The 124,263-nt window shown below is 51.0% G+C and overlaps 1 protein-coding gene across 1 annotated transcript; it reads right to left on the reverse strand.

Moving 5' to 3' along the window:
• Positions 1-45,444: 45,444 nt before the first annotated feature.
• LOC144487568 (insulin-like growth factor 1 receptor) lies at positions 45,445-120,718 on the reverse strand (the record flags this gene model as incomplete). The annotated part of the gene is made up of 5 exons (XM_078205651.1): positions 119,684-120,718; positions 78,984-79,532; positions 61,107-61,205; positions 49,228-49,376; positions 45,445-45,642 (listed from the first exon to the last, which is right to left on the reverse strand). Coding segments are annotated over exons 1-5 (1,110 nt in total), but the record flags the coding sequence as incomplete, so codon positions are not given.
• Positions 120,719-124,263: the final 3,545 nt, after the last annotated feature.

Consider the following 124,263-nt stretch of genomic DNA (forward strand, 5'->3'; position numbering starts at 1 on the left):
CCTGAACGGAGTGAGAGAGTGGGCCAGGAAAGCCAGGCAGGGCCTGTGTCTATACCATTGTCAATGGAATTCCTGAAAACAGCCGGCGAACAAGACAAAAAGACAGCACTTAGCAGTTTATTGACGGGAAAGATTGAAATACATGCCAAGTCCTGCCTGGTATGTTCCGAGGGAATTCGAGCTATTTATCGTTTGCCTGAATAGCTTCCCCCTTTTCAAAAGACCAAATCCTGCCACCTCGGATCCAAATACAACAAGGACCACCAAGCCAACAAGCCGCACGACTCACAAGCCCCCCTCACACCCCCCCTCCCACTCACCCCAACCCCCCCCTCCAACCAGCCCACACACCCCCCACTCCCACCCTCCAACCCCACTCCCTCACCTTTCATTTCTATCCAGCCCAGGTGGGGTGACCCCTCTTCCCTCCTAGGCCTCTGTCCACCCCCCACAGATGTTTAAATAAAGTGGGTGAGAGAAAGGTGGAGGGCAACTTGACTACCCAAAGCTATTGAGATCATTGAATCTCTTCGCTGGAGGAGGCGGCCATTTGGCCCATCGCGCCGGCACTGACTCTCCGGCAGAACATCTTACCCAGGCTCGATCCCTGCCACCCTGCGTATTTAGCCCACTAATCCCTCTAACCTACACATCTTTGGACACTAAGGGGCAATTTAGCATGGCCAATCCACCTAACCAGCACGTCTTTCGGACTGCGGGAGGAAACCCACGCAGACGCAGGGAGAACGTGCAGACTCCGCCCAGCCAGTGATCCAAGCCGGGAATCGAACCCGGGTCCCTGCTAACCACTGTGCCACCCACAACATGTTTCCCAGCACGGTTTCAGATTTGATTGGGAAGAAGGATTTCCAAATGTTTTACTCCCATTCGGTTTAAACTCCTTTGAAATATGAATGTTTGCGAACCATCCCAAAAGTGAACGTAGCGACAGGTGGTATCGTTCACCCCTCGAGCCCGTGCCCCCGGCCAATGCTGGATCTCTCTCTCGCTCATTCCCAAAGAACCCGTCTGGCTACATGCCCTTTGCCACCAGAAACCCACCCCTGAAAGCTCCGGCCGAACTGCTGTGCTGTCGGAGGCAACTCCGTCCCCCCCCAGCAACTGTTACAGCACAGGGGGAGGCCATTCGGCCCATCCTGCCTGCACTGGCTCTCTAAACGGGTATTATGACTCAGTGCCATTCCTCTTGCCTTATTCCCGTAGCCCAGCACAGAGAGGCGCCCATCGCGTCTGCTCCGGCCATCAAGCCCCTATCCATTCTACTCCCATTCTCCTGCACTCGCTCCGTAACCTTGCTCGCGATGGCGTTTCGAGTGCTCCTCTAAATGCTTCTTAAATGTTGTGAGGGTTCCCCGCCTCTGCCACCCTTTCAGGCAGCGAGTTCCAGACTCCCACCACCCTCTGGGTGAAAAAGCTTTTCCTCAAATCCATCCCCTTCACCCCCCTCCCGCCAGAGCTCTGACAAAGGGTCACCCAGACTCGAAACGTTGGCTCTATCCTCTCTCCACAGATGCTGTCAGACCTGCTGAGATTTTCCAGCATTTTCTGTATTTGTTTCGGATTCAGGCATCCGCAGTATTTGGCCTTTCCTTCCCCTCTCTACGTCCCTCAATTCTGTACACCTCTATCAGGTCCCCCTTCTCTGCTCGAGGGAAAACAACCCCAGATCTCTTCATAGCTGCAACACTCCAGTCCAGGCAGCGTCCTGGGTGAATCTCCTCTGCACCCCCTCCAATGCAATCATATCCTTCCTTTAGTCACGGGCAGAACTGCGCACACGGTGCTGTAAATTCTACTGGGGCTCCAGGACAGCTGTTTAAAGCCATGATCGTTCCTAAATAACTATTGCTACTGAGTTCCTGACTGATGGTTGTGAGTGTGCGTCAGTGGAGCGGCGGCAGCGATGTACAGGACAGCAGTGAACACACTGTAATGGAGAAACAGAAACTCAGTGGCTCAGTCAGCTGTGTTCATAGAAAGCATTCTTTCTGGTTGTATCACAGCTTGGTATGGCTCCTGCTCTGCCCAAGACCGCAAGGAACTACAAAGGGTCCTGAACGAAGCCCAGACCTATCACACAAACCAGCCTCCCATCCATTGACTCTGTCTACACTTCCCGCTGCCTCGGCAAAGCAGCCGGCATAATTAAGGACCCCACACACCCCGGACATTCTCTCTTCCACCTTCTTCCTTCGGGAAAAAGATACAAAAGTCTGAGGTCACGTACCGACCGACTCAAGAACAGCTTCTTCCCTGCTGCTGTCAGACTTTTGAATGGACCTACCTCGCGTTAAGTTGATCTTTCTCTACATCCTAGCTATGACTGTAACACTACATTCTGCACCCTCTCCTTTCCTTCTCTATGAACGGTATGCTTTGTCTGTACAGCGCGCAAGAAACAATATTTTTCACTGTATGCTAATACATGTGACAATAATAAATTAAATCAAATCAAAAACCGCTTCTTCCCTGCTGCCATCAGACTTTTGAATGGACCTACCGTAGATTAATTTGATCTTTCTATGCCGCAGAAGGCTGTGGAGGCCTGGTCATTGAGTGTCTTTAAGACAGAGATAGATAGGTTCTTGATTAATAAGGGGATCGGGGTTATGGGGAAAAGGCAGGAGAATGGGAATGAGAAAAATATCAGCCATGATTGAATGGTGGAGCAGACTCGATGGGCCGAGTGGCCTAATTCTGCTCCTATGTCTTATGCGCCCGAGCTCCGACTGTAACACTACATTCTGCACTCTCTCCTTTCCTTCTCCATGTACGATTTGCTTTGTCTTGTATAGAGCGCAAGAAACAATACTTTTCACTGTATCCCAGTGACAATAATAAATCAAATCAAAGATTGTAGGTGAGCGGCCGGTCTCCTGATGGTTAGTTTGTCTCCTCTCCGCTCGGACCTCTGTCTGTCCCCGAAGGTTTCCAGCACTCGCTCTCCATTTCGCGGTGTCTGCCCTGTTTCCTGTTTGCTATGATAACACTGGCTCGCTGCTCCGTGTGGGTGGGCTGTTGCTTCAGCTTAGCCCAAAGTCCACAAACATTTTCCTGGGCACCGCAGCTCTCTGGCAGACCAAGTGAAGCAGTCTTCACGTGCAGCAGACCGTACCAATGCACACCCGCCACTGAGGATAGAGCGAAGGGCTGGCGGGGGAGGAATTCTCCTGATCTTGCCCACAGTGGCAAATGCCTCGCAGTAAAATAAAACCCCCACTGGAAAGCAAATCAGGCCCAAGAACTCTGGGAACACGGGTTCAAATCCCACCACGGTAGCTGGTAAATTTAAATTCGATTTAAATTCTATTGATAAAATCTAGATTCCTTAGAAATAAAATGGCGGCATAGTGGGAATGTCACGAATTATAGAATCCCTACAGTGCAGGCGGCAGCCATTCGGCCCATCGAGTCTGCACCGACCACAATCCCATCCATGGCCTATCCCCATAACCCCATGCATTTACCCTAGCTAGCCCCCCTGACACTAAGGGGCAATTTAGCATGGCCGATCCACCTAACCCGTAACATCTTTGGACTGAGGGGGGAAACCGGAGAACCCGGAGGAAACCCACGCAGACACGGGGAGAATGTGCAAACTCCGCACAGACAGTGAGCCGAGCCGGGAATCGAACCCGGGTCCCTGGCGCTGTGAGGCAGCAGTGCTGACCACTGTGCCATCTTGCCACCCAGTGCTGGGACCCGGGTCAAATCCCACCACGGTAGCTGGTGGAATTTCAATTCAATCAATAAAATCTGGAATATAAAGCTAGTTTCAGTAATGGTGACCACTCCTCAGTGTACCTGAACAGGTGCCAGAGTGTGACGACTAGGGGATTTTCACAGTAACTTCAGTGCAGTGTTAATGTAAGCCTATTTGTGACAATAAATAAACTTTAAAAAGCTTAAAAATTTTAAAGCGAGACCTAGTTCACTAATGTCTCTTTAGGGAAGGAAATCTGCCATCCTTAGCCGGTCTGGCCTACATGTGACTCCAGAGTCACAGCAATGTGGCTGTCTCTCAACTGCCCTCTGTCGAGTGAGACACTCAGTTCAAGGGGCAATTATTTTTACAGATGCACCATAGAAAGCATCCTTTCTGGTTGTATCACAGCTTGGTATGGGCTCCTGCTCTGCCCAAGACCGCAAGGAACTACAAAAGGTCGTGAGCGTAGCCCAGTCCATCACGCAAACCAGCCCCCCATCCATTGACTCTGTCTACACTTCCTGCTGCCTCGGAAAAGCAGCCGGCATAATCAAGGACCCCACGCACCCCGGACATTCTCTCTTCCACCTTCTTCCTTTGGGAAAAAGATACAAAAGTCGGAGGTCACGTAGCAACCGACTCAAGAACAGCTTCTTCCCTGCTGCCGTCGGACTTTTGAATGGACCTACCTCGCATTAAGTTGATCTTTCTCTACACCCTAGCTATGACTGTAACACTACATTCTGTACTCTCTCCTTTCCTTCTCTATGAACGGTATGCTTTGCGCGCAAGAAACGATACTTTTCACTGTATGTTAATACATGTGACAATAATAAATCAAATCAATTCAGGATGGGCAATAAATGCTGGCTTTGCCAGCGATGCCCACATCCAATGAAGGAACAAACAAGGGTCAAGACTGCCAGATCGTCAACTTAGACACGAGGCCGGAGTATTTAAGAATTAGAAGTGTGATTTAGCCGCCTTCCTATGACCCTTCGACTTGTATCTATCCCCCCCCTCTCACCCAAATGATTTAAATTTCCGCAGAATATTAAATTAGGAGTGTCTAGTCTTACAAGAACACTGCGGTTTGGCAACAACAAAACAGGCAGTCATCAACTTATTTTTGGTTCTGGCACCCAAGGAATAATCTTAAAGGGGCCATTGTCGTCCAGTTAGAGGAGAAGGAGGAAGCCAGTGCTTAAACAATTATGCTAACTGTTTACTGATGCGCATCCTAAACAGTCACCGATCGGGATATTGCCATCTATCATTCTGACAGGCCGAGTGAGAGGCATTGTGATCTTTTCAATAACACTGTTTCTCCAAAGGGTGCAAACAGAGATAGCTTTATCATGGCATTCACAACGCCGGTGAGAAAAGATGGAGTCACTGGTGTTACCATAAGACATAGGAGCAGAATTAGGCCACTCGGCCCATCGAGTCTGCCCCGCCATTCAATCACAAGAACTAGGAGCAGGAGTAGGCCACCTGGCCCCTCGAGCCTGCTCCGCCATTCAATAAGATCATGGCTGATCTTTTTGTGGACTCAGCTCCACTTAACTGCCCGCTCACCATAACCCTTAATTCCTTTACTGTTCAAAAATCTAGCTGGCTGTCCTTGCCTTAAAAACATTCAATGAGGTAGCCTCAACTGCTTCACTAGGCAGGGAATTCCACAGATTCACAACCCTTTGGGTGAAGAAGTTCCTCCTCAACTCAGTCCTAAATCTGTTCCCCCTTATTTTGAGGCCATGCCCCCTAGTTCTAGTTTCACCTGCCAGTGGAAACAACCTCCCTGCTTCTATCTTATCTATTCCCTTCATAATCTTATATGTTTCTATAGGATCTTCCCTCATTCTTCTGAATTCCAATGAGCATAGCCCCAGTCTACTCAGTCTCTCCTCATAAGCCAACCCTCTCAATTCTGGATCAACCTAGTGAATCTGCTCTGCATCCCCTCCAGTGCCAGTATACCCTTTCTCAAGTATTTTCTTTCTCAAAATTTCCTTTCTCAAAATATCATGGCTGATATTTTTCTCATCCCCATTCTCCTGCCTTTTCCCCATAACCCCTGACCCCCTTATTAATCAAGAACCTATCTATCTCTGTCTTAAAGACACTCAATGACCTGGCCTCCACAGTCTTCTGCGGCAAAGACTTCCACAGATTCACCACTCTCTGGCTGAAGAAATTCCTCTCACCTCTGTTTTAAGGGATCGTCCCTTTAGCCTGAGGTTGTGCCCTCTGGTTCTAGTTTTTCCGACTAGTGGAAACATCCTCTCCACTTCCACTCTATCCAGGCCTTGGAACATCCTTCAAGTTTCAATAAGATCCCCCCCTCATCCTTCTAAACTCCAACGAGTACAAACCCAGAGTCCTCAACCGTTCCTCGTACGACAAGCTCTTCATTCCAGGGATCATTCTCGTGAACCTCCTCTGGATTTTTTCCAAGGCCAGCACATCCTTCCTTAGATATGGGGCCCAAAACTGTTCACAATACTCCAAATGGGGTCTGACCAGAGCCTTATACAGCCTCAGAAGTCCATCCCCATCTTGTAATACCATTTGCCTCATTACTGTTGGGTTAGGAAGAGAGAAGTGAAAGAAAAGCCAACATTAGTTTCTGCTCCTCATCCTTTTCTCTTTTATCCTTTGATGGGACGTGGGCGTCGCTGGCAAGGCCAGCACTTGTTGCCCATTCCTAACTGCCTTTGGACTTGCTCGCTGGGCCATTGAGCAGTTAAGAGTTGACCACAGTGGGTTTGGAGTCACAGACCGGGTAAGGATGGCATATTTCCTTCCCTAAAGGGGCCAGGTGGGTCTTTCCGACAACGGTCATCATCGTCACCATTCCCTACTCATTGGATTTAAATTCCACCAGCTGCCGTGGTGGGAATTGAACCCGGGACCCCAGAGGGCCTCTGGATTACGAGTCCAGTGATACTACCATTCTGTTTCCCCTCAAGCTGGCTGCTGTGCCGAGATCCAAGCTGCGGAAAAATAGGACCCCTACAGTGCAGAGAGTCCATTCAGCCCATTGAGACTGCACCAACACTCTGACAGAGATTCCCACCCAAGCCCTGTCCCCAGAACCCCAAGTATTTACGCCGCTAATCCCCCTAACCTGCACATCTTGGGACACTAAGGGGCAATTTAGCATGGCCATTCCATTTAACCTGCACATCTTTTGGACTGTGGGAGGAAACCGGAGCACCCAAAGGAAACCCACGCAGACATGGGTAGAATAGGCAAACTTCGCACAGACAGTGACCCAAAGCTGAACCAAACTCGGGTCCCTGACGCTGTGAGGCAGCAGCACCAACCACTGTGCCACAGTAATGCGTCAGTTCACACAATCCCCAGCACGCAGGCCCCCATGCCCCTCACCCCCGTCCCACCCAAGACTGACCCTCACACCCCCTCCCACTCAACCAGCTGACCCTTGCTCCTCCTCCTCCTCTCAGTCAGGACACTGATACTCACCACTTATGAGCCAGCACACGCAACCTGCTCACCCTCAAGCCCTCAGCCAGTTGATGAGAGGTGTGTAATGGACTACAAGAGGGTGTGAATATCTGTAGGACTGTACCCTGGGTAGAGTATTAGCAGGGGAGGCAATGGCCTAGTGGTATTATCGCTAGACTATTAATCAGCTAGCGTCTAGGGACCTGGATTCGAATCCCGTCACGGCAGATGGTGGAATTTGAATTCAATAAAAATATCTGGAATTGAGAATCTACTGATGACCATGAAACCATTGTCGGAAAAACCCATCTGGTTCACTAATGTCCTTTAGGGAAGGAAATCTGCCATCCTTACCCGGCCTGGCCTACATGTGACTCCAGAGCCGCAGCAATGTGGTTGACTCTCAACTGCCCTCGGGGAACTAGGGATGGGCAATAAATGCTCTAAGGAGTTTAACAACACCAGGTTAAAGTCCAACAGGTTTATTTGGTAGCAAACGCTACTAGCTTTCGGAGCTCTGCTCCTTTGTCAGGTGAGTGGGAGATCTGCTCATAAGGAGCAGCGCTCCGAAAGCTAGTGGCGTTTGCTACCAAATAAACCTGTTGGACTTTAACCTGGGGGGGGGTTAGACTCCTTACTGTGTTTACCCCAGTCCAACGCCGGCATCTCCACATCATAATAAATGCTGGCCAGCCAGCGACGCCCGTGTCCCACCAACGAATAAAATAAATCAGTTTTACAGTAAGGACTGAGGGTCACAGCCCGTGTGCAGACAGCGATTGCAAAGGAAACTGGAATTTTAAAAACAGCGACTGTTGAACAAAGAGGAAGATGTTGTTCCTTCAGTAAATACTCGCCGTGTACAAACACCATTCAGATTTCCATTTCTGTGTTCTCAATTGCTCTCAATTTCACATTCATAGATTGGGTTTTATTACCATTTCAATACTCTCCCCGGAATAAAAAATAAACTTGCTGGAAATCAGTCACGTGCTCCAATCTGGCATCTAATTTCTGGATGTTAAAATGTTTTGTCACAGTTTACACGTGCCCACGGTGCAAAACAAAAGTTTGAAGTTTTATTTATTAGTCACAAATAAGGCTTACATTAACACCGTACGGCGGCACAGTGAGTTAGCACTGCTGTCTCACAGCGCCAGGGGACCCGGGTTCGATTCCAGCCTCAGGTCACTGTCTGTGCGGAGTTTGCACATTCTCCCCGTGGGTTTCCTCCGGGAGTTCCGGTTTCCTCCCACAGTCCAAAGATGTGCGGGTTAGGTGGATTGGCCGTGTTAAATTGCCCCTTAGTGTCAGCTGGATTAGCAAGGGTAAATATGTGGGGTTACGGGGAATAGTGCCTGGGTGGGATTGTGGTCGGTGCAGACTCGATGGGCCGAATGGCCTCCTTCTGCACTGTGGGGATTCTGGGATCTATGAACACTGCACTGTAGTATGAAAATCCCCTAGTCGCCACACTCCTGTTCGGGTACACCGAGGGAGAATTTAGCACGGCCGATGCACCCTAACCCGCACGTCTTTCGGACTGTGGGAGGAAACCGGAGCACCCGGAGGAAAGCTTTTTCTGCAGAAAAACCCCCCGCGCGCGCTGACCATTTGGAGTAGAGGCTGCACAGGGCGGCATTTTTCATCCTCACTCGCAACGTGACCGGAAAGTCCTGCCCGAGGTCAACGGACCTTCCCATTGCCTTCTCTTCACTTCACATAGAATCCCTACAGTGCAGGAGGCGGCCATTCGGCCCATCGAGTCTGCACCGACCACAGTCCCACCCAGGCCCTGTTCCCATTTTTACCCGAGCTAGTCCCCCTGACACTAAAGGGCAATTTAGCACGGCCAATCCTATAATGTGCACTTAGTCCATATTACTAAGCTTCTACATGTACTGTTTCTAGTCCCGGTTCATGAGGTCAAGTCACGTGATCTCCCGCCTCCCATGCTCCCTCCATTGGTCCCCCGCTGTGTCAATCCGCACCATGCTCCTTATTAATCAGTAACGCAAGCCGCCCTGCCCGGATTCCCACAGGCGGATCACGACCAAGGCATTGGTCAACACTGGCACACACCCGGCATCGGTAATAGACTCCAACCCACTGACTGGCCTTTTGCCCTTGTGCTGTGCCCTTTAATTCTAACAGTGGGTCTCAGTGAAGGGTGACGGTGGGTGGGTGACATTTTTACAGCGTCCACTCGAATCGGGGAGAATATCCAGCGAGACAATGATCGATTCTGTCTTTGCAAACAGGATCCACATTTGCAAAGATCACCGGCTGGAACGGTGGTGGTGGGAGAAAAGTGAGGTGATGATTCAGGGTGTCACACTAAAATAAAAATGTGAGGCTCAACATGACATATAGAAGATAGGAGCAGGAGGAGGCCGTTCGGCCCTTCGAGCCTGCTCCGCCATTCATCACGATCATGGCAGATCATCCAACTCAATAGCCCAATCCTGCTTTTTCCCCACAACCTTTGATCCCGTTCGCCCCAAGTGCTATATCCAGCCGTCTCTTGAAATCTTCATTTAGACCATGACCAGACTATACCTTGACTCCAGTTACGGTGGCACGGTGGTTAGCACTGCTGACTCTCAGCGCCAGGGATCCGGGTTTGATTCCCGACTTGGGTCACTGACTGTGCGGAGTCTGCACGTTCTCCCCGTGTCTGCGTGGGTTTCCTCCGGGTGCTCCGGTTTCCTCCCACAGTCCGAAAGATGTGCTGGTTAGAATGCATCGGCCGTGCTAAATTCTCCCTCAGTGTACCCGAACAGGAGTGTGGCGACTAGGGGATTTTCACAGTAGCTTCATTGCGGTGTTAATGTAAGCCAACATGATTTTGTGCGATTTCCCTCACTCAGAGTTTTAGTAGTCCTCTCCTGAGAGAAGTCAATAAAAGGTCCAAAGGCTTGAGCATCAAAATCAGGCTGCCACGCCAGCGCAGTGCTAGGAAAGCTCGACACAACAGCTTCCAGATTCTTTACCCCCAGTCAGCACAGGCGCACAATGGGCTGAATGGTCTCTTTCTGTGCTGCAGCCTATGACTAGTTACCTTCCCATTCTTTTTTTAAAAATTCATTTGTGGGACATGGGCATCGCTGGCTGGCCAGCATTTATTGCCCATCCCTAGTTGCCCTTGGAGGGCAGTTGAGAGTCAACTACATTGCTGTGGCTCTGGAGTCACATGTAGGCCAGACCGGGTAAGGACGGCAGATTTCCTTCCCTAAAGAACATTAGTGAACCAGATGGGTTTTTTCCGACAATGGTTTCATGGTCATCAGTGGGTTCTTAATTCCAGATATTTTTTATTGAATTCAAATTCCACCATCTGCCGTGGCGGGATTCGAACCAGGTCCCCCAGAACATTCGCCGAGTTTCTGGATTAATTGTCTAGCGATAACACTACTCGGCCATTGCCTCCCCTCTCTCACATTTACTTCATTACAAGCCTTTACAATAGATTTAACTGGCTTTTGGGATACCCTGGGGTTGTGAAAGGTGCTATGTAAATGCAAGTTAACCTTCATTCTCTTCATTCGATACCCTTCATTCACAGCCTTAGTCAGCAATGTGGGGTCCTTCCAGCTTCCAATAGGTCACTCACACTCATCAATAGTCAGTGACAATGTGAGAAGTTTTTAATTATCATTCCAATTTGCTTCTGAATACAAATGACAAGAATCAGAGAATCCCGACAGTGCAGAAGGAGGCCATTCGGCCCATTGAGTCTGCATCAGCCACAATCCCACCGAGGCCCTATCCCCGTAACCCCATGTATTTACCCGAGCTAGTCCCCCTGACACTAAAGGGGAAATTTAGCACGGCCAGTCCACCTAACCCGCACATCGATGGAGTGTGGGAGGAAACCAGAGCACCCGGAGGAAACCCACGCAGACACGGGGAGAACGTGCAAACTCCACACAGACAGTGATCCGAGCCGGGAATCGAACCTGGGTCCCTGGCGCTGTGAGGCAGCAGTGTTAACAACCGTGCCACCCTAGAGCAAAGTAGCCCAGAAAACGTTAGCCACCGGCCTCAAAGAAGAACAAAGAACAGTACAGCACAGGAACAGGCCCTTCGGCCCTCCAGGCCTGCGCCGATCATGATGCCTGCCTAAACTAAAACCGTATGCACTTAGAGTCCGTATCCTTCCCTTCCCATCCTATTCATGTATTCGTCGAGTTGCCCCTTAAATGCCGCTATCGTACCCGCTCCCACCCCCTCCCCGGGCAGCACGTTCCAGACATTCACCACCCTCTGTGTAAAACACTTGCCTCGCACATCTCCTCTAAACTTTTCCCCAAGCATCTTAAACCTACGTCCCCTAGTACTTGACTTTCCCACCCTAGGAAAGAGCTTCTGACTATCCACTCTGTCCAAGCCCCTCATAATCTTGTAAACCTCCATCAGGTCACCCCTCAACCTCCGTCGTTCCAGCGAGAACAAACTGAGTTTTTCCAACCTCTCCTCATAGCTGATGCCCTCCAGGCCAGGCAACATCCTGGAAAACCTCTTCTGTACCCTCTCCAAAGAATCCACATCCTTCTGGTAGTGTGGCGACCAGAATTGTGCACCATCTTCACAATGAGGCCTAACTAAGGTTCTGTGCAGCTGCAGCATGACCTGCCAATTGTTCATACTCGATGCTCCGACCCGATGAAGGCAAGCATGCCGGATGCCTTCTTGACTACCTTATCCGCCTGCGTTGCCACTTTCAGTGATCGGTGGACACGTTCGACGTTCTCCCTGCTTCCCTAGGCTTGGAAATGATGTTTTCGTTACAAATTTTTAAAGAAGTAAAAGGTAAAATAATCAAAAGGAAGATGGAAGCAAGGCTTAATATAACCTGAGGCCACAGCTCTTTAAAAAAAAAACCAAGCGTCTGGCTGGAAAGGCAGTAAACTTGCCAGCAACCCACACGCAAAACACCTTTTCAACAACCTCAATTAACTGCCTTGGATGAAAGCCTCCCACTTCTTCTCACAGCTCGAGGGGGAGAGAGAGAGAGAACCCACTCGCTCCTCAGCAAAGCAAACACCACAACATATTGTCGGAGAGCTTCTCTCTCTCCAAGGCCGAGCCAAAAGTCGTGCCTCAAAAGCAGGCCTCCGCGCTCCTCAGCCAGCGAGGTTCCGACTTTCCCCCACTCTCCGGGTCCCTCTCCCCGCCCCCCGGGGGTCCCTCTCCCCGCCCCTCGGGGGTCCCCCCCCCCCCGGGATGGCTACTTGGGTTTTTTGGGGAGGGGGGGATTGCAGCTCTAGTCAGGGACCGTGACGATCCCCCGCTGGCGACTTGCGCACTCAGGAAGCACTCCTTCACACAACAGAGTGAGGAAATCTGGAACATTCTTCCATAAGAAGCTGTTACGTCTGGAGTTTGAGTCAAAATATTCATAGATTTTTGTTCGTTTAGGGCACAAGAGGTATACCAAGCAAAGGTAGGTTTAAAATTTATTTATTGGTGTCACAAGTAGGCTTACAATAGCACTGCAGTGAAGTTACTGTGAAAATCCCCTAGTCGCCACAGTCCGGCGCCTGTTCGGGTACACTGAGGGAGAATTTAGCACGGCCAATGCACCTAACTTACACGTCTTTCAGACTGTGGGAGGAAACCGGAGCACCCGGAGGAAACCCACGCAGACATGGGGAGAATGTGCAGACTCTGCACAGAGAGTGACCCAAGGCCGAGAATCGAACCTGGGTCCGCGGTGCTGTGAGTCAGCAGTGCTAACCACTGTGCCACCATAACCGGAGTCAAGGTATAGTCTGGTCGTGGTCTAAAGGAAGATTTCAAGAGGCGGCGGGATATAGCACTCGGGGCGAATGGGATCAAAGGTTATGGGGAGAAAGCAGGATTAGGCTATTGAGTTGGATGATCAGCCATGATGGTGATGGATGGCGGAGCAGGCTCGAAGGGCCGAATGGCCTCCTCCTGCTCCTATCTTCTAGGTTTCTATAAATGGTGGTCTGGCTCGAGGAGCTGAATGGTTTCTTCCTGTTTGGGGCACAGTCAAGCAACAAGGTCAAGGGTTTGATAGTCACGCTCACTAAAAAGTGGTTTCAATCGTCTTCAGTGTCCCCGGCCTTGGGGAGAAAAGCCAGTTCCCCCTTGGAGACCTCCTCCATCCCGTCCTGTCCCGCTGGCAAATGCACAGGAAGATTGCTGTCTCAGACCTTTCAACCACAGGGAGCCAAGGGGCGTGGAACCTCCTCCAACCAAATGACTCACTGAATGTACACACTATTACACGCATCTCTGTTCTACTGACGCACCTCAAGAGTGAAACCTTCTCCAACGTGGACAACTGTTAATATAACTTGGCAACATTTGTAAGACTATGGTGAAATCTCTGAAACGGGTGTACTGAAACATCTCAGATGCTCGAGGAGTATAAAAAGTGCAAGAAGCTACTTAAGAGGGAAATCAGGAGGGCTAAAAGAAGACATGAGGTTGCTTTGGCAGACAGAGTGAAGGAAAATCCAAAGAGCTTCTATAGGCATGTTAGGAGCAAAAGGATAGTGAGGGATAAAATTGGTCCTCTTGAAGACCAGAGTGGTAGACTGTGTATGGAACCAAAAGAGATGGGGGAGATACTAAATGGTTTTTTTGCATCCGTATTTACTGAGGAAACGGGCACGGAGTCTACGGAAATAGGGCAAACTGGTAGGGAGGCCATGGAACCTTTACAGATTAAAGGGGAGGAGGTGCTCGCTGTCTTGAGGCAAATCAGAGTGGATAAATCCCCAGGACCGGACAGGGTATTCCCACGGACCTTGAGGGAAGCTAGTGTTGAACTTGCAGGGGCCCTGGCAGACATATTTAAAATGTCAGTATTCACGGGGGAGGTGCCGGATGATTGGAGGGTGGCTCATGTTGTTCTGTTGTTTAAAAAAGGTTCCAAAAGAAATCCGGGAAATTATCGGCCAGTAAGTTTGACGTCGGTGGTGGGCAGGTTATTAGAAGGTGTGATACGGGATAGGATCTACAAATATTTGGATAGACAGGGACTTATTAGGGAGAGTCAACATGGCTTTGTGCGTGGTAGGTCATGTTTGACCAATCTATGAGAGTTTTTCGAGGAGGTTACCAGGAAAGTGGATGAAGGGAAGGTGGTGGATGTTGTCTACCTGGATTTCAGCAAGGCCTTTGACAAGGTCCCTCATGGGAGGTTAGTTAGGAAGGTTCAGTCGCTAGGTATACATGGGGAGGTAGTAAATTGGATAAGACACTGGCTCAATGGAAGAAGCCAGAGAGTGGTTGTGGAGGATTGCTTCTCTGAGTGGAGGCCTGTGACTAGTGGTGTGCCGCAGGGATCGGTGTTGGGTCCGTTGTTGTTTGTCATCTATATCAATGATCTGGATGATAATGTGGTAAATTGGATCAGCAAGTTTGCTGATGATACAAAGATTGGAGGGGTAGTGGACAGTGAGGAAGGTTTTCAAAGCTTGCAGAGGGATTTGGACCAACTAGAAAAATGGGCTGAAAAATGGCAAATGGAATTTAACGCAGTCAAGTGTGAGATATTGCACTTTGGAAGGACAAATCAAAGTAGAACGTACAGGGTAAATGGTAGGACTCTGAAGAGTGCAGTTGAACAGAGGGATCTGGGAATACAGGTACAGAATTCCCTAAAAGTGATGTCACAGGTGGATAGGGTCGTAAAGAGTGCCTTTGGTACATTGGCCTTTATAAATCGGAGTATCGAGTATAAAAGTTGGAGTGTTATGGTAAGGTTATATAAGGCATTGGTGAGGCCGAATTTGGAGTATCGTGTACAGTTTTGGTCACCTAGTTACAGGAAGGATGTAAATAAGATTGAAAGAGTGCAGAGAAGGTTCACAAGGATGTTGCCGGGACTTGAGAAGCTGAGTTACAGAGAGAGATTGAATAGGTTGGGACTTTATTCCCTGGAGCGTAGAAGATTGAGGGGAGATTTGATAGAGGTGTATAAGATTTTGATGGGTATAGATAGAGTGAATGCAAGCAGGCTTTTTCCGCTGAGGCGAGGGGAGAAAAAAACCAGAGGGCATGGGTTAAGGGTGAAAGGAGAAAAGTTTAAAGGGAATATTAGGGGGGGGCTTCTTCACGCAGAGAGTGGTGGGAGTGTGGAATGAGCTGCCGGATAAAGTGGTAAATGCGGGGTCACTTTTAACATTTAAGAAAAACTTGGACGGGTTCATGGATGAGAGGGGTGTGGAGAGATATGGTCCAAGTGCAGGTCAGTGGGACTAGGCATAAAATGGTTCGGCACAGACAAGAAGGGCCAAAAGGCCTGTTTCTGAGCTGTAATTTTCTATGGTTCTAATGTTACTCAATGCATGTAAAGAGCCCAAATATTATTGCTTTTTGTGTGATGGTCATTTTGGAATGTTCTCACAGCGGTTAGCACTGCTGCCTCACAGCGCCAGGGACCCTCGGGTTCAATTCCGGCCTTGGGTCACTGTTTGTGCGGAGTCTGCATGTTCTCCCCGTGTCTGCGTGGGTTTCTTCCGGGTGCTCCGGTTTCCTCCCACACTCCAAAGATGTGATGGTTAAGTTGATTGGCCATGCTAAATTGTCCCTTTGTGTCAGGGGAATTAGCAGGGTAAATGTGTGGGGTTATGGAGATAAAGCCTGGGTGGGATTGGGTCGGTGCAGGCTCGATGGGCCGAACAGCCTCCTTCCGCACTGTAGGATTCTATGATAAGTTTATTTATTTATTAGTCACAAGTAAGGCTTACATTAACACTGCAATGAAGTTACTGTGAAATTCCCCTAGTCGCCACACTCTGGCGCCTGTTCGGGTCAATGCTTTTGACCAGCACGTCTTTTGGAGTGTGGGAGGAAACCGGAGCACCCGGAGGAAACCCACGCAGACACGGGGAGAACGTGCAGACTCCGCACAGACGGTGACCCAAGCCGGGAATCGAGCCCAGGTCCCTGGCGCTGTGAGGCAGCAGTGCTAACCACTGTGCCACCCCCTATGATTTAGGAATTAAGTATATTTTTGGGATAAAAACTGCACAACGATCATTTATTAGCCAACACATCGGGAGAGCGCAACCTCAGAGAAGGGCCCTTCGGCCTTTTGGCGAAGATCAAGCGTTATATCAAGCCTAAGGTGGGGTGCAATGCCTCATCTCGTCAGCCCCTCTTGTGGGGACCTTGAGTTGGGATTCAATTGGATTTTGAATTTGGTTTTTGAAGGAAGCAAGGAATGGATTCAGGTTTGCCTGCTCCAGCCTGAGCCCTGGCTTTGTGACTTTAGGATGGAGTAAATGCACAAAGGGATCTAACACAATGGTAGCAAGTGGCTGTAGTGGCACGTAGCAGGAGAAACTGGCCTAACAACAGAGAGTGCGGTGAATCACCGTGTTGCGGGACATGGTGCCACTGACTGGGTACTCACCCGGCTCACACTACTGTCATCAACCAATCTCACCCCCAACACCTTTTTTTTATTCATTCGTGGGACATGGGCGTCGCTGGCTGGGCCAGCATTTATTGCCCATCCCTAGTTGCCCTTGGGAGGGCAGTTGAGAGTCAACCACATTGCTGTGGCTCTGGAGTCACATGTAGGCCAGACCAGGCAAGGACGGCAGATTTCCTTCCCTATAGGGACATTAGTGACCCAGACGGGTTTTTCCAACAATCGACAATGGTTTCATGGTCATCAGTAGATTCTTAATTCCAGATTTTTTTTTATTGGATTCAAATTCCACCAGCTGCCGTGGCGGGATTCGAACCCGGGTCCCCAGAACATTAGCTGAGTTTCTGGATTAATGGTCTAGCGATAATACCACTAGGCCATCGCCTCCCCTTCCAGTCCCAATCAAGATGGTCAAGCTGGCCACAGCCCCGGGAGAGGGGGGGGGGGCCACAGCCCCGGGAGTGGGGGCAGCAGTGGGGCACCTTGTACCCCAGGATTCACCAACAAGATTGGGGGTAGCAAAGGGGCAGCGGGGCATATTGTTAATAAAAAAATGAATGTATCTGTCTTTGAGGTCACTGGTTCAATTCCCCAATATGCCATTACTCAAATCTACCCAGAGGAAGACTCACAGCCTGACTAGACAGTGCTGTCTAGAATTCAGGGATCGTCCCCCAATCGCTGGAGGTTAACCAGACTGTGCGATTTTCTCTCAAGATCGTGCTGAAGGCAGCAGCTGAGAGAAATGCCCCAACCCCATAGCAGCCAGCTCTCCTTCCCCATAATATGGGAGCACTGGTCCACCATCGCAGCGCAACATAGAAACCCTACTGTACAGAAAGAGGCCATTCAGCCCATCGAGTCTGCACCGACCACAATCCCACCCAGGCCCTACCCCCATATCCCTACATATTTTACCCGCTAATCCCACGCATCCCAGGACACTAAGGGGCAATTTTAGCATAGCCAATCAACCTAACCTGCACATCTTTGGACTGTGGGAGGAAACTGGAGCACCCGGAGGAAACCCACGCAGACACGAGGAGAATGTGCAAACTCCACACAGACAGTGACCCAAGCCGGGAATCGAACCCAGGTCCCTGGAGCTGTGAAGCAGCAGTGCTAACCACTGTGCTACCGTGCCGCCCGTACGCACAGTACGCAACGTACGCACAGAAATCACTCGCGGTGAATACACACTCACTGGGACTACTGGCATTGGAACTGTCACGATACAAAGAGCTCCCTCTCCCTCCCAATCCCTGTCAAAGGTTTTTCCCACGATTTAGAATAGATTTCCACAGCTAGTGCAAGTCTGTCACAGAAGAATGTGTGTCAGGATAACCCTGACTCAAGATGCCAATTTATTTTAGTTTACTTAGTGTGTGCAAATCCTAAAGCCAAGTGATAGTTCCCACTCATTTGTCTTCTGCAAGGAGGGAGGGGAGGGGAGGGGGGTGGTGGTGGAGGGTGTAGCTCCTCGGAAACGTGCAGCATTGTTGGGGCTTTTACACGGGTGCATGAGGGGGTTTGCATCGATCTGACAGTGGTTCCAAGATCCCTAATGAACTCATTCAAAACTCTACAGCCCCAGCCTCAACTCAGAGCAGGGCAAGCTAACCCCACAACTCAGCACTCGCTAACCTACACTCCCAATCCGCCGCCATCACCATCTCAAAACTCTGACCCTGGTTCCTGGATCCCTCCGTAGCCTCCACCTTCCCTATCTCTAACCTCCTCCAGCCGTACGAAGCTCCAAGACCTCCGCACTCCTGGCGGGAGGGAGCCTTTGTATCAAGAGGGCACAAGTTCAAGTGAGATGGGGAAGGGTTCAATGGAGATGTGCGGGGGGGGAGGTTTTTTTACACAGAGGGTGGTGGGGGCCTGGAATGCGCTGCCAAGTGAGGTGGTTGAGGCAGAGACGTTAGCGACATCTGGGACTTATCTGGATAGACACATGAACAGGCGGGGAATAGCGGGATCCAGGCGGTTGTTCTAGATAAGACAGCGTATCGGCGCAGGCTTGGTGGGGCGAGGGGCCTGTTCCTGTGCTGTACTGTTCTTCGTTCAAAACCTTCCAGTGTCCATGTTAACAGTTGTGGTGAGTGTTTATTCACAGCCTATAGTTTCTGCACAGACATTGCACTGATAACTCACAATAATTCTTCCAATGGGGGTCAGCGTACAGACATTTCTCCTGGCTGCTGATATCAGTGTGGTCTTCCCGAGATTGTGGGGAAAAGCTGCACAGTTCAAAGTCTGGTTCAGCTCCACCAGCCCCACAACACTCCAAAGATCTCTGCACTCCTCCTCCAAATCTGATCATTTTTATCCATCCACAATCGCTGCTTCATACTCGAGCTCTGTAATTCCCTCCCAAAGCCTCCCCATCTCTCTCCCTCCCTCCCCTCCTGTAACGACCAGACCGCAAGAAACTACAAAAGATCGTGAATGTAGCCCAGTCCATCTCACAAACCAGCCTCCCATCCATTGACTCTGTCTACACTTCCCGCTGCCTCGGCAAAGCAGCCAGCATAATCAAGGACCCCGCGCACCCCGGACATTCTCTCTTCCACCTTCTTCCTTCGGGAAAAAGATACAAAAGTCTGAAGTCACATACCAACCGACTCAAGAACAGCTTCTTCCCTGCTGCCGTCAAGCGTTTGAATGGACCTACCTCAGATTAAGTTGATCTTTCTCTACACCCTAGCTGTGACTGTAACACTACATTCTGCACTCTCTCCTTTCCTTCTCTATGAATGGTATGCTTTGTATAGCGCACAAGAAACAATACTTTTCACTGTATCCCAATACACGTGACAATAATAAATCAAATCCCTTCAAACAGGCTTCCAGTAACCTGCCCTATTATCCCCTTATGTCCAAAGGCGTGCAGGTTAGGTGGATTGGCTGTGCTAAATTGTCCCACCGTGCCGGAGTGTGGGGGCGAGGGGATTTTCGCAGTAACTTCATTGTATTGTTAATGTAAGCCTACTTGTCAGACTAATAAATAAACTTTAAACCGGAGCACCCGGAGTAAACCCACGCAGACACGGGGAGAACGTGCAGACTCTGCACAGACAGTGACCCAAGCCGGGAATCGAACCCAGGTTCCTAGCGCTGTGAGGCAGCAGCGCTAACCCACTGTCCCACCGTGCTGCCCTATTTGGTCCCAGAAGTGTTTTATAAGGGATTATGGAGAGGCAGGCGGGGGCAGTCCCAGATCATTTGGGAGTTGGTCACCAATGGTGGGGGGGAGATGTACTCCCCACTTTGCCAACGAGAGGGTGGTGGATGGATGATCAACTTTATAACAAGCTAAAAAAAAAAATCAATAGGACGCATCAAATGCACCCAAGTACTGAAAGGGTTAAAAAATTCAACTATTGAACATATGCAAAATCAGAAATCAATAATTGCGGATAGTTGGGTGGGTGGCGGGCGGGGGAGGGGGGCGTCAGTGTGGGAAGCGGATAATTTGACATGAATAAGTTGCATTTCACGATGTGAATGTTGAGGCGTGCATCACAACAGTGACGTGGTAATGATCAGAGGATGAACCCTGTAAACAACACTGGAGGAAAAGCTGCAGACGGTGGAAATACGAGATTAATACAGGAAGCAAAGGAAAGACAAGGCACGTCAAACAACCAAACCTAAATACACAACTCAATATTCAACATGTAACCCAACCTCCTTTCCTTCAGGTGCGGGGGCCGAGAGGCAGAGAGAGAGGGGGCCGAGAGGCAGAGAGAGAGGGGGACGAGAGGCAGAGAGAGAGGGGGCCGAGAGGCAGAGAGAGAGGGGGCCGAGAGGCAGAGAGAGAGGGGGCCGAGAGGCAGAGAGAGAGGGGGACGAGAGGCAGAGAGAGAGGGGGCCGAGAGGCAGAGAGAGAGGGGGCCGAGAGGCAGAGAGAGAGGGGGGGCCGAGAGGCAGAGAGAGAGGGGGCCGCGAGGCAGAGAGAGAGGGGGGCGAGAGGCAGAGAGAGAGGGGGGCGAGAGGCAGAGAGAGAGGGGGGCGAGAGGCAGAGAGAGAGAGGGGGGCGAGAGGCAGAGAGAGAGGGGGCCGAGAGGCAGAGAGAGAGGGGGCCGAGAGGCAGAGAGAGAGGGGGCCGAGAGGCAGAGAGAGAGGGGGCCGAGAGGCAGAGAGAGAGGGGGGGCCGAGAGGCAGAGAGAGAGGGGGCCGCGAGGCAGAGAGAGAGGGGGGCGAGAGGCAGAGAGAGAGGGGGGCGAGAGGCAGAGAGAGAGGGGGGCGAGAGGCAGAGAGAGAGAGGGGGGCGAGAGGCAGAGAGAGAGGGGGCCGAGAGGCAGAGAGAGAGGGGGCCGAGAGGCAGAGAGAGAGGGGGCCGAGAGGCAGAGAGAGAGGGGGCCGAGAGGCAGAGAGAGAGGGGGCCGAGAGGCAGAGAGAGAGGGGGGCCGAGAGGCAGAGAGAGAGGGGGCCGCGAGGCAGAGAGAGAGGGGGGCGAGAGGCAGAGAGAGAGGGGGCCGAGAGGCAGAGAGAGAGGGGGCCGAGAGGCAGAGAGAGAGGGGGCCGAGAGGCAGAGAGAGAGGGGGCCGAGAGGCAGAGAGAGAGGGGGTCGAGAGGCAGAGAGAGAGGGGGCCGAGAGGCAGAGAGAGAGGGGGCCGAGAGGCAGAGAGAGAGGGGGCCGAGAGGCAGAGAGAGAGGGGGGCGAGAGGCAGAGAGAGAGGGGGGCGAGAGGCAGAGAGAGAGGGGGCCGAGAGGCAGAGAGAGAGGGGGCCGAGAGGCAGAGAGAGAGGGGGCCGAGAGGCAGAGAGAGAGGGGGCCGAGAGGCAGAGAGAGAGGGGGCCGAGAGGCAGAGAGAGAGGGGGCCGAGAGGCAGAGAGAGAGGGGGGCGAGAGGCAGAGAGAGAGGGGGGCGAGAGGCAGAGAGAGAGGGGGGCGAGAGGCAGAGAGAGAGGGGGGCGAGAGGCAGAGAGAGGGGGGGCGAGAGGCAGAGAGAGGGGGGTGAGAGGCAGAGAGAGGGGGGTGAGAGGCAGAGAGAGGGGGGTGAGAGGCAGAGAGAGGGGGGCCGAGAGGCAGAGAGAGGGGGGCCGAGAGGCAGAGAGAGGGGGCCGAGAGGCAGAGCGAGGGGGCCGAGAGGCAGAGAGGGGGCCGAGAGGCAGAGAGAGGGGGGCGAGAGGCAGAGAGAGGGGGGCGAGAGGCAGAGAGAGGGGGGCGAGAGGCAGAGAGAGGGGGGCGAGAGGCAGAGAGAGGGGGGCGAGAGGCAGAGAGAGGGGGGCGAGAGGCAGAGAGAGGGGGGCGAGAGGCAGAGAGAGGGAGCGAGAGGCAGAGAGAGGGGGGCGAGAGGCAGAGAGAGGGGGGCGAGAGGCAGAGAGAGGGAGCGAGAGGCAGAGAGAGGGGGCGAGAGGCAGAGAGAGGGGGCGAGAGGCAGAGAGAGGGAGCGAGAGGCAGAGAGAGGGAGCGAGAGGCAGAGAGAGGGGGCGAGAGGCAGAGAGAGGGGGGTGAGAGGCAGAGAGAGGGGGCGAGAGGCAGAGAGAGGGAGCGAGAGGCAGAGAGAGGGGGCGAGAGGCAGAGAGAGGGGGCGAGAGGCAGAGAGAGGGAGCGAGAGGCAGAGAGCGCGGGTTCGAGCAACATGTTTAGCACCTTAGACCCCGGACATTCTCTCTTCCACCTTCTTCCGTCGGGAAAAAGATACAAAAGTCTGAGGTCACGTACCGACCGACTCAAGAACAGCTTCTTCCCTGCTGCCGTCAGACTTTTGAATGGACCTATCTCGCATTGAGTTGATCTTTCTCTACACCCTAGCTATGACAGTAACACTACATTCTGCACTCTCTCCTTTCCTTCTCTATCTGTATGCATCCCCAATACAAGTGACAATAATCAAATCAAATCTAATGGCCATTGGAAGCGAGCGAGAGAGTACAACTGATGGAAGGAATAGCTAAAACAAGACTGGCATCAAGATGCAGCAGAGATATTAGTCAGTGGGACAGCGCCTCTACAGTGCTAACTGGCAGGGCTCAGCTCGATATCGAATCTAGGTCAGTGGGAGTGTTGGGGGGGGGGGGGGGCGAATGGGTTAGGGGGAGGGGGCACGGGGGGAGGGATGGGGATGAGAAAAGCCTTACTGAATGCAGCCAGCGGATAAACTACTGCACATGTGGCCAACAATACAGCATCTGTTTACTCTGTGTCTCCAGAGGACATCTGGTGTGAAACCTGCATCCTTCCATCCTGAAAAAAAAAGCCTTTCGCTTCTTCCCCAGTGTTTCCCTGCAACCGAATAAAATCCAAGAATCATAGAAACCCCACAGTGCAGAAGCAGGCCATTCGGCCCATCGAGTCTTCACTGACCGCAATCCCACCCAGGCCCTATCCCCATGCATTTACCCTGCTAATCCCCCTGACACTCAGGGGCAATTTAGCACGGCCGATCCACCTGACCCACACGTCCTTCGGGACTGTGGGAGGAAACCGGAGCACCCGGAGGAAACCCACGCAGACACGGGGAGAACGTGCAAAATCCACAGTGACCCAAGCCGGGAATCGAACCCGGGTCCCTGGCGCTGTGAGGCAGCAGTGCTAACCACTGTGCCAACCACCGTGCCACCCTCGCGATTTGTTTTGCACCATCATCGTTTCACAATGAATTTGTTTTTGGAGTTCTCTTCCCACACTGCCCCATCCCGCCCATCTCCGTCTCCAATGTCATCCCTATCACATGGTAAAGACCTACGGTCAAACCTTGGTCTATGCCAACTTAGTAAATTCTCCCGAGTTCACCTCTGGACTGTTAAGACAGCCTCCAGTTCCAGACCCTCCAGAAAAATTAGCCTCTCAACACCCACCCTGTGTCAACGCTTTGGAAATTTTACACATTTGAAATGAGATCACATCTCTACTCTCCGGAGAAGATGGACCTGTTCTCCTCCAGTAATTCGTACCGCAGCCTCCATGGGATGGCATGGTCGCACAGTGGGTTAGCACTGCTGCCTCACAGCGCCAGGGACCCGGGTTCAATTCCCGGCTTTGGGTCACTGTCTGTGTGGAGTCTGCACATTCTCCGTGTCTGCGTGGGTTTCCTCCGGGTGCTCCGGTTTCCTCCCACAGTCCAAAGATGTGCAGATTAGGGTGATTGGCCGTGCTAAATTGATCTTTAGTGTCAGAGGGATCAACAGGGAAAATCAATGGGGTTACGGGGATAGGGCTTGGATGGGACTGTTGACGGTGCAGGCTTGATGGGCCGAATGGCCTCCTTCTGCACTGCGGCTAGCACTGCTGCCTCACAGCGCCAGGGACCCGGGTTCAATTCCCTGCTGTGTGGAGTCTGCACGTTCTCCCCGTGTCTGCGTGGGTTTCCTCCGGGTGCTCTGGTTTCCTCCCACAGTCTGAAAGACGTGCTGGTTAGGTGCATTGGCCATGCTAAATTCTCCCTCAGTGTACCCGAACAGGCGCTGGAGTGTGGCAACTAGGGGATTTTCACAATAACTTCATTGCAGTGTTAATGTAAGCCTACTTGTGACACTAATAAGTAAACTTAAAACTTAAGTTTGCTTGAAAACAACCATTGGATCATTTCTCACACTCGGGGCTACACACAGTGGGTGCCACATTGTCAGAGAAGTCACTGTTTGGAAGAATCATTCAACACCCAGGCCCCAAGTGCTCTGTGGATGGGAGCTGAAGATTCAGCGATGTGGTTTGAAGAGCAGTGTTCAGTTCTCCCAGTGTCCCCACCTCCTCCCCATCCTTAAAGATCAAGGACACAGCCATTGGTCGTTGCTATTTGTGGCATCTTGCTCTGCACAAGATGGCTGCTCTCTCTGGGTACACAGCAAGTGCTGCTGGTCTCTGAACTGTCTAATTCTTCCACGCTTTGGGGGCGCTTACAAAAGTGCAATAAGCAACTAGGCACTGGGCTTTGTTCAGGAACAGCTTTCGAACGCAACGAGGACTGAACTCACTCAAGCCTTTGATTTTGATTTGATTTATTATTGTCACATGCATTGGTATACAGTGAAAAGTATTGTTTCTTGCGCGCTATACAGACAAAGCATACCGTTCATAGAGAAGGAAGGGAGAGAGTGCAGAATGTAGAGTTACAGTCATAGCTAGGGTGTAGAGAAAGATCAACTTAATGCGAGGTAGGCCCATTCAAAAGTCTGACAGCAGCAGGGAAGAAGCTGTTCTTGAGTCGGTTGGTACGTGACCTCAGACTTTTGTATCTTTTTCTCGAAGGAAGAAGGTAGAAGAGAGAATGTCTGGGATGCGTGGGGTCCTCGATTATGCTGGCTGCTTTGTAGACAAAGTCAATGAATGGGAGGCTGGTTTGGGTGATGGATTGGGCTACATTCACGACCATTTGTAGTTCCTTGCGGTCTTGGGCAGAGCAGGAGCCATACCAAGCTGTGATACAACCAGAAAGAATGCTTTCTACGGTGTATCTGTAAAAGTTGGTGAGAGTTGTAGCTGACATGCCAAATTTCCTTAGTCTTCTGAGAAAATAGAGACATTGGTGGGTTTTCTCAACTGTAGTGTCGGCATGAGGAGACCAGGACAGGCCGTTGCTGATCTGGACACCTAAAAACTTGAAGCTCTCGACCATTTCTACTTCGTCCCTGTTGAGGACAGGGGCATGTCCTCCTCTACGCTTCCTGAAGTCGATGACAATATTCCAGAATGTTCCGCTAAACCGATAGGTTAACAAAAGTTCCGATTGAGGGCGTTTAAGGGGCTTTTAGATAAGCACATGAACATGCAAGGAAGAGAGAGGGATATTTGGACCAAGGGCAGGCAGAAGGGATGAGTTTAATTTGGCATCATGTTCAGCACAACATGGTGGGCCGAAGGGCCTGTTCCTGTGCTGTTCTATGCTCTAAAGACAGGGGAGCCAGCAATTATCACATTTCAGACGTTAAACTCTTATTTCTGGATATCATTTTTCTTTCGAGTTAATTTAAATGTTACCCTCAGCTCCCAATGAGAAGTGTCCTTTTACACTAGTCGCTGCTTAGACAGACGGTTCATAATGCATTAATGAATCCAGTTAGATGTGCCTAACTAACCATACTTGTCCATTACAAATTGGACAATGTTATTTGCTGTCAGCGACAAGCCAGTATTTTTATTGGCATGGGAACAGTTTAATATAATACTGAATTACTCTGACAGTAGATTAATAAGAGTAGGCCATCTGAGCAGGATTGGACAGGGTGGGCTAAGAGCCCCTTCCCCCCCTCACCCCCATCCCACCGCTATGGGGGTTCGATTGCAGCTGACTGTCTGGGTGGAGTTTGCATGTTCTCTCCATGTCGGCATTGGTTTCCTCCGGGTGTTCCGGTTTCCTCCCATGCTCCATATACATCCACATAGATTTGATTTATTGTCACATAGAATCCCTACAGTGCAGAAAGAGGCCATTTGGCCCATTGCACCGACCACAATCCCACCCAGGCCCTACCCCCATATCCCTACATATGTTACCCGCTAATCTCTCTAATCCACGCATCTCGGGACACTAAGGGACAATTTTAGCATGGCCAATCAACCTAACCCGCACATCTTTGGACAGTGGGAGGAAACCGGAGCACCCGGAGGAAACCCACGCAGACATGAGGAGAACGTGCAAACTCCACACAGACAGTGACCCAAGCCGGGAATCGAACCCAGGTCCCTGGAGCTGTGAAGCAGCAGTGCTAACCACTGTGCTACCGTGCCGCCCATGTATTATACAGTGAAAACTATTGTTTCTTGCGCGCTATACAGACCAAGCATACCGTTCATAGAGAAGGAAACGAGAGAGTGCAGAATGTAGTGTTACAGTCATAGCTAGGGTGTAGAGAAAGATCAACTTAGTGCAAGGTAGGTCCATTCAAAATTCTGACAGCAGCAGGGAAGAAGCTGTTCTCGAGCCGGTTGGTACATGACCTCAGATGTGCGGGTTAGGTGGATTGGCCATGCTAAATTGCCCCTTAGTGTCAGGGGGATGAGCAGGGTAACAGTGTGGGGTTACAGGGATAGTGCCTGGGTGGGACTGTTGTCAGTGCAGGCTTGATGGGCCGAATGGTCTCCTTCTGCACTGCAGGATTCTATAAGCTGTAGGCAGCAAAACCAGATTGCGTTCTGCACCAACAGTCCGCCCCGTTACAACAACCTGCACTGACATAGCGCCGTTATCGCAAGCCAAAACACATCCAAGGAGCTTCGGACAAGAATCTGGCACCAGACACAGCGCGGTCCCGCTGACAGAATGATCGGGTGATTGGTTGATGTTGCTTTAGTGATCGATAATGACCAGGACACACCAGGGAAAAACTCACCCTGTTCATCTTCCAACCAGCGGCCGGAGTCGGGGGGGGATCTCTGTGCAGCTGAGGCTGAGGTTCAACACCTCACCTGAAAGACAGCAACCCCTCCCGGCAGTGTGTCACCCCACCCCCGCCCTGCCGCCGCCGCCCCTCCAGCAGTGCCCCGGAGAGCCAGACGGGCTTATGTGGTCAGGCCGCTGGAGTGGGACTTGAATCCGTGACATTCTGGCTCACTGAGCCCCCAGGGGGACGAGACCACCCCCACCCTTTGCTCGAAACCTGTGTGTTTTTGGAGTTTGGGTGAATTGGGATTCCGTAGCCCTCCCCCTGCTCGAACACAGCTTACATTTATAATGTCTCAAATGCATTAGAACATTCCACGGTGCTCAGTAAGAGGGCTTTCAGTGGAAAATGAGTCACGGGAGGTGGTGTTGGGACGGATGATCGAGTGCTTAGTCAGATTCTAAAGAGTGCCTCAAAGGCACAAAGAGAGGGAGGGAGAGGTTTCGGGAGGGAACTTGACATCTTAAGGCCGAGGTAGCCATAGGCAGGGCTGCAATACAAGCTCATAATCTGCTACCAACTGAGCTTTCTTTATAGGGCTTACAGCAATCCAGGGGCAATTACTGACTCAGAGACGTGTAAAAGATGATGTTTGCACATAAGGTTCATCCGTGTCCCAGTTATCCCAAAGTCACATCCCATAACTTCCCAGCCAGGCCTTAATCCATTGCTCATCCAACCAGATCTGCACATGTGGAGCAGAGTGGGACTTGGTGACAGGGGATTGCACCCCAGACCGTCTTCCTGATGAGGCCACCAGTTAATTGGTTACAACCTCATTTGGGGGGCAAGGATTTTTAGCCATCTTTGGCCCCCTGCTACTTTCCTCTCTCACCTCTGAAAGGTTCAAAAGCCACTCCTCAAACTTTGTCACATTTCGCAAATGTGCAACTAGCACCAACCACAGTCCATCCTCTCTCCCCTGGCAAAACACCACGCAATATCACAAAATATCACACACACAATCCCCCCCGCCCCGCTCACGCCCAGACAGATGCCCCTTCTCTCCCGCACCCAGACAGACCCCATCCCTCACTTGCGCACAGAGAAGCCCCCTCCCCCCTACCCCACAGACAGAAGAATCACAGGCAAGCAGTCTGTCCCACTCGCAGAACACACAGACGCACGCGCACACACACAGACTCACACACACAGACTCACACACACAGACTCACACACACAGACTCACACACACAGACTCACACACACAGACTCACACACACAGACTCACACACACAGACTCACACACACAGACTCACACACACAGACTCACACACACAGACTCACACACACAGACTCACACACACAGACTCACACACACAGACTCACACACACAGACTCACACACACAGACTCACACACACAGACTCACACACACAGACTCACACACACAGACTCACACACAGACTCACACAGACTCACACACAGACTCACACACAGACTCACACACAGACTCACACACAGACTCACACACAGACTCACACACAGACTCACACACAGACTCACACACAGACTCACACACAGACTCACACACAGACTCTCACACAGACTCACACAGACTCACACAGACTCACACACAGACTCACACACAGACTCACACACAGACTCACACACAGACTCACACACAGACTCACACACAGACTCACACACAGACTCACACACAGACTCACACACAGACTCACACACAGACTCACACACAGACTCACACACAGACTCACACACAGACTCACACACAGACTCACACACAGACTCACACACAGACTCACACACAGACTCACACAGACTCACACACAGACTCACACACAGACTCTCACACAGACTCTCACACAGTCACACACACAGACACACAGACACACACAGACACACACACAGACACACACACAGACACACACACAGGCACACACACAGGCACACACACAGGCACACACACAGACACACACACAGACACACACACAGACACACACACAGACACACACACAGACACACACACAGACACACACACAGACACACACACAGACACACACACAGACACACACACAGACACACACACAGACACACACACAGACACACACACCACTGCTGCTGTGGGTGAAAGTGCCTCAACGTTTCCTGTAATTGGCAATTGAGCAGCCTGTGTGTGGATGGGATCTGCAGCCCTTTCCGTGCTGAGCTGCTTAAATCCGGGAATGGTAAATTAAAATGTAAAAGAAACAGCTGACAGGTAACCCAGTAAACTGTGGTCTAAAACCGTACAACTTGTTCAGTGGGAACCAAGGATTCTTACAAAGCTCCTTCCCTAGTCTTGACTGGGATAAGAAACATTCCTGGAATTCCGATTGCTATCTGACTAGCAGTGAGGGGGGGGGGGGTGGGAGAGAATGGGACAATGCAGTCAACTAGCGTAAACAACTCCCCTAGCGACACGCAGGCTCCACACACACAAACACACACACACATAGAAACCACATCCTGAACGTACACAATAGCCAAGTACTTACCTCATTTGGCACCGAGCAGGTAAACAACACACCTTAGAGGCAGCAACACAGGTAAAAAGTCAACCTGATACTGGGAACTCTGGAGACTCCCATCGCTGCTTTGTCCAGATTGCGATTCCAATTGGCGCCCATGGGTTAGTGTTCACACCCCCAATTCCCTCTCGGGGTTCCAAACAGCGGGCTCGGGATTATTTCCCTGCGGGTCTTATGAACCGCTCTCTCTCTCTCTCTCTGTGCCAGATGGAGGCTGGGGTAGGTTGGTAAAGATGGAGAGTTAACGACAGGGGTAGTGCCTCTCCCCGAGTCTTGAGGCAATGAAAGACTTGATTTGCTCTTTGGGTTGTGGGACAGCAACTCCGCAAACTGATCTTTTGTCTTAATCCCCTGTTTGTGTGGTTGGAGGTCAAGCTGTGGGTCACTGTCCTGTGTACAGAATAAGTACCCCCCCACCCCCATTCCAACACAACACCATCCAGAGATGTGCAGGTTAGATGGATTGGCCATGCTAAATTGACCCAAGTGTCAGGGGGATTAGCGCTGGGTTACGGGAATAGGGTCTGGGTGGCACAGATGGACCAAATGGCCTCCTTCTGTACTGTAGGGATTCTATGAACCACAGAATCCCTGCAGGGCAGAAAGCAGCCATTCGGCCCATCAGGTTTGCCCCAACTCTCCGACAGAGCATTTTACCCAGGCCCAATCCCCATAACCCTACATCCTGGATAATCCATCGAACCTGCACATCTTTGGACACTAAGGGGCAATTTAGCATGGCCAATCCACCTAACCTGCACATCTTTGGACTGTGGGAGGAAACCGGAGCACCCGGAGGAAACCCACGCAGACACGGGGAGTGTGGGCAAACTCCACACAGACAGTGACCCAAGCCGGGAATCGAACCCGGGTCCCTGGCGCTGTGAGGCAGCAGTGCTAACCACTGTGCCACCGTGCCGCCCATGTCTGCGTGGGTTAGGTTGATTGGCCATACTAAATTGCCCCTTAGTGTCAGGGGGATTAGCAGGGTAAACATGTGGGGTTACGGGAATAGGGCCTGGGTGGGATTGTGGTCGGTGCAGACTTGGAGGGCCGAATGGCCTCCTTCTGCACTGTAGGGATTCTATGCCCCATGCCTGGAAACTCTTAAAGCACTTGCCCCCTTGTCTCCTGGAATTTGCTCCTTTAAACCCATTTCCTTGACCCTGGTCACCTGTCCGAATGTCTCATTCTTGGTGTCAGTGACTATACTCCCATGGTGCATCGAAAGACAGTCCACAGTACAACGTTAGAAGTCGCTATATAAATGCACGTTATTGCAAGGACAGACCATAGGGAGATTATATTGTCACAGCACACTATAAACCCTCAATAATCAGAATACCGTGTACCAGGCCTGTAATGAGGGTCATAAACCAGGAGTCAGCCAAGTAAGCAAGGTTAAATCAACAGTAGGAGCGGGCAGGACAGCTCAAACACAGACTCTTTCCATCCCTCCATCCCAAATTATTTTTGTACTAAGGATTAAGTTGAGTTCAGGATTGAGTGCTGCATTCACGCATGATCCACACCAGTGACCCAATGATGTTAAAATTCCCTCTGGTGCGGCCGCACTTGGAGTACTGTGTGCAGTTCTGGTCCCCACATTACAGGAAGGATGTGGAGGCTTTGGAGAGGGTGCAGAGGAGGTTTACCAGGATGTTGCCTGGTATGGAGGGGAGATCCTATGAGGAGAGGCTGAGGGATTTGGGATTGTTTTCGCTGGAAAGGCGGCGGCTAAGAGGGGATCTTATTGAAACATATAAGATGATTAGAGGTTTAGATAGGGTGGATAGTGATAGCCTTTTTCCTCTGATGGAGAAATCCAGCACGAGGGGGCATGGCTTTAAATTGAGGGGGGGTAGTTATAGAACCGATGTCAGGGGTAGGTTCTTTACCCAGAGGGTGGTGAGGGATTGGAATGCCCTGCCAGCATCAGTTGTAAATGCGCCTAGTTTGGGGGCGTTTAAGAGATCCGTAGATAGGTTCATGGACGAAAAGAAATTGGTTTAGGTTGGAGGGTCACAGTTTTTTTTTTAACTGGTTGGTGCAACATCGTGGGCCGAAGGGCCTGTTCTGCGCTGTAATGTTCTATCCTCGCGTTCAAATCATGTTGTGGTCTCAATTCCCGCCCACCCTCCCTCCCTAACAGCACGGTGGGTGTACCTGCGCCACGTGGGACTGCAGCGGTTCAAGACGGTGGCTCACCGCCACCTTCAAGGCAACACGGTGGCACAGTGGTTAGCACTGCTGCCTCACAGCGCCAGGGACCCAGGTTCGATTCTGGCCTCGGGTCGCTGTCTGTGTGGAGTTTGCACATTCTCCTCATATCTGCGTGGGTTTCCTCCGGGTGCTCCGGTTTCCTCCCACAAAGATGTGCAGGTTAAGGGGATCGGCCGTGCCAAATTGCCCCTTAGTGTCGGGGGGACTAGCAGGGTAAATACGTGGGGTTACGGGGATAGGGCCTGGATGGGGTTCATAGAATAACATTATCCCTACAGTGCAGAAGGAGACCATTCGGTCCAACGAGTCTGCACTGAACACAATCCCACCCAGACAGACATTGAAGTATAGATCCACATACAAATTCCAGATAGTTTGATTTGAAACAATATCGCAAAGCGTGACTGAAGTTAAATGTTTACATTTCCTTTCGAAAGGCCAGAATCTTCTTTTTTTAAATAAAAATATGATCCTGTTAGCCCCCCTGACACTAAGGGGCATAGCCAATCCACTTAACCCGCACATCTTTGGACTTTGTTGTCGATGGGCCTCCTCCTGCACTATCTGGGTTCTGTGAAAATGGAAGAGTGGGATCGTGGGCGGGGTGTTGTGTTTGAGGGTCAGTGCAAACTCAATGGGCCAAATGGCCTCTTTCTGCGCTGTAGGGATGCTGTGATTGTATGTCACACGCCAGGTATCGAGGTCAGGAAGGCGTCCCATTCTCAGCCTCGATCCCAGTGAGGCTACAGCGGGGGGTCAACGCAATTAACCTCCGGGCTAGAGACGGGCCTTTCCTTTCCTCTCTCTGCGTCGTTCAGACGTGACGTTAAGGCCCACCTGCCCCCCCTGAGCTGGATGCAGGAAATAACCAGGCCGCCATTCGAGGAAGACGTCCCTGGGGTTAATGTTTAACTGTCACTCCTCCCTCCCCGTCTACCCCCTCCCACCTGCACGCACGCACGTACACACAGCATCACTAAGCACTCATTGTGTGTGTGTGCAGTATAAAAGGGCTTCAAACGGGGCAGATGGAGGGGCGGCGGGGGGAGAGAGAGAGAGAGAGAGAGAAGCTATCCCCTCTGCTGCAGGAATCCATAATAAAAGGAGTTTAATCTTAAAATGAGTGTCGAGTCAGGATGTGTTTCGCAGACAATGAGTTGGATTTTACAATCACCCGGGGGGGGGGGGGGGGGGGGGGAATGCTGGGATTTAGAAATACAGAATCTAGAAGCAGGAGGAGGCCATTCGGCCCTTCGAGCCTGCCCCGCCATTCATTTTGATCATGGCTGATCATCAAATTCAATATCCTGATTTTCCCCCCTTCCCTCCATATTTCTTGATCCGTTCAGCCCCGAGTGCTATATCTAATTTCTTCTTGAAATCAGACAATGTTTTGGCCTCAACTACTTTCTATGGGAGTGAATTCCACACATTCACCACCCTCTGGGTGAAGAAATTCCTCCTCACCTCAGTTCTAAAAGGTTTACCCCTTATCCTCAAACTGCAACCCCTAGTTCTGGACTCACCCACCATCGGGAACAGTCTTTCTGAATCTACTCTGTTAGGATTTTATAAGTTTCTGTGAGATCCTCTCTCACTCTTCTAAACTCCAGTGAATATAATCCTAACCGACTTAATCTCTCCTCATGTGACAGATCTGCCATCCCAGGAATCAGCCTGGTAAACATTCGCTGTACTCCCTCTATAGCAAGGGCATCCTTCCTCAGATCAGGACACCAAAACTGCACACACTTCTCCAGGTGTGGCCTCACCAACGCCCTGTACAACTGCAGCAAAACATTCCGATCCCTATCCTCAAATCCTCTCGCTATGAAGGCTAACATACCTTTTGCTTACAGTACCCCAGCGCTTACTTTCAGCGACTGATGCACGGGGACAGTGGTTAGCACTGCTGCCTCACAGTGCCAGGGACCCGGGTTCAATCCCCAGCTCGGGTCACTGTCTGTGTGGAGTCTGCACGTTCTCCCCGTGTCTGCGTGGGTTTCCTCCGGTTTCCTCCCACACTCCAAAGATGTGCAGGTTAGGTGGATTGGCCATGCTAAATTGCCCCTTAGTGTCAGGGAGACTAGCTAGGGTAAGGGCGGCACGGTAGCAAAGGGCGGCACGGTAGCACAGTGGTTAGCACTGCTGCTTCACAGCTCCAGGGTCCCGGGTTCGATTCCCGGCTCGGGTCACTGTCTGTGTGGAGTTTGCACATTCTCCTCGTGTCTGCATGGGTTTCCTCCGGGTGCTCCGGTTTCCTCCCACAGTCCAAAGATGTGCGGGTTAGGTTGATTGGCCAGGTTAAAAATTGTCCCTTAGAGTCCTGGGATGCGTAGGTTAGAGGGATTAGTGGGTAAAAAATATGTGGGGTAGGGCCTGGGTGGGATTGTGGTCGGTGCAGACTCGATGGGCCGAATGGCCTCCTTCTGCACTGTAGGGTTTCTATGTTTCTAAATGCATGGGATTATGGGGATAGGGCCTGGGTGGGATTGTGGTCTGTGCAGACTCGATGGGCCAAATGGCCTCCTTCTGCACTGTAGGATTCTATGACAACCCTCGTGGGAGGCGCCCAGGACAGTGTACAGGCCAGAATATTTCACTGGTCAGGCTAGTGGCTGGAGTGACAGTACCCATTGGAGGCCCCCAGGCCAGGGGGCAAGATCTCGGACCTGAGGTCAAATGCGGGCAAGCATTGGAGAGCGGGTGGCTCCTGGCTCAGGGGGGGCTGATGGCAGGGTAGCACTCAGCAGAAACCAAAGGCCTTTGGGTCACAATTCATCCACAGCCCTGACTGGAGGAGCAGAGAAACAGAGAGTCTTATCTTTGTGGTGTAAGTTAACAGCCCTGCTTCCACATGCCAACTCGGGATAATTGGTTTCAGGTAGGTGGACGGTGAACTGGGCCTTCACCCCGCTCACCACCACCCCCAGAACACTATCTCTTTTGTTTGCCCTATAATGTGTACTGTGCGGATCAAACACTCTAACCTTCAAACACATTCTCTCGCTGCCACACCTGCTCTGCTGTAACCGAGATATTTCAAGTATCTTAATTAGAACTCTTGGGCAACTTTTCTCTTGAAAACTGAACTCTTCAATTCGATCTGCTCCAAGCTTTCCCAGAAGGGGGCCAGTTTGGCCTATCTAATAGGCTCTAAAGGGTGATTTGAGGCCTGCTTCAAGTTTTCAGATCAAATCCCGGACACCTTAGTGAAGAAAATGCCAGGGAGCGACTGTGAGCAGCTGGAATACTGTGTGCGGTATTGGTCCCCTTATTTGCGGAAGGATATATTGGCCTTGGAGGGAGTGCAGAGAACATTCACCAGTACATTTGGAGTACGGCGTCCAGTTCTGGTCGCCGCACTACCAGAAGGACGTGGAGGCGTTAGAGAGAGTGCAGAGAAGGTTTACCAGGATGTTGCCTGGTATGGAGGGTCTTAGCTATGAAGAGAGATTGGGTAAACTGGGGTTGTTCTCCCTGGAAAGACGGAGAATGAGGGGAGATCTAATAGAGGTGTACAAGATTATGAAGGGGATAGATGGGGTGAACAGTGGGAAGCTTTTTCCCAGGTCGGAGGTGACGATCACGAGGGGTCACGGGCTCAAGGTGAGAGGGGCGAAGTATAACTCAGATATTAGAGGGATGTTTTTTACACAGAGGGTGGTGGGGGCCTGGAATGCGCTGCCAAGTAGGGTGGTGGAGGCAGGCACGCTGACATCGTTTAAGACTTACCTGGATAGTCACATGAGCAGCCTGGGAATGGAGGGATACAAACGATTGGTCTAGTTGGACCAAGGAGCGGCACAGGCTTGGAGGGCCGAAGGGCCTGTTTCCTGTGCTGTACTGTTCTTTGTTCTTGTTCTTTGATACCAGAGATGAGGGGTGTTGATTATGAGGAGAGACTGAGCAGATTGGGTTTGTACTTGTTGGAATTTAGAAGGCTGAGGGGGGATCTTATAGAGACCTATAAGATAATGAAGGGGCTGGATAGGGTAGAGGTGGAGAGATTCTTTCCACTTAGAAAGGAAACTAGAACTAGAGGGCACAGCCTCAAAATAAGGGGGGGTCAGTTTAGGACAGAGTTGAGGAGGAACTTCTTTTCTCAGAGGGTGGTGAATCTCTGGAATTCTCTGCCCACTGAAGTGGTGGAGGCTTCCTCGCTGAATATGTTTAAGTCACGGATAGATGGATTTCTGATCGGTAGGGGAATTAGAGGTTACAGGGATCAGGCGGGTAAGTGGAACTGATCCACTTCAGATCAGCCATGATCTTATTGAATGGCGGGGCAGGCTCGAGGGGCCAAATGGCCTACTCCTGCTCCTATTTCTTATGTTCTTATGAGACACACAGACCCTCAAAGCCCCAGGAACATCTGACCACAGTGTCTCATCAAATAAGAAAATGCTGGGAAATCTCAACAGGTCTGGCAGCATCTGTGAGGGGAGAAAGAAACCAGAGGGCATGGGTTAAGGGTGAAAGGAGAAAAGTTTAAAGGGAATATTAGGGGGGGGCTTCTTCACGCAGAGAGTGGTGGGAGTGTGGAATGAGCTGCCGGATAAAGTGGTAAATGCGGGGTCACTTTTAACATTTAAGAAAAACTTGGACGGGTTCATGGATGAGAGGGGTGTGGAGGGATATGGTCCAAGTGCAGGTCAGTGGGACTAGGCATAAAATGGTTCGGCACAGACAAGAAGGGCCAAAAGGCCTGTTTCTGAGCTGTAATTTTCTATGGTTCTAAAAGAGCTGACGTTTCAAGTCCAGATGACCTTTTGTCAAAGCTGAAAGTTAAGTTTATTTATTAGTGTGACAAGGCAAGTTGCAGGAGGGATAGAAACAGTTCACAAAGAGATATCAATAATTTAAAAAGCTTATTTATTAGTCATAAGTAAGCTTACATTAACACTGCAATGAAGTTACTGTGAAAATCCCCTAGTCGCCACACTCCTCCTTCAGTGTACCCGAACAGAATTTAGCACGGCCGATGCACCCTAACCCGCGCGTCTTTCGGACTGTGGGAGGAAACCGGAGCACCCGGAGGAAACCCACACAGACACGGGGGGAACGTGCAGACTCCACACAGACAGTGACCCAAGCCGGGAATCGAACCCGGGTCCCTGGCGCTGTGAGGCAGCTGTGCTAACCACCGTGCCACCATTAAAGGTACAGCGCTCCCACTTTCTCGGCCTTTTAGCTTCGACAAAGGGATCACCTGGACTCGAAACGTCAGCTCTTTTCTCTCCTTACAGATGCTGCCAGACCTGCTGAGGTTTTCCAGCATTTTCTCTTTTGGTTTCAGATTCCAGCATCCGCAGTAATTTGCTTCTGTCCAAATAGTGCTGTGCAGTCGCAGTAAGCTTTCCCACACTAAAGTTTCTCAGTCTAAACTTAGGATCCAAGAGGTTAAGCCTATTTATTTGTGTCTTTCCAAATGACCATTTTGGCTTTACCCATGGAAGCATTAAAGAGGGCTGAAGAAATAGGATACATCATGGATGTGAATGTTCGCCATTATGCACCCCTCCCCACCAATACCCTGACAACCCCCGACCTCTGACCACCTGGGGCCTACAACCCAGCAGCCTCTGGCCACCGTCTGCTGTCCTGGCCTCAGAGGCTGCATCGTTCTCCCTTAAACCCACTGTTTTACTTAAAGGCCTCTCTTTGATCAATCTTCTGTCAACACCCTTATCCATTCTCCCTCTGCCACTTGGGGACAGGAGGCTATTTATAGATATTCCGCCAACGGATGGCACAGTTGTTGGCACTGCTGCCTCACAGCGCCAGGGACCCGGGTTCAATTCCGGCCTTGGGTCACTGTCTGTGCACGTTCTCCCCGTGTCTGTGTGGGTTTCCTCCGGGTGCTCCTTCCACAATCCAAAGATGTGCAAGTCTGGTGGATTGGCCGTGCTAAATTAGTGTGTCTGAGGGGAATTAGGAGGGTAAACGTGGGGTTACGGGTATAGGGCCTGGGTGGGATTGTGGTCGGTGCAGGCTCGATGGGCCAAATGGCCTCCTTCTGCACTGCAGTGATTCTATGATTAAATCATTGCAATCTCTTATTGAAAAGGTGTCATTAAAATATACTCTTAACAATCTTAACTTCCTAACCCACAGACCGCAATCAGTAAGGATAGGCAACAACACCTCCTCCACGATCATCCTCAACACCGGTGCCCCACAAGGCTGTGTTCTCAGCCCCCTACTATACTCCTTATACACCTCTGACTGTGCGGCCAAATTCCCCTCCAATTCGATTTTCAAGTTTGCTGGTGACATCACCGTAGTGAGTCAGATCTCTAACAATGATGAGACAGAGTACAGGAATGAGATAGAGAATCTGGTGAACTGGCGCGGCAACAATAATCTCTCCCTCAATGTCAACAAAACGAAGGAGATTGTCATCGACTTCAGGAAGCGTAAAGGAGAACATGTCCCTGTCTACATCAACGGGGCCGAAGTAGAAATGGTCGAGAGCTTCAGGTTTTTAGGTGTCCAAATCACCAACAACCTGTCCTGGTCCCCCCCATGCCGACACTATAGTTAAGAAAGCCCACCAACGCCACTACTTTCTCAGAAGACTAAGGAAATTTGGCATGTCAGCTATGACACTCACCAACTTTTATAGATTCACCATAGAAAGCATTCTTTCTGGTTGTATCACAGCTTGGTCTGGGCTCCTGTTCTGACCAAGCCCAATCCATCATGCAAACCATCCTCCCATCCATTGACTCCGTCTACACTTCCTGCTGCCTCGGCAAAGTAGCCAGCATAAGTCAGGACCCCACGCACCCCGGACATTCGCTCTTCCACCTTCTTCCGTCGGGAAAAAGATGCAAAAGTCAAAGGACACGTACCAACCGACTCAAGAACAACTTCTTCCCTGCTGCTGTCAGACTTTTGAATGGACCTACCTCGCACTAAGCCAATCTTTCTCTGCACCCGAGCTATGACTGCAACATGACATTCTGCACCCTCTCCTTTCCTTCTCTATGAACGGTATGCTTTGTCTGTGTAGCATGCAAGAAACAACACTTTTCACTGCATACCAATAAATGTGACAATAATAAATCAAATCAAATCATTTGCCTACAATGTGGCAATCAAATTTTATTAAAATATTTACAGTTGATCCAGTTATGTAAATCCCAAACGCAGTGCCCTTGGGGTGTTCTGCAAAACCCAACAGCAACACGCTCTCGGTGTCTCTCGCCTTTTGGTTCCTAACTCCCTCAATCTTGCTCTTAGAACTTACCGTGACCTCATCAAAGCAGCCAGCATAATCAAGGACCCCATGCACCCCAGACATTCTCTCTTCCACCTTCTTCCGTCGAGAAAAAGATACAAAAGTCTGAGGTCACGTACCAACCGACTCAAGAACAGCTTCTTCCCTGCTGCTGTCAGACTTTTGAATGGACCTACCTTGCATTAAGTTGACCTTTCTCTACACCCTAGCTATGACTGTAACACTACTTTCAAAGAACAAAGAACAATACAGCACAGGAACAGGCCCTTCGGCCCTCCAAGCCCGCGCCGCTCCCCGGTCCAGGATTGAATCCTGAATCCAGGATCCCCGCCCAATTTTCCAGCCTATCTACATACCAATATCCTATCCACCGAGCTGTCCCTCACAGCTACGATGCTTTGTTCATCACAACCTATTAACTCACCCCCACCCCCCCATTCCAGACCATGTGATCTCCAGGGAGAGGCGAAAACCCAGAGTGAAAACCCCAGGGCCAATATGGGGAAAAAAAATCTGGGAAATTCCTCTCCGACCCCCTGAGGCGATCGAAACGAGTCCAGGAGATCACACTGGCCCTGATCGGAAAATGCTTCCCAACCCTAGTCATTTCCACTTCCACGACCACCATATGAATTCCCTGCCCCCGAGACAGGTTCCCAACTATCCGCAGTCTCGCTCTGTACTGGCACCAGCAAGATGATCATAGAATGAAGCCTTGAAACGAGAAACAAGGAACAATTAGCCCGCGCCGCTCCCTGGTCCAAACTAGACCACTCTTTTGTATCCCTCCATTCCCACTCCGTTCATATAGCTGTCTAGATAAGTCTTAAACGTTCCCAGTGTGTCCGCCTCCACCACCTTGCCCGGCAACACATTCCAGGCCCCCACCACCCTCTGTGTAAAATATGTCCTTCTGATATCTGTGTTAAACCTCCCCCCCTTCACCTTGAACCTATGACCCCTCGTGAACGTCACCACCGACCCGGGGAAAAGCTTCCCACCGTTCACCCTATCTATGCCTTTCATAATTTTATTCACCTCTATTAAGTCTCCCCTCATCCTCCGTCTTTCCAAGGAGAACAACCCCAGTTTCCCCAATCTCTCCTCATAACCAAGCCCCTCCATACCAGGCAACATCCTGGTAAACCTCCTCTGTACTCTCTCCAAAGCCTCCACGTCCTTCTGGTAGTGTGGCGACCAGAACTGGACGCAGTATTCCAAATGCGGCCGAACCAACGTTCTATACATCTGCAACATCAGACCCCAACTTTTATACTCTATGCCCCGTCCTATAAAGGCAAGCATGCCATATGCCTTCTTCACCACCTTCTCCACCTGTGACGTCACCTTCAAAGATCTGTGGACTTGCACACCCAGGTCCCTCTGCGTCTCTACACCCTTTATGGTTCTTCCATTTATCGTGTAGCTCCTCCCTACATTATTCCCACCAAAATGCATCACTTCGCATTTATCAGGATTGAACTCCATCTGCCATTTCCTTGCCCAAATTTCCAGCCTATCTATATCCTTCTGTAGCCTCTGACAACGTTCCTCACTATCTGCAAGTCCTGCCAGTTTTGTGTCGTCCGCAAACTTACTAATCACCCCAGTTACTCCTTCTTCCAGATCATTTATATAAATCACAAACAGCAGAGGTCCCAATACAGAGCCCTGCGGTACACCACTAGTCACAGGCCTCCAGCCGGAAAAAGACCCTTCCACTACCACCCTCTGTCTTCTATGACCAAGCCAGTTCTCCACCCATCTAGCCACCTCCCCCTTTATCCCATGAGATCCAACCTTTTTCACTAGCCTACCATGAGGGACTTTGTCAAACGCTTTACTAAAGTCCATATAGACAACATCCACGGCCCTTCCTTCGTCAACCATTTTGGTCACTTCTTCAAAAAACACCACCAGGTTAGTGAGGCATGACCCCCCTCTCACAAAACCATGTTGACTATCGTTAATGAGTTTATTCCTTTCTAAATGCGCATACATCCTATCTCTAAGAATCTTCTCCAACAACTTCCCCACCACGGACGTCAAGCTCACCGGCCTATAATTACCCGGGTTATCCTTCCTACCCTTCTTAAATAACGGGACCACATTGGCTATCCTCCAATCCTCTGGGACCTCACCTGTGTCCAGTGACGAGACAAAGATTTGCGTCAGAGGCCCAACGATTTCACCTCTCGTCTCCCTGAGCAGCCTTGGATAGATTCCATCAGGCCCTGGGGATTTGTCAGTCTTTATATTCTCTAACAAACCTAACACTTCCTCCTTTGTAATGGAGATTTTCTCCAACGGTTCAACACTCCCCTCCGAGACTCTCCCAGTCAACACATCCCTCTCCTTTGTGAATACCGACGCAAAGTATTCATTTAGGATCTCCCCTACTTCTTTGGGCTCCAAGCATAAGTCCCCACTTTTGTCCCTGAGGGGTCCGATTTTTTCCCTAACAACCCTTTTGTTCCTAACGTATGAATAAAATGCCTTGGGATTCTCCTTAATCCTGTCTGCCAAGAACATTTCGTGACCCCTTTTTGCTCTTCTAATTCCCCGTTTGAGTACTTTCCTACTTTCATTGTACTCCTCCAGAGCTCCCTCCGTTTTTATCTGCTTGGACCTAACATACGCCTCTCTTTTTTTTTTGACCAGTCCCTCAATTTCCCTGGTTATCCACGGTTCTCTAATCCTACCCTTCCTATCCTTCTTTTTTACAGGCACATGCTTGTCCTGTAGCCCTAACAACCGATCCTTAAAAGACTGCCACATACCAGATGTGGATTTACCCTCAAACAGCTTTCTGCACTCTCTCCTTTCCTGCTCTATGAACGGTATGCTTTGTCTGTATAGTGCACGAGAAACAATATTTTTCACTGTACACCAATACATGTGACAATAATAAATCAAATCAAAACTTGTGACCAAATTCCCCCCCCAAATCTCCCCCCCTTCTTAATTTTTGTCCCTGTTCTCCTCCTCCATTCCTGTCCCCTTGCCTTCCAACACAAAACTCAACTCCAACCCCAGTCATCCAAACCAATCCCTCAAATCATAGAATCCCTACAGTACAAAGAACAAAGAACAGTACAGCACAGGAAACAGGCCCTTCGGCCCTCCAAGCCTGTGCCGCTCCTTGGTCCAACTAGACCAATCGTTTGTATCCCTCCATTCCCAGGCTGCTCATGTGACTATCCAGGTAAGTCTTAAACGATGTCAGCGTGCCTGCCTCCACCACCCTACTTGGCAGCGCATTCCAGGCCCCCACCACCCTCTGTGTAAAAAAACATCCCTCTAATATCTGAGTTATACTTCGCCCCTCTCACCTTGAGCCCGTGACCCCTCGTGAACGTCACTTCTGATCTGGGAAAAAGCTTCCCACTGTTCACCCTATCTATCCCCTTCATAATCTTGTATACCTCTATTAGATCTCCCCTCATTCTCCGTCTTTCCAGGGAGAACAACCCCAGTCTACCCAATCTCTCCTCATAGCTAAGACCCTCCATACCAGGCAACATCCTGGTAAACCTTCACAAGGATTATAATCCTTGTGAGTACACAAGGATGGCCTTTTGAAAAAAGGATCCACCCCAACACCAGGACAACTCAGGACACTTTTACCAGGTGACCAAAGGTCTGTACAATCCGCCAGCCTCGCGAATGAGAGCGGTGATCCCGGCTGATTTCAACACACACTGTCCGCTCCGCATCGTTAAGAAGCTGTCTCTGCTGTTACAGCCAATGGACACAGCTTCACAAGGAACATTTCGACTCTAAAGACCACATACTCAGCACACCCAACACTCAGGGAACTTTGTAGCAAGGAAAGTGGTGTGTGTGCACACACACACACGCAGAGGCGCGCGCGCGCCCCGCGCACACACACAGAGGCGCACACGCGCCCCGCGCACACACAGAGGCGCGCGCGCGCCCCGCGCACACACACAGAGGCGCGCGCGCGCCCCGCGCGCACACACAGAGGCGCACACGCGCCCCGCGCACACACACAGAGGCGCACACGCGCCCCGCGCACACACACAGAGGCGCACACGCGCCCCGCGCACACACACAGAGGCGCACACGCAGAGGTGCGCCCCGCGCACACACAGAGGCGGCGCGCGCCCCGCGCACACACACAGAGGCGCGCCCCACGCACACACACAGGCGCGCGCGTGCCCCGCGCACACACACACACAGAGGCGCGCCCCGCGGACACACAGAGGCGCACGCGTGCCCCGCGCACACACACAGAGGCGCTTTTCCCATTCCCCTGCAGATGTTGAGTGACATCATGTCATGATATGGCCAAGTGCGAGAGGCCACGTGGCTATTCAACACAGTGAATCTCTGCTCCCCCAACAGTGCTGCACTCCCCTGGTTCTGCCTGGATTATAGCTGCCAGCTCTGCACTAAGAGCCGTCCCTTCCACCTCTGGTTGGAACAGCAGCAACTCATTCGTACAACACCTCTCACATTGCAAACATAAACTGAGTAAAAAGTAAAGTTTATTTATTGGTCACCAGTAAGGCTTACATTAACACTGCAATGAAGTTACTGTGAAATTCCCCTAGTTGCCAGAAAACATCTGAAATCGAGCCAATATAACGAGGTATTTATTGAGTGAGAGGGCCATGCCCCCGATTGAAGAGATGTGTTTCAGGCAGAGTCTTACTGAAGGGGAAGGGGTTAGAAAGGCCGAGAGGTTCAGAGGGAAGGTTCCAAACTGCCGACGGGTAAACTGCCAGGGGGCAGGGGAGGGGCGTGAAGGGTGGCATCAGAGGGGAGGGGATGCACCAGCAAGGGGGCGGGGGGACATGATGGAAATCAGAGATGCACAGCAAGAATGCAGAATTGTCAGAGAGACGGAGAATGTGCATCTCCCCAAATGTTCACTGCACAAAAACTGCCCGCTAACCGGCTGCCCACATACGCACCAAAATAAATTTTCAAGGGATCCTCGCACTTAAACAAATTGGCCACGCAGTGCAAATAAAGTTACACGCTATGTTTGTCACAGGGCCGGAGAAGGTTCCAGAGAGAGAGAGAGGGAGAGGCAAAGGCACAAGAATTTGGAGATTCCGAGCCTTGTTGGGTCAGGAGCCAATGTCAGCGAGTGAACACAGGGCTGATGAATGAACGGGATTTGATACGAGTCAGGATTCCAGCCAGCAGAGTTTTACATCAGCTGGAATATTTAGCAAGTGGGAGTTTAACCAGGAACTCGTTGGAATAGTCTGGAGGTAACAAACGCATGGGGGAGGTTTACAACCCACTCGCTGTGCCCCAATGAGGAGGAACTTGTACAGTGCCGCTCACAAACACCATCTTTCTAACTTCCTTACAGCCAGCACAGTACTTTATGAAGTGTAGCGGCTGCTGTAAAGGAGGCAGCCAATGTGTGCACAGCAAGCTCCCACAAACAGCAGCAAGAGCAGACAATACGATTTTGTGACGCTGGCTGAATGATTATTATTGCAAACGACACCACCTCGCTCTCCTTCGTAAAGTTTATTTATTGTCACAAGTGGGGCAGCACAGTGGCACAGCGGTTGGCACTGCTGCCTCTCAGCGCCAAGGACCCAGGTTCAATTCCTGGCTTGGGTCACTGTCTGTGCGGAGTCTGCACGTTCTCCCCGTGTCTGCGTGGGTTTCCTCCGGGTGCTCCGGTTTCCTCCCACACTCCAAAGATGTGCGGGTTAGATTGATTTGCAAAGTTGAATTGCCCCTTCATGTCAGGGGGATTAGCTAGGGTAAATGTGTGGGATTATGGGAATAGGGCCTGGGTGGGATTGTGGTCAGTGCAGACTCAATGGGCCAAATGGCCGCCTCCTGTACTGTAGGGATTTTATGATGCTATTCCATAAAGGGCAGCACAGTGGTTAGCACTACTGCCTCTCAGTGCCAGGGACCCGGGTTCGGTTTCCGGCTTGGGTGACTGTCTGTGTAGAGTCTGCACGTTCTCCCCGTGTCTGCATGGGTTTCCTCCCATACTCCAAAGACGTGCAGGTTAGGTGCATTGGCCATGCTAAATTCTCCCTCAGTGTACCCGAACAGGCACCAGAGTGTGGCGACTAGGGGACTCTCACAGTAACTTCATTGCAGTGTTAATGTCAGCGTACTAATAACTAAAGACTAATAAATAAACTTTAATTTTTAACTTAAAGTAGGCTTACATTAATATTGCAATGAAGTTACAGTGAAAATCCCCTAGTCGCCACACCTGTTCGGGTACACGGAGGGAGAATTTAGCACGGCCAATGCACCCAACCAGTGCGTCTTTCGGACTGTGGGAGGAAACCGGAGCACCCGGAGGAAACCCACGCAGACACGGGGAGAACATGCACAGACTCCACACAGACAGTGACCCAAGCCGGGAATCAAATGTGGGTCCCTGGAGCAGTGAGGCAGCAGTGCTAACCACCGTGCCACCCCAATAGTACCACGGGATCTTTCACACCCACTAGAGGGGGCCTCAGTTTTAACATCTCACCCGAAAGGAAGTCTGACATTTACAGATGCGGGGAGGCTGAGGCGATTCTCGGCTGTTACTCGGGGTGCTGCTGAACTCCGATTCCCCCACACGGTACGAGGCGTCTTGGTTGAAGCGATTCCGCCCTGGGATCTCCACCCAGTTCTGTCCCCGGGGAACAGGCCGCTGACTCCCGTGCCCAGCCCACTCCCTCCGAAACTTCCCAATAATCAGGGGGGATAAAATAGAGAAAACCCGTTCCCGACAAAAGAAAATGCAACTGCAGGACCTCGGTGGAGGCTACTTCCTCCTTTTACTGATTCACTTCCAGCAGTCAGGTTGGCCAACAAAAGTCCAGTTCTCATTCTATACTCCGAACAGGAAAAACATTCATTTGGGTCAGGACAAGAGTTCTGCTGGCAAGCTCACTGAGCCTTGCACTGATGCCAAGAGTGAGCAAGGCCACTTACAATCAGCACTGTACCATGAGGAGTCGTGAGTAATAGACTTTAAAAAAAATAAAACCCACCTCAGGCTCCTTGAGCCCTGTGAAACCCACTCCTTTTTTCCCATTTCCACACTCCCCCCTCCTCCCCCTCCTCCCCCTCCTCCCCCCCCCCCCCCCCCCTCCCCCCCCCCCCCCCCCCCCCACCCCCCACCCCCCCCCACCCCCCACGGCCAGAGGCCCCGCAGATCCAAAGGGAATGAATCACGAGATTATTCTCCGGCGATATGTCGCGTGGGTCACTCTCTTTTTTTCTCCTGGCAAGCCTCTGTGGCTATTTTATGAATTAAGGCTCTGAGCACCACAGGGGCTCGCAGCTTCCAGTGGATTTTGTAAACTCTTTTGTCCGCTATGATGTAATGCCTGGGATCGAGTTTCCGCCCTCCCCTCCAGAAGGCGGTGATTCATCCCCCAGTTAGGACTCGACGGTGTCTCTGCCAGGCTGCCATTCCACGGCCCACTGACAATCCACATCTATTTAGGGCCTTCAGCAGCCTGAACCACCCCCCGAAACCCGTCGCAGGAGCGTTTAATCGGACTCAGAATCCCGACAGTGCAGAAAGAGGCCAATCGGCCCATCGAGTGTGCACTGACCCTCTGACAGAGCATCTTCCCCAGGCCCTATCCCTGTAACCCCACACAATTAGCATGGCCAATCCACCTAGCCTACACATCTTTGGACACTCAGGGGCAATTTACCATGGCCATCCATCTAACCTGGACTGTGTCTTTGGACTGTGGGAGGAAACCGAAGCACCCGAAGGAAACCCACACAGACACGGGGAGAACGTGCAAACTCCACACAGACAGTGACCCAAGCCGGGAATCGAACCCGGGTCCCCGGCGCTGTGAGGCAGCCTGGAGAATGTCTACATTAACCCAAGTCTGCTGCTACACAATCTACCTTCTCATCTCCCATCACGCCAGTTTGTATGGTTAAGATAAGGAGTAACAGCAGAGACCCTGCGCTAACAGGAATGGAACCAACATGCCACCATTAAAAACCACTTCCTCATCAGATCAACCAGATCCCATACCCGGTTTCAACCTGCCACACCAACACTGGGCACCCCTCAACCTTTTCCGCACTGGCCAAGGCCTCGGTGGAGCAAACTGACCCAAGTGCCACCTTGCCGGGAACCCGGCCTGTAGCTGTGGCGCCCCCAAATCAGTGACTCTTGGTACTGAAGACTGTCCCCTGATTAAATGTAGCGGAGAGCTCCGAGAACTCCAGTTAGCCACTGGGGAAGTGACTGCCTGGATTGGTGATCACTGCACACACTTACAAAAAAACTCGCCCTTACGTCAAAACATGGCGGAACTATCTAACTTCCTGCTTCTGGTTCAGAGGAGAAAAATAAGAGCAAAAGCCAATAAATGAGAAAAGTGTAAGAGATTCGTCAAACTCGCCTGCAGTCATGGTGTACCTGTAATTTAGAAGCATGTGATTGTACAGGTGTGCTTTAAGTAACTCTATGCATCCCTCGTAGCCAAAGCACCTTTCTGTCTGTCCCAATCCAAAGCCCAGCCAGACTCTCGACAAACAGTGGCCCATTGTCATTGCCCTCCCTGCCTTTTCTCGACACTCTCTCTTCCCTCAAAGAATGACTCTCTCTCTCTCTCTGCCTCCAGGATCGCAGCAACACAAACAGAAAATGTCGGAAACGCACGGCCGGTCTGGCAGCCGCTGTGGAAAAGGAAACAAAAGTTGACCCTTCAGGTCGATGACCTTCCGTCGGAATGTCCTCGGCTCGGCGCAGTCATCCCGCCTCCAGGGGCGGGTGAGGGCAACGTCCCATTAGGACATCGTCATCGGGTGCTCAAGCCTCACCCCAGGACTCAGGTGGGGTGGCACACTGGTTGGCACTGCTGCCTCACGGCGCCAGGGACCCGGGTTCGATTCCAGCCTCGGGTCACTGTGTGTGGAGTCTGCACATTCTCCCCGTGTCTGCGTGGGTTTCCTCCGGGTGCTCCGGTTTCCTCCCACACTCCAAAGACGCGCGGGTTAGGCGGATTGGCCGTGCTAAATTGCCACTTAGTGTCAGGGGCACTAGCTAGGGTAAATGCATGGGGTTATGGGGATAGGACCTGGGTGGGATTGTGGTCGGTGCAGACTCGATGGGCTGAATGTACTGTAGGGATCCTATGATTTCCCCCTAGTCGCCACACTCCGGTGCCTGTTCGGGTACGCGGAGGGAGAATTTAGCACGGCCAATGCATCCTAACCAGCACGTCTTTCGGACTGTGGGAGGAAACCCAGGCAGACACGGGGAGAACGTACAGACTCCGAGTCAGCGCCACAACACAGTGCTGAGGGAGCACCACGCTATCAGAGTGGCAGCCTTTAAGATTAAAACATCTTCTCTGCATCTGGTGGATGTTACACAGTGCACCGGAGGATGCTGTAAGGAGCAGAGAGCTTTCCCTCTGCCTTCGGGGCTTTACACAGTAAGAGTTTTAACAACACCAGGTTAAAGTCCAACAGGTTTATTTGGTAGCAAATACCATGAGCTTTCGGAGTGCTGCTCCTTCGTCAGATGGAGACTCCTCAAACACCAGCTCTACAGCAAACGCCGCAGCCTGGAAACCAAGATCGAATCCATACCGCAAACTTCGGGGCTTTAAGCATTGGTTTGGGGGTGGGTGGGGGGGGAGGGGGGGGGTTGTGGACCCCACAACAGCCCATTCAGCTCACTTCTTGGGATCTTGCTGTGCACAAAATGGCTGCCACGCGGACTTCTGACTGCATTCCAAACCCAATCCACCGCTCTGGGACATAGAGAGGCGCACAAACTCAAGCCTTCACAAGAGGTCACTAAGTTTCCCCTCCCTCGGGGCCTGGGGCCCTAATCCTGCTTTAACAAGGCCAGCACAAGAGGAGGCCATTCGGCCTGCTGATTCTATGCCAGTTCTCTGTACAGCAATCCAATGGGTCTCACCCTCCTGCTCTATCCCCCTGGCCCCTACAGATTCATTTCCCTCAAGCACTCAACCAATTTTGAATGATTCATGGTCTCAGCTGGGCAGTGATCTCCAGGTCATGACCCCCCATTAGGGAATAAAGTTCTCCCTCACCAACACTCCCACTGCATCTCTTAACCCAAAACCTCAAACCTGCCTCCTAATCCTTGTGCCATCTGCCAATGGAAACAACATTTGTCTACCTTATCCAAACCTGATATTGTCTTGTCCATCTCCATCAAATCTCCCCATGCCTCTCCAACCCTAACCTCGGTGCTAAATTCCGGCAATCCCAGACCCTGGGAAATCTTCCTCTGCGCCCTCCCAAGGACCCTCACGTCCTTCCTGAAGGGTGGCAAGATGGAGATCCAGGCCTCAGTGGGTACTTTCTGTTCCTTCTCTTCTCGGCTGACTTTGAAACCCACACTGATCTCCCAGGAGTGACTATTAAGCAGCTGTCCCTCACAGGGATGCCAGCCAGACACAACTACAGGAGAGATGAAAGGGGCAGCAAAAGCCCTAAACCGCCCAAATTCTTCCCACAACGTGGATCGGGTGTCTCCCGCCATCAAGGAGACAGAAAACTGCCCCGAAAACCAGCGCGGCCAAATACGGGCGCGTAACGGCGCACGCACACCATGCGGGTCTAACACCCCGAGAGGCCTGCAGTGGTTAGGCAGGGTCAAGCCACCAGGAGACTGAAAATAGCTCTCGTGTGAGGGAGCCCGCTGGACGGATTCCTCCATCAGGAATTCCAAGATGTTGACCCGGCTTCTAACGAACACTGATTGGGGTGGGGTTAAGAGGCTTTTTAAAACTCTCTCCAAACAGGCAGCCGAGTGCTAACGGTGGGCTGCAGTTCTCAGGCTGCCCACACATTTTTTAGAATTCATTCGTGGGGCATGGGCGTCGCTGGCTGGGCCAGCATTTATTGCCCATCCCTAGTTGCCCCTTGAGAACATAGAACATAGAAAGCCACAGCACAAACAGGCCCTTCGGCCCACAAGTTGCGCCGATCATATCCCTACCTCTAGGCCTATCTATAGCCCTCAATCCCATTAAATCCCATGTACTCATCCAGAAGTCTCTTAAAAGACCCCAACGAGTTTGCCTCCACCACCACCGACGTCAGCCGATTCCACTCACCCACCACCCTCTGAGTGAAAAACTTACCCCTGACATCTCCTCTGTACATACCCCCCAGCACCTTAAACCTGTGTCCTCTCGTAGCAACCATTTCAGCCCTTGGAAATAGCCTCTGAGAGTCTACCCTATCCAGACCTCTCAACATCTTGTAAACCTCTATCAGGTCACCTCTCATCCTTCGTCTCTCCAGGGAGAAGAGACCAAGCTCCCTCAACCTATCCTCATAAGGCATGCCCCCCAATCCAGGCAACATCCTTGTAAATCTCCTCTGCACCCTTTCAATGGCTTCAACATCTTTCCTGTAATGAGATGACCAGAACTGCGCGCAGTACTCCAAGTGGGGTCTAACCAGGGTCCTATAAAGCTGCAGCATTATCTCCCGACTCCTAAACTCAATCCCTCGATTAATGAAGGCTAGTACGCCGTACGCCTTCTTGACCGCATCCTCCACCTGCGAGGCCGATTTAAGAGTCCTATGGACCCGGACCCCAAGGTCCTTCTGATCCTCTACACTGCTAAGAATGGTACCCTTCATATTATACTGCTGCTTCATCCCATTGGATCTGCCAAAATGGATCACTACACACTTATCCGGGTTGAAGTCCATCTGCCACTTCTCCGCCCAGTCTTGCATTCTATCTATGTCTCGCTGCAACTTCTGACATCCCTCCAAACTATCCACAACACCACCTACCTTGGTGTCGTCAGCAAACTTACCAACCCATCCCTCCACTTCCTCATCCAGGTCATTTATGAAAATGACAAACAGCAAGGGTCCCAGAACAGATCCCTGGGGCACTCCACTGGTCACTGACCTCCATGCAGAGAAAGACCCCTCCACAGCCACTCTCTGCCTTCTGCAGGCAAGCCAGTTCTGGATCCACAAGGCAACAGCCCCTTGGATCCCATGCCCTCTCACTTTCTCAAGAAGTCTTGCATGGGGAAGGTGGTGGTGAGCTGCCTTCTTGAATCGCTGCAGTCCATGTTCTGTGGGTTGGCCCACAATGCCGCTAGGGAGGGAATTCCAGGATTTTGACCCAGTGACTGTGAAGGAACGGCCGATATATTTCCAAGTCAGGATGGTGAGTGGCTTGGAGGGGAACTTGCAGGTGGTGGTGTTCCCACGTATCTGCTGCCCTTGTCCTTCTAGATGGAAGTGGTGGTGGGTTTGGAAGGTGCTGTCTAAGGATCTTTGGTGAGTTGCTACAATGCATCTTGTAGATAGCACACACTGCTGCTACTGAGTGGGGATGGCGATATGGAGAAAGTTCACTCCCAAAATAAAAACGTGGAATCTCTGGGACACATTAGGAACCAGCTGCCTTCTTGAGGGGGTTTGGGATAGGGGGTGGCGCGTGTGGATGGGGCTCGGTGTCCCCCGGGAGTCGGGTGGGTGGAGGGGGAGGTAATGTGTGCACCACACACACACTGTTACACTTTGCTTACAGCTCAGGGGCATTAGGACTTCTTGGTTAAAGTTTATTTATTAGTCACAAGTAAGGCTTACATTAACACCGCAATGAAGTTACTGTGAAAATCCCCTAGTCACCACACTCCGGCGCCTGTTTGGGTACATAGAGAGAACTTAGCATGGCCAATCCACCTAACCCGCACATCTTTGGAGTGTGGGAGGAACCCGGAGGAAACCCACGCAGACACGGGGAGAACGTGCAAACTCCACATAGACAGCGATCCGAGCCTGGGATCGAACCCGGGCCCCTGGCGCTGTGAGGCATCAGTGCTAATCACTGTGCCACTGTGGCTCCATTCTTGGGGAAGGGGGGGAAGGGGGGGGAGCAGCAAGAGAATTGGTTAGAGGCTTCCATCCCTGATTCCCATCCAGTTACTCCTCGCCAGTCGGTGTTAGCGTGGAGGAAGAGCAGCGTCGCGACTGGATTGCAGTGATCCCCGTGGAGACCCACCATCCCGTGGACACTCCCGTGGTCAGTCCCGAATGAGGAATAGTGATCGCACGCGAGGTGCTGCCACTGCCGCCTTCGACATGCGCCCTCCAGAGCAGCTAGAATCGCTCAGTGTGATGACAACAGCCCCGAGCGAGCCACACAGCGACACCGGGAGAGATTTATCAGCTGCTAACACACATTGCAGCAATACACCCGGCTAGAGCACAGCAATCCCCCGGGAAGCTGGCTGCCGTGGAAATGGAGTGAGACGCCGAGCAAGATCCGACAGTGTTCCTGATGAAGATCCAGACTTGGGAAGACACGGCGTTCCCCGGGAGACAGCAGCCTTTGGAAATCAGAGTGGCAGCTGGTGGGAACGAGGCGAGCTCCATCACCCGCAACATGCCACGGTGTGACCTTTGAACCAGGTGGCGCCAAGCCTCGTGACGAAGCAGTCGGGGATGGGAAGGGGGGGGGTGGGGGGGGGCATTTAGCCAGCCAGACGGCTCAGGACAGAACCTACAGAGCCCCTCACCCCCCAGAATGAAGATGGGTCCTTTCAAAACTCACCAACGTAGATCTTCAGGGAGAGCCCCTAACCCCCCTAATTTCACTGGTCAAAACATTGAAAGAGTTTTAACAACACCAGGTTAAAGTCCAACAGTTTATTTGGTAGCAAATGCCATTAGCTTTCGGAGCGCTGCTCCTTCGTCAGATGGAGTGGATATCTGCTCTCAAACCTTCTCTCTCAATCTGCTCTCAAAATATCCACTCCATCTGACGAAGGAGCAGCGCTCCGAAAGCTAATGGCATTTGCTACCAAATAAACCTGTTGGACTTTAACCTGGTGTTGTTAAAACTCTTACTGTGTTTACCCCAGTCCAACGCCGGCATCTCCACATCAAAACATTGAATACAGGAGTTGGGACGTCTTGTTGAAGTTGTACAAGACATTGGTAAGGCCACACTTGGAATACTGTGTACAGTTCTGGTCACCCTATTATAGAAAGGATATTATTAAACTAGAAAGAGTGCAGAAAAGATTTACCAGATGCTACCGGGACTTGATGGTTTGAGTTATAAGGAGAGGCTGGATAGACGGGGACTTTTTTCTCTGGAGCGTAGGAGGCTGAGGGGTGATCTTATAGAGGTCTATAAAATAATGAGGGGCACAGATCAGCTAGATAGTCAATATCTTTTCCCAAAGGTAGGGGAGTCTAAAACTAGAGGGCGTAGGTTTAAGGTGAGAGGGGAGAGATACAAAAGTGTCCAAAGGGGCAATTTTTTCACACAGTGGATGGTGAGTGTCTGGAACAAGCTGCCAGAGGTAGTAGTAGAGGCGGGTACAATTTTGTCTTTTAAAAAGCATTTAGACAGTTACATGGGTAAGATGGGTATAGAGGGATACGGGCCAAATGCGGGCAATTGGTACTAGCTTAGGGGTTTAAAAAAAAGGGTCGGCATGGACAGGTTGGGCTGAAGGGCCTGTTCACATGCTGGAAACCTCTGACTCTATGTAACAGTGCCTGGGGAGGGGGAAGCAAGCCAGGGTCCGTTCACCCCAGTCCCTGCAGAGGAACGCTGGAATGTGGAAACCTCTCACTGGGTGTTGCCCTGGGAACCACAGCAGTATCGCAGTGAGGGGGGCTTAACCTCCCTGAATAATTGGAAAGTATGATTCACGGGAATTCTCGGAGCGGTTTCTGGGGAATTTGATGAGAGATGTTGAGAGAGCCCTGCAGAGCGAGAGGATCAAGTGTACTGACACCCAGTTTCATTCACCCCACTCCAGCGAACTCCCTGAGGATCGTACTGCTCTCTCATGTCCCTTGCTGAAAGCTCCCCGGCCCATTCATAGAATCCTACAGTGCAGAAAGAGGCCATTCGGCCCATTGAGTCTGCACCAACCACAATCCCACCCAGGCCCTATCCACATATCCCTTCATATTTACCCACTAACCCCTCTAACCTATGCATCCCGAAACACTAAGGGGCAATTTAGAATGGCCAATCAATCTAGCCCACACATCTTTGGACTGCGGGAGGAAACCGGAGCACCCGGAGGAAATCCACGCAGACACAGGGAGAATGTGCAAACTGCACACAGACAGCAACCCGAGCCGGGATTCGAACCCAGGTCCCCGGAGCTGTGAAGCAGCAATGCTAACCACTGTGCTACCGTGCCGCCCATAAGTGGCACGGTAGCACAGTGGTTAGCACTGCTACAGCCCATCACAGATGGGCTGCAGTCACAGCCCATCTGTGTTGGGCTGTAACTGCACTCAAACATTTACTTTCTCGATTCCCCTCCAGACGTCCCCGTCTCCTGCCCCTGAAGGTGTGAATCTTAGTTAACATGTGGCCATTCAATACCTGCCCTGGGCACCTCACCCCTGCAATACAAAAGTCTGAGGTCACGTACCAACCGACTCGAGAACAGCTTCTTCCCTGCTGCCATCAGACTTTTGAATGGACCTACCTCGCATTAAGTTGATCTTTCTCTACACCCTAGCTATGACTGTAACGCTACATTCTGCAGGGTCTCCCTTCCTTCTCTATGAACGGTATGCTTTGTCTGTATAGCGCGCAAGAAACAATACTTTTCACTGTATACTAATACATGTGACAATAATAAATCAAATCAAACCAAGCTAAAACAATAAAGTGCGAACTTGATACTAACACACCAACTACGTATACAATTTCTCTGCAGGCCATTCAGCCCCTCAAGGCTGTTTCACCATTCGCCACTCTATAACTCTGCCTTTTTGAGAGGATCTTGGATTCATGTCACACTATCTGTAACCCCCACCATTTGGCCCGGGCTTGCAAAATCCTCCTAACTGTCCTGGCTTGAGACAATTCACACCTCTTTAACCTGTCAGTATCTCCCTCTCCACGCACACTGTATCTGTAAAGACTTGATTACCTGTAAAGACTTGCATTCCAACCATTATCTTGCAATTGTGTCTCTGTCTATATCTGCCGTGTTTGTGAACCCAACTCTCCACTCACCTGAGGAAGGAGCAGCGCTCCGAAAGCTCATGTCACCAAATAAGCCTTTAACCTGGTGTTGTGAGGCTTCTTACTGCGCCCACCTCAGTCCAACATCTTACTGCGCCCACCTCAGTCCAACATCTTACTGTGCCCACCTCAGTCCAACATCTTACTGTGCCCACCTCAGTCCAACATCTTACTGCGCCCACCCCAGTCCAACATCTTACTGTGCCCACCTCAGTCCAACATCTTACTGTGCCCACCCCAGTCCAACATCTTACTGCGCCCACCCCAGTCCAACATCTTACTGCGCCCACCTCAGTCCAACATCTTACTGTGCCCACCTCAGTCCAACATCTTACTGTGCCCACCTCAGTCCAACATCTTACTGTGCCCACCTCAGTCCAACATCTTACTGCGCCCACCTCAGTCCAACATCTTACTGTGCCCACCTCAGTCCAACATCTTACTGCGCCCACCTCAGTCCAACATCTTACTGTGCCCACCCCAGTCCAACATCTTACTGCGCCCACCTCAGTCCAACATCTTACTGTGCCCACCTCAGTCCAACATCTTACTGCGCCCACCTCAGTCCAACATCTTACTGCGCCCACCTCAGTCCAACATCTTACTGTGCCCACCTCAGTCCAACATCTTACTGTGCCCACCTCAGTCCAACATCTTACTGTGCCCACCCCAGTCCAACATCTTACTGCGCCCACCTCAGTCCAACATCTTACTGCGCCCACCTCAGTCCAACATCTTACTGTGCCCACCCCAGTCCAACATCTTACTGTGCCCACCTCAGTCCAACATCTTACTGTGCCCACCTCAGTCCAACATCTTACTGTGCCCGCCTCAGTCCAACATCTTACTGTGCCCACCTCAGTCCAACATCTTACTGCGCCCACCTCAGTCCAACATCTTACTGCGCCCACCTCAGTCCAACGCCGGCATCTCCACATCATTTTTGAGAGTTGCCACTGAATGGGTCCCCACTGCCCTTTCGGACAGTGCCTTCCAACAACTCGACTGTTTAAAATAAAAGTCACTCATTTCCCCTCCTCTTGCCAGTTACCTTCCCCGTCTCCCCCTCTGGTCACGGACCCTCCAGCCACAGGGAACACACTGACCTGAATTACTCAATAACACATCAATAATTTCACACAAAAGTGAATCCCAAGGCACTAGGGGGGCTGAAAGAAAGAAAACAGCTTGGGATGCCCCTCGCCAGGTGTACCCAAAGTCAGGAAGGGCAAAAATCTCTAAGTGGTACTGCTGGGTGTTGTTCCATAACTTTCAGGGAATCCTAGAAGCTGCCAGTCATAAAAGTTCTCACAAGACAATGAGCGTTGTGATTCTGGGGTTAATGCCCCAGTAAATCAGGAGAGTCCAGGTTCTGTTGCAGCAGATTCATTCAGGAGAAATGTTCTGTTCGCAATGTGCGGGGGTTTAGCCATGTTCTCTCTCTGGTTCCACTACAGAGCGCTGGCACAGTGGTTAGCACTGCTGCCTCACAGCGCCAGGGACCCGGGTTCGATTCCCGGCTTGGGTCACTGTCTGTGTGGAGTCTACACGTTCTCCCCGTGTCTGCGTGGGTTTCCTCCGGGTGCTCCGGTTTCCTCCCACAGTCCCAAAGACGTGCTGGTTAAGGTGCATCGGCCGTGCTAAATTCTCCCTCAGTGTTACCCGAACAGGTGCCGGAGTGTGGCGACTAGGGGATTTTCACAGTAACTTCATTGCTGTGTTAATGTAAGCCTACTTGCGACACTAATAAATAAACTTTAAACTTAACTGTAGTGATTCTATGATTCTAAAGAAGCTCCAATTTACAGAATCGGAGATAACTGCAAACCCACAGCAACACGGTGCTGCTGGGCTAAGTCTGTGTGAGCGGGGAACAGGCTGTGTGTCTGAACGGAACCCTGACCCTCAGTATCACACTGTGCAGCCCACCACACTCGCTGCTGGCTGGGGAGAAGGCTGTGAGCCTGGGCCTAACTCTGGTATCGCACCGTGCAGCCAGGTTTCTGACACCGCGTGTTAAAGCTGCTCGTAGCAGGCAGTGCCCTCCAAACACAAACATGAAAGGCAGCTTGGATCACGCTTCCTGGAATCGGGGCTCCGCCACGGAATATACTAACACGACCAGTCCAGACGCACAGCTCCTGTTACTTTGAAGACGGTGTGATTCACCACCCTGTGCAACGCCAGGGGATGGGAGGGAGGATGTGGGAGACCTCACAGCAAGCTCAACTTTAAACAGATAGCACAAAGCCCTGTGCAGTTGCTGCAGGGAGCTGTGTCCCTGCCAGGCCAGTGGCAAAGAGCTTTCCTAAATAAAGAGCAGGGGGGCTGTCCTCAATGGCAGCTGGACCCTACCCATGTCTGCAGGAAGCTGTGTGGACTTACTGCCACACATATATACACGCTTAAACACGCAGTACACATGGCACGCATACTGCGCACACACATATACACATGTACATTGCGCGCACACATGTACACCTCACGCGTGCATACGTATACGTGCTGCACACACACATGTATACACATTGCATGCACACATACCCACGCATGTACGTACACACTGCACCCACACGTGTATACACACATGCACGTACACACTGTGCACACACACACACACAAAGGCATGTATGTACACACACTGCGCGCACACATGTTTACACAAAGGCACATGCGTACACACTGCGTGCACACGCATACATGCGCACACGGAGAGGTGGGTTCTGAAAACAAGGGAAATAGGAGAAATAAATTCCACATCCTATCGGAATTCAAAGAGGACCTTCAATTAATTGGGGTGATGGAGGGGTCAGGGTGAAGGAAGCAGCAAGTACTGTAGACAACGGGGGAGAGAATCCCTTTAACTGTCTGCACCAGAGGTGGCCCATTCACCTCGGAACTCACCCATAGGGTGGCACAGTGGTTAGCACTGCTGCCTCACAGCACCAGGGACCCGGGTTCGATTCCCGGCTTGGGTCACTGTCTCTGCGGAGTCTGCACGTTCTCCCCGTCTCTGCGTGGGTTTCCTCTGGGTGCTCCGGTTTCCTCCCACAGTCCAAAAGACTCACTGGTTAGGGTGCATTGGCCGTGCTAAATTGCCCTTCAGTGTTGAAAGATGAGTGGGTTGGGTGGATTGGCCATGGTGAATGCACTAGGTTATGGGGATAGGGCTGGCCCTGGGGAAGATGTTCTTTGACATGGAGCTGGTGCAGACTCGATGGGCCGAATGGGTCTGTTTCTGCACTGTGGGGATCCTCTGGTTCTATAAGCAACAGCACAGACCCGAGACTGACTAAGTTTATCCACTGTCCCCCACACTGCGCCATGTCTGGTGAGGGCTCTTTCCAATGTTTGAGAGTCATTTCCATAACTTACAATTAATTTCTTGTCTGTTTCATCTCACTCTTAGTGCGAGTCAGACGATTCAAGACATCATCCCCCTTTCCTCTCTGGGATTGGAGCTGATAAATTCAGGATTTGATTTGATTTGATTTATTATTGTCACATGTATTGGGATACAGTGAAAAGTATTGTTTCTTGCGCGCTATACAGACAAAGCATACCGTTCACAGAGAAGGAAAGGAGAGACTGCAGAATGTAGTGTTACAGTCATAGCTAGGGTGTAGAGAAAGATCAACTTAGTGCGAGGTAGGTCCACTCAAAAGTCTGATGGCTGCAGGGAAGAAGCTGTTCTTGGCTGGTGCGTGACCCCAGACCCCTCCATCCCCCTCCCGACGGGAGAAGGCTGCTGTGCAGTTCTGCAGGGACTCTGCAAAGTCTCTGGAGGAGACATTGGAATGTGACCCCCAATGGATGTGAAAGTGGCAGGGGCGTGAATTGAAGATCACAGTGTCCCAGGGAGGGCGCCCGAGGTCCCTATTTCAGTATTGCCCAGTGACCAGTTCCAAACGGTGCGGCAGCCTGGCCAGGTTCAGAAGATTCCTTTGTCGTGCGCCTCAAGGTGCCGATGGCGGCTCCCGAACAGGAGCTATAATGAACACACCCCCTCCCCAGGAATTCTCCCGAGACCCCACCCCACCCTGCCAGCCAGGCAGACTGAAGCCATCACAACACAACTTCACAAGCGCGAAGGAGGCAGCAAGCTCACCTGAAACTCTGTCAAGAGCCACAAAGGATGCAGGACCAAACTCTTGTTGCAGTTGCCACAGCATAGGGGAGGGTGAAACAGAGAGGGCACACTGATCCACCTACATGGCAGCTATCACCGATTGGAGACAGGGTGGCACAGTGGTTAGCACTGTTGCCTCTCAGCGCCCGGGACCCGGGTTCGATTCCGGCCTCGGGTCACCGTCTGTGTGGAGTTTGCACGCTCTCCCCGTTTCTGCGTGGGTTTCCTCCGGGTGCTCCGGTTTCCTCCCACAGTCCAAAGATGTGCAGGTTAGGGGGATTGGCCATGTTAAATGGCCCCTTAATTGTCCAAACATGTGCAGGTTAGGGGGATTGGCCATGCGAAACGTGTGGGGTTACGGGGATTGGATGGGGCAGAGAATCTGGGTAAGATGCTCTGTCAGAGAGTCGGTGCAGACTCGATGGGCCGAACAGCCTCCTTCTGCACTGTAGGGGTTCTATGAATTGTAGCATCACTAGTGTTTCCCCCCGCCCCTTAGTAAGCAGAGCTCAATGCAACGTTCAAGATTTAAACCTCAGGTCCCCCCAACGTTCCCCCTGCCCCCCCATTCCTCCTCCCCATTAGCCCATTCCACCACCCCCTGCACCCCCATTCTCCTTGCCCCTGCCGTTCCCCCTGCCCCCCATTCCTCCACCCGCCCTTTCCCCCAATCCCCCTGCCCCTCGCAACCAGCCCATTCCACACCCCCCCCCCCCCTCCAAATGCCCCGTCCCCCTTCAAGCTTTGGAACACAATTAAAACATTTTTTTTTTTAAATGAGATTGACGCAAGAACTTTGAACTGTCCCCTGGAAAAGCAGCACCCCCACATTCCTTCCCCCCTCCAACACCCACCGCCCCTGTCTGAATCTCCTGTGTGGAGGGGTGGGGGTGGGGGGAGTACCCGGGTTGGGCCATACCCCGGGGACAGTTGTGACTCCCTGCGTTGGAATGGCAAGGAGGGGGAAACAGAAGAACAGGTGAAAGCATTCAGCCCCGACTCCCTCCTCCCAGAACAGGCCCTGGCTGTTTGCATTCTCACAGGCCGACAAGTCAAAGGAGCAGAGGGCCCTGTGAAAACATGCCCAGGGAGCAGCACTCTCACACATTCCATCTGGATGATAAAGCCTGTCCGTAGGCCGCGACAACCGATTCCTGTGGTTTATCCATCCGCTACACGGAGCGGTGACTAATCCATCAGGAATTCACTTCTGGGGAATCATTATAATCCCAATTTAAGGGTCATCTTCTTCCTTTCCTGGACTTTAATGGGCTCTGCCGCAGAACTGACACACACACAACTTTCTTCACTACAGTTCAAACTGAACCCTCCATTTTAAACCAGTTCCTCTGCCTGAACCAAACCCTCTGCCCAAATATTGTCCTTTATCACTTCACTCGGGCGAGAGAATCGTTTTTCCTCCTGTTTTAAACATGCTCTTTGCTTTCTCACTGAATCCAAACAAGCCCCAAACAGACATTCCTCCCGATACACTCAGTTTATAGAATCCTTACAGTGCAGAAGGAGGCCATTCAGCCCATCGAGCCTGCACCAACCACAATCCCACCCAGGCCCCAGTCCCGTAACCCCACATATTCACCTGCTAATCCCCTGACACTAAGGGGCAAGTTAGCATGGCCAATCCATCGAACCCGCACATCTTTGGACTGCGGGAGGAAACCGGAGCACCCGGATGAAACCCACGCAGACACGGGGAGAACGTGCAAACTCCGCACAGTGACCCGTGTCCGGAATCGAACCCGGCTCCCTGGCGCTGAGAGGCAGCAGTGCTAACCACTGTGCCTCCTCCGTGCCGCCCCTTGGAGGGGGGGGGGGGGCGGCATGGGACAGCACTGTTGGGTCAGCTGTCAAACCCAGATCCTGTCTGCCCCCTCAGGATGGACGTGTGGAATCCCGAGACACCATTTCAAGGGGGGCAGTTTCTAGGCTGTTTTGGACAACATTGACAATCGCCCCAACAAAGAGCAGGTCATTGCTTGCTGTGGGATCTTGCCATGCACGCTGCTGCCTGCTTCATACAGCGACAGGAGACCAGTGGCTACTTCCACCATCGCATTCCAGACGGCAAAACCTTCGGCGAAGCCCCGAGGATCTGCAATCAACCGGGAGAGCACAGGCTCCTTCCAACATGGAGCAGGGGATTAGACTGGGTGCTTCATTCAGCTCCTACAACAGGGGAACATTCATCTGGACTGCATTTGCAACCCCCCTCCCCCCACCCCCTTTAAATAGTCAGGACCCCATCGCGTGTGCATCCCAGCGCTGCTCTGTGCAAATGCAGCAGCTGCAACCCTGGCTCCCAGATGTTGACAAACTTGTCATCTCTCCTTCCTGTCCCCCGCCACTCTCGAATCGAGCTCTGGATTTCAGACCCAACTCTCAGGTGAGCTGAGGCACTTCCCCACCAGGGGGCAGTGAGGCCAAAAAAAGTTCCATTCATTTCCCAAACTTTCTATTTCACCGTTCAGGTTCAGAACAAAATATTCAAACTCAGTAAAGCTCCCTCTACACTGTCCCCCCATCAAACACTGTCCCCCCATCAAACACTGTCCCCCCATCAAACACTGTCCCCCCATCAAACACTGTCCCCCCATCAAACACTGTCCCCCCATCAAACACTGTCCCCCCATCAAACACTGTCCCCCCATCAAACACTGTCCCCCCATCAAACACTCCCAGGACAGGTACAGCACAGGGTTAGATACAGAGTAAAGCTCCCTCTACACTGTCCCCATCAAACACTCCCAGGACAGGTACAGCACAGGGTTAGATACAGAGTAAAGCTGCCTCTACACTGTCCCCATCAAACACTCCCAGGACAGGGACAGCACGGGGTTAGATACAGAGTAAAGCTCCCTCTACACTGTCCCCATCAAACACTCCCAGGACAGGTACAGCACAGGGTTAGATACAGAGTAAAGCTGCCTCTACACTCTCCTAGGGTCACTAAAAAGTTTTGCATTTATATAGCGCCCTTTACGACCTCTGGAAAGGTCAAAGTGTTTTACAGCCAATGAAATACCTTTCGAAAGATAGCCACGGTTTCAAACACAGGAAACGCAGCAGTGAATTTCTGTACAGCACACTGATAAACATCGGATTAAGGTGTCTCGAGTGCTGCTTGTTTCGGAGATAAATGTTAGCCAGGACACTAAGATAACTCACCTGGCCTCTGACAAGGTGCCATGTGATGTTTGGCATGACGTGGAAGGGCGAGGGTTTAACTGGAAATTGGGCAATGCTGAGATAGCGAATTAAAGTGCAAACACTCAGTGACCTGAGCTCAATCCCGATAGTCACTGGGGAGAGTAGGAGCCGGGTGCTCTGAACTGTGTCTAAGGGGTGTTCAGGACGGACAGGCTTGGTCCACTGGACCCCAGGGACGGGGAACCCAGCGGGGAGGGGAGTTGCGAGGGGGGGGAAGGACAAGTTTAAAAATAAAACACACCAGGGTCAGGCTGCGCGCAGGATCAGGAGGGGTGTGCAACTGAGAGGCAGCTGGCTTTGCAATGACATCAGTTCCCATCAACGGCGATGAGAGGGGTTCCAATTCCCTCTCGATGACTGATCCTTACCCGACAAAAACCACTGGCCCCCCCACAACATCAAAGTGGCTCCCTCACAAACTGCAATCACAAAAGACCAAGTTTCCTTCCAGCCGTCTGATTGCTGGTTCTAATATTTTGTTCCTCGCCCCCCCACAAACCCCCCCATCCCAACCAAAATCCCTCCCCCACACACTTTCCTCCCTCCCCCTCTCCCATCCCACGAGCTCCATCTGTCAATTGTTCTGCCAATTACTCGCGGTACTTTGTAATTCCACCCACCTCCCCTCCTCCCATTAATTTTTGTTTTGAAAGATATCAAGTCAAACGCACCCACAAATCCACTTTCGGAAATAAAACGCGTTCCGTTTCTCCCCTCCTGCACCCACCCACCCGCCCTCGGTGCTGACCGTGCCATTGTTTAACTATCATTCTGTCAGACCCGATGTTCGCTCCTCTACGATCCGCCCGACGCCATTGCCAAGGAATTTGTGAACCAGTACCTTACAGTAATATACTCTCAGTTTGAGTAGGATCCTTGCGTCAGATGTAGCCCAAACCTTTCTATCACAAACAGCATCTCTCTGCACCGTAAGACCAAATTATCTTCCTCTTTCCTTCAATGTCAACTTACTCCTCATTATTATCCACATTCTTCAACCACAATTTGTTTTCTGTCTGCCTATCTCCCTCTACACTGTCCCCCATCAAACACTGTGTGGAGATGCCGGCGTTGGACTGGGGTAACCACAGTAAGAAGTTCAACAACACCGGGTTAAAGTCCAACAGGTTTATTTGGTAGCAAATGCCACTAGCTTTCAGAGCGTTGCCCCTTCGTCAGGTGGAGTTAGATGAGTGTGAATTCCCACTCACCTGAAGGAGCAGCTTAAGGCTCCGAAAGCTAGTGGCTTTTGCTACCAAATAAACCTGTTGGACTTTAACCTGGTGTTGTTAAACTTCTTACTGTGTTTACCCCAGTCCAACGCCGGCATCTCCACATCAGGTACAGCCTGTTGGCTGCTTTTCACCGTCACAGTGGACATCGCAGCACGCTTTCTGTTCTAGTTTAACGAGAACCTCTGAACGAGTGCCTCAGCCAGACCCCGCACCAACACCCCACGTGTGACCCCTGCTGGGAGATTCGCTGATCCGTCAGGGGTGGGGGGGGGGTCCCACTCACTAACCTACAACCCCCGGAGGGAATCGGATGAGTACCGGGAGGGACAATTGTGCAGCATTACGCAGTGAGCTGTAACAAAGAGCTAGCCACAGGCACAGAGGGGCTGGACTGCTACGAGTCTGCTCTCTGACGGGGTGGATCAGATTGGGGCTGCGATGCCCGCCACAGTCAAAGAATCTGCCTCCTCTGACAGTGCACAAAGAATGATCACTTGGAGAGACACCACTCAGTTCACCATCAATCTTTTTTCTACTCATTGATGTGACATGGGTGTCGCTGGCTGGGCCAGCATTTATTGCCCATCCCTCGTTGCCCTTGGAGGGCAGTTGAGAGTCAACCACATTGCTGTGGCTCTGGAGTCACATGTAGGCCAGACCAGGTAAGGACGGCAGATTTCCTTCCCTAAAGGAATCAGTGAACCAGATGGGTTTTTCCGACAATGGCTTCATGGTCATCAGTAGATTCTGAATTCCTGATATATTTTTTTAATAAGAGAATTCAAATTCCACCATCTGCGGTGGCGGGATTCGAACCCAGGTTTGAGTTTCCGGATTAATATTCTCGCGATAATACCACCAGGCCATCGCCTCCCCAAAATCTTATGAAAAACTGAAAAGGAACGGAGAGAACTGGTGACGATGGAGCCAATGGTTTCAGCAGGCAGGTGGAACAGTTATCCCACTATGTACCCCGGGTGGGTGTTTGGTCAAACGGTGAGGCGGGAACTCTATGAGCCTGCGTAATCTTGTGTATCTAGGCAAATGGTTTCCACTGGCATCAAACCTCTTCCTCACAATAAGCAGCAGAATGAAGCGAACACGTCGCACGTCACAACGGATGATGGTGGTGAAATAAATAACCAGACCCTGAATAGTAATAATACTATTATTACGGCACGGTAGCACAGTGGTTAGCACTGCTGCTTCACAGCTCCAGGGTCCCGGGTTCGATTCCCGGCTCGGGTCACTGTCTGTGTGGAGTTTGCACATTTTCCTCGTGTCTGCGTGGGTTTCCTCCGGGTGCTCCGGTTTCCTCCCACAGTCCAAAGATGTGCGGGTTAGGTTGATTGGCCATGCTAAAATTGCCCCTTAGTGTCCTGAGATGTGTAGGTTAGAAGGGATTAGTGGGTAAAAATATATGGGGGTAGGGCCTGGGTGGGATTGTGGTCGGTGCAGACTCGATGGGCCGAATGGCCTCCTTCTGTACTGTAGGGTTTCTATGATTTCTATGAATAAATTATCCTGTACAAAATGTTCCGAGTGACATTAGTCTTGGTCCACCGCACCCCCCCCCCCCCCTCCTCCAACGCCACTGAACTCGCAGCAATACGTTACAGCACGGGGTTTAATTACCAGGGTTCCGGGGACATCAGGGGTCCGTGAGGACACCCGAGGGAACCCCGTGGCCGTATTAACTCTCAGAGATCGCAGAAATATTACCCACAGCGACAGCAAAGCTTCTCTTTGTGTACCTGGCTTTTAGTTATAATACTGGGAGCTCCTAAAAGGTTATTTTATTTATTTAGGCTTAGATTACATTACATTAGGCTTACATTAACACCGCAATGAAGTTACTGTGAAAATCCCCTAGTCGCCACATTCTGGCGCCTGTTCGGGTATACTGAGGGAGAATTTAGCACGGCCAATGCATCTAACCAGCACGCCTTTCGGACTGTGGGGGGAAACCAGAACACCCGGAGGAAACCCACGCTGACACGGGGAGAATGTGCAGACTCCACACAGACAGTGACCCAAGCCGGGAATCGAACCTGGGCCCCTGGCGCTGTGAGGCAGCAGCACTGACCCACTGTTGCCCGCGTGTGTCAACTTTGACAGCTCAAGCTACCCAGCCCTACCCCCCCATCCCCGACCACTCAACCCCACTCCCGCATGTCCACCTCTGACCCCACCCAGAGAGCCTAGGTAAGATGCTCTTCCCTAGAATACCTACAGTACAGAAGGAGGCCATTCGGGCCCATCGAGTCTGCACCGACCACAATCCCGCCACCCAGACCTTTTCCCCGTAATCCCACATATTTACCCTGCAGCTCTCCCTGACACTAACGGGTCCCTGGCGCTGAGGCAGCAGCGCTAACCCATAATTGGTTGGAGAGTGGGTGCAGACTCGATGGGCCGAATAGCCTCCTTCTGCGCTGCAGGAATTCTAACCCATGAAGTAAATGTGGGACAATGAACTAGGGCAGGAAAACAAAAAGATTCACTCCTTCACCAACACTGAAAGTATATATATATATATATATAATATATATATATATATATATACACATAAAAAGCAGCCTCTGGGTGACATTGAGACAAAGTTCAGTTCAACGAGCTGCAAGTTTTAGGATGTTGTTGTATATTTTTCTAATCTCCTGTGCCACACAAGCCAAAAATCTCACCCCCCCCAATAAACAGGCTGGTATTTTCCAAAACACCCAACTCTGTCGGTGCAAACAAGGCAGACCCTGGTTCTGGGTGGATTGCTAGGTCTGAAACAGAACACACTTTGTCGACTAAGAGACTGGCAGTCAAGTTCCTGCTCCACGGGGAGTTAAGAATCACAGTATGTTCTGTTCCTGCTTACACAACAATGTATACCTACGCAAGTCGGAGGAAAATCCCATTTCCACTAACAGACTGTAACCTCTTCTGACGCGCTTGCTTAGCCAGCAACCTGATTTAACTCTGCTTCCAGCGAGCTCCCTGCCACACCGCTCGCTCCCGCGTTCAGCCAGCCACAACCCACCTTCCTCCTGTTTGAGAACACTCTGGCCTGCGCCCCACTGAGAGGGGGGAGGGTTAAATGGAGAAATGCACATCTCACCCCTGCGCTCCCCCCCCCGCTCAACCTGCACATGCAGAGTGTGGTCATTCGCGTGGGTACAGTGTGCGCTTGCGTGTAAATGCATGTACAGTGTGTGCGTGTGGCTGTAGGCGCGCGTACAGCGTGTGCCGCATTGCGAGTGTGCGCGCGTGTCGCACGCACATGCATGCGTTCAGGCAGCTGAAAGCACAGCCGATGATGGGAGCACAAAGGCCTGCACTAAACACCAGAAACAGAGTTACAGAGACCTCAGCGAATCATCAGACTGGAGGAGGGCAACGACGGAGGGGGAGTGAGGCTGGGGGAGGGTAACGATGGAGGGGGAGTGAGGCTGGGGGAGGGTAACGATGGAGGGGGAGTGAGGCTGGGGGAGGGTAACGATGGAGGGGGAGTGAGGCTGGGGGAGGGTAACGATGGAGGGGGAGTGAGGCTGGGGGAGGGTAACGATGGAGGGGGAGCGAGGCTGGGGGAGGGTAACGATGGAGGGGGAGCGAGGCTGGGGGAGGGTAACGATGGAGGGGGAGCGAGGCTGGGGGAGGGCAACGACGGAGGGGGAGTGAGGCTGGGGGAGGGCAACGATGGAGGGGGAGTGAGGCTGGGGGAGGGTAACGATGGAGGGGGAGTGAGGCTGGGGGAGGGCAACGATGGAGGGGGAGCGAGGCTGGGGGAGGGTAACGATGGAGGGGGAGTGAGGCTGGGGGAGGGCAACGATGGAGGGGGAGCGAGGCTGGGGGAGGGCAACGATGGAGGGGGAGCGAGGCTGGGGGAGGGTAACAATGGAGGGGGAGTGAGGCTGGGGGAGGGTAACAATGGAGGGGGAGTGAGGCTGGGGGAGGGTAACGATGGAGGGGGAGCGAGGCTGGGGGAGGGTAACAATGGAGGGGGAGTGAGGCTGGAGGAGGGTAACGATGGAGGGGGAGTGAGGCTGGAGGAGGGTAACGATGGAGGGGGAGCGAGGCTGGGGGAGGGTAACGATGGAGGGGGAGTGAGGCTGGGGGAGGGTAACGATGGAGGGGGAGTGAGGCTGGAGGGGGGTAACGATGGAGGGGGAGTGAGGCTGGGGGAGGGTAACAATGGAGGGGGAGTGAGGCTGGGGGAGGGTAACGATGGAGGGGGAGCGAGGCTGGGGGAGGGTAACAATGGAGGGGGAGCGAGGCTGGGGGAGGGTAACAATGGAGGGGGAGTGAGGCTGGAGGAGGGTAACGATGGAGGGGGAGTGAGGCTGGAGGAGGGTAACGATGGAGGGGGAGCGAGGCTGGGGGAGGGTAACGATGGAGGGGGAGTGAGGCTGGGGGAGGGTAACGATGGAGGGGGAGTGAGGCTGGAGGGGGGTAACGATGGAGGGGGAGCGAGGCTGGAGGAGGGTAACGATGGAGGGGGAGTGAGGCTGGGGGAGGGCAACGATGGAGGGGGAGTGAGGCTGGGGGAGGGTAACAATGGAGGGGGAGTGAGGCTGGGGGAGGGTAACAATGGAGGGGGAGTGAGGCTGGGGGAGGGTAACGATGGAGGGGGAGCGAGGCTGGGGGAGGGTAACAATGGAGGGGGAGCGAGGCTGGGGGAGGGTAACGATGGAGGGGGAGCGAGGCTGGGGGAGGGTAACGATGGAGGGGGAGTGAGGCTGGAGGGGGGTAACGATGGAGGGGGAGTGAGGCTGGGGGAGGGTAACGATGGAGGGGGAGCGAGGCTGGGGGAGGGTAACGATGGAGGGGGAGTGAGGCTGGAGGGGGGTAACGATGGAGGGGGAGTGAGGCTGGAGGAGGGTAACGATGGAGGGGGAGTGAGGCTGGGGGAGGGTAACGATGGAGGGGGAGCGAGGCTGGGGGAGGGTAACGATGGAGGGGGAGTGAGGCTGGGGGAGGGTATTGATGGAGGGGGAGTGAGGCTGGAGGAGGGGCAACGATGGAGGGGGAGTGAGGCTGGAGGGGGGTAACGATTGAGGGGGAGTGAGGCTGGAGGAGGGTAACGATGGAGGGAACTCTCCAGGTGAAAGAACAGTGACTCACTCACTGTCAAACGTGGCTCACTTATTCAGAAGAACAAACAAAAGAGTCACCAAAACACCCAAGGTCAGGTTCAGTAAGTTCCTTCTGCACTGCCCCAAACCCTCCCAGAACCAGAAGAACATAGATTCCCTACAGTGCAGAAGGAGGCCATTCAGCCCATCCAGTCTTTACCGATTCTCAGAGTGCGTTACCCAGGTTCACACCACCCCCCCACCACCCCATTCCCTTAACCACTCCCATGGCCAATCCACCTAGCCTGTGGGAGGAAACCGGAGCACCCGGAGGAAACCCACGCAGACACGGGGAGAACGTGCAGACTCCACACAGACACTGACCCGAGATTGGGGTCGAACCCGGGTCCCTGGAGCGGTGAGGCAGTGATGCTAACCACTGTGCCACCCACATATCCGATTCAGGGTAAAGCTCCTTCTGCACAATCTGATCAACACTTCTCTCTGCCCCAGCCAAAGTAATCTTTCCCTGCTCCGCTGCGTAACACCGTACAGGATGGACGTTGGGACTGAATTAATTGGTGCAATGTTATCAAATTCTGCAAACCAGTCCCAGTTATTCACAGCAGCCCAGTACGGACAGTCGCAGGTTACATCAGTGCAGAGAGAGACCGGGGAAGCAAAGGTTGTGCCGGGTTTCTTTCATGCTGGCAGCCTCAACCCCAGCGACCTTGACCACCGACAGATATAAAGACGCACACACAGCTTGTCCTCACGCTGTACCCAGACACCAGCATGTGGAAGAAAATCAAGGTTAGAGCAGTACACCCAGAGTTTGATAGAACTTTGTCTCAAACAGAATTAAACTACATCTTCACGTGTCTACGGCAATGTGTCCTTGGGGCTATCTGTGTTGTTGTTGCACGGACCTAGACTAAATCAGCCAGGAACGATGAGTCTGAGATTTTTGCATCTAGTCTAATTTGCTTATGTATCTGTTATGTTATGTTTGTCTGTTACGGGGATAAAGCTTTCCTACTCAACACCATCCCTGGAAACCACCCTCCTATTGCCCTATCTGAATCGCTGGTTCCTTACACTGCTACTCCCTAACACAAAAGCTTCAAAGAAAGATCAAAGGGAAGAAGTTATACATCTACAAAACAGCCCAGTTACTGAACCCAGTTACAGCCATGGAATCCCTACAGTGCAGAAGGAGGCCATTTGGCCCATCGAGTCTGCACCAACCACAATCCAACCCAGGCCCTATCCCCATAATTTACCCTTGCTAGCCCCCCTGACACTAAGGGGCAATTTAGCATGACCAATCCACCTAACCCCCACATCTTTTGTTCTATAGAGGTTTATAAGATGATGAGGGGGATAGATAGAGTGAACGTTCAAAGACTATTTCCTCGGGTGAATGGAGCGGTAACTAGGGGGCATAACTATAGGGTTCATGGTGGGAGATATAGGAAGGATGTCCGAGGTAGGTTTTTTACTCAGAGAGTGGTTGGGGTGTGGAATGGACTGCCTGCAGGGATAGTGGAGTCAGAAACTTTAGGAACATTTAAGAAGCTATTGGATAGGCACATGGAGTAAGTACTTCGGGATGATAGGGAGGAAATAGCTTGATCTGGGTTTCAGACAAAGCTCGGCACAACATCGTGGGCCGAAGGGCCTGTTCTGTGCTGTACTGTTCTATGTTGGCTAGGAGGGAGTTGAAGAGCGAGCTTAGAAGGGCTAAAAGGGGACATGAGAAGACTTTGGCGGATAGGGTTAAAGAGAATCCTAAGGCGTTCTATAGGTATGTCAAGAACAGAAGGCTGGTTCGGGCAAGTTTAGGGCCAGTTATAGATGGCAGAGGGAAGTTATGTGTGGAACCGGAGGAGATTGGTGAAGCATTGAACCAATATTTCTCTTCGGTGTTCACGCAAGGGGACATGAATATAGCTGAGGAAGACACTGGGTTGCAGGGGAGTAGAATTAACAGTATTACAGTTGATAAGGAGGATGTGCATGATATTCTGGAGGGTCTGAAAATAGATAAATCCCCTGGTCCGGATGGGATTTATCCAAGGATTCTCTGGGAGGCAAGAGAAGTGATTGCAGAGCCTCTGGCTCTGATCTTCAGGTCGTCGTTGGCCTCTGGTATAGTACCAGAAGATTGGAGGTTAGCGAATGTTGTTCCATTATTTAAGAAGGGGAACAGAGACTTCCCCGGGAATTATAGACCGGTGAGTCTCACTTCTGTTGTCGGCAAGATGTTGGAAAAAATTATAAGGGATAGGATTTATAGTTATTTGGAGAGTAATGAATTGATAGGTGATAGTCAGCATGGTTTTGTGGCAGGTAGGTCGTGCCTTACTAACCTTATTGAGTTTTTTGAGAAAGTGACCAAGGAGGTGGATGGGGGCAAGGCAGTGGACGTGATATATATGGATTTTAGTAAGGCGTTTGATAAGGTTCACCATGGTAGGCTTCTGCAGAAAATGCAGATGTATGGGATTGGGGGTGATCTAGGAAATTGGATCAGGAATTGGCTAGCGGATAGGAAACAGAGGGTGGTGGTTGATAGTAAATATTCATCATGGAGTGCGGTTACAAGTGGTGTACCTCAGGGATCTGTTTTGGGGCCACTGCTGTTTGTAATATTTATTAATGACCTGGATGAGGGTATAATTGGGTGGATTAGCAAATTTGCTGATGACACCAAAGTCGGTGGTGTGGTAGACAGTGAGGAAGGGTGTCGTAGTTTGCAGGAAGACTTAGACAGGTTGCAATGTTGGGCCGAGAGGTGGCGGATGGAGTTTAATGCGGAGAAGTGTGAGGTAATTCACTTTGGTAGGAATAACAGATGTGTTGAGTATAGGGCTAACGGGAGGACTTTGAATAGTGTGGAGGAGCAGAGGGATCTAGGTGTATGTGTACATAGATCCCTGAAAGTTGGGAATCAAGTAGATAAGGTTGTTAAGAAGGCATATGGTGTCTTGGCGTTTATTGGTAGGGGGATTGAATTTAGGAGTCGTAGCGTTATGTTGCTACTGTACACAACTCTGGTGCGGCCGCACTTGGAGTACTGTGTGCAGTTCTGGTCCCCACATTACAGGAAGGATGTGGAGGCTTTGGAGAAGGTGCAGAGGAGGTTTACCAGGATGTTGCCTGGTATGGAGGGGAGATCCTATGAGGAGAGGCTGAGTGAGTTGGGATTGTTTTCGCTGGAAAGGCGGCGGCTAAGAGGGGATCTTATTGAAACATATAAGATGATTAGAGGATTAGATAGGGTGGATAGTGATAGCCTTTTTCCTCTGATGGAGAAATCCAGCACGAGGGGGCATGGCTTTAAATTGAGGGGGGGTAGTTACAGGACCGATGTCAGGGGTAGGTTCTTTACCCAGAGAGTGGTGAGGGATTGGAATGCCCTACCAGCATCAGTTGTAAATGCGCCTAGTTTGGGGGCGTTTAAGAGAGCCGTAGATAGATTCATGGACGATAAGAAATTGGTTTAGGTTGGAGGGTCACTTTTTTTTATTTTTTTTTTTTTTTTTTTTTTTTTTTTTTTTTTTTTTTTTTCTTTTTGTTTGTAACTGGTCGGTGCAACATCGTGGGCCGAAGGGCCTGTTCTGCGCTGTAATGTTCTATGTTCTATGTTCTATGTTCTATGTTCTATCTTTCGGACTGTGGGAGGAAACCGGAGCACCCGAAAGAAACCCATGCAGACACGGGGAGAATGTGCAGACTCCGCACAGACAGTGACCCAAGCCGGGAATCGAACCCGGGTTCCTGGCGCTGTGAGGCAGCAGTGCTAACCATTGTGCCGCCACCAGCTCAACTCCAATCTGAGGGGGAAATGCCCCCCCCAGGCGACTGGCAGTGACTGGTCCCACTGGGCACTGGTAACCTACAAATAGCATTGGTGCGCAGGGAACTTATACAAGTGGGAGAACGGCTAGAATGATAGAATCCCTACACTGCAGGAGGAGGCCATTGGGCCCACTGAACCTGCACCGACTCAGAACCTTACCCAAGCCCACCCCATCACCCATCCGCCCACCCAATCCCTATGACCCCTAATCCTCTTACCAACACAACTTGGCGCACTACGGGGCAATTTAGCATGGCCAATCAACCTAACCAGCACATCTTTGGCCACATTGGATCAATAAGGTTATCAGTTGATTGAACAGTCTGGAATCAATTCCAACCCAGCTACCCCCCCCACATGGACCAACTAGGAAGTGGGATCAGGCTGAATCATCCTTTTCATTCGTCCGAACATCAGGTGAGGCAGTGGCGTAGTAGTATTGTGACCCTGGCTAATGCTCTGGGGACCCAGGTTCGAATCCCACCACAGTCGATGCCCACATCCCACAAATTAAAATATAATTTTTGACTGCAAAGGTGAAATGGTCTCCTTTTGTGACGTGAACTTTACTCTGTATCTAACCCCGTGCTGTATCTGTCCTGGGAGTGTTTGAAGGGGACAGTGTAGAGGGAGCTTTACTCTGTATCTAACCCCTTGCTGTACCTGTCCTGGGAGTGTTTGAAGGGGACAGTGTAGAGGGAGCTTTACTCTGTATCTAACCCCGTGCTGTACCTGTCCTGGGAGTGTTTGAAGGGGACAGTGTAGAGGGAGCTTTACCCTGTATCTAACCCCGTGCTGTACCTGTCCTGGGAGTGTTTGATGGGGGACAGTGTAGAGGGAGCTTTACTCTGTATCTAACCCCGTGCTGTACCTGTCCTGGGAGTGTTTGATGGGGACAGTGTAGAGGGAGCTTTACTCTGTATCTAACCCCGTGCTGTACCTGTCCTGGGAGTGTTTGATGGGGACAGTGTAGAGGGAGCTTTACTCTGTATCTACAATCTATCCCCCGCACTAAGCCCCATGCTGTGACAACAGAATTCAAGAGCAAAGTAACAAAACCGCGAAGATTTAGCGAAGATTGCTAATCAAATGAATAATTACCAAAGAAGCAGGTGAATGTTATTGAGTGCATATTTAATTTTCTGGCTCCCTTTCTGGTCAAAGGCTCCATCAGGGGACGCCCGTTCTTTGACTAATGGCACAGAATGAAGCGACAACATCACCCGTGTGACTGAATGCATCTCACAGCAGATCCAATGTGTGAATGGAACCCCAGACAATACAAGAGGGGCCACCATGCGCCCTTCCCACAGGGATCCTCCTCCCTCCACCCTGCCGTTTCAATGGCTCTCGATGTTAAATATTTGATACTCGATGCTCTCGATTGCTTTCTAAGTAATTAGGCCCTGGTTGTGTGGAAACTCCAACTGGCGGTGGATCCAGTTTTCCACTCACATTGTGGATACTGTTACCACGTACGCCATCAGTGTCACTCTCAAACTCTTCCACAAGATCCCCCCCCCCGCCCCCATGTGTTCTCCTGCTCCCCCCCCCCATTCCATCCCCCCCTACTTCTAGTCAAGGCGTTGGCTCAGAATGAGGGGCAGCTCCATGTGCACCACTCCCTCTTGGTTTCATCAGCCCAAGCTGCCATTCTTTATAGCCCAGCCCATGAGTTTAGTGGGCTGCTTGGCTGTGTTGTGCATCACAATCAAACCTGCAAATGGGGTGACTTCATCCCCAGAATATAATAAAGTCTAGGACCTGACTATCTGCTGTAGAGGGAGATTATTTTCTCCGGAAATGCAAATTGTGAATGTTTGAAATTTGGTATTCTTGTCTCTGTCCTGATAAGAAGTTTAACAACACCAGGTTAAAGTCCAACAGGTTTATTTGGTAGCAAAAGCCACACAAGCTTTCGAGGCTCGAGCCTCGAAAGCTTGTGTGGCTTTTGCTACCAAATAAACCTGTTGGACTTTAACCTGGTGTTGTTAAACTTCTTAGTGTTTACCCCAGTCCAACGCCGGCATCTCCACATCTGTCCTGATGAGCCAGAGATGAAAAACTTCAGCAACCTGTCTCTTTTTAGCTATTGATTGCAGGAGATCGTTCAATTTGTCCCTAACAGGAGGAGGAGGAAGATGTGCGTCTTTATTCTTGGGTCTCACTGCTCCAGAGGTGATCACTGCTCCAGTTCCTTCCCTCTTGCCCAGTCCCTTGTACTGCCATCTCCCCCATTAAAAAAGCTTTCTCTTCAGCCTTGCTGACTGGTATAGCAATCAGGAGTGGGAGTTCTATCTCCTCTTGCTTCAGAGTAGGATTTTTTAAAAACTTATTCATAGAATAGAATCATAGAATCCCTACAGTGCAGTAAGAGGCCATTCAGCCCATTGAGTCTGTACCGAACACAATCCCACCCAGGCCCTAATCCCGTAACCCCACGCATTTACCCTGCTAATCACCCTGACACTAAGGGTCAATTTAGCATGGCCAATCAACCTAACCCGCACATCTTTGGACTGTGGGAGGAAACCGGAGCACCCGGAGGAAACCCACGCAGACACGGGGAGAACATGCAGACTCCACACAGACAGTGATCCAAGCCGGGAATCGAACCAGTGTCCCTGGCGCTGTGAGGCAGCAGTGCTAACCACTGTGCCACCGTGTCGCCCATGGGACATGGGCGTCACTAGCTAGGTCAACATTTGTTACCCATCCCTAATTGCCCCTTGAACTGAGTGTCTCACGCGGCCATTTCAGAGGGCAGTTGAGAGTTAACCACATTGCTGTGACTCTGGAGTCACATGTAGGCCAGACCGGGTAAGGATGGCAGATTTCCTTCCCTAAAGGATATTAGTGAACCAGATGGGTTTTTACGACAATCGACAATGGTTTCATGGTCACCATTACAGAGACTATCTTCAGATTCCAGATTTTATTATTTGGAGTTATTCCACCAGCTGCCCTGGTGGGATTTGAACATTTGCCCGCAGAGCATTAGCTTTGGCCTCTGGATTACTGGTCGAGAGAGATTACCGCCAGCTCACCATCAGCCTAGTGCGAATGGAATATAATTCTAGCCAGGCCAACAGCTGGGCCACTACCACTGGCTGGAGACAACCAAGCATCCAGAATCCTGAGATTCATTAGAAGGGTCCTCCTCAGGGTGGCACAGTGGTTAACAATGTTAGCTCACCGCGCCAGGGACCCGGGTTCGATTCCCGGCTTGGGTCACTGTCTGTGCGGAGTCTGCACGTTCTCCCCGTGTCCTCATGGGTTTCCTCCCACACTCCAAAGATGACCAGGCTAAATTGCCGGTTGGTGTGATGGTGATTAACAGGGTAAATATATGGGGTTATGGGGGTTGGGCCTGGGTGGGATTGTGGTCGGTGCAAGCTTAATGGGCCGAATGGCCTCTTGCGCACTGCAGGGATTCTATGATTCTGATTGGGGTAGGATCCATCCATGGCTGGAAAGCTCCCCATTGGTGAACAAGGGTCAGACACAGAGGCAAAGAATAGCCACTTTGATGAGGGCGCAGAGAGACAGCAGTGGGCATGGCAGAGAATCTCAGCGAGGGTCTCTCTTCAAGAGGGAGACACAATAAAGACCCCTCCCGACGTGCGGAGAAGGTGAAAGCCACTATTTTCTAACGGGAGGTCGGCGTGTTGTCTTGACCGTGTGCGCCTGCCTCCCGGGATTCCTGCCGACACTGGGGTCAACACGAAGATTCTTGAGTCACAAAGTTTGGGAAACGCTCCGTCCTGCATCAAAACCAGCACCGAGGCAGTGAGGGTCCCAGCTTCAAATGGCCCTTCTGAGAACACTGCCATTCTTCAGCCTGTTAATCATTCAGCTTTGACACGATCTTTCTTCCCCTCGAGGGAGAAAAGGGAAGCCCAGGATTGGGTCCCCAACAAGCGAGAGAATGAATTCCCACCGCTTCCCTACACCTCAAATCTTCCCCAAGCCAATTCTTTCCTTCCTTGCGTGTTTGTTTCCCGATCACTGTCGTGGTGCCTGATCGCATCTATCGGGGCATTTCATAGAATCCTTACATTTTATTTATTAGTGTCACAAGTAGGCTTACATTAACACCGCAATGAAGTTACTGTGTAAATCCCCTAGTCGCCACACTCCAGCACCTGTCCAGGTACACTGAGGGAGAATTTAGCACGGCCAATGCACCCTAACCAGCATGTCTTTCGCACTGTGGGAGGAAACCCACGCAGACGCAGGGAGAATGTGCAGACTCCACAGTAACCCAAGCCGGGAATCGAACCCGGGTCCCTGGCGCTGAGAGGCAGCAGTGCTACCCACTGTGCTGCCCCATATAAAGAGTGCAGAAGATGGGCATTCGGCCCGTCAAGTATGCACTGAATCCAACAGAGTATCTTAACCAGGCCCCATCTCCGTAAACCCACAAACCTCCCATGGCTAATCTCACACCTATGGACATTAAGGGACAATTTAGCATGGCCAATCCACTTAACCTGCACATCCCGGGACGCTAAAGTTTTTAAAGTTAAAGTTTCACAAGAACATTACAGAAAAGTGAGACAGCGAGCCACATGGAGATACTTGATTAGATGACCAAACGTTTGGTCAAAGTGGTAGGTTTGAGGGAGTGGGGGCGGAGGAAGCTTCTCTAAAGCGAGGGGGGGTTGGGGGGGGGGGGGGGGGGGCCGGAGGGAGTGCCTCAAAGCCTGGGGGGGCCGGAGGGAGCGTCTCAAAACCACGGGGAGGACGGGAGCACCTTAAAAGTGGAAAACAAGGTCATGGAAAGAGGCAGGGTTGGGGGCACAAAGAGGTGCAGGGAGGGAATTCCCGAACTTGGGGCCCAGATAGCCGAAAGGGTTTTGATGCCTCACAATGCAACCCTTGATAAAAATCAAAGCCAATCTGTCAAGGAGGAAGAGAGCTCACTATTTGATATAATCTCCAAATATTACTGAAGGGATGGTTCCATTGTCCTGTTGGCAAGCGCCTTCAGGTTTGTCGACGGCCATTCCCAGCGCGTTCATTAAAGTGGAACAGCTTGTTTCAGATTGCAAGTCAACCATGATAAGGTCCAAATCGCGCTGCCACATTGTTCAGAATAAACTACAGAGGACGATCCCACGATGCAGGTGGAAGAGGACACGGCCTCAACAATCCTTCTCAAGTGACCACAATTAAAAGGAGTCAACGAGCAAGGTATCTCATTGCTGTTTGTGGGACCGTACGCAAAACTGCTGGGATTACTGCCCACATTACAGACACGGCACATCAAAGTAATTACCCGTACAGTACAACACCGAGAGGTGACGAGGGCAGCTGAGATTCGAGTCTCCCCTCCTTATTTATACTTCAACAAATATCGCTTGATCATCATACGTTTTGCTTAAACCGCCACATCTATACGCGTCCCACCCCTGACATAGTCCCAGGTCATGGCGCCCACCTCAGGGCGAACCCAAGTGAACCGTTCAACTTTGACCTTGCACGAGGCCCGACTCAGAAAAGCCACTCATCTTCCTATTGGTCCACAGGCCTCTCCATTGTCCTGGTGCTTTGGCCAATAGCGGTGGAAAGCCGTGACCATGACTGTGACCCGTTCTGATAGCATCACCTGCAGTCATTCCATTGGCTCAATGTAGTGGACCAATCCAAGTTCAAGGCTGGACAGGGTCACCGGGGAACATCAAACAGTTCGATTTGTTTTCTGTTGGCCATGAAAATGTTTCGTTCATTCACTTTTAGTTAAAAATGCAGTGGTGGATTTGAACAATTGATTTGTTGTCACATGTATTAGAGTACGGTGAAAAGTATTGTTTCTTGCGCGCTGCACAGACAAGGAACAATACTTTGCACTGTATACTAATACACACTATCACAAATTCTGCAGTCAAGTACCCCGCATTTGGGGACATCGCACACCCGGAGTGAACTGAGTTAGGCTCATCAAGCTGCCTGGTCACTGACTCTTCCCTACCAGGTAAGCGGTCAGCATGAAAATGAGATGTGAATTGCAAGACGGTTGAGAGGCACAGGGATGGAGTAAACTGGACACATCGAGGGCTCATCGACTCCCAGAACGTAAACACAAACCGGTCCCTCCCGGAAGAGGGCGAGCATGTGGGAGCGCGAGAGGGAGATGGTGGGGGCAGGGAGGGGATTTGGTTTTCTGATTCAACAGTTGTCTTCAAGACATCTCCCTGCCAGAACTCCACAACATCCAAAGAGGACTATTCGCTAAAAACCCAGCACATCATAAACTGATCCAAAAGAAACTAAACTGCCTGGAATATTCTGACAACAAATACTCTCCGACAAGATACAGGTGGATAAATCAAAAAGCAACCAGTACTGAAGATCGCAGAGCTCTCGAAGCGGAACTCTGCGTGTTATAAATGACACTGCACCCAGAGTTGGCCAGGCCACACCCACGGGAAGAGGGCGTGAAGCTCGGGTTTAAACCGTTCAATAGGTGGAAAAGATCAGCCCAGCGGGCAACCTACCTTTCTGGCAGTGGTTGGCATTCCAGCAGCGGTAGTTGTACTGGTTGTTGACGCTGGTCTTGGCACAGAGTGGCTGATCCTCCATGGTCCCGGGACAGACGTCCCCGCACTCTCTCTGCTGCTTATTCCGATCGATGTAGTTATTCTCCACGGGGTCCAGGATGAGGGACCAGTCAATGGTGGACAGGTAGCAGAGGTCGTGGTTCTTCTCAATGCGCACAGCGCCCCGCGTGATGTTCTGGAGGCTGTACAGCCCTATCTCCTTCAGGTGAATCATTTCAAAGATGACCAGGGCGTAGTTGAAGAAGAGGTTGATCCCGCGGATCACGGCGAGGTTGGGGAAGAGGTCCCGCAGCGTCTCCAGCCCGTAGACGCGGTACAGCAGCAGGTAATCGGTGATGATGGTGAGCTTTGGGAATCGCAGGGCGCGGAAGTCCTCTGCTTTGCCATTGAAGATGAGGAGGATTTGCAGGTAGCCTTCAATAATGGTGCAGTTGTCCAGTTGCCGGAGGTCACCCACGTTATTTCTGATATCCATCCCACTGCATACTGAAAGAGAAATGGCACTAACTGTTAAATTCCCAGTACAGACACAAGCTCTGGTAATCCCCTCCCACTCTGGTACATTCACAATATTATCACTGCCATTAATAACAGCCATGATGTGGAGATGCCGGCGTTGGACTGGGGTAAACACACCAAGAAGTCTCACAACACCAGGTTAAAGTCCAACAGGTTTATTTGGTAGCACAAGCCACTAGCTTTCGGAGCGCTGCCCCTTCAGTGTTGAGAGACTTCTTACCATTAATAACAGCGGCACCATCAGCTGGCTCAGCGTAAACCACCCTCCCTGTGCCTGTCCACCTCTCTGAACCTACGCTCCTTTAAGACGCTCCTTGAAGTCCCACTCTTGGACCAAGCTTTTAGACATTCGCCCCAATATTTTTTGGCATGGAATCCCTACAGTGCAAAAGAGGCCATTCAGCCCATTGAGTGTGCAACTACTCTCTGACAGAGCATCTTTACCCAGGCTCTATCCCCGTAACCCCACATATTTACCACGTTAATCCCCTAATTTACACATTTTGGACACTAAGGGGTAATTTAGCATGGCTAATCCCTCTAACCCGCACACCTTTGGACACTAATGGCCAATCCACTTAACCTACACATCTTTGGACAGTAAAAGGCAATTTAGCACGGCCAGTCCACCTAACCTGCACATTTTCGGAGTGTGGGAGGAAACCGGAGCACCCGGAGGAAACCCACGCAGACATGGGGAGAACGTGCAGACTCCACACAGACAGTGACCCAAGCCGGGAATCGAACCCGGGTCCCTGGTGCTGTGGGGTAGCAGCGCTAACCATTGTGCCATCCCAAAGGAGGCCATTCAGCCCATCGAGTTGCACCAACTACCATCTGGAGAACATCTAAAGAATTCTAGAGAACACAATGATGCTACCCCTTTAGAACTGAAATTACTGTACAGCAAACATTCCATTTGAATCACTTCAACCGGTAGCATTCACAATTGTTTACAGAACACAAGACGCTTGAAGAAACAGATCTTTATCACATCTAAATGGCTGTCCCATTTAGTATGCAGTCAACGTCACCACCTACTGCACTGGGAGAGGAGGGACTGTACACCTCGACATTGGGGGGGGGGGGGGGGAAACAGTGAGAGAAGACCCCCAACACGAGTGCGACCAAGACCCACAGGTCTGGGTGGCACAGTGGTTAGCAGTGATGCCTCACAGCGCCAGGGACCCAGGTTCATTCCAGTCTCGGGTGACTGTCTTGTGTCAAGTTTGCACGTTCTCCCCGTGTCTGCGTGGGTTTCCTCCCACAATCCAAAGGATGTGCAAGTTAGGTGGGTTGGCCATGCCAAATTGCCCCTTCGTGTCCCAAGATGTGCAGGTTAGGCGGATTGGCCAGGCTAAATTGCCCCTTCGTGTCCCAAGATATGCAGGTTGGTGGATTGACCATGCTAAATTGCCCCTTAGTGTCGGGGGATTAGCGGGATAAATACGTGGTGTTACGGGGATAGGGCCTGGGTGGGATTGTTGTCGGTGCAGGCTCGATGGGCCAAATGGCCTCCAGGATTCTATGATTCGGAGTCCCGGAAGCCTGGCTTGTTTGCCCTGGCCTCGGCACTGTCTCGTTCCATTGTGGTACTCGATCTACAGGTACAGTAAGTAGTCTCACACGTTAAAATCCAACAGGTTTATCTGGAATCACGAGCTTTAGGAGCGCTGCTCCTTCATCATCTTCACTCACCTGATGAAGGAGCAGCGCTCCGAAAGCTTGTGATTTCGGATAAACCTGTTGGATTTTACCCTGGTGTTGTGAGACTTCTTACTGTGCCCACCCCAGTCCAACACCGGCATCTCCACATCAGATCTACAGGTAGATTATCCAACATTCAGTTGCCTGAAAACTGGATATATTTCTCTCCGAGTGCTACTCATAGAAATTCCTTTCGTTTGTTCATTTATTCCTACCCCACACACATTTCTGTACATTCAAAAGACAGAAAATGTTCTCAGTGGAATCCCGTGGCCACTAGAATTGTGAACAATTGGAGCAAAAGTGAAGGATATCAGAGACCCCAAAAATGTTAAAACATTCATTTAATCAGTTCAGACACTCAAGTCGTTATCTCACACGCACACTGTGTATTCTTTCCCTATCGGATCATCCGGTGTTATGGTATACAGGTTCAGCCCCAATGCCACAGCATCAGATCTGCCCTTCCCTTCACCCCGACACAAACCCCAATCCAAAATCCAACAAGGCCCCTTCCCGATAAGTGCTAAATTTTGGACATCCCCAGACCCGCACGGAGGCCATCTTTCCCTCGGAACATCACACTGCAATCCCCTATTGAGGCACAAAAATTCCCGATTTCTGTTAGTGTCTGGGAAGAACAACTTTTTTTGATTTCACTCTTAGATGTACCTTTGAAATTTTACCGATCCCTCCAGGGCAGAAGGAGGCCATTCGGCCCATCGAGTCTGCACCGACCACAATCCCACCCAGGCCCTATTCCCGTAACCCCCACACATTTGCCCTGCTAATCCCCCTGACACTAAGGGGCAATTTAGCATGGCCAATCAACCGAACCCGCACACCTTTGGAGTGTGGGAGGAAACCGAAGCACCCGGAGGAAACCCACGCAGACACGGGGAGAACGTGCAAACTTCACACAGACAGTGACCCAAGCCGGGAATCGAACCCGGGTCCCTGGCGCTGTGAGGCAGCAGTACTAACCCACTGTGCCGCCAGATCACTCTCAATTCCCCCTCCACCTCTGGTGTCTACCCGATTGAAATCCCATCAACATTTTAAATACCTTTGTAAGATCACCCCTCAAACTCCCACACACAAGGAAATCAAGCCAAGTTTATCTAGCCTGCCTCTCAGAAATAGGCCATTCAGCCCTTCGAGCCTGCTCCGCCATTCATTTTGATCATGACTGATCATCAAATTCAATATCCTGATCTCACCTTCTCCCCATGTCCCTTAATCCCTTAGCTATATCTAATTTCTTCTTGAACATTTTGGCCTCAACTACTTTCTGTGGTAGTGAATTCCACACACTCACCACTCTCTGGGTGAAGAAATTTCTCCTTACCTCAGTCCTAATTACCCCTTATCCTCAAACTATGATCCCTAGTTCTGGACTCCCCCACCATTGGGAACATTCTTTCTGAATCTACCCTGTCTAATCCTGTTAGAATTTTATAAGTTCCTATGAGATCCCCTCTCACTCTTCTAAACTCCAGTGAATATAATCCTAACTTAGTCTCTCCTCATGAGAGACCTGCCATCCCAGGAATCAGCCTGGTAAACCTTCGCTGTACTCCCTCTATAGCAAGGACATCCTTCCTCAGATAAGGAAGGAATCCTCTGGTTGCATCACAATGGCTCTTGCTCTTCCCAAGAAACTTACAAAAGGTTGTGAATGTAGCCCAATCCATCACGCAAACCAGCCTCCCATCCATTGACTCTGTCTACACTTCCTGCTGCGTCAGCAAAACCAGCTAGCATAATCAAGGACCCCACGCACCTCGGACATTCTCTCTTCCACCTTCTTCCGTTGGGAAAAAGATACAAAAGTCTGAGGTCACGGACCAACCGACTTAAGAACAGCTTTTTCCCTGCTGCCATCAGACTTTTGAATGGACCTCCCTTGCATTAAGTTGATCTTTCTCTACACCCTAGCTATGACTGTAACACTACATTCTGCACTCTCTCCTTTCCTTCTCTATGAACGGTATGCTTTGTCTGCATAGTGCGCAAGAAACAATACTTTTCACTGTATCCCAGTGACAATAATAAATCAAATCAAAGAACACCAAAACTGCACACAATACTCCAAGTGTGACCTCACCAACGCCCTATACAATTAGAGCAAAACATCCCTAACCTCTCACCATGAAGGCTAATTTAACCTTTCACTATGAAGGCTAATTTAACCTTTCACTATGAAGGCTAATTTAACCTTTCACTATGAAGGCTAATTTAACCTTTCAAAGTGTAGAGCAGAGGTGGGGAGGGAACGGAACGGCTTTGGGGGGGGGGGGGGGGGGGGTGGATGTGCGGGTGGAATTAAGTCATGACCATTCAATTTCAAATTGCAAATAAGCAGCAGGACTCGGGTTACAACTCCCCTGCGTCAATCCAGTTTGGCAGAGAGGAATCAGTGACACAGTAATGAATTGAGGTGCTATGCAAATGTAGGTCAGGGGCAGCGTGTGACGCAGTGGCCTCCCCTTGCCCTGGCTACACGCACTCACGGGAAGCGTGTACAACTCTCAGCATTAACATTCTGCACTGTGAACAGATCGGCAGCTCGCTCACTGTGTCTAGGTGAGCTTTAATCACCAACAGCAGGAGTCCATTTACATCAGTGAAGACAAATAGAATCCGGGGCCAGCCACGTTGAATCGGTCGCTCAATTCGATCAGTCCTCGGTCAAGCACCACCCCCCCCGCCCCCCACCCACCCAGCAACAAAAATATAAAAATCAATAGGGGCGGCACGGTGGCGCAGTGGTTAGCTCACAGTGCCTCACAGCACCAGGGACCCGGGCTTCACTCTTTTAGTAAATACCTGCAGTTTGGGTGGCCCAGTGGTTAACACTGCTGCCTCACAGCGCCAGGGACCCGGGATCGATTCCCGGCTTGGGTCACTGTCTGTGTGGAGTCTGCACGTTCTCCCCGTGTCTGCGTGGGTTTCCTCCGGGTGCTCCGGTTTCCTCCCACCGTCCGAAAGATGTGCTGGTTAGGGTGCATTGGCCGTGCTAAATTCTCCCTCAGTGTAACCCGAACAGGCGCCAGAATGTGGCCACCAGGGAATTTTCACAGTAACTTCATTGCAGTGTTAATGTAAGCCTACTTGTGACACTAATAAATAAACTTACATTTAAATCTACACACGCATAATTTCAGCAGGTTTAGATGTGGAGAGGATGAAATAAGGCGGGGGGGGAAAGGGCAGAGTCTCAAAATAAAGGACCTCCCATTAAAGACAGAGATGAGGAGGAATTTCTCCCCCCGGAGGGTTGTTAGTCTCTGGAATTCTACCCCCCACCTCCCCGAGAGCAGGGGAGGCTGGGTCACTGAATATATTCAAGGCCAAGTTAGACACAGATCCTCACTTGTCGTCCAAAAGGACGATAAATAATGGTCCAGGGAAGAAAGTCGAGGCCTTTTAGCAATGTGGATGCTAAGACGAGCGATTAAAATTCCAAATGCAGCCCATAAGGCAAATGAAGAGGTGTTTGAGATTGCAAAGAACGTAAAGAACTCTAAGAAGCAACATGCAGAAAATGTCAGCATTTCGGTCGTTCAGTCACAGCATTCTTTCTGGTTGTATCACAGCTCCTGCTCTGCCCAAGACCACAAGAGACTACAAAAGATCATGAATGTAGCCCAATCCATCACGCAAACCAGCCTCCCATCCATTGACTCTGTCTACACTTCCCACTGCCTCAGCAAAGCAGCCAGCGTAATTAAGGACCCCACGCACCCCGGACATTCCCTCTTCCACCTTCTTCCGTCGGGAAAAAGTTACAAAAGTCTGAGGTCACATACCAACCGACTCAAGAACCTACACCCTAGCTATGACTGTAACACTACATTCTGCACTCTCTCATTTCTTTCTCTATGAATGGTATGCTTTGTCTGTATAGCGCGCAAGAAACAATATTTTTCACTGTATGCTAATACATGTGACAATAATAAATCAAATCAAAACCAAATCGAGCTAAAAAGCTACGGAGATCTCTGCTCGAGGTCAAAGTGCTGGAAGAGGGGTCAGCCTGGGTGTAGCTGAATGACAGGCCTCAGTGGGCGGTTGCAAATGAGCTACAGTGGACATGTGCGGAGGAGGAGGGAGATGCGAGGCAGATGAACGTGACACAGCTTGACACATGGCCCGGTAGGAATAGCTACCAGCAGCAATAACAGTTGAATAGATTGTTGACCTACAAGGGAGTCCAGTTTAATTGGGTTGGGTGGGGTTCTGGCTGACAAGTGGCGTTAAGACCACAATCAGACCAGCCACAAGGTATGAGGCTGGGGGCGACACGGTAGCCTCACGGCTCCAGGGACCCGGGTTCGATTCCCGGCTTGGGTCACTGTCTGTGTGGAGTCTGCACCTTCTCCCCGTGTCTGCGTGGGTTTCCTCCGGGTGCTCCGGTTTCCACCCACAGTCTGAAAGACGCGCTGGTTAGGTGGGTTGGCCGTGCTACGGGGATAGGGCGAGGGAAGAGGGCCTGGGTAAAATGCTCCGTCAGAAAGTCGGTACAGATCTGATGGGTCGAATGGCCACTTATGCACTGTAGGAATTCTATAATCTTCCTGCATAGCGGAGGAATATTGAGGGGGGCAAATGAGAGAATCTGGCTGCTAGTCCTTATGATCTAGGTTAGGTTGATTGGCCATGCTAACTTGTCTCTTTGTGTCAAGGTATTAAGATTAGCGGGGTAAATACATGGGGTTACGTGGTAAACCTGGATATGAGTCAGTACAGACTCGACGGGCCAAATCATCGCCTTCTGCACTCTAGGGATTCTGTGATAATTAATCTTGAACTATTTAAATCATATTTTCCCCCCGTCTCTAATTAAGGGAGTACAAGATCAGTTCAGGAATTCAGCTCCAATACACACCAGGGATCAGGTCTAGGAGCTCGCTGGTCCGTGTGACTCACGGTGCAAGGTGGAGGCCGGTCCACTTATTCATCGAGCCTGGGGAAGGAGGAACTCTGCGCAGGAACCTCAACCCCAGAGAAAGAGAATACATTTTTGGACTCGGTTGGTGAGAATCGCAGAGTTGCCAACAAAAAAAAGGTGTGAATTCTCTAAACATCCTCATTTGTGCACAACCCAGATTCCCGCAACAAACAAGCAAAATGTCATTTAAAATTCAGGAACTCGCACTATGCTATGCAAATTTCAAAGGCCTATTAAACATATTTTATTTGAAAGATATGGAGTAGGGGGGAAAAAGTGTGTTTCTGGGCCAAAATTCAAAATGGGATCAATGGGATGACTGCAGCACTGTTTTGGGAATTAATTATTAAGATTTGTACCCTTCCCGAATCCTTCTGTGGTCTCGCTCTTCCCCGCTTTCCTCTCCCCCTCGATCCCCTGGCTCTAGTCCTCCCAAACCCTACCTGCATCTTCCCTGTTCCCCCTTTCCCACTACATCTGGCTTATCCTTTGGCCTCTCGAATCCTCCATCTTCAGTTGCTTCTGCAACTGGGGCAGCACGGTGGCACAGTGGGTTAGCGCTGCTGCCTCACAGTGCCAGGGACCCAGGTTCGATTCCACCCTCGGGTCACTGTCTGTGTGAAGTCTGCACCTTCTCCCCGTGTCTGCGTGGGTTTCCTCCGGGTGTTCCGGTTTCCTCCCACAGTCTGAAAGACGTGCTGTTTAGGTGCATTGCTCATGCTAAATTCTCCCTTAGTGTACCCAAGCAGGCGCAGGAGTGTGGCGACCAGGGAATTTTTACACTAACTTCATGCAGTGTTAATGCAAGCCCACTTGTGACACTAATAAACAAACTTTAATTTAAAAAAAAAATCAAACTCTTCCTCCTGTCCCTCACCATTCTCCCAATATCATGTTTCATGAGACAGGTAGGATTAAGGATCTTCTTGTGAAGGATCCTCTTGGGATGAGTGATCATAATATGGTGGAATTTCTGATACAGATGGAGGGTGAGAAAGTAGGGTCCCAAACCAGTGTCCTCTGCTTGAACAGAGGGGAGTACGATAGGATGAGGGTGGAATTGGCTAATGTAGACTGGGCGAGCAGACTGGTAGGTAGGACAGCTGAGGAACAGTGGAGGATTTTTAAGGAGATTTTTTTAAAGTACTCAGCAAAAATATATTCCGGTGATAAAGAAGGACTGTAAGAAAAAGGATAACCGGACGTGGATAACGAAGGAAATAAAGGAGAGTATTAAAATAAAATCAGATGCGTACAGAGTGGCCAAAAATAGTGGAGAATTAGTGGATTGGGAAAGCTTTAAAGAAAAACAAAGAACGACTAAAGAAAGCGATTAAGAAAGGAAAGATAGATTATGAAACTAAACTAGCTCAAAATATAAAAAATGATAGTAAAAGTTTTTACAAGTATATAAAAAGGAATAGAGTGGCTAGAGTGAATGTTGGACCCTTGGAAGATGAGAGGGGGGATTTAATAGTGGAAAACGAGGAAATGGCTGAGACTTTAAATAAGTTCTTTGTGTCGGTCTTCACGGTGGAAGACACAAATAGTTTGCCGAATATTAGAGATCGAGAGTTGGTGAGAGGGGAGGTCCTTAATACAATTACTGTTACTAAGGAGGTGGTGCTTGGTAGACTAATAGGACTGAAGGTAGACAAGTCCCCGGGCCCGGATGGAATGCATCCCAGGGTACTGAAAGAAATGGCTGAGGTAATAGCAGATACGTTAGTAGTAATTTATCAAAATTCGCTGGACTCTGGGGTAGTGCCGGCTGACTGGAAAACAGCTACTGTTACGCCGCTGTTTAAAAAAGGAAGTAGACAAAAGGCGGGTAACTACAGGCCGGTTAGCTTAACGTCCGTAGTTGGGAAGATGCTAGAGTCCATTATTAAAGAGGAAATAACAGAGCACCTGAATAAGAATGGTTCGATCAAGCAGACGCAACATGGATTCATGAAGGGAAAGTCGTGTTTGACGAATCTACTGGACTTTTATGAAGATGTCACTAGTGCGGTTGACAGAGGGGAACCGGTGGATGTGGTGTTTTTAGATTTCCAGAAGGCGTTTGATAAGGTGCCTCACAAAAGGTTGCTGCAGAAGATTGGGGTACACGGAGTTAGGGGTAAGGTGTTGGCGTGGATTGGGGATTGGCTATCTAACAGGGAGCAGAGAGTTGGGATAAATGGGTGCTTTTCTGGTTGGCAGTTGGTGACCAGTGGCGTGCCGCAGGGATCGGTGCTGGGGCCTCAATTGTTTACCATTTACATAGATGATCTGGAGGGGGGGACTGAATCTAGGGTATTCAAGTTTGCTGATGACACGAAGGTGAGTGGGAAAGCGAATTGCGTGGAGGACACGGAAAGTCTGCAGAGAGATTTGGATAGGCTGAGCGAGTGGGCGAGGATCTGGCAGATGGAATATAACGTTAGCAAATGTGAGGTTATCCACTTTGGAAGAAATAATAGTAAATTGGAATATGATTTAAATGGAGAAAAATTACATCGTGCGACTGTGCAGAGGGACCTGGGGGTCCTTGTGCACGAATCGCAAAAACTCAGTCTGCAGGTGCAGCAGGTGATCAAGAAGGCGAATGGAATGTTGGCCTTTATCGCGAGGGGGATAGAATATAAAAGCAGGGAGGTCTTGCTGCAACTGTACAAGGCACTGGTGAGGCTGCAACTGGGGTACTGTGTGCAGTTTTGGTCCCCTTATTTGCGAAAGGATATATTGGCCTTGGAGGGAGTGCAGAGAAGGTTCACCAGGTTGATACCGGAGATGAGGGGTGTAGCTTATGAGGAGAGATTAAACAGATTGGGTCTGTACTCGTTGGAGTTTAGAAGGATGAGGGGTGATCTTATAGAGACATATAAGATAATGAAGGGGCTGGATAGGGTAGAGGTGGAGAGATTCTTTCCACTTAGAAGGGAAACCAGAACTAGAGGGCACAGCCTCAAAATAAGGGGGGGCCGGTTCAGAACAGAGTTGAGGGGGAACTTCTTCTCTCAGAGGGTAGTGAATCTCTGGAATTCTCTGCCCATTGAAGTGGTGGAGGCTTCCTCGTTGAATATGTTTAAATCACGGGTAGATAGTTTTCTGATCGATAAGGGAATTATGGGATATGGGGAGCAGGCGGGTAAGTGGAACTGATTTGCTTCAGATCAGCCATGATCTTGTTGAATGGCGGGGCAGGCTCGAAGGGCCAGATGGCCTACTCCTGCTCCTATTTCTTATGTTCTTATGTCCTAGGTGTCCAGATCACCAACAAACTGTCCTGGTCCCCTCATGCCAACACAATAGTTAAGAAAGCCCACCAATGCCTCTACTTTCTTAGAAGACTAAGAAAATTTGGCATGTCAGCTACGACTCTCACCCAACTTTTACAGATGCACCATAGAAAGCATTCTTTCTGGTTGTATCACAGCTTGATATGGCTCCTGTTCTGCCCAAGACCGCAAGGAACTACAAAAGGTCGTGAATGTAGCCCAATCCATCACCCAAACCAGCCTCCTATCCATCGACCGCACTTCCCGCAGCCTCGGCAAAGCAGCCAGCATAATTAAGGATCCCACGCACCCCGGACATTCTCTCTTCCAGCTTCTTCCATCGGGAAAAAGATACAAAAGTCTGAGGTCACGTACCAACCGACTCAAGAACAGCTTCTTCCCTGCTGCTCTTGAATGGACTAACCTTGCAATAAGTTGATCTTTCTCTACACCCTAGCTATGATTGTAACACGACATTCTGCACTCTCTCCTTCCCTTCTCTATGAATGGTATGCTTTGTCTGTGATACAAAGGTTGCAGATAGCAATGAGGACCGTCAGAGGATACAGCAGGATATAGATCAGTTGGAGATTTGGGCAGAGAGATGGCAGATGGAGTTTAATCCGGACAAATGTGAGGTAATGCATTTTGGAAGGTCTAATAAAGATAGGAAATATACAGTAAATGGCAGAACCCTTAAGAGTATTGACAGACAGAGGGATCTGGGTGTACAGGTACACAGGTCACTGAAAGTGGCAACGCAGGTTGAGAAGGTACTCAAGGTATACGACAGAAACAATACTTTTCACTGTATACTAATACAGGTGACAATAATAAATCAAATCAATATCCACTGCTCTACTAAGCCCCGAACCACAACTCTACATCGTGAATGCTATCGATAGCTCAAGAAAACAAATATTTTCCCCACATGCAAACTGTATTGCGATCGACACGGATCCCACAATCTCGGAGCTCAAACCCTTTCAGTGTCATGAGGCAGTCAAACGCCTCACATTTTGCCATCCACACCTCATTCTTCAACCCACAGCTCCTAAGAGGGTTGGCCGGAGTTGAGAGGGTTTGCTTATGAGGAGAGACTGAGTGGCCTGGGGCTATACTCATTGGAATTTAGAAGAATGAGGGGAGATCTTATAGAAACATATAAGATTATGAAGGGAATAGATAAGATAGAAGCAGGGAAGTTGTTTCTACTGGCAGGTGAAACTAGAACTGGGGGGGCATGGCCTCAAAATAAGGGGGAGCAGATTTAGGACCGAGTTGAGGAGGAATTTCTTCACACAAAGGGTTGTGAATCTGTGGAATTCCCTGCCCAGTGAAGCAGTTGAGGCTACCTCATTGAATGTTTTTAAGGAAAGGGTAGATAGATTTTTGAACAGTAAAGGAATTAAGGGTTATGGTGAGCGGGTGGGTAAGTGGAGCCGAGTCCACGAAAAGATCAGCCATGATCTTATTGAATGGCGGAGCAGGCTCGAGGGGCCAGATGGCCCACTCCTGCTCCTAGTTCTTAGTTTATTTTCTTAAGGGAGGGTTGGTCAGGTGAGAGGGTTGGCTTATGAGGAGAGACCGAGTAGACTGGGAATATACTCATTGGAATTCAGAAGAATGAGGAGGATCTTATGGAAACATATAAGATTATAAAGGGAATAGATAAGATAGAAGCAGGGAGGCCATTCCCATTGGCGGGAAAAACTAGGGGATGTACAAACTGAACTCCTTGAAAGGATCCCAGGGAATCTCCAAGGTCATCAGATATTGGTCCGGACTGGACAACCTGTGCTACAAACTGATCCCAAGGATGCTGCATCCGAATAATTTTTCGATACACAGGCCTCAAGTCTGTGATAACAAGATCTTTCTTAGGACCTACCTCCCCCAGCCTTGCAGTTCAGACACAAGATGTCTCGGAACCTTTGCAGTTTCTTCATTGGAGGGATGATGGCGTCACTGGCTAGGCCAGCATTTATCACCCATCACTAATTGTCCACGAGAAGGTGGTGGTGAGCTGCCTTCTTGAACAGGTCCGGCCATTTCACGGGATAACTAAGCCTCAGGTTTGTGGCTCTGGAGTCACACGTAGGCCGGACCGGGTTAGAATGGCAGATTTCCTTCCCTAAAGGGCACTAATAACCAGATGGTTTTTTAAAAAATCACCATCTAGCAGCATCTTTTTACTCCACCTTTATTGAATTAATTGAATTTAGATACTGCAGGCGTCATAGTGGAATCTGAACTCAAGCCCTTAGGGTTACAGAGTAAGCCTGGATATGAGTCAGTGCAGACTCGATGGGTCAAATGGCCTCCTTCTCCACTGTAAAGATTCTATGATAATTAATCTAAGGTGGCACAGTGGTTAGCACTGATGCCTCACAGCGCCAGGGACCCGGGTTCGATTCCTGGCTTGGGTCACCGTCTGTGTGGAGTTTGCACATTCTCCCCATGTCTGCATGGGTTTCCTCCGGGTGTTCCGGTTTCCTCCCACAGTCCAAAGATGCGTAGGTTAGGTGGATTGGCCATGCTAAGTTGCCCCTTAGTGTCAGGGGGACTAGCTGGGGTTATGGTTGTGGGGATAGGGCCTGGGTGGGATTGTGGTCGGTGCAGACTCGATGGGCTGAATGGCCTCCTTCTGCACTGTAGGGATTCTGTGATAACTAATCTAGAAGTGTTTAAATCATATTTTCCCCCTCCTCTAATTAAGTGACTCCAGGATCATTTCAGGAACTCTGCTCCAAACGAGGGATCAAGTCTAGGAGCTCACTGGTGTGTGAGACCCACGATGCAAGGCGGTGGGACACTTACTCTCCGAATTATTCATCCATAACAGAATCAGTCCAGCTACCTTGCCCCAATCAGCAGGGACCCCGAGTGTGTCTATACTTGTAGGATGATCCTTGGGGTGAGAGTTTATTTCGGGGTTCCTGAGAGAATGCTGCAACTTGCAGCGTTTTCATTATTGCCGCCTTCTTGAGTCGCTGCAGTCCATGTGGTGTAGGTGCACCCACTGTGCTGTTAGGGAGGGAGTTCCAGGATTTTGACCCAGCGACAGTGAAGGAATGGTGACATATTCCCAAATCCGGATAGTAAGTGACTTGGAGGGGGGTTTGCAGGTGGTGGTGTTCCCATGTGTCTGCTGCCCTTGTCCTTCTCGATAGCTCCGATATCACATATCAATGGGGGTTGGAAGGGGCCATCAAAGGAGCCTTGGGGTGAGTTGCTGCAGTGCATCTTGTAGATGGTACACACTGCTGCCATTATGCATCGGTGGTGGAGGGAGTGAATGTTTGTGGGAGTGGTACCAATCAAGCGGGGCTGCTTTGTCCTGGATGGTGCCAAGCTTCTTGGGTGTTGGAGCTGCACCCATCCAGGCAAGTGGGGAGTATTCCATCACACTCGTGCCTTGTAGATGGTGGACAGGCTTTGGGGAGGAGAGTTCCTCTCTCCTGCTCTTGTAGGCACAGTCTTTATGCAGCCTGTCCATTAGACCATAAGACATGGGAGCAGAGTTAGGCCACTCGGCCCATCGAGTCCGCCCCGCCATTCAATCATGGCTGATATTTTTCTCATCCCCATTCCCCTGCCTTTTCCCCATAACCCCCGAGTCCAGTTCAGTTTCTGGTCAATGGTAACTCCCAGGATGTTGATAGTGGGGGAGGGGGATTCAGTGATGGTAATGCCATTGAATGTCAAGAGGGGAGATGGTTAGATTCTTTCTAACTGGCTGGGTCCCAGTTCAGTTTCTGGTCAATGGTAACCCCCAGGACATGGCTAAGAGGGGGATGCAGCGATGGTAACGCCACTTAAATGTCAAGGACTGATGGTTAGATTCTCTCTCGTTAAGATGGTCATTGGTTTGATTTATTATTGTCACATGTATTGCCTTGTAGATGCCAGGAATGATTAGGAATGTGTACACTTGCCTCCAAAGCAGAAGATCGAGGATTCAAGCCTCACTCGATTACACTATCTAATCAGAAAGCACTTGGATACAGAGGGAGCACTGCACAATCCTTCAGATTAGACAATAAATAGGAGTCCTGTTGCCTCCGCCAACTCTGGACATAGATATTAATGCTACACCACCAGAAGACAAAGATTGTTCATTTATATCAGTGTGGTTTATGGAAGTTAGTTTGTGTATCACACCACCACAAAGCACCACTCTGTCGGTGACTGGCTTCAGGGCGTTTCAGACACAAAATAAAACCGTGCAATTTCAAGTGTCAAACTTCGCTTCCATTCTTTGCCCCGTAACAGAATTCCTCATCAAGGCATCACGGAATAAGATTGACAGCTGCAAAAATTCAGGGAGTATTCAGTCCAAACAGAAGTGAGTGCGCTCAGCACCTCCCTCCACTGTGCAATATCTTAGCCTCACTCATTGTGTAGATGCACTCACAAAGCTTTGTCTTAGGCAGCGGAGAACAGCTAGTACTTGTGCAACCGTTCCTCCAGCAACAGCCGGAACCAAGATCTTGCATTTGATTATCACATGCATTAGCATACAGTGAAAAGTAGTGTTTCTTGCGCGCTATACAGACAAAGCATACCATTCATAGGAAAGGAGAGGGTGCAGAGTAACAATCATAGCTAGGGTATAGCGAAAGATCAACTTAGTGCAAGGCAAGTCCATTCAAAAGTCTGATGGCAGCAGGGAAGAAGCTGTTCTTGAGGCAGTTGGTACGTGACCTCAGACTTTTGTATCTTTTTCCCCCCGTTTATCATAGAATCCCTACAGTGCAGAAGGAGGCCATTTGGCCCATCGAGCCTGCACCGACCACAATCCCACCCAGGCCCTATCCCCATAACCCCACGTATTTATCCTGCCAAGTCCCCCTGACACAGGGACAATTTAGCATGGCCAATCCACCTATTCCGCACATCTTTCGGACTGTGGGAGGAAACCGGAGCACAGGGAGAAAGTGCAGATTCCACACAGACAGCGACCCGAGGCCGGAATCGAACCCGGGTCCCTGGCGCTGAGAGGCAGCAGTGCTAACCACTGCGCCATCTTTAACAAGAACATTCTCGTACACAACTGGACACCAAGGAGATATTTGGACAGGTGACCAAATGCTTGGCCAAGGAGCTAAGCTTTCAGGAATGTTTTGAAGAGGGAGAGGCGGAGAAGGAATTGCAGAGCTTAGGCTCGAGCTTGTTGATGGTCTGGTTACCAATGGGATGGAGGAGAGGGGAAAGGAGGATGCAAACACCAGCACAAAGAAAACTGAAAAACCACAAAAGCAATCCAGCCAGCGCAATTGGCCCAAAACAATCCTGTTTTTAAATAACAGAATTACTCCTCACCAAACCTCATATACAAATCAATTCTGGTCTCGTGATACCCTTCAGACCATCTAATCATAGAATCACTACAGTGCAAAAGGTGGCCATTCAGCCCATCAAGTCTGCACCAACCCCCTTGCCCAGGTCCATCACTCCCAGCTCTATCCCTGTAACTCAGGGCATTTACCCTGCTAATCCACCTAACCTGCACATCTTTGGAGTGAGGGTGGAAGCTGGAGCACCCGGAGGAAACCCACGCAGACACGGGGAAAATGTGCAGACTCCACACAGACAGTCACCCAAGACCAGAATTGGGGTGGCACGGTGGCACAGTGGTTAGCACTGCTGCCTCACAGCGCCAGGGACCTGGGTACAATTCCTGGCTTGGATCACGATCTGTGTGGGGTTTGCACATTCTCCCCGTGTCTGCGTGGGTTTCCTCCGGGTTCCTCCCACAGTCTGAAAGACGTACTGGTTAGGCACACTGACACCGAACAGGCACCGGAGTGTGGCGGCTAGGGGAATTTCACAGCAACTCCATTGCAGTGTTAATGTAAGCTTTACTTGTGACTAATAAGTAAATCAATTTTAAACTTGAACCCGGGTCCCTGGCGCTGAGGCGATATGCGCGATTATTGTGCTAGTGAGACAGCAATGCTGACCACTGTGCCGCCCTCTTTAAATGCATATCCCAGATCAATCGTCAGTAGCTGCAGAGACAGCGATGTTCTCTCAGTATATAGCAATAAGACGCAGAATTTACACAGCGTATGGTGCAAGATGAGAATATCCCAAGCGGGTCTGGGCACACGATTTGCTGCAATGCCTCCCCACATACATTTCCTAGGTTTACACGGAAAAGCTGCCCACGGCACCCCTCTCACGCACACAGGCACACAGGTATGTTTCCTAGGGCAGAAAATAACACCCAAGGACACATTAACCCCTTCCATTCACAATCCCTGCCTTAGACTTTGCCTCATCTCTTCATCTTATCTGCCTCAGCCATTGGGTCAGTTGGCAGCACCCTCAAAGGCTTGGGAGACATGTGTTCCTGAGGCAAGTCCCTCTCCATTCGAATGTCCACTGAGGGCAGTACCGAGGGCATGCCGCATTGTTGGAGGTGCTGGTTTTTATTTTGGATGGTGAAGTGTCTTTCTTTTTATTCTTCCTTGGGATGTGGGTGTCGCCAGAAACGCCGGCATTTGTCACCTATCCCCAATTGCCCTGGGCTCGCTCGGCCATTTCAGAGGATAGATAACATATCCCGAGATAGAGTGGACGTGGAGAGGATGTTTCCACTAGTGGGAGGGACTAGAATCCCAGGGCACAACCTCAGAGTGAACCTCCTTTAAAAGGAGGAATTTCTTCAGCCGGAGGGTGGTGAATCTGTGGAACTCTTTGCCGCAGAAGGCTGTGGAGGGCAGGTCATTGAGGGTCTTTAAGACAGAGATAGATAGGTTCTTGATTAATAAGGGGATCAGGGGTTATGGGGAAAAAGCAGGAGAATGGGCTTGAGAATATCAGCCATGATTGAATGGCAGAGCAGACTCGATAGGCCGAATTCTTATCCTATATTTTATGGTCTTATGTCACATGTAGGCCAGACCAGGTAAGAACAGCAGATTGCCTTCCCTAAAGAACATTAGTGAACTGTAGAATCCTGACAGTGCAGAAAGCGACCATTCGGCCCATCGAGTCCCATCCAGGCCCTATTCCCGAAATCCCATAGCTAGACCCTTCTTAACACTAAAGGGAAAGTTGGCATGGCCAATCCACCTAACCCGCACATCTTTGGACTGCGGGAAGAAACCGGGACACCCGGAGGAAACCCACTCAGACACGGGGAGAACGTGCAGACTCCTCACAGACAGTGACCCAAGCTGGGAATCGAACCCGGGTTCGTGGCGCTGTGAGGCAGCAGTGCTAACCACTGTGCCGCCAAGAACCAGGTGGGTCTCCGGGACAACCACCATTCCCAAGATTAGTTTTCAATTCCAGATTTATTAATTCTACCAGCTGCATGGTGGGATTTGGAGCTCAGAGCGTTAGCCTGGGCCTCCGGATTACTAGTCCTGAGACATCACCATGAGGGCGCCATTTCTGTCTGCATGTTCTTTTTCTCTACGCTTAACCACCTCTATTATGGAGACTGTTTCTCTCACCTTCCTTCTCCTGTTGCCCCTATCCTTCAATCACACTTTCTAGCCGCTCTCTCCACATGTTACCATCAAACTCAAAGCATCATCTCTCCAAACGGGACAACCCCTTCCTCTTCCAATGACATCTTTCAAAACCAAAGCTTGGTACCACCATGCAACAGCCTCCTGATTTTAAGAGTGGGGGGGGGGGGGGGGGGTGGAATCTCCAATTCCACAGCACCTTGAGTAAACTCCCCGAGGAAAAATGCTCCTGAGGTTCAGACTGATGTACGACAGGAAACTCTGTAGCCAATTTGTGAACGGTAAGATGGCACAAACAGTGATGGCACCATGGCAATGAGGCGGCACAGTGGTTAGCACTGCTGTCTCTCAGCGCCAGGAACCCGGGTTCGATTCCCGGCTTGGGTCACCGTCTGTGCGGAGTCTGCACGTTCTCCCCGTGTCTGCGTGGGTTTCCTCCGGGTGCTCCGGTTTCCTCCCACAGTCCGAAAGACATGCTGGTTAGGGTGCGTTGGCTGTGCTAAATTCTCCCTCAGTGTACCCGAACAAGTGCCAGAGCGTGGCGACTGGGGGATTTTCACAGTAACTTCATTGCAGTGTTAATGTATGCCTTACTTGTGACACTAATAAATAACTGTGGTAAAGCACTGTTAGCTTATATATGTGACATGCCTGGACACATCCCTGCCAGCCCTACCTGAGACTCCTCCTCCCCCCCCGGTCCAGGTATAAAGGCGACTGCTCCCCACCCCCCCTGCCTCAGTCTGGACCAGTTCATCGGCATGGGTGTGCTCCGAGTCTTTTGCTAATAAAAGCCTATTTGTTCTTGCATACAAACTAGTCTTTGCTCGATTGATGGTGCATCAATAACCTTTAAACTTTTAAATGTGATGATGGGATAATCTATTTCAGTGATGCGAATCAAGGGTTAAATATTGGCCCAGGTTGCCGGGGAGAACACTTCCCATCTTCCCCCCCACTCAAACATATTCCTTGCATCTTCTCGGAAACTCATTCCAGCCTTCGAAGCCGCTTCTGCGTCACACACTTTAACCTTTTGCTTGGGTTTCCCAATCGCGCGCAGAAAAAAAATAGTCACGCTGCTACAAGTAATAGTGAGCCAACAAGCAGACAGAACTAAAACACAAGAGCCAGGACTGAAAGCATTGCACAAACTCTACAGTCCTGGGGATTAGGCCAGAAAGTAGCAGGCAGGGGAACAGATTTCAGTGCTGAGCTTAGCCAGGATATCAATGCCAACAAGCTCAGCTCTTCCTGCATGCTCGCTCGCATATGTTCCACAAAGCACTGACAACTCTCTTGTACCTCGCTCAAGTCAGATAGTGAGTGTTGCAGCACTTCCGACTACACAAGTCAATAAAGCTTACACAGTATTCTGGGCTTTATTAGCAGGAAGTCTCACAACACCAGGTTAAAGTCCAACAGGTTTATTTGGTAGCAAAAGCCACTAGCTTTCGGAAGGTGCAGCGCTCCGAAAGCTTGTGTGGCTTTTGCTACCAAATAAACCTGTTGGACTTTAACCTGGTGTTGTGAGACTTCTTACTGTGTTCACCCCAGTCCAACACCGACATCTCCACGCCATCTTTATTAGCAGGGACAGAGAGCAAGGTGGTGATACTGAATTTATACAAGACACTAAAGTTTATTTATTAGTACACTGCAATGAAGTTACTGCGAAGTCGCCACACTGCGGTGCCTGTTCAGGTACACTCAGGGAGAATTTAGCATGGCCAGTCCATCTATGTGGAGATGCCAGCGTTGGACTGGGGTACAAAGAACAATACAGCACAGGAACAGGCCCTTCGGCCCTCCAAGCCTGCGCTGCTCACGTGCCCACTAGACCATTCTTTTGTATCCCACTATTCCCAGTCTGTTCATGTGGTTATCGAGATAAGTCTTAAACGATCCCAGCATGTCCGCCTCAATCACCTTGCTTGGCAGTGCATTCCAGGCCCCCACCACCCTCTGTGTAAAATACGTCCCCCTGACATCTGTGTTGAACCTTGCCCCCCCTCACCTTGAACCACAGGTAAGCACAGTAAGAAGTCTCACAACACCAGGCTAAAGTCCAACAGGTTCATTTGGTAGCGCTCCGAAAGCTTGTGGCTTGTGCCACCAAATAAACCTGTCAGTCCATCTAACCAGCACGTCTTTCAGAGGAGGAAACCGGAGCACCCGGAGGAAACGCACGCAGACACGGGAAGAGTGTGCAGACTCCGCACGGACAGTGACCCAAGCCGGGAATCGAACCCAGGTCCCTGGCGCCGTGAGGCAGCAGTGCTAACCACTGTGCCACCGTGCCACACCAACCTCAGCTGGAATATTGTGTACAGTTCTGGGTGCCACACCACAGGAAGGATGTGATTGCATTGGAGAGAGTGCAGAGGAGGTTTACAAGAATGGTTCCAGGAATGAGGAGCGTCAGTAATGAGGATAGATTGGAGAGGTTGGGACTGTTATAGAGTCATAGAGGTTTGCAGCGTGGAAACAGGCCCTTCGGCCCAACTTGTCCATGCCACCCTTTTTTTAAAAAAGACCACTAAGTTAGTCCCAATTGCCTGCGTTTGGCCCATATCCCTCTATACCCATCTTACCCATGGAACTATCTAAATGCTTTTTAAAAGACAAAATTGTACCCGCCTCTAGCAGCTCGTTCCAGACACTCACCACCCTCTGTGTGAAAAAATTGCCCCTCTGGACCCTTTTGTATCTCTCCCCTCTCACCTTAAATCTACGTTCTCCTTGGAGAGGGAGAAGACCGAGAGGGGATTTGATAGAGATATTCAAGGTCATGAGGGGGCTGGACAGAGTAGATAGGGGGAAACTGTTCCCCCTTGTAAAAGGATCGAGAGTGAGGGGGCCATGGACTTAAAGTGCTTTGCAAAAGAGGCAAATGTGATGTGAGAAAAAACTTTTTCACGTGGCGAGTGATTGGGGGTCTAGAAGGCGCTACCTGGAAGTGTGGTGGAGGCAGGGTGAGACCCCCAGCAAGCAGCCTCGAGACCCTGCAAGAAGCCTAAATGTGTTCAGCTGGGGAGTGGGACACAGGCAAGAAATGCTGACCCACAGCCAGCGACACCCAGGAATAAATTTTAAAAAGTCACTGAAGAGAAACAGTCGTTATCTCATCGCTGCTAATGGGAGCTTGCTGTGCACAAATTGGTTGCCGCATTTCCGCCATTACAAACAGCGGTGAGTGCTTGAAACTCAGATTAGCTGGAAAGCCAGTGGAACACTGCAAGGCAGTGAACCGTGCTACATATAAACTAGGGGAAGAAATTTTGACCTCAGCAGACCATAAGATATAGAAGCAGAATTAGGCCACTCGGCCCATCGAGTCTGCTCCACCATTCAATCATGGCTGATATTTTTCTCATCCCCATTCTCCTGCCTTTTCCCCATAACCCCTGATCCCCTTATTCATCAAGAACCTATCTATCCCTGTCTTAAAGACACTCAATGACCTGGCTCCTCTGTGGCAATGAATTCCACAGATTCACCACCCTCTGGCTGAAGAAATTCCTCCTCATCTCGGTTCTAAAGGGCCGTCCCTTTACTCTGAGGCTGTGCCCTCGAATCCTAGTCTCTCCACCTAATGAAAACATCCTCTCCACGTCCACTCTATCCAGGCCTCGCAGTACGCTGTAAGTTTCAATAAGATGCCCCCTCATCCTTCTAAACTCCAGCGAGTACAGACCCAGAGTCCTCAACCGTTCCTCATTTGACAAGCTCTTCATTCCAGGGATCATTCTTGCGAACCTCCTCTGGACCTCCATGTTCTGCCATCATTGAATACCTCTCCAATAATGGTCACTATTTAGTAAGGAACTGAACAGCAGGCAGAACCTGAGGAATCAGGGGAACATGAAACAAAAAGAAACAAGTGAAACAAACCCGATCCCCTGAACAATGAGCAGATTCTCCTGTGATCACGTTCAATTAAACAGATTAAATGTTCTTCTCCCCACCGCCCGTCTCTGGTTTGTTTTACGCATGAGTCATTGCTGAGGAACCCACTACAAGGCAAGGTGTGGGCAGAATAAACAGGATATAAGGCAGCTGTACCCCCCACAGCACAGACTGCCCCAGTTCAGCTTTCATCGGGTTGTCTCGCTCAGCACCCAGAGGGTGTTTGATGTGGAAAATTGGGAGGGTGGCCCCTGGTGCAGCAGGGGGCTGGAGAACACTCATGGCACTTGGTAGAGGGAGCTTTACTCTGTATCTAACCCCGTGCTGTACCTGTCCTGGGGGTGTTTGATGGGGACAGTGTAGAGGGAGCTTTACTCTGTATCTAACCCCGTGCTGTACCTGTCCTGGGAGTGTTTGATGGGGACAGTGTAGAGGGAGCTTTACTCTGTATCTAACCCCGTGCTGTCCCTGTCCTGGGAGTGTTTGATGGGGACAGTGTAGAGGGAGCTTTACTCTGTATCTAACCCCGTGCTGTACCTGTCCTGGGAGTGTTTGATGGGGGACAGTGTAGAGGGAGTTTTACTCTGTATCTAACCCTGTGCTGTACCTGTCCTGGGAGTGTTTGATGGGGACAGTGTAGAGGGAGCTTTACTCTGTATCTAACCCGTGCTGTACCTGTCCTGGGAGTGTTTGATGGGGACAGTGTCGAGGAAGCGTTACTTTGTATCTAACCCCGTGCTGTACCTGTCCTGGGAGTGTTTGATGGGGACAGTGTCGAGGAAGCGTTACTCTCTCTCTCTCACCTGTGCAGTTTCAGACTTGGGGAGTTTTTGCTGCTGACCTTAAATGTCAGAAAGCGGAAAGTGTTAAGATTTTCAAACAATGACAGCCGCTGGCTCAATATGCTGACGTTTGCAGCATTCTCAGCCACGTAACTGGGTCACTCCACAATATCTACAGGGAAACGCACCAGCATATTCATCACCTCGCGTCCACGATGAACTGCCACAGCTGTGTGCCCATTCAGATCCTAACACAACGTCACAGGCAGTGGAGGTGATGGCTGCTGCTAATCCTGCCCTCTGACGCATTTTCAAATTAAAACCGCTCACAAGAGTTGGGTCCTTGCTGCAGCCACTTGCTATTTACAGCACCGACTGGCAAAGTGCTGTCGGGGTCACAACGCTGCGAGCCTGGCCTACTTGCCGCACCTTAAAGGGACAAAGGAGTCAAGAGGCAGATCGGAGGCCAACACACCTCACCCACTGGCTTCAGGCATTGCCAGCTGTGGCATCGCAACTTCCCGCTGCCTCGGCAAAGCAGCCGGCATAATTAAGGACCCCACGCACCCCGGATATTCTCTCTTCCACCGGGAAAAGGATACAAAAGTCTGAGGTCACGTACCAACCGACTCAAGAACAGCTTCTTCCCTGCTGCCGTCAGACTTTTGAATGGACCTACCTCGCATTAAGTTGATCTTTCTCTACACCCTGGCTGTGACTGTAACACTACATTCTGCACTCAACTCCTTTCCTTCTCTATGAACGGGTGGCACGGTGGGTTAGCACTGCTGCCTCACAGCGCCAGGGATCCAGGTTCGATTCCCGGCTTGGGTCACTGTCTGTGTGCAGTTTGCACATTCTCCCCGTCTCTGCGTGGGTTTCCTACGGGTGCTCCGGTTTCCTCCCACAGTCCGAAAGACGTGCGGGTTAGGTTGATTGACCTGAACAGGCGCCGGAGTGTGGCGACTAGGGGAATTTCACAGGAACTTAATTGCAGTGTTAATGTAAGCCTTACCTGTGACACTAATAAATAAACTTGGAACTTTGGTATGCTTGGTCTGTACAGCGCGCAAGAAACAATACTGTATACTAATACATGTGACAATAATAAATCACATCAAACCAAACCCTGGCTCTGTGGATTACAGTCCAGCAACAATCCCACTACGCACTGCCTCCCCACATAGGCAAAGGAAAAAACATATTTACAAGTAGCCCTTTCCACAGGAACTTCTCCAACTCAGCAGCAGAGTTACTCAATAAACTGAATGCTGCATTTGTTTCCGAACATCCGTCTGGCCAAGCGAGATCGATGGGAAAAGTGTACAGTAAACATGATACTACTCTACTCTGGTAAATAAAATATCGGTTGTAAGGAATCCACTCATGGCTCTGAGGGTGGTTCTGTGGTGAGAGAGTGAGCTCAAACAACAAGCTGTATTTACATAGCATCTTCAACATAAGATGCTCGCAGTGCCCAATGTGCGTGTGTTATTGAACACGATTCAGCAGGAGACACAATAAGAGACACCGGTGACAAAAAGATTGAAGGGGGTGTCTTAAAGGGAGGGGGGCAGGGGGATTCCAGAGTGCCCGGTCTCCCAGCAGTTGACGGTGTGACTGCCAATGATGGAACAACAGCAATGGGATTGAGCAAGAGGCCGAAACAGGAGGAGTGCAGAGATATTGACTGGTTAATGAAGGAAGGGCTGATCCTCTGACAGTGCGGCACTCCCTCAGTACTGACCCTCTGACAGTGCGGCACTCCCTCAGCACTGACCCTCCGACAGTGCGGCACTCCCTCAGCACTGACCCTCCGACAGTGCGGCACTCCCTCAGCACTGACCCTCTGACAGTGTGGCACTCCCTCAGCACTGACCCTCTGACAGTGCAGCACTCCCTCAGCACTGACCCTCTGACAGTGCAGCACTCCCTCAGCACTGACCCTCCGACAGTGCGGCACTCCCTCAGCACTGACCCTCTGACAGTGCGGCACTCCCTCAGCACTGACCCTCCGACAGTGCGGCACTCCCTCAGCACTGACCCTCCGACAGTGTGGCACTCCCTCAGCACTGACCTTCCGACAATGTGGCACTCCCTCAGCACTGACCCTCCAACAGTGGGGCACTCCCTCAGCACTGACCCTCCGACAGTGCGGCGCTCCCACAGCACTGACCCTCCGACAGTGCGGCACTCCCTCAGCACTGACCCTCCGACAGTGCGGCACTCCCTCAGCACTGACCCTCCGACAGTGCGGCACTCCCTCAGCACTAACCCTTTGAACCTGCTCCACCATTCATCACGATCATCCAACTCAATAGCCTAATCCTGCTTCCTCCCCATAACCTTTGATCCCATTCGCCCCAAGTGCTATATCCAGCCGCCTCTTGAATACATTCAATGTTTTGGCATCAACTACTTCCTGTGGTAATGAATTCCACAGGCTCACCACTCTTTGGGTGAAGAAATGTCTCCTCACCTCCGTCCTAAATGGTCTACCCCGAATCCTCAGACGGTGACCCCTGGTTCTGGACTCCCCGACCATCGGGAACATCCTCCCTACATCTGTCTAGTCCTGTTAGAATTTTATAAATCTCTATGAGATCCCCCCTCATTCATCTGAACTCCAGCGAAAACAATCCTAACCTAGTCAATCTCTCCTCATACATCAGTCCCGCCATCCCTGGAATCAGCCTGGTAAACCTCATATAGTCTCGGAGAGATCTTTCCGATCCAGAGACAAGAACGTGACCATCAGAGTGAGAAACGTGACAGCTTCCTAACCAACCAAGGGGACTGTACGAGACCACCCAGCCTCACAGTATCCACCCCCCCAACCATCCTCCTCGGGGCATTTAACACAAGACTCTCTCTCGTGCAGTTGTCTGTAACTGGGTAACCATTCCTTTCCTGTAAACAGACACGTCGGAGGCATAACCAGCTGTGATACATCAGCTGTATGTTAAAACTTTAATCTTAACAGCTACAGATCTTTCCTCCAATTTTTCAACAAAAAAAATCCCGATGCCATCTGTTAGCGGTCAAGACAACTGGAAGAACATTCTGCTTTAACCTATTCTTCCCCCCCCCCCCCCCCCCCAATAAAAAGCTGCAAAACAGTTCCATTGCACAATCGCGTGGGACCTTGATGTCCAAACATTTGCCTGTTCCCATGTTACTTGGCAGCCGGAGAAGCTGTAATTACTCAATCCCAGAAGCTGCGGCAGATTCCGCTGTTGTCTCGGGGTTCCCAGTGCTGCTATTTGCTTCTCTCTCTCGGGGTGAAGGGGGAAACACGGATCAACGGGAAAGTGCACTGACCCAGCGCTTGGCAGAGCGGGCTGCTGGAGCAATGGGCGGGCGACAGACAGGGAGGTCAGACGGGAAGGCGCACTCTTACGCCACCCCTCAACCACAGTTCTTAAAGCTGCGGCGTCGACAGAGACACAGCCTGGGAAATCTCGCCGACTACAGCCCGGAGAAGAGGAAACCAAGGACACGACAGAGGGTGTGAGGCAGCGATCAGAGCAGAGAGTGTTAAACTTCAATTTACACTCAAACGCCGCACGCACAAACGCGGCCCCCTCCCTCCCGCCCCGCGCAGACGTGGCCTGCCCCACGCAGACGTGGCCCTCTCCCTCCCGCTCCGCGCAGACGCGGCCCGCTCCCTCCCACCCCGCGCAAACGCGGCCCGCTCCCTCCCACCCCGCGCAAACGCGGCCCGCTCCCTCCCGCCCCGCGCAGACGCGGCCCGCTCCCTCCCGCCCCGCGCAGACGCGGCCCGCTCCCTCCCGCCCCGCGCAAACGCGGCCCGCTCCCTCCCGCCCCGCGCAAACGCGGCCTGCTCCCTCCCGCTCCGCGCAAACGCGGCCTGCTCCCTCCCGCTCCGCGCAAACGCGGCCCGCTCCCTCCCACTCCGCGCAAACGCGGCCCGCTCCCTCCCGCCCCGCGCAAACGCGGCCCGCTCTCTCCCGCTCCGCGCAAACACGTGCCGCTCTCTCCCGCTCCGCGCAAACGCGTGCCGCTCTCTCCCGCTCCGCGCAAACGCGGCCCGATCCCTCCCGCCCCGCGCAAACGCGGCCCGCTCTCTCCCGCTCCGCGCAAACACGTGCCGCTCTCTCCCGCTCCGCGCAAACGCGTGCCGCTCTCTCCCGCTCCGCGCAAACGCGTGCCGCTCTCTCCCGCTCCGCGCAAACGTGGACCCCTCCCTCCCAGCCCGCGCAAACGCAGACCTGTCTCCCACCCCGTGCAAACGCGACCCCTCTCTCCCGCCCCACGCAAACGCAGCCCCCTCCCTCCTGCCCCACGCAAACGCGCCCCCCCCTCTCCCGCTCCGCACAAACGCGGCCCCCTCTCTCCCGCTCCGCACAAACGCAGCCCCCTCCCTCCCGCCCCGCGCAAACGCGGCCCCCCCCTCTCCCACTCCCTCGGGTGAGCAGCACTCTTGCATCGCTGCATTTCTCTACGAATCAACAGACAGCTCCAGAAATGTTTTGCAGAATTCAGCTGCCGAATAAGCTTATTTCAAACAAACCACTTCACAACAGCTGAAAAACAGCACTGTATAATGACATTCCCTGCCCCCCACTTCTCAAAAACTATTTACTTCAGTGTTTTTTTAAAGTTACGTCAAGCCTGAAGCATATGGTACAAGTTACTGGAATCTCTTTACAGAGACGGCCACCACTAAACATGACACAACTTCACCTTCGTGCCACCTTCTCGCAACTACTGAACATTAGGGGCGGCACGGTGGTTAGCGCTGCTGCCTCACAGCGCCAGGGACCCAGGTTCAATTCCGGCCTTGGATCACTGTCTGTGCAGAGTCTGCACGTTCTCCCCGTGTCTGCGTGGGTTTCCTCCCACAGTCCAAAGATGTGCAGGTTAGGTGGATTGGCCATGCTAAATTGCCCCATAATATCCAAAGATGAGCAGGTTAGGTGGATTGGCCATGTTAAATTGCCCCTTAATATCCAACGATGTGCAAGTTAGGCGGATTGGCCATGCTAAATTGGCCCTTAGTGTCCAAACATGTGCAGGTTAGGTGGAATGGCCATGCTAAATTGCCCCTTAGTGTCCAAAGATGTGTAGGTTAGGTGGATTGTCTGTGTTAAATTGCCCCTTAATATCTAAAGATGTTCAGGTTAGGGGGATTAGCCATGGGATCGGGCAGGGTGGTGAGCCTGGGTAATATTCTCTGTCGGTGCAGACTTAAAGAACAAAGGAAATTACAGCACAGGAATAGGCCCTTCGGCCCTCCAAGCCTGCATCGACCTTGAAGCTCCCAGAATATTTGTTCCCATCAAGCAGTGCTGCCTTTACCCAGTGCGCCTCGCATAACGTCAATGGAATCTGCTCGTTTCCCAAACTAGAATATAAACCCCAAGGGCAGTGGTGTCTGTTGGCCTTTTGCTTCCTCAGAGGTCAAGAAATGGCCAGCTCCGGTCAGAAAGGTTCTAAAATTCATGTACTACCTCACTTACTTGGATATAATTTGGGCAAACCAAGTATCATTACTGAAGAAGAGATGGCACAGCCTGTTCCAGAAGTTCTGAGAGAAACAAATTTTAGTGAGCTGAAGGAAATCAGCATTAGTGGAGAAATGGTTTTGGGGGAACAGATGGGATTGAAGGTGGATAAATCTCCAGGTTCTGATCATCTTAAACTTAAGGAAGTGGCCCTGGAAATAGTAGCTCCATGACTCGATGGGCCAAATGGCCTCCTTCTGCACTGTAGGGATTCTATGATTCCAGCAACGGACATGGTTCAGGAATTGACATGGGGTCCCCAGGAGCAAGGTGGCATTCTTGAAAGGACAGTTAGAAGTCTCACAACACCAGGTTAAAGTCCAACAGGTTTATTTGGTAGCACAAGCTTTCGGAGTGTCACTCCTTCTTCAGGTGAGTGAAGAGTTGAAGAGTGAACTCCTCACTCACCTGAGGAAGGAGCGACACTCCGAAAGCTCGTGCTACCAAATAAACCTGTTGGGACTTTAACCTGGTGTTGTGAGACTACTTACTGTGCCCACCCCAGTCCAATGCCGGCATCTCCACAAAATCCTTGAAAGGTGCAGTAGTATTAGGGTGTCCGGGGCTTTAAGATTAACAGGAGACTGGGGAAAGAGTAGAGGCCACAATATGATGCAACAGCATCAAACGGGATGGTAGAGTAGTCTTGAATCTGGCCTAAGTCAAAATGAAGATGGTACCTAGTAAGGACTGTAGCCTATTGTGGTGATATAAACAGGGCCTAGTTTTAAGGCTGATAAAATTGGATATCCTAAATTAAAGAATTAGGCACATTGAAATCAAACACAGTCACACCGCAGGCAGGCCAATTGTACAATACACAAATGTGTCTGTGCCTGACCCATCAACCACCCATCAAAGGTCGTTACACTCTACTTGAGACTTAGCAGGAGATCATGGCACCTCATTGAAATGCATCGGTCTATTGTTAGAAGCCCAGATCGGGCCAGACTTTCTGTCACCAAGAGATCCTGTAGAAACCTTACCTGATAACAAGTTCAACAACATGGAGATGGACACCTGGGGGGCGGACCCTGGTGTCCTGTCAGGCAGACATCAAGAAACCCACTGGGTATTGGAACCCCCTCCTGGGACCTCATTGGCCGGAAGCCAGAGAAGTTACTGGAAAGGCAAGCAGGCTGGGGATAAAGGGACACACTCAGAGGCACACTGCTGCAAAGACTCGACGAGGGAGGCAGTTGTGACCATTCGGAAGACTGACCAGAGAAGGAAGGAAGGAAGAAGCTGCCATCGAGATTCACCTTCGTGACGACAGACCAGAGGGACTCAGAGAATCGAGCCTGCAGTTTAACCAAACCATCTTTACGGGTAGTATACTTGAATCTGGGGTATCCTCTTGTTTTATGTGGGTAATTTAAGGGTTAATAGTGTTATTATTAATAAACTTGTTGAACCTTTACTTGTGTTTGTCCTTTGTCCACCTTGCAAATAAGGGCACCGGGGTAAAACCTTGGAGTAAGTAAACTGGTTGAAAGTATCTGAGAATTAACAGGTACAACACTATATACATGAGTATTGCTATGTGTTATTAATAACCAGTTATTGTTCTACCATACAATAGCTCATTGCTTTCCTGAGCTGAGAGATTTAAATTGAAGCCAATTTTCTTTCTCTTGACTTACTTTAAGATGTTGTTTTTCCTGTTTTTGTCTAGTCATCACACTTCATGTTGCTGCCTCTGGATCCGGGCAGCAGCATTTTGGTTTCTGGAGTTTGCACACCCTTTTGTGATCTGGCTAGGTCCTTCGAGTCTGCTTTTGATTGGGTTTTGCAACACAGCTATTGTTGAAGAATTAAATTAAAGCCCCTAGACCTCTCCGAGAGACGATGTAATATCCTACAACATGGTGGGAGCAGGTAAAGGATCCCCAGGTCCTTAGGAATAAAGAAGTGGAGAAATTGCAGTCCGACCTGAGGGAAGCGAACCTAATTTGAAGATCTTGAGTGTGAACTTGGCGAACACCCAAGAAGCTCCAGTCCAGGGGTGGGTTGAGGGGCTGAAGCGTTGACAACAATCAGCCCGGAGGAACACCCCTGGAGCACGCGGTGGTCTGCTGCGAGACCTGATCAAAAGCAGAGTCAAAGGACCTAGCCAAATCACAAAAGGGTGAGCAAACTCCAAAAAACAAAAAGGCTGCTGCCCAGATCCAGAGCAACAACACAAAAAGTGTGGCGACCAGACAAAAAGGGGGGAAAACAACATCTCAGAAGAAAGTCAAGAGGAATAGAAATTGGCTTAGATTTAACTCTCCAAACTCAGGAAAAGCGACCAGCTGGCCAAATCGATTTGTTCAAAAGATTTTCTGGAGAATCACTGAAGGTTAAAACTGGTTTGTCACACTGACACGGGGCTGCCAAACCCTGAACAGCTTGGGAAGAGAGGAAACAATTTGTGTAGCGCCATTTAAAAGAAAATGAAAGTCATACTCTCCTGTGCTGAAAGCAACCATGCGTGGTAAAACTGCCAGACCAATGAAGGCAGACGGAAGGACCAAACTAGGAGCAGAATTGGGCTTTATGAGGAAAGGAAACAAAGGCTGAACAAGTGAATGCATTATTATATTCAGTAGGTTCCATAGCCGATGACATAATTGCCAGTCAGCCTGGGAGGGATTGTCGTCAGTGCAGGCTTGATGGGCCGAATGGCCTCCTTCTCCACGCAGACACGAGGAGAATGTGCAAACTCTTTATAGGCCGCACTCACCACAGCACTGACACCGGACACTATACGATATGACTAAAAGCACAGATTAAACAAGGTAAAGACTAAATACGCCACCTCCCCAGCAGAAAGAAAACAGCAAAACCCACGCAACGTGTCAGCTGGGAGCCAAAATCAATGACTGGAAAACTGTTCAGACTTTAAACAGCATCAGAAAGACAATTCTCTGTAACAAGGACACGGTGGCACAGTGGTTAGCACTGCCGCCTCAGTGCCAGGGACCCGGGTTCGATTCCGGCCTCGGGTCACTCACTATGTGTGGAGTCTGCACGTTCTCCCTGCGTCTGCGTGGGTTTCCTCCGGGTGCTCCAGCTTCCTCCCGCACTCCAAAGACATGCGGGTTGGGTTGATTGGCCATGCTAAATTGTCCCTTCATGTCCGTGGGATTAGCAGGGTAAATGAGGGTTATGGGGATAGGGTCAGGGTGGGATTGTGGTTGGTGCAGACTCGATGGGCCAAATGGCCTCCTTCTGCACTGTAGGGATTCTATGAAGTGCATCTTCATTCAGCACCAGTCTCCCACTGCTAGCGACTCTCTGTGCCCTGTTTATGACAATTCTCACATCTGCGGACAGCAAGCGCACCTTTCTGTCACCAATGAAGCTTTATAATCCAGATGTTGGGTGTACTGTGGCACTTCAATACAGTATGAAGTGCCGTCAGCTACGGCAGGACGTTGGATAAAGGGGTGGAGCCAAGGGGAGAGACGGGAGCAAGTGAGAACAGTTCCATCCATCTGCTTAAGGCTCAAAGTTTTTTTTAAAGTTTATTTATTAGTGTCGCAAGTAGGCTTACATTAACACTGCAATGAAGTTACTGTGAAAATCCCTTAGTCGCCACACTCTGGTGCCTGTTCGGGTACACTGAGGGAGAATTTAGCACAGCCAATGCACCTAACCAGCACGTCTTTCAGACTGTGGGAGGAAACCCACGCAGACACGGGGAGAACATGCAGACTCCGCACAGACAGTAACCCAAGCCGGGAATTGAAGCCGGGTCCCTGGCGCTGTGAGGCAGCAGTGCTAACCACTGTGCCACCCAAGAGGTTTTGGGAATGTGGGAAAAATTTGTGCCCACAAGTGATGAGAGGAGGGGTTGGGGCTGAATATTGGGTGCTATCTAGCCGTTCCCAGGCAACTGGGAGTGGCACGGTGGCACAGTGGTTAACACTGCTGCCTCACAGCGCCAGGGACACGGGCTCGATTCCCGGCTTGGGTTACTGTCTGTGCGGAGTCTGCATGTTCTCCCCGTGTCTGCGTGGGTTTCCTCCCGGGTGCTCTGGTTTTCATAGAATCATAGAATCCCTACAGTGCAGAAGGAGGCCATTCGGCCCATCGAGTCTGCACCGACCACAATCCCACCCAGGCCCTACCCCCACATATTTTACCCGCTAATCCCTCTAACCTACGCATCTCAGGACTCTAAGGGGCAATTTTTTTTAACCTGGCCAATCAACCTAACCCGCACATCTTTGGACTGTGGGAGGAAACCGGAGTACCTGGAGGAAACCCACGCAGACACGAGGAGAATGTGCAAACTCCACACAGACAGTGACCCGAGTCGGGAATCGAACCCGGGACCCTGGAGCTGTGAAGCAGCAGTGCTAACCACTGTGCTACCGTGCCGCCCCTTTCTCCCACAGTCCGAAAGACGTGCTGGTTAGCGTGCATTAGACGTGCTAAATTCTCCCTCAATGTACCCGAACAGGAGTGTGGCGACTAGGGGATTTTCACAGTAACTTCATTGCAGTGTTAATGTAAGCCTACTTGCGACACTAATAAATAAAAAAACCTTTACTTTAAAAAAAAAACTCTCGTGAACCCAGAGGAAAGGTGCGACATGTGGAAAGCAGCAAAACCTTCGATACATTGCTAACCGATCTCCAATGGCTTTGCCCCCAGTAACATGGGATTGTGTGTGATGGCAGCAGCCATTACAGCAAGCACTGCACAATGTAACACTCTGTTATGGCACAGTTCAACATGACTCAACCAGTTCCTCCAGGTCCACCAGGATTAATTGCTGTAAATGGACTCTTCAGAGAACAGTTAGAGTGTTAACGGTTAGAACTGCAGCACTGCTCATAAATCTCCAACTATCAGAAAGAATTCAGTCACTCCCGCCTCCCCCCACTCCCCCCTTGGATTTGATACCAGACAGGCAGGAGGGAGACGTGGGCTGGGGCAGAGAGTAAAGAATTGAAACCCAGGCAACCCTGCGAGTGGCGGGTAAAACAGAGGAGGAGGCCATTCGGCCTTGCTCCGCCATTCATTACAATCATGGCTGATTATCGAATTGGTATTTGCTACCAAATGACGTTTGCTACCAAATAAACCTGTTGGACTTTAACCTGGTGTTGTTAAAACTGTTACTGTGATTATCGAATTATTAGCACTGCTGCCTCACAGCCCCAGGGATCCGGGTTCGATTCCCGGCTTGGGTCACTGTCTGTGCGGAGTCTGCACGTTCTCCCCCGTGTCTGCGTGGGTTTCCTCTCCCACACTCCAAGATGTGCAGGTTAGGTGGATTGGCCGTGCTAAATCACCCCTTAGTGTGCGTCAGGGGGATTCGCGGGGTAAATACGTGGGGTAACGGGGATAGGGCCGAGGTAAGATGCTCTGCTGGAGAGTCGGTGCAGACTCGATGGGCCAAATGGCCTCCTTCTGCACCGTAGGGATTCTATGATCATGTACGGCCGCCCGAGTCAGAACGGACAGGACTCCCTCAGAGAGCCCGTGAGTACCGCGCAGACGGCCTGTGTGGGTATTTGTATCTGACGGGCGAAAATGCCCTACTCTCCCCTCTCCCCCTATTGCTGTTAGGACAAGGCAGCACTCAACCAAGGAGTGGAAAACCAGCTGAGTTACTGATTCTCTGCCCCCCCCCTTCCCCCACTCCATCAAATGGAGGGGAGGCGAGGACAACTTTATGGCAGGCTGATTAAATCGGGCCTATATGTGCTCTACAGTTTAAAGAAGTCCATACGTTTAAGGCTGTGAGATGGACAGACTTTTGGATCGGGATTTAACTGCCTCGTTCATCCCGAATCCCGCTCAAGGTCAACGAATCTTTCTATAGTCCGCCTCTCGCCCGCTCCGATTCCCGTGACGGGTGGGACGGTAAAATTCCAGCCCTTGTGTCACTCAGGGAAACAATGGATACTGAATCCCGACCGTGCAGAAAGAGGCCCAAAGAGATTACCCAATGAAGAACCTCCTTCAGCGCCTCACTATTCGATTAGTGGGCGTTAAGTGGCTCAAGAATCTCCCGCGCGAGACTGGAGTTTGCGCTTGATCTCGGGGCAGACGACAGACAGACAGACAGAGAGCGGGCATCACACCCATCAACACTGTCGACAACTCTCACCAACCTTTACAGATGCACCATAGAAAGCATTCTTTCTGGTTGTATCACAGCTTGGTATGGCTCCTGCTCTGCCCAAGACCGCAAGAAACTGCAAAAGGTAATGAATGTAGCCCAATCCATCACGCAAACCAGCCTCCCATCCATTGACTCTGTCTACACTTCCCACTGCCTCGGCAAAGCAGCCAGCATAATTAAGGACCCCACGCACCCCAGACATTCTCTCTTCCACCTTCTTCCATCGAGAAAAAGATATAAAAGTCGGAGGTCACGTACCAACCGACTCAAGAACAGCTTCTTCCCTGCTGCCGTCAGACTTTTGAATGGACCTACCTCGCATTAAGTTGATCTTTCTCTGCACCCTAGCTATGACTGTAACACTAAATTCTGCACTCTTTCCTTTCCTTCTCTATGAACAGCATGCTTAGTCTGTATAACGCAAAGAAACAATACTTTCCACTGTATGTTAATACATGTGACAATAATAAATCAAATCAAGAAGCCTCAGACAGGAGTTGAACAACTGGCTCAGAGATAAAGTCCATGTTGTGGAGTTGTCGGTGTTGGACTGGGGTGGGCACAGTAAGAAGTCTCACAACACCAGGTTAAAGTCCAACAGGTTTATTTGGAATCACAAGCTTGCGGAGCGCTGCTCCTTCCTCAGGTGAGTGTACAGGTCCAAGGGAGAGGGGATTCCCATTGATACCAATATGCCATACTTGGCCACATGCTGTCATGGGGGAGGGGGGAGTCAGTCACGCGCTTGTCTGAGAAACACAACACTCGAAGTTCAAGCCCCACTCCCAGGGCCTCAGAACGTCGAGGGAGGGAGCGCCGCACTGTCAGAGGGTCAGCGCTGAGGGAGCGCCGCACTGTCAGAGGGTCAGCGGTGAGGGAGCGCCGCACTGTCAGTGGGTCAGCGCCCAGGGAGCGCCGCACTGTCAGAGGGTCAGTGCTGAGGGAGTGCTGCACTGTCAGAGGGTCAGTGCTGAGGGAGTGCCGCACTGTCAGAGGGTCAGCGCTGAGGGAGCGCCGCACTGTCAGAGGGTCAGCGCTGAGGGAGCGCCGCACTGTTAGAGGGTCAGCACTGAGGGAGCACCGCACTGTCAGAGGGTCAGCGCTGAGGGAGCGCCGCACTGTTAGAGGGTCAGCACTGAGGGAGCACCGCACTGTCAGAGGGTCAGCGCTGAGGGAGCGCCGCGCTGTCAGAGGGTCAGTACTGAGGGAGCACCGCACTGTCAGAGGGTCAGCGCCGAGGGAGCGCCGCACTGTCAGAGGGTCAGTGCTGAGGGAGTGCCGCACTGTCAGAGGTGCTGACTTTGAGATGAGAGATTGAACTGAGGCTCCAGCTGCCTGCTTGGGTAGATCTAAAAGACAACACAGCAGCACCTCTCCTTGTAATCCGGCCAATATCTACCCCCGTATTGCGATAACGAGCAGCTCAGCTGCAATCACTGAAGCAATGACCTGGTCATTATCACATTGCTGTGGGAGCTTGCTGTGCACAGAGTGACTGCACATAACATGGTGGCGCAGTGGTTAGCACTGCTGTCTCACAGCGCCAGGGACCCAGGTTCAATTCTCAGCTTGGGTCACTGTCTGTGTGGAGTCTGCACGTTCTCCCCGTGTCTGTGTGGGTTTCCTCCGGGTGCTCCAGTTTCCTCCCACAGTCCAAAGATGTGTAGGTTAGGTGGATTGGCCATGATAAATTGCCCCTTAGTGTCCAAAGATGTACAGGTTAGGAGGATGAACAAGGTTAATATGTGGGGGTTATGGCGATAAAAGGCTGGGTCGGTGCAAACTCGATGGGCCGAATGGCCTCCTGCTGCACTGTGGGGATTCTTTAATACTATGACCACACCTCAAAATGCAAACCGCTGGCTGCAAACGAGATATCCAGCAAGCGCGGAAACGGCTGCGTCAGTGCAAGTTCTCTCTCACGTCTGAGGAATAGCCCAAAACGGACACATGGCAGACAACAAACGGCACAAGGAGCGGGAAAAGAAAATACGGGACGCAGCTTCAGAGGAAGAAAAGAACTTGGATCCAGATACCCAGCGAGTAAAGTTTCGCTGATGGATAGAGTATCCCCCCCCGTGACCTCTCCTTTTCCAGAGAGTATCACACACACCACCCTCACACACACCACCCTCACTTCACAAAAACCTCTGCTCCTTTCCCAACTTTGCAGTTTTGGCATCAAGTGAGCCATTTGTTGAATTACATGAAACAGCTTCCATTATTTACAAACGTCCATCCCACTGCCTCTCCCAAACAGTAAAAATTAAAACAGCAGCAAAACGGACCACTCGCGTTGGAAATAATTCACTGCTGCACCACTCTATGCTCTCACACACACTCACTCATTGGGGTCACTAATACATCTCTGTTACAGCCTTACGCCTCTGCCAGGGGCTGTCAGATTGTTGAGGGGCTATGACTGGTCTCTGAAACACCAGGTTTAGGGAGTTGGAGACTGGCGAGGTCCCCCAGCAAGCTGGTGGAGGGACACCTGCACTTGTCAAAATAGGAAAATACGGGTTACTATTGTGGGCAATGTGAACAACCACTGAGATGGGGAGAGGGGAAACGGGAGAGGGCAGGGGGGAGAGAGGGAATGAGAGAGGGGGGAGAGGGGGAGCGGGAGAGGGGGCAGGGGGGAGAGAGGGAACGGGAGAGGGGGTAGGGGGAGAGAGGGAACAAGGGGGAGAGAGGGAACGAGAAAGGGGCCAGGGGGAGAGAGGGAACGAGAGAGGGGCCAGGGGGAGAGAGGGAACGAGAGAGGGGCCAGGGGGAGAGAGGGAACGAGAGAGGGGCCAGGGGGAGAGAGGGAACGAGAGAGGGGCCAGGGGGAGAGAGGGAACGAGAGAGGGGCCAGGGGGAGAGAGGGAACGAGAGAGGGGCCAAGGGGGAGAGAGGGAACGAGAGAGGGGCCAAGGGGGAGAGAGGGAACGAGAGAGGGGCCAAGGGGGAGAGAGGGAACGAGAGAGGGGCCAGGGGGAGAGAGGGAACGAGAGAGGGGCCAGGGTAGAGTGGGAACGAGAGAGGGGCCAGGGGGAGAGAGGGAACGAGAGAGGGGCCAGGGGGAGAGAGGGAACGAGAGAGGGGCCAAGGGGGAGAGAGGGAACGAGAGAGGGGCCAAGGGGGAGAGAGGGAACGAGAGAGGGGCCAAGGGGGAGAGAGGGAACGAGAGAGGGAACGAGAGAGGGGCCAAGGGGGAGAGAGGGAACGAGAGAGGGGCCAAGGGGGAGAGAGGGAACGAGAGAGGGGCCAAGGGGGAGAGAGGGAACGAGAGAGGGGCCAAGGGGGAGAGAGGGAACGAGAGAGGGGCCAAGGGGGAGAGAGGGAACGAGAGAGGGGCCAAGGGGGAGAGAGGGAACGAGAGAGGGGCCAAGGGGGAGAGAGGGAACGAGAGAGGGGCCAAGGGGGAGAGGGGGAACGAGAGAGGGGCCAAGGGGGAGAGAGGGAACGAGAGAGGGGCCAAGGGGGAGAGAGGGAACGAGAGAGGGGCCAAGGGGGAGAGAGGGAACGAGAGAGGGGCCAAGGGGGAGAGAGGGAACGAGAGAGGGGCCAAGGGGGAGAGAGGGAACGAGAGAGGGGCCAAGGGGGAGAGAGGGAACGAGAGAGGGGCCAAGGGGGAGAGAGGGAACGAGAGAGGGGCTAAGGGGGAGAGAGGGAACGAGAGAGGGGCCAAGGGGAGAGAGGGAACGAGAGAGGGGCCAGGGGGAGAGAGGGAACGAGAGAGGGGCCAGGGGGAGAGAGGGAACGAGAGAGGGGCCAGGGGGAGAGAGGGAACGAGAGAGGGGCCAGGGGGAGAGAGGGAACGAGAGAGGGGCCAGGGGGAGAGAGGGAACGAGAGAGGGGTCAGGGGGAGAGAGGGAACGAGAGAGGGGCCAGGGGGAGAGAGGGAACGAGAGAGGGGCCAGGGGGAGAGAGGGAACGAGAGAGGGGCCAGGGGGAGAGAGGGAACGAGAGAGGGGCCAGGGGGAGAGAGGGAACGAGAGAGGGGCCAGGGGGAGAGAGGGAACGAGAGAGGGGCCAGGGGGAGAGAGGGAACGAGAGAGGGGCCAGGGGGAGAGAGGGAACGAGAGAGGGGCCAGGGGAAGAGAGGGAACGAGAGAGGGGACAGGGGAAGAGAGGGAACGAGAGAGGGGCCAGGGGAAGAGAAGGAACGAAAGAGGGGCCAGGGGGAGAGAGGGAACGAGAGGGGGGCCGGGGGGAGAGAGGGAACGGGAGAGGGGGCAGGGGGAGAGAGAGAGTGAGAAGGGGAGGGGGAAAGAGAGAGACAAGATGGAAGACGGGGAGCTGAAGAGGAATAATACCACACAAACGAAAATAAACAAGGAAATCTCCAAGGCAAAGTTACAGATATAGAGAAGGATTAACAATGAAAATCCGTGCAGTGACATGGGAGAAAATTAAACTCTGTCTGAACAAAACAAAGATGAACTGGGAAACAAATCAAATAAAATTCAAACAAAGTGGGAAAGAGAAATCAATCACAGGTCAGATTCGTAAGGGAAATACAACTCATTTCCTTCCCCACTATGTACTCGAGGAACGGCATGTTTTGTCTGCATAGCGTGCAAGAAACACTCCTTTTCACTGGATCCTCCTTCATGTGACAATAATAAATCAAATCAAAATGTGGCAGGTTAAAGAATCAAGACAGGAAAGACAAAGGAGGAATTAAAATTAACCAAAAGCTGGAAAAATAAAACAAAAAAGTGAAAAACAAGATACTAAAATTCTAGATTCAAAGGACACCGAATAACAGAAGGAAAAGGCTGATTAAACTGCAACCTCAACAGATAGGAGAGCGAGACAAACCAAACAGAAGGAGGGAAAATTAAAGATCAAATGTAAACACTTGAAATTGAAGCTATGTTCACAATTCGAACAGGAAAGATAAAGGAACAGAAAGGCTGATTTAAATTCAAACACAAAACAGTAACAAAAATAACAGCTCAGAAATTAACTAAAAATTATGTGTGTGTGTGGGGGGGGGGGGGGTGGGAAACTTTTTGTTTCTTTAAATAAAATAGGAAGGTTCCCTCCAACCTGGAAAACTTGTGGAAAAATAGATACAATCCCAGGTAACAAAAGCAAAACAACCTCCTCCCCAGAAAAGTAGCAATAAGGGAAAAACAGACAGAGGGAGAGAGACAGGAACCACGGCAAGTTCCAGTCAAGAGACCGATAGAACAAGACAACAATCAGAAAGATAAGGAAAAGGGAAAAAGCAGAAAGGAAACAGCAGAAACATGAAAACAAAGGAGGGGGGGGGGGGAAAGAGAGAAAACCTGTTCAGCGCCAAGCTAAACTGATAAAAGGCAATAGATTCAGACTGAAGAATAAACCACAAGTACAAGACAACTGTAAACATCAACTCAATCTGAAGTCGTCGCAGGAACCAACAACAGAAAAAGACAAGCAGATTAAAAGCAACAGATAAAAGAAATTAGGAAATAAACATAGAAGATATGTAAATAAGCATTCCTGGGGGTTTTTTTTGGGGGGGAATTAAACATAAATACAGAGGGGTGGGGAAAGAGGCGAAGGTGGGATTTCGGTAGGTAGGTGGTTCACAGCCTGGGAGAGAACATCCCCCTCATTGGTGGTGGGGGGGGTGGGGGGGGTGGGGGTCAGATTGCAAACTGGGACCCTCCAACTGCCCCACACACAAAACAAAAGCAACCACAAAATGTGTCCTGTGATCATTCTCAGGGTTACGGCGATATGTTTTTCTTAAATGACTCTTGTTCACATGCCCACATTCATTTTACCCTTTGCTCCTAGCTTCACCCTCCCCTCTCCGCAACCCCTCAAAAGGGGGGGAAACAGGTGGGCTTACACACTACACCCACAATCGCCCCCCCCCCCCCCGCCCCCCGCCAGAACATTTCGAGTTCAACAAACGCACCCGATGGTCACGAAACCCAAACAACATCTTGAACTTTGGAACGACTGTTTTTTTTAAATTAAGACGCGAGATCATTCCTTTGTTTCAAATAAAAGGAAATCGCAAGACAAAACTTTCTTTTTTGCCACATTTCTCAGGATTACAGGCACTGAAAAAGTAGTAACGTAGACAAAAATACACCTGAAAGTAAAATTAATTTAAATAAACATAATAGCAAGGATACAGATCAGAGCAATTACTCGCTAATCATCAGGTATATTAATGGATAACTTATTCATTTGAGAATAACTTAGCTCCCAAAGTTAGACGAAAGATGTAGAGGAAAAGTTTAAAGATTGCATTGTTTTATGGAAACATTTATCAATGATTATTAGGAAGTTTGAAGGCGTAGATTTTCTGAAAGAGGGGGAGAGAGAGAAGAAAGCAAAAAAACAAAGTCTGGAGGAAAATTCTACTTACTTTCCGCATCCGTGTGTCCCAGAGTGAGAGAGGTACAGACAACGAGCAAACCCCAGAACAAGGTCACAGTCTTTGTTCCACACTTGCTTCCCATTCGGGGGGTACAAGGAATCATCCTGGCTGACCCCACCGTCAAAAAAAACAACAACGCCACGACAAAAACAACAAAGAAAAATAAATAAATCTTAACCCCCCCCCTCCCTCCCTCCCTCCCCCCCCCAAAAAAAAACCACCCCTTAACTTTCTAACCAAAGAGGTGGTTTGGGGGGGGGGGGGGGGGGGGAGAAAAACAGATGGGAGCAGAGCGGAAAATTTCAGGGAAACATTTGTGTGGAATTTGTGACTTAAGGGGAGAGAGGGGAGGAAAACAGGGATTTGGGGGGAGGGGGGGGGCTTTTAAATTCTCCCTTAAAGGAGGAGACAAGGGAAAGAGGGGGGGAATTAGGGAAGTTAACTGTTGCAAATTAAAGATGTTTTCTTCCTTTGGTGACACTGTCTCCCTCTTTGGTTTCAACCTCCTCTGTGTTTCATTGTAAAGACTAGGGAACAGCAAGAGTCCCCATCCTCTGGTTCCATCATTCCTTTAAGGGGGAAAAAAAAACCACAGAAACAAGAGAGAAAAATAAATGTATCCTTTTTAAGAGAAAAATAAACCTGTATAATTTTTTGGTGCTGATTTTTTTCCTCTCTCTGTCTCACATCCAGTTCACAGCAACATCTTCTCTTCTCTCCCCAGTTATTTGCTGCTGGATTCTTACCCCCCTCTGTATTTTGGCGGGGGGGGGGGGGGGGGTTGAATCCTCCCCCCTTGTTGTTTGTTTGGGAGAGCAGAAGGAGGGGGAGGGCTGGGGAAGCGTGGCGCCTCTCAGGGCTTTTCCAGGGGGGTGGAAAGGGGAGGAAGGGGGGGGATGTTGTCTGCTGTGTCGCTTTCCCCCCCCCGGGAAGATGCGCCCCTGTCCCTGGGGCAGTGCTAGCCTGGCTCCGGGAGGAGGTTGAAGGGGGGCGGGCGGAGGGAGGAGGAGGGGGGGGGGGGGGGTTCGAGGCTGTGTGTCTCTGTCTGAGTGTCGGTGCTGCCGCTCCGCCGCCGCTGTCTCAGTGACTCAGCCCCGCTGGTAAACAGGCTGACTCACACAGCAGCCCCGGCAACCCGACCTGGACTCGGAGCCGGACTGACTGTGACTGCCTGCACAGGGGACTAGCCTGGACTGGGGAGACTAGCCTGGACTGGGGAGACTAGCCTGGACTGGGGGGACTAGCCTGGACACCCAGACTGGGGGGACTAGCCTGGACTGGGGAGACTAGCCTGGACACCCAGGCTGGGGGGACTAGCCTGGACTGAGGAGATTAGCCTGGACACCCAGACTGGGGGGACTAGCCTGGACTGGGGGGACTGGCCTGGACACCCAGACTGGGGGGACTAGCCTGGACTGGGGGGACTGGCCTGGACTGGGGGGTCTAGCTCGGACTGGGAGGTCTAGCTCAGACTGGGGGGACTACCCGCTCAGGGGGACTAGGTGGGACTGGGGGGACTAACTCAGACAGGGGGACCAGCCTGGACTGGGGGGACTAGCCCGGACTGGGGGGACTAACCCGGACTGGGGGGACTAACTCAGACAGGGGGGCTAGCCCGGACTGGGGGGACAAACCCAGACTGGGGGACTAGCCTGGACTGGGGGGACTAACTCAGAGAGGGGGGACTAGCTCGCACAGGAGGACTAGCCCAGACTGGGGGGACTAACTCAGACGGGAGGACTAGCCCAGACCCTGAGACTGGGGGGGGGGGGGGGGGAGGGGCTAGTTCAGATGGAGCGACTAGCCCAGAGTGGAGGGACTAGCCTAGACACCCAGACTGGGGTGACTAGCTCAGACAGGGGGGATTAGCCCACACGGGGGACCAGCCCAGACTGGGGTGATGAGCCTAGACTGGGGGGACGAGCACAGATTGGAACGACTGGCCCGGATTGGGGGGGGGGGATGAGCCCACACGGTGGGGGGGGGGGGGGGGGGGGATCCAGACACTGAGACTGGGGGGACTAGCCCAGAAACCCAGACTGGGGGGGCTAGTCCAGACACACAGACTGGGGGGACTAGCCCAGACTGGGGGGACCAGCCCAGACTGGGGAGATCACCCCAGACACTGAGACAGGGGGGACTAGCCCAGTTTGGGGGGACTAGACCAGACTGGGAGGACTACCCCAGACTGGGGGGGAGATTAGCCCAGACTGGGCGGACTAGCCCACATACCCAGCCTGTGGGGGACTAGCCCAGACTGGGGGACTAGCCCAGACATCCAGACTGAGGGGATTAGCCCAGACACCCAGACTGGGGGGACTAGCCCAGACACCCAGACTGGGGCTGTTTCCATGATATATTACTCTGTGACGATCACACAGAAATACAGACAGATCACCAGAAATACAGACAGATCACACAGAAATACAGACAGATCACACAGAAATACAGACAGATCACACAGAAATACGGACAGATCACACAGAAATACAGACAGATCACACAGAAATACAGACAGATCACACAGAAATACGGACAGATCACACAGAAATACAGACAGATCACACAGAAATACAGACAGATCACACAGAAATACAGACAGATCACACAGAAATACAGACAGATCACACAGAAATACAGACAGATCACACAGAAATACAGACAGATCACACAGAAATACAGACAGATCACACAGAAATACAGACAGGGATCACACAGAAATACAGACAGATCACACAGAAATACAGACAGAGATCACACAGAAATACAGACAGATCACACAGAAATACAGACAGATCACACAGAAATACAGACAGATCACACAGAAATACAGACAGAGATCACACAGAAATACAGACAGATCACACAGAAATACAGACGGATCAGACAGAAATACAGACAGATCACACAGAAATACAGACAGATCACACAGAAATACAGACAGGGATCACACAGAAATACAGACAGGGATCACACAGAAATACAGACAGATCGCACAGAAATACAGACAGATCACACAGAAATACAGACAGATCACACAGAAATACAGACAGATCAGACAGCAATACAGACAGATCACACAGAAATACGGACAGATCACACAGCAATACAGACAGGGATCACACAGAAATACGGACAGATCACACAGAAATACAGACAGATCACACAGAAATACAGACAGATCACACAGAAATACAGACAGGGATCACACAGAAATACAGACAGATCACACAGAAATACAGACAGATCGCACAGAAATACAGACAGAGATCACACAGAAATACAGACAGATCACACAGAAATACAGACAGATCACACAGAAATACAGACAGATCACACAGAAATACAGACAGATCACACAGAAATACAGACAGATCGCACAGAAATACAGACAGGGATCACACAGAAATACAGACAGATCACACAGAAATACAGACAGAGATCACACAGAAATACAGACAGATCACACAGAAATACAGACGGGGATCCCACAGAAATACAGACAGATCACACAGAAATACAGACAGATCACACAGAAATACAGACAGATCACACAGAAATACAGACAGATCACACAGAAATACAGACAGATCACACAGAAATACAGACAGATCGCACAGAAATACAGACAGATCGCACAGAAATACAGACAGATCACACAGAAATACAGACAGATCACACAGAAATACAGACAGATCACACAGAAATACAGACAGATCACACAGAAATACAGACAGATCACACAGAAATACAGACAGATCACACAGAAATACAGAAAGATCGCACAGAAATACAGACAGATCGCACAGAAATACAGACAGATCACACAGAAATACAGACAGATCACACAGAAATACAGACAGATCACACAGAAATACAGACAGATCGCACAGAAATACAGACAGATCGCACAGAAATACAGACAGATCGCACAGAAATACAGACAGATCGCACAGAAATACAGACAGATCACACAGAAATACAGACAGATCACACAGAAATACTGACAGGAATCACACAGAAATACAGACAGATCACACAGAAATACAGACAGATCACACAGAAATACAGACAGATCACACAGAAATACAGACAGATCACACAGAAATACAGACAGATCACACAGAAATACAGACAAGGATCACACAGAAATACAGACAGATCACACAGAAATACAGACAGGAATCACACAGAAATACAGACAGATCACACAGAAATACAGACAAGGATCACACAGAAATACAGACAGATCACACAGAAATACAGACAGATCACACAGAAATACAGACAGATCACACAGAAATACAGACAAGGATCACACAGAAATACAGACAGATCACACAGAAATACAGACAGGAATCACACAGAAATACAGACAGATCACACAGAAATACAGACAGATCACACAGAAATACAGACAGATCACACAGAAATACAGACAGATCACACAGAAATACAGACAGATCACACATACTCAGAATCAAAATACAGACAGGGATCACACAGAAATACAGACAGGGATAACACAGAAATACGGACAGATCACACAGAAATACAGACAGATCACA

Source organism: Mustelus asterias, unplaced genomic scaffold (genome assembly GCF_964213995.1).
Source record: "Mustelus asterias unplaced genomic scaffold, sMusAst1.hap1.1 HAP1_SCAFFOLD_883, whole genome shotgun sequence".
Lineage (NCBI taxonomy): Eukaryota > Metazoa > Chordata > Chondrichthyes > Carcharhiniformes > Triakidae > Mustelus > Mustelus asterias.